General features: G+C 41.4%; 5 protein-coding genes and 1 pseudogene across 14 annotated transcripts in view; 3 read left to right on the forward strand and 3 right to left on the reverse strand.

Moving 5' to 3' along the window:
• Positions 1 to 379: 379 nt before the first annotated feature.
• Positions 380 to 43933, reverse strand: adam10a (ADAM metallopeptidase domain 10a; the record flags this gene model as incomplete). The annotated part of the gene is made up of 8 exons (XM_071531652.1): positions 43571 to 43933; positions 34012 to 34162; positions 17307 to 17425; positions 13555 to 13713; positions 4739 to 4839; positions 3166 to 3324; positions 1961 to 2053; positions 380 to 563 (listed from the first exon to the last, which is right to left on the reverse strand). Coding segments are annotated over exons 1-8 (1018 nt in total), but the record flags the coding sequence as incomplete, so codon positions are not given.
• On the forward strand, positions 6877 to 8667 carry LOC139654552 (nuclear factor 7, brain-like; annotated as a pseudogene).
• Positions 43934 to 46223: 2290 nt separating the features above from the next.
• On the forward strand, positions 46224 to 65776 carry mindy2 (MINDY lysine 48 deubiquitinase 2). Of its 6 annotated transcripts, none has more exons than XM_071531643.1 (9): positions 46224 to 47213; positions 47808 to 47865; positions 50242 to 50306; positions 56433 to 56591; positions 56898 to 57000; positions 59207 to 59349; positions 61948 to 62121; positions 63466 to 63673; positions 64704 to 65776. In XM_071531643.1, the coding sequence occupies exons 1-9, from the start codon at positions 46302 to 46304 to the stop codon at positions 64796 to 64798; spliced, it is 1917 nt and encodes a 638-aa protein (XP_071387744.1). In that variant the 5' UTR covers positions 46224 to 46301; the 3' UTR covers positions 64799 to 65776. The 6 variants fall into 6 exon arrangements, with proteins under 6 accessions (XP_071387744.1, XP_071387739.1, XP_071387740.1 ...); XM_071531638.1 differs by having other exon boundaries at positions 63466 to 63660; positions 64610 to 65776; XM_071531639.1 differs by having other exon boundaries at positions 63466 to 63660; positions 64613 to 65776.
• Positions 65777 to 71749: 5973 nt separating this feature from the next.
• sltm (SAFB-like, transcription modulator) lies at positions 71750 to 88893 on the reverse strand. 2 transcript variants are annotated; one of them, XM_071531657.1, is made up of 21 exons: positions 88759 to 88893; positions 86236 to 86323; positions 86080 to 86135; positions 82364 to 82391; positions 81136 to 81335; positions 80645 to 81081; positions 80000 to 80043; positions 79718 to 79824; positions 78898 to 79047; positions 78571 to 78683; positions 78327 to 78490; positions 78131 to 78231; positions 77957 to 78016; positions 77723 to 77868; positions 77432 to 77612; positions 76899 to 77023; positions 74189 to 74362; positions 73160 to 73474; positions 72901 to 73039; positions 72338 to 72495; positions 71750 to 72240 (listed from the first exon to the last, which is right to left on the reverse strand). In XM_071531657.1, exons 1-21 carry the CDS (start codon positions 88891 to 88893, stop codon positions 72129 to 72131), a joined length of 3033 nt encoding a protein of 1010 aa, XP_071387758.1. In that variant the 3' UTR covers positions 71750 to 72128. The 2 variants fall into 2 exon arrangements, with proteins under 2 accessions (XP_071387758.1, XP_071387757.1); XM_071531656.1 differs by having other exon boundaries at positions 72338 to 72549; positions 77432 to 77639; positions 80645 to 81335.
• Positions 88894 to 93003: 4110 nt separating this feature from the next.
• Positions 93004 to 125746, forward strand: rnf111 (ring finger protein 111). 3 transcript variants are annotated; one of them, XM_071531644.1, is made up of 15 exons: positions 93004 to 93078; positions 96436 to 97398; positions 100662 to 100794; positions 111276 to 111430; positions 114767 to 114961; positions 115514 to 115902; positions 117519 to 117777; positions 118588 to 118960; positions 119071 to 119196; positions 119384 to 119501; positions 120565 to 120645; positions 121754 to 121849; positions 122154 to 122240; positions 122678 to 122781; positions 124198 to 125746. In XM_071531644.1, the coding sequence occupies exons 2-15, from the start codon at positions 96519 to 96521 to the stop codon at positions 124313 to 124315; spliced, it is 3114 nt and encodes a 1037-aa protein (XP_071387745.1). In that variant the 5' UTR covers positions 93004 to 93078; positions 96436 to 96518; the 3' UTR covers positions 124316 to 125746. The 3 variants fall into 3 exon arrangements, with proteins under 3 accessions (XP_071387745.1, XP_071387747.1, XP_071387746.1); XM_071531645.1 differs by lacking the exon at positions 93004 to 93078 and adding an exon at positions 93372 to 93474; XM_071531646.1 differs by lacking the exon at positions 122154 to 122240.
• A 441-nt stretch (positions 125747 to 126187) lies between these two features.
• myo1ea (myosin IEa) overlaps positions 126188 to 144179 on the reverse strand; it is a 55234-nt gene continuing 37242 nt past the window's right edge. The window contains exons 16-29 of one of the 2 annotated variants that reach the window (XM_071531636.1): positions 142325 to 142406; positions 141884 to 141990; positions 140981 to 141079; positions 140318 to 140462; positions 137421 to 137535; positions 137144 to 137313; positions 136889 to 137034; positions 134761 to 134907; positions 133696 to 133853; positions 133426 to 133515; positions 133015 to 133231; positions 132431 to 132466; positions 130730 to 130899; positions 126188 to 130039 (exon numbers count right to left, since the gene is read on the reverse strand). In XM_071531636.1, the coding sequence (XP_071387737.1) occupies positions 129963 to 130039; positions 130730 to 130899; positions 132431 to 132466; positions 133015 to 133231; positions 133426 to 133515; positions 133696 to 133853; positions 134761 to 134907; positions 136889 to 137034; positions 137144 to 137313; positions 137421 to 137535; positions 140318 to 140462; positions 140981 to 141079; positions 141884 to 141990; positions 142325 to 142406 (1759 nt within the window). In that variant the 3' untranslated portion in view covers positions 126188 to 129962. The remainder of the gene's footprint in view (positions 130040 to 130729; positions 130900 to 132430; positions 132467 to 133014; positions 133232 to 133425; positions 133516 to 133695; positions 133854 to 134760; positions 134908 to 136888; positions 137035 to 137143; positions 137314 to 137420; positions 137536 to 140317; positions 140463 to 140980; positions 141080 to 141883; positions 141991 to 142324; positions 142407 to 144179) is intronic. The other variant, XM_071531637.1, reaches the window with a different exon arrangement.

Genomic DNA, 144179 nt, shown 5'->3' on the forward strand with positions numbered 1-144179 from the left:
CATCAGTACCACGATGCGGACGGCTGAGCAAGGCAACCAGCAGTCCAGTCTCAAGTTCCTCTGCTCATAACCACAATTCTGCTACTGATACCTGCTGAGACCTGAGAGCCCAAACTGAACTCATCTGAAATGAACAAGTCAGAAGTACAGATGAAATGATCTGAGCCTGTCAGCAAAAAAACTATTCAGAAAATGCCTAGCACGCAGCACATGGGAACAGCAGGGGGGCTGTTCTGTAGCTGACCCTGCACTCTGACCGCCATGTGGAGGGGGGCAAGTAAAAAGAGAGTTTCCCTACAGGGATCAATAGAAGCATCATTATTATTATATACTCTCACATTCTGGTGTGTGGGTGTGTGTGTGTGTGCATTGTACCAACCTGACGGAGCCCCAACCCAAGCTAAGCCAAGCACCCCATCATCAAAGTCCCTGTCAGTGAAGACGTAGGCCAGGCAGTAGTCATCGTGGTTCTGCTCCGAGTTAAGCTCCAAAAACTTCTCCACTCCAATGTTGGCAAAGCGGAAAGGATTGGACTTGTCCCTCTCGTCGCTGGTTGTGTTTATCTGAACGGAAGAAATTTGGCCCATTACAGAAGAGAAGTGAGAAAGGAGAGATACCCAAACTGATAAAGAGAGAGAGTAGAAGACTGAAATATTGCTTGGAGAAACTAACAGGTCCTTGACACAAAAAAACATAGTATGTCTATCAGTGTTAATTTCGTTAACGAAAACTATGACGAAAAATGTTCGTCAACGAGCTTTTTTCCATGACTAAGACGAGACGTTGACGAGCTAAAAATAGATCTTTGATAATAAAAACTATGACGAAATGTATGTTTTGTTTTCGTTGACGAGACGAGACGGGACTAAAATGTTACTGGTGGGCTATCGGACATCCAAAATGCATGATATTGTCCCCCAATTGTGCGTCTAGTCTGTCTGTCAAAATATAAGCAATGCATCCCTGTCATTGGTTGAATTGGTTGAGGGATGCGTGCAGATTCCCACAATCCCAACGACAGGTGATGATGTCCCAAACCGACAGCGAGTTACAACAACCTGATGGCTTCAGCGCAAAAAGGGTTTGGTCGGAAAAAAAGAATAGATCTATGGACACACTTTCCTTATGATTCGGCAGAAAGGAAAACACAATGCACTGTAGTAACGGGAGACGGAGAGACGCTTGCTACAAATTAGGTGGGAAGAATACGACCAACCTGAAGAGACACTTGAAGGCGCACCACCCTGCTATTTATACCACAGTAAGTTAGCTAACCAAGCATATACATTTGCTAACGTTAAGTCAGTGTTACTGTGCAGTCGGCTATGTCAACTTGTGGCAAATTTGCTAGCAAGCCACATTGGCTTAGCCTGGAATCAGTCTTTCTTGCAAAATGTACACAAGTAAAAGTGTTGAGAGAGTGAAATGTTGCTTTACGAATTTCAACACTTGATACAACCTGTCACCTTGATTCCAATTTCCGATACCTGTATTAATTGAATTAGTTTAAATAGAAAACATTTTGACTAAAAGTAATGACTAAAAGTTGACTAAAATGTAATGACTTTTCGTCGACTAAAACTGGACTAAAACTATGAAGGATAAAAATGACTAAAATGTGACTAAAATTAATAAGCATTTTCATCTAAAGACTAAGACTAAATCTAAAATAGCTGCCAAAATTAACACTGATGTCTATTTACGCCAAGAGAGTATTCACACTGAGGAAACTGTGTCTACACCATAATGTTCATTGCAAAGTTAGCTATGGCAGTTCCTATTTGAGGAGAAAGGTATTTAGAATGTATTCTAATTCAAATATTGCCAGCTTCAGCCCTTTTGGGTAAAGTGTTTTAATAAATTGATTTTGACAGAGCGACTTGGCCCACAGGTCCAGACTCAGATGGCAGCTGGAACTCACCTGAGCTTCAAATCAACCCTTAATTGAGCTTTAACTCACCTTAATCCTTTTGACCATGAAGCTGATGTTTCGGATGCCCATGAAGTCTGTGGTCTGGTAAATGGAGTCAATAGCCTTTACATGGCTGGAGATCTGCAGAGAAAGCAAGCTGTTAGATTAGCAGTAATGCAAATAAAACAGGAACACCCTGACAGCACAGCCTTGTTAACCAAGAATAGTTTTATCACAAACAATTTCTCTAAATACACAGTCCTTATTCATTTGGTATTGAATAGCGGGGGAATGAGCTCAACACTGTGTCTGTCTTGTCAAATTAAAACAGTGTTGCAGTAATGCCTCCATAGCTATGTTCCTCAAACGATTGTCTAAAGAATAGTTTAATCTGTCCAGAGAACAGACAATTTGAGCATTTCATCTTTCTTTAAAATGGCCCCACATATGCTGCTCTCGGGCTTTCTTACACTGAATCATTAGTCCATGACACTCATTCATTCCGCCAGCCAGAAAACTGGTGTAGCCAATCTCAGCTCATCAAACCTACACAAACACTATAGTTTCTGCTATTTTCACTGCAATGTATAGCCTGAGCTTTTTCAATCCAGAGTTTCTCATTGAATAAGTGGAGAGGTGTGAGAGAGAGAGGGAGAGAGGGAGGGAGGGAGAAAGAAAGAAAGAAAGAAAGAAAGAGAGAAAGAGAGAGAGAGAGAGAGAGAGAGAGAGAGAGAGAGAGAGAGAGAGAGAGAGAGAGAGAGAGAGAGGGAGTGAGAGAGAGAGAGAGACCCTGAAATCCCAACAGGTTAAGCTTCATTCTCGCCCGTCCATAGATGCAAATAAAAATGAGATGTGTCTGCTCTGCTCTAAGAACCAAGCCCATATAATGGTCGACTAATGGTGCGTAAATTCCAAAATAATAAGCAATATATTACGAAGAGAAACAGAGGTCGCATAGGGAGAGTGTCGAGCCAGAGGCTTATGATGCAAAAAATAATTTAATACATACAGTAAATTGAGGAAAAGGGTACAATAAAAAAAAAAGTGCAGAACATTTCTAGATGCTGCCATTTCTGTGGAAAAGGCTTGTCTGTCCAAATGCTGATATTATATTGTGACACATCTTTTTAGAAACTGAATTAGAAAATGGTCTGATTGGCAAATGTCCTTCAATATATATATATATATGTGTATTTATAAGATGCGGCAAAAGAGCATCCAGACTGAAGTAACGTTTATGCATGGGTGTATACCTGAGCAATGACAGCCTCCCTTGTGCCGTAGTATTTGAAGAAAAGGTGGTCAGTCTGGATGAAGAGCTGGCAGGTGTTCTTCTCTATGCCCGCCGCCCTCTTCCTCCTCAGGATGACTGGACCGTGGAAGCTCTCCTCCTCCAGCACACTGCTCACCTCCTGCAGCAACAACAGGGTTAGCAGAGGGAAGGCAAGGTAGTCACAAAATGGAGGAGGCTGGGGTGGGAAATTAACACTAACCACCAGCCAAATGCTAGTAACTTCTGAATACGTCTTGTAAGTCTCTGTTCTTTCTATTCTGAGGGAGGTAGGCAACCATCTTGTGGTAGTTCTTTTCTATTTGAAAAAACACATTTGTCTGGTTAAATAGGGGAAAATGACTGGTGAATGTTAGAAATCATCAGCCACTGTGTAGAAGTTGAGTTTCCTGCCCTGAATGTGATAAACACAAAAGGAATGAAAACAAGCTGCTTGGCCATGATTGTCTAGTCATGTTGGAAGAAGGGGGGAATTTTAATACAGATAAGTCTTCCAGAACTTTCCAGAAGGGAAAACTCCAGGTTTCATGCTTGGCATGACTCACACTCAGTTATCTCCTCTTCCTAATGGCTGACAACTTAGCAGGATTAAGAGAATAGAGCAATCGAAAAAGCTCTCTCTCAGAGCGGATACATATTCTAGCCAAATCACTTCCATATTTCCTTTTTAGCATAATGTTGCTGTTATTTTAACCCTGAACAGATCAAGCTCAAGTTCAAGTTTTATTGTCATGTGCATTAAAAAAACAATACAGCAATACAATGAAAGGCTTGTGCCCCGGCTTTCTCCCATAGACAGATAGTAATCTAGTACAGATATATACAATGTGCTTAGTGGCTTATGCTTATGGACAGTAGAAACAACAACATACACATTAAAAACAACAGAATACAGTAAACAGTAAAGCACTCAAAGTCACAGCCAAGTCAAGACACATAGCTACACACATGAAAGCACGGCAGCCGTGTGTGGGTGTATATGCATGCGTGCATGCGTGCGTGTGCGCAACCCACCTATGAGCAAGATATGAGTCAATATCTGTCACAGAATGAAAGGCTTAATGAAAAAAATATAAAAATAACCTACAACACACAATTGTATCAGTGAGAAGGGCATCAGATAATGTAATTCACAGCTTGAAAAAGTCATATAATATCATACTACAGTTCCAGTGAACACAGCCTGACAGACCAGTCCCAATGTGAAATCCACACAGCTCTCAGGCTTTTAAAGCACATCATTCACTCTGACAGGGCTTCACACTAAAGCAATCCCTCAGAAATTTTACATGTACTGTATAGCTTAATGGGTGCGTGACACTAACATTGCCAATGGTAGTTTGATTCACACTATGTCGACCTATGCTAAAAAAGGTATACATGTATATGCACTTATGGGAGTGTAAGGTGCGTTAGATGTGGGATAGGGTCTTATAAATTTTCCAGACCTTGTCCAACTGTGAGTTGAATTGGGGGAGGGGGGTGGGGGAGGGGGGTGGGGGGGTGGGTGGCTCTGGTGTGATGCAGGAACTCACCTTGACTGGCTCCTCTGCTGCTGATGTCTGGTACTTCCTCATCCTCTCAAACACTGAGTGGTCGGCACAGCCGCCCTCTGAGCCATACTTATGCGGATAATCTGGCAGAAAGGAGAGAGATGGGGGGGAATGATTGGAAAGAGCTTACATCCCATTATGGATCTCTTTAGAGTCACGTTTGATGGGCCGGGGTGGGTGGATCCCACAGTCAGAGAGAGGGGGGAGAGCTGTAGTTAATAAAATGCTTGAGTGGTAGGGATTTTCCACTAATCCGAAAGTGTCGTCTCCCCTCTCTCCGGCTCTCCTTTATCTCTTTCTTCTCGGTCCCAGCAGAACAAGGTCTTAACCATTACATGCCTCCACTAATTGAAATTTTTTTTTTGCCTTTGTTCAACCCACCCTTCTTCTATTCTACAACAGCTGAGTAACAAAGCTCTGTCCATGCCAATACACATACCGCATTAAACTAGTCCTTGCACTCTGCTAGATGGGCTGGAAAACAGTCCAGTCTGCATTGCAAACACAACACAATTTTAAAAGGGCAATTTTAAAGTCCTCCAAGAAATTGAGCGTATAAATGGGACTTCCAATACCTTTTTGGAATAACCAATTCAGATCAAGAAATGTCAAACAATGCTCTAGCGTTAAGGTGAGAGTCTATCCAGGGAATTGCCGCAGTGTTTAAAAACACAAACAATCTCCACTCTATCCATATCTAGCCTGTACAGTGTGTACACAATGACTGCACTCTTGCCCTCTTCATAGAAACAATGCTCATCACTCCAGCAACAACATGTGGTCTCATGAGGACGTTGCTCTTTCTGGGATCACAGTAACAAGATGGGGTCAGTCTTAGGGCACATCATCACCTCTGCTGCTGCCCCCACACAACACACTGGCATTTAGCTGGCTCTCTTATACAGAGGGGCTTATAGCAAGTGCAACAGAGGAATAAGCTTAAAATCCTAGATCACCGAATTTATAATAGTAAGTAGTGTAAGGGTGAGTGCTGTTATGTCCTGACAATGTTCATGTGACCATAGAATGATAATTTAAGAGAGGAGTGCTAAAAAGAGAAATAAAGTAAGACCAGGGGAGGAACTGGAGGGTTTTTTTGGGAACAATTTAGTGTGACATATGGAGAGAGGAAAGATCCATTGGGGAGATGGTTTCACAAATCATGTCGTCAAATCTATTTTTATTTGCCTTGTCATTTTTATGGATATTATTGTTGTTCTACTTTTTTCCACCATGTTGTTTGATCTCTTCTTTGTGTGTTTTTTTCCAATGATCATTTCATCCCTTTTTTGCAATAATCATTTTATCACTTTTTTAATCACTTCACTTTAACATTCTATCACTGTGTGACTAAAACTAAATCAAACCTAGACAAATGAAACGTGTGAAACGTAATGAAATGGATTGTTTTGCAGTACTGGATGATATGTGAAGTTTAGTATTCTTGATTGGCAGTGAAAAGGTGCCATCTGTAACTGAGTCTTTGAATTATTGCCATTATTTGGACCACACACACTGTAGTGTGGTCCTATGTATCAACATATTTAAAGTATATGTGGGTTTTATCCATTTCTTGAATGCTCTTTAGGCAACTTCAGGCAAACGAGGGGGATCTAGGCATGAACACACAAACTGATATTGCAGAATATATCCTGTTTATTTACTGGTATTTAATGTGAAAAAGTTACATGTTACAATTTTAATGGAACATTATACAACTGGTTGTTTCAGCCAAGCAGCTGGTGTGACAGGCTGCTGGTCTATTATAGTTAACAGTTGAGCATAGGAGAGTATTATTTTGGAATAAAACTCACTCTTGACCTGATAATGCTCCACCCGTTATCTGACTCAGCTGTGAGAAACCAGGAAACGGAGGTCATCATTCTTCCGCTCCTCACTGAGAAGAGACGCACACACTGAAAGACAGACGATAAGATTCACCTTGGGACCAAACCCACGACTTCCACTGAGGGAGGACAGCTCACCTCTCCACAGCTACAACAGAGAATACTGGGAATACTGGGAATACTGGGATACTGGTATACTGCCACGTCAACCTGCTCCTGACTCCACACAGTGAGTTTTTTTTTACTCAAAGTGAAAGCAACTTTCCGGGAACTTTCCAGAGAAGGGAGTGGTTCGGTGACTAACTGAGTGACTTCCTGTTTGAGTGGTCTGCCCAGTGTGTTTTTAGCTTCACTCAGAGAGAAAATGGCTTCCCGATCAGAGGAGGATCTCTCCTGTCCTGTCTGCCATGACATCTTTAAAGATCCTGTCCTCCTGGCATGTGGCCACAGCTTCTGAAAAGCTTGTCTGCAGAAATGGTGGACAGAGAAACAAACACACGAGTGTCCAGTTTGTAAGAGGAGATCTTCAAAGAGTGAAACACCTCGTAACTTGGCGTTAAAGAACCTGTGTGAAGCCTTCTTACTGGCGAGAAACCAGAGAGCTTCAGCAGGGTCTGAGGTTCTCTGCAGTCTGCACACTGAGAAACTCAAGCTCTTCTGTCTGGACCATCAGCAGCCGGTGTGTGTTGTCTGTCGAGATTCAAAAAAACACACCAACCACAGATTCAGAACGATTGACGAAGCTGCACTGGATCACAAGGAGGAAGTCCAGAAATCACTGAATCTCTTACAGGACAAACTGGAGCTCTTTAATCGCGTAAAAGAAAGCTTTGATCTAACAGCAGAACACATTAAGGTCCAGGCCCGACACACTGACAGGCAGATTAGAGAGGAGTTTAAGAAGCTTCACCAGTTTCTAGAAAAGGAAAAGAAGGCCAGGATCACTGCGCTGAGGGAGGAAGAGGAGCAGAAGAGTCGACTGATGAAGGAAAAGACTGAGGGCCTGAGCAGAACGATAGCAGCCCTTTCTGACACCATCAGAGCCATAGAGGAGGAGCTGACAGCTGAAGATGTCCCATTCCTCCAGAACTACAAGGCTACAATGGATACAGTCCAGCACCCATTGCTGGATGATCCACAGCTGGTCTCAGGAGCTCTGATAGACGTGGCCAAACACCTGGGCAACCTGAGCTTCACAGTCTGGGACCAGATGAAGGACACTGTCTCCTACACTCCTGTGATTCTGGACCCTAACACCGCTCATCCAGAACTGCTCCTGTCTGAAGATCTGACCAGTGCGAGAAGTGGAGGGAGACAGCAGCGTCCTGACAATCCAGAGAGATTTGACTACTACTGCTCTGTCCTGGGCTCAGAGGGCTTTAACTCAGGGACTCACAGCTGGGATGTTGAGGTTGGACACAGTACAGACTAGGGACTGGGTGTGGCAGCAGAGTCTGTCCATAGGAAGGGGGACATATGGTCTGGATTATGGAGAATATGGTACTACTGCGGTGAATACAGAGCATTCTCCCCACTTAATCCAGACACTGATCTCCCAGGCAGGGAGAAGCTCCAAAGAATCAGAGTGCATCTGGACTGGGACAGAGGCAAGCTGTCATTCTCCGATCCTGATACCAACACACACATACACACCTTCACACACACTTTCACTGACAGGCTGTTTCCATACATTGAGACCTCCCTCTGAAGGTATTACCAGTGAAGCTCTCTGTAACAGTGGAACAGCACTGATGATGATGACTGATGACTGATGATTGATGATGATTGATAATGATTGGTGATGATGATGATGATGACTGATGACTGATGATTGATGATGACTGATAATGATTGGTGATGATAATGATGATGATGATGATGATGATGATGGTTAGGTGCTGCACTGTAACTAGCTGATAAGACGGTGGCAGTTTTACAGTAGAACCTGGACTAGTGCAGCTTTAAAGTGCTTTAGTAAAAAGAAGAAAGACAAAAATAGAAAAAAAAGTAAATAAAACAAAGTAAATAATCAAAAAAGAATAAAGTAGACAAGCCTATGTGCTAAACTGAATTTTCTCTACATTCAGAAATATAGTCAAACTGACCTCTCTCTCTATTCACACACATAAAGTCTTAAACTGGATTTTCTCTATATCTAGACTCCGTGTAAAACATGAACCTGATTTATTTGGTTCTTCATCTGAAATGTTAAATTTATCTTCCTTTATCCCAGGTTGTTAAGAGTTTCTCTCCACTGTTACTAGTCTTCTCTTTGTAATTTTTACAGCAACATAGCCAGGCTCAGCTGAAGTGTTCATTTGCAAAACGCTATATATCAATTTAGGGAAATAAAACATTATCTCATAGTTTGTCATTCAACATCTCCAACATAGAAAGGATCCTGTCTGTAGAAGTGTTATCATTGTGTCAACCAAAGACTTCAGTCATCTACTGTCCTTTAAAAAGTACCATTTTAATTCTGCACTATGAATCATTTTGTAAGTAAGTGTAATTTATTTAATAAGTGTCATATATTTAAATGGTGGAGATCTACTGTTGGATTCAGACTTTATGTAATGTTGGTGATTCAGGAATTGAAGCTTTCTCTACTGTTGCACTCATTTGAGACACTCTGATAAGAAAATCAGCTAAATGCCTGAGATGTAAAATGTAAATTATTGATTATGTATGTTAGCAATGTAATCTTATTTATTTTCCACTACTTTTGGATAACTTTGCCTCTAAAACCACTGCATTCCACTGCATATTTTGTTGATTTTATGCACACAAAAAATGCCTGAATGTATGCTACTACTATTGCCAATGCATTGCTGCTGCATGACCTCTAACCCGTGCATCATTTTCAGTGGTGGATGAGAGAGTTATGTATAAAATAATGAAAATACAGTACAAAAACCACATCTGCATCTTTTCATTTAATGTAAAAAGTTATTTTATGTACTAAATATAAATCTATATACATATTTCATTTCGCAATTTAATTTGAAAATAAAATTCTGGTGTATAAGTTGTATATGTTTGGCTCGAACCTCCACTGAACTAATAATAAGATAATAAGATAAGCAAGAGGGAATAAGTACAACTTTCTAAAATTACAATATTACCATACTACACATGTGCGGAATGGGAGCACCTGCTAAACAAAACCTTTTTTTTTACTAATTGTCTGGATTTAACACAGCTATCCGTAGCTTACCAAGACCTTAAACATTACACGTTTTGCCTTAAACAAATAAGCCTCTCACAGATAAAGAGATATTGATCTGAATGTGAGGCAGCCAAACAGGAAGCAGTCAAGTCTGCCTAACGGTGTTTTCAGTGAAGGGGGAAGAGAGACTTGCTGATAACGTAACCATGGAGACTTTATTTTTTGTGTAACGTACTGTAGTTTGATGACGGTTTATTCACTGTTTCGTCAGCATATTTCAGCTGCCTACATTATCTTTGCATCACAGAATTGTGATACTTGTAACCATTTGCCTGTGACACAAAAAAATGACGCTGTAGACATGCAAACAGGAAGGGATGCACTATTCCTTAATGCCTAAATGTTCGAGCAACCAAACTTCATGTAATTTTTTTGCGAAGGGCTTAAAAGGTGTGTCACACCACTTTTGGTTGCACACACACCATAAGGCCAAAATTGGCATTTTTTTCAAATGGCAATATGTGTCAGGCACCATTTTACCTGCTGAGATGTCGGCCAGCACTTTTCCAAAATGATGAATCAAGCTTATACACTCATACTGTCAAATCATTTGCCCCCACTATATATTTTATATATTTTATTTTTCTTTCCTGTATCCTAATTGTTCCTTGCAAATATTTAGCAGGGCTTGCATTTTGACCAAAATGATCTGATCCCAGCAGATATTGCAAGGGATTCAAATTTTGATCAATCACCACAGTTTTATGTCATAAAACCCCTGTCAGCCTTCACTGATATAATTTTTTACAAATTACTGGAATTTCAATCCAATGAATAGCCATTGCATCTTTGGACGCCTCCTACAAATACATACAGAAGACAAGGTCAATTGCCCTGTAATTTTCCAAGAAATGCTGTCTCAACTCACACTCCTCAACAGCAGAGAAGTGCCGGGGGAGCAGTTTCTCTGACAGTTTATTCTATAGTATAGACCTTTTCCATCAAAGTCGTGGGCATAAATGATGCTGGGCCAGCACAGCCTTCCTGAAACAGCAGCCAAGCTGTGGCCTATGTCCAACTAACTTTGCATTCAGCTCTACATATGTAGTATATACGAGTAATTTCATGTGTACAAAACACCTCTAGTTATGAGGCTCAGAGGTAGGGGTCAGTGTCAATGTTTGTGTTGCGTATGTGTTTCGCAGGATTTCGCACACACACATGCACACACATTGATTTTAGGGTGGCTCAATGGTCTGGGGTGTGTGCCATGTGACTGCAATATCCTGGATTCGGGTCAGACCTGGGCCCTCTTTACCCTAATCTTTCCTGTCTCTTTCCACTTTAATTAATTTGCCTAATCAAGGCAAAAGATGCCAAAAAAAATATTTTTAAATGAGAGAAAACTCATTTTTGTCAACAGGAGTTGATGTTCATAGTGAAAGTAAATTAAACATGGGCAACGCAATCCCAATATGAAAAATTCATATTAATTCAATTCATATATGATTCTGGGCCTATAAATTAATGTGGTGTGGTAATAATGCAGGTTTCAAACAAACTGCTTTTAACTAATGCGTCATCTACCTCTGAGTAGCCTATGTTTGCAGAACCCATGATCTCATAACAGCGGTGCAAGAGATTCAGCAGCGGCCCCTATGTAGCACACTGGTCATTCAGCAAAGAGAATAGTCCCGTGCCGGTCACTGAACTGACTGGACACGCACTGAAACAATGCATTCAACCTCCGACAATGTGTTTCCAATTTTGACAGAGAAGGCCCTCATTGTCCCTACAGTGAATGCCCTCTTATTCAAGTGCAAATCGAAAGGCCTTTGCAAATGGGAAAAAAGGAAAAAAGTTGCAAGAAAAGCCAAAAGTCAGAAACGAGGACTTTTCAATTTTGTCCACCATTCCTCCCACTTAGCATCAAAAGCCAGGTGGAAACTTCTGTGATTAAGCCGGAATGTCAAGGTTTGTTCAAGAGACATCACCAATGGAAGACAGATATGAGATCAATCTTAAAATGTGAAATGTGGGGCGTCCTGGTGACCTAGGGGTCTAGGGCGCATGCATCTAGCTGCGATGTCCTGGGTGCATGTTCTTGTGCTGAAACTGTTGATGATGTATATTTATATAACAGCCTGCTGTGTTCCTATATTTTATTTTTCTTTCCTGTACCCTATTTTTTTTTTTTTTTTTTTTTTTTTTTGCTGCTGTAATGGCCTAATTTCCACTCAGGGATCATTAATGTTTCATCTTACCCGATCTATGTTTTTTCTTTTTATGCACTCCCAAGTCAGACTGAGAGTTTCTCACTTTCCCAAATGAACAAAACTAGCGGGGTGAACACTAAACCACTCTCAATATAGAGGTGTTAAAGGGAGTCGAGGGATAAAAGGAAAATTAACTGACTTCATGGGATAAGTGAGAAAAGGGATAGAAGCAGAAATTTCAAGGGTGTTCCAGTGTGGCCGGTCTGACTCCACAGGAAGGTCTACCAGTGAGAAAGATCCCTGCCCCTAATGTTACATGTTAACTGCACACTTCAAACATTACCTTGGCTTTTCACCATCCATTTCTTCAAAGGTTGAAAGTCATAAATTGTATGCTTCCATAACGCAACTTCGGCTATACATGGTTCACTTTGGCTTGATCCCACCTGCCACTCGCCACTCCAACCGGCTTCCTCTCCTGTCACTACTAATAGGATGACATTCGCCCTCTATGGGCGGAAGATTTCATCGTATCTCAATCCACTCTTGGGCCCCTCTCAAACAGACTTTTATTTAAATTAAATTTTCTAAATTTTCCTTCAGCGGCCAAAGATTTTACAGAGCAAGAAAAACCCTGACTTTTAGCCTCCTCGGCATGTGTGAATGTGTGTGTTTACAGAGCAGCAGCCAGCAGCCAGGAGTGCCTGGCAGTGATCAGCCACACCAGAGCAAGGGTGGGGATCCTATCAGACTTACTGCCTGTCTGCCAGCTAAATGCAGTTCTTTGGAATGGAGCTGTGAGTCTACAGTCACAACATCTTAGCCCACAACCACACCTTACCTGTCTGCAATGAGTAATTAGCTCCGAGTTGTCTGGTCTTGAGGAAAAGGTTGGGAAGCTTGCTGTCTCCCGACTGTGCATCTCTCAGTTGGCCACCTTACCTATGGCTGTGGGCCATGCCTATACAGGGTCTCGCTACAATCCTGCCTCCTGTGTAAATATTGACCACCTTGTCCATGGCCCAGGACTCAGAGCCAAAATCCTGCTGGTACCAGTCTGTCAAAGATAACACTCTCTCCAAGCTTGTGAGGCTTCCCTATGTACTGCTTAACCATCTATCCCTTTATTCACAACACATGCCAATCCATTCAATACCATTCCCACTGATTTGTCTGTTCATCCATCTTCATATCCATCCATCACTCTGTCCAACCCTCTGTCCTTGCATCATCATATGCATGACTCCGCATAGCATCCCTCTTCTGTCACTAGAGAGCGTGTATGTACATAATAAGGGTGTGTGGTTGAGTGTGCGGAAGTACACGTGTTTGAGTTTTGGTACTGCTATTTACAGCAGTTAAAACCAAAATGTATTACATCACAATGAATAAAGAAAAAAAAAAACATACAGATCAAAAATGACCACGGACATATTTGGGGAAATAACAAGCTATCGACTGTGAACACAGTTGCAAAAAAAAAAAAAAACAACCCAAAACCAAAAAACTCTTAACTCTTATATTTGGAATGTTTTTGTTGAAGTAAGTTTGGCGGCAGATACTTACTAATGTCATCCTCGTGATAGATGACTGAGTGGAAGGGCACATCGTTGTCTTTGAGGTACCTCTCAGAGGGTTCGACGTAGTATGTTCCTTGGTGGGTTTGGATGAAGCCCTCGAAGCGCCCGTCAACCACAGAGCCATGGGTCAGGGTGCCCCGTTCACCTGAAACACAAAGGAGGAGGAAGAGGAAGAGAGAGGGATGGATTAGAGGAGATTCAACACTCCTATCATAGGCCTCAAAGTAATAGACTCCTGTACTATAATATATATATAATATACTATATATATATATATATATATATATATATATATATAATATACACAATGAAACGGTCCTAGTCTAAATATTCAAGCAAAACCCAAACACCAGAATTTGACTTGACAGACAGGCACTTCAAAGAATGGTAACCATATTTGATCATGTAAGTTACACAACTTCTTCTGAAGAAATTAAGGAAACAATAAAGAGGCATGGCTTTAAGTTACAGAAGGGATTCCCTACCGCATATTCTTAGCTAACCATAAACAGGAAGAAAATGCCTAGCACATTAAAAAGGTATGCTTTATTATCCAGGTGTTTTAACAGAGATAGCAACTGCAGTAATATGTAGTGAAAAAACAACTAACCTGTTGTCACAACAGGCAATTCTGAGAAAATCTAAAGTATGATAATGGACAACTCAAAGAATGGAGATAACTGAATGAAGTGTTGAATAACAAAAAAATATTCTCCTTTCTTTGGAGAAAACAACATAACCGCTGCTATCTCCTATACTCAGAAACAGCTGTGCAAAACTTCATCTTTTGTCTACATACAGTATCTTTTCCTGAGGGGCCACTTGAACTGAGCTCAGCCAGAGAAACACAGCCAGCCTATCTCAAGTTTGGTTGTCTTTCCACAGGCAGAAAGCCCAGTGCATTCTGCTGGGTGATTACTGTTTCCTACACTGGAGATAATGAAAACAGCAGAATGCAGACCTTTGCAAACATTTGTCCCACAGAGCAACATGCTTTCATCATTTTCTGTCTGTGCTGGTTTAGTTAGGAAACACTGAGAGACTGAAGTAGAAGTTTGAAATAGTATCACTGACATCAGTGGTGAAAACAACCAGGAACAACCTCAACAAGAGTTTCTTCCACAAATATATCTTCTAGAAAACATCATGCCAGAAATAAAGGGTTTTGAGAGACATTGCATAAAGGTGAGATGAAACTTTAATGATCCCTGTGGGGAAATTGGGTTGTTGCAGCAAAGCAAAAAAGTAATAAAAAGAAGTGTCAATGCGTAGGTAATAAGTAGTAAGTAATAAGCAAGTAAGTAATAAACAAGTGGCATAGAGGATTGAGACATAACACAACTGGCTTTGAGTCTATGATTAAATATGAAGCTTCCGACTCAGAGGAAAGAAAAAACAACAACTCATGGTGAGACAGCTAGCCTAGCTAAGGAAGCTAATACTGTTCACCTCCAAGGAGGTTTCATGTTCCGGCCCAGGGCACACAAGTCCCCAACCAGTTTGGAGAAGACGAGTAGGGAGGCTCTCTTCTGCATGAGTGCCAAGCTACAGGACCTCCAAAACAGATCCAGAGGGAACAATATTCAAAAATATGGGATCGCGGAGGATGTGGAAGGGATTGAAGCCCACTGCATCCTGACCAAGGCAAGAGAAGTTTGAAGTTGGAAGGGTACATTTTTTCCCAAAGAAAGCAGTGAGTCCTACAGTTGGGAGACCCCCTGATATTCCGTGGAACTAGTGTCGATTTCTTTCTTGATTTGAGCAGCATGTAGATGGTGAAAACAAACAAGCTGACTACAAGTTGGTGAAAACACGGCTGAAGGGCTGCGACTACAGTCTCCTCTTCTGGGCCAAGCTCCTTAACATTAAGAATGGAGTTTGCCGGGGGGCATACCATGTTACCGTGATATCCTGGGGTCGAATCCTGGGACCTTTGTTGCATGTCATCCCTTTCTCTCTCCCTACGCTTTCCTGTCTCTCTTCACTATAAAAAAAACTAATAAAGACAAAAATGCCAAAAGATAAACTTTAAAAAAAGAAAAAGAGAAAAAAAAGAAAAGGAGTTTGGTTCTATGGAGGAGGCTAAGCAATTTACATGGAGGGACTCGGCAACGCAAACTGATGGATGTTGTGGTGATAGGGATTTTCATTTGTTCTTTTTCATCTCACTCCCACTATGGGACTTGTCACAAGCTAGGTTTGCAATATGTCAAAAATCCAGTCCGTTTTCTGACGGATCGGTCCAGCAGTTTTTGGGGTCCGGAGGACTGGAGCTGGAAGCCACTGATCTAGGGCCTTTAGAGATAGAGATAGAGATAGAAAGCGATACACTCCATTGGCACTGGCACACCCCTTTATATGAACCAAGCGCACCTCCTTGTCAAACTCAGGTGCAGCTTCCTTTCCCCAATACCATTGTTGTAAAGGTCAGAGAGATCATGCTCAGTCTTTCTCTGCACTCCAACCCTACAACCAGTACCCAGTGTACTGTATGTCCGTACAGACCAGCCTGACTTGGTTGCATGTTTTTATATTTCTTATTGTTCACAATTTGTTTTGGTGCATAATTGCATCCACAACTGCATCCTAGCTATACATCTGTTTACGTCTCTGTAACAAATATTACAATTATTCACATGGGCTTGAAACCCCGGCATCTCTGTTTGCAGCTATATTTTAAAATGTTTGCATTTGTCAAAGTCAGTCGTGTTAACAAAGCCTGATGGCAAAGTTTGCACACCCAAGAAACGTGCAACTGCACTTACTTGTGCATAAAAATAGCCAGTAATGACAATACAGTGCTACTCAATACAGCTCAGACTGCTATCACTCTGCAGCCACATTTAGCAGGGATTTCCTGGCCACTTGATCTGCCTCTTGGTTCATTGTCACACCAGAGACTGACAAATCACACACATCTGAGAGCTAAAATACAACATAACAGTCCTTTAGTCAAACTGTTTAAGCACTTACACGAGTAAAGGAGCAAAAGGCAGATTTGATGTCAGTAATGATGACAATAAAGATATTAATCTGCACTGATATAACATGTTTCAAAACCTAGCTACAAGGGATTAAATGAAAACAAATTATTTAGTATCTTGTGAGAATATTTGCCTATCCAACCATTTTCATTATACTAAAATATTCAGAATGCTAAAAAGCCTGACCAGTAGCTACTACTAGGACCATTTGGACAGCGTCAGCGTCTTTTCATCAGAGATCACAATGTCCAAGAAAAAGCAGGGGAAGTAGAGCCCACTGGCATCTCAGTTTCACGCCTTCTCATTCACTCACACACACACACACACACACACACACACACACAGATCACATGACAGGACAAACGGCCTTGTTTAATCTCTTGTTCGTTTGAGCTCTGCTGGAGACGGGGAGGAGGAAGAGGTCCAGGAAGGGAAGGGATAAGCAGTGGGAGGAGGAACTGGATAAAAGGTATTCGCATTGTGTACACATCCACAAATGAAAAATACTCACACAATTCTATAATGCACTTGTGCGTACACACTCACACTTTGATCATACAAAAATAGCAATGCTGTTAGATGAAAACCTTGCTCCTTGGTTGCTAGGGTCATGAAACTCACTCGGGTTCATAAGGGATGATGCAGACTTTCAATTCAAATGAAAAATGAAAACTACCAAAATTGGATTTGAGACATTTTCTGGTAAGACTGATCATTGCACCTCTGTGGCTCTGGAAATAAGTGCTGGACTTACCAAAGATTTCTCCAGTGTAAATGTGGGAGGTATCAACGGGTGTCTTCTCTCCTGATACCTCTACGATGAGATCTGGGGAAAACAGGGTCGTATCCCTCTTCATCTGCAAGTTGAAATGCCTAAAGAGAAGAACATAAAAAAATGTCTTAGTAAAGCCTTCAGATTCCATGTAGTACCTCTAACATTCTGCCTGATAGTTGTGTAAATAGCAATGCAGCAGATATGGAAAAAACAGATGAGAAAGCAACAAAGAGAAAAAAGAAAAAAAAGAGACAACAAAGAGAACAAAAGATGAGAGCAAGCAACAAAGCTTTACAACTAATGTCTCCAAACACAAGCAGATGAGATTTTCTTCATTTCAGAGGCCTTCAGCAAGAGGAAGAAAAAAGGCAGGGAAACAACCTTCATTCTTTTCTCACAGGGAGAGGTGTGTGTGGAGGAAGTTTTTAATGAATGGACAGGTTCTGGGTGTAACACTGAGCTCATGGTTCAGTTTGATACACTATACATGGTTCAACATTTACAATATCAGATTAACAGTAGGAGACCCTAATAATGATACATTTTCAATTTGGTATTTTTTCAGTTGCTTCCACAAAAAACATAATTAAATTATTTTATTAAGTGGAGCAATAACAAAATAGAATGTTTCCATTAGGACTGCAAATTAAACTGCTTACTCGCTCTTACTGTTTGCTAGCCAGATAAGCATTGGCCACCAAGTGCAAAGTTGCATTTGGCTTCAAAGACCGGATGAAACAATATTTTCAGGGCAGCACAATACACACTGCTACACAGGTAATATGCAGTCAGGTCAACAGCTTTCAGAATCTCACTAAGATGACCATCCATGGTACATACTGTAGGTCCATTGTACATATAGCACAATGGACCTAAGTGGGCAAAGCAGGACTTTGACTTCAACAGCTAATATTCTCAGATTTCTTGGGTCACATCCAATCATAGCTTCAACATTGCCATAAAATGTTTTGAATCAGTTGCGGTTTGAGAAAGAAATACAAAGCAAAATTAAAGGCAGCATAGATGCAAGAATATCTACCCGGTGGTTCTGTACCTACCAACTTTACATATATGATCAATTCATAAGCTACAGCATCTGCTCACACACATCACACCCACACACACACACCAACAGACAGCAGAGGGAGATCACCCGGCTGGTTGGAAAATTAGGCCGATTTTCAGACTTTCATGTCTAAATGTGGCACAGTATTTTTAGAGCTTTGACGGCAGAAAGACAGCTGTGTGCGAGGCAAGCTTTTACCAGAATCCCTCACTGCCAGGCAATCAGAGACAAAGTGAACATGCACAGAGTACAGTGTGAGAGGAACTGTCCAGGGTTGGATGGGTGAAAATAGATGAGCATATGAGAAAGCAAATGAGATGGACAAGGTGATGAGAAGAGGGAGTAAGAGGTTGTACACAGAGGAAGATAACAGATTGTCTCGATGGTTGTGTCCCTTTTCAGTCACGGATATGGTCTGGTGGCTACAGCACAGAACAAGCCTCTATAGAGTGAACTAGCAAAGGCAGATGCTTATAATTATGGACAGTGCTGCACAGTGGAGGGCAGCGGTAGCTTAAAGGTTAGCAACTCCAGCTTGTGACTGGAAGGCTACTAGTTCAAATCCTGGTACCAGCTGGGGAGAAACTAGGTGGGTGAATTGAATGATTAATGCCTTCTCCTTCCTTTTTAAAATACCATCATTATACCCTTGAGCGATGCACTTAACCACCAACTGCTTCATTGGCATTGCTCCAACATTAGAATATTATGGTTGTGTTGAGCAGCTACCAGTTGTGAATATGTTTGTGTGAGTGGGTAGCGGGGCATTGTAGAAAAGGTATGTGCGTTCAGCCAAAACAGTCTTGAATAAATGAGTTGAAAACAGTGCAACGGACAGGTAGGTTCTATAACCTTGGTGAAGCTTTGGAAACCTAAAACATACTGCTTTCTCAAAAATTATGGTTTCATTTGATGTTGAGACTGATACAGTATAATGAAAACCAATCACTGTAAAAGATTGAATTAGATTGAATAAGATTTGGCTTCCAGCTATTCACATAGTCAACAAAGTGACTAAATCCCCACACCAGTGGCGTGGCACCTTATTCTCATCCTTATTCACATGCTTATTTGATTTTTATTATTATTTGACAGGTGGCCAGTCATTCAGACACATCCATCATCCATCAGCACAAAAACAAGGTTTCATTGGTTTAAATGTCAATAGCATTTTTCTTTATGAGGTTAAAACATGAGTGGTTTCCAAGATTTGTCCAATCACTGGAAAAATAGTTGTAGTTGAAGAACAGAATTACTCTTCTTTCAAGCAGCTGAATGTACACATTCAAACAGATGTGAATGGTTGGTGCAAACTGGCCAATTTCCAATGAATTGATTGGAAAAAGATGAAAAAGGTACAAAAGTGTACAGCACACCAAAAAAACATTTTTCAAATCACCCAAAAAGTAGCAGCAAATGTTCTTTTCCCTGAGACGAACCACCCCTTTGAGTCTGAGTCAGCTTTAATCATGCCTATTGTGGAATCTCATCATGCAGACCTCCACGGGCCTGTCCCATGAAGCAAGATTAGTGGGTCTGCATGCCAACTTTGGGCTTAACCCTCAGCTTTTACGGTGGCTCCCTTATAAGAGGGGTACATCACCGTGATAATTTAGGCTGCACACCTAACCAGTAGCCTGCACCCTTATTTCCATCAGTACACCCCTGGGGAACTTGAGGCGGACTTTGTGAAGAGACAATCTTCTCACAGCCTCAATGTGACAACACAACATTGTATCACTGAAAAGTATACCCACTGTGCCTTAATGACGGGGCAGTGATAAGCCTGTTTACTTGCGCATTTACACTATCTGCAGTTTTCCTCCAGCAATCCTCTCCAGCCTTGGCAGCAGCATTACTTTTAGCTGTTATGATTCTGTATTGCTCATATTTATTCATTATAATAGTCTGCTTAATGTGTTGGAATTGTCGGCAATAGATGTTTACATAACCCACAATTATTTATAGTCTAGTTTATTACTTTTATCATTTTATTTTTCCTAGCTTTTTTTTATTTCTTATTTTTATATTGTAGTTGTGTGTTTATATTCCATTTTCTTTCCCTGCTGAATCCTATTACTTTTGCTGCTGTAACAACATGCTGTCTATGTTGCATGTGATTGGCTATTTGTTATCAACACCATCACCGTCCCTTTTTTATGTGAACATGCTCATAGCTGGATTAGAAAATAGTGAGTTGACAGAGCGAGTTGATAACCACCTTTTATGAGCTAGCTGGGATTGCCATTGGTACGTTTTGTGAAGCCAGCTATCGCAAAGATACCCAATGTACAGAGGGTATAGCTTGTAGGTTTAAAGGGGAATACCACCCATTTGAAGAATTCACATGTTATTCCAGTGCCCAAGAACAGTTCAATCAATACTTGTGAATGTGCACCACTCTTTCCTAAAGCTAGAAACTGGAGAACTAGCCCTTTTGAATTTGTGATGTCACTGGGATGTAAAATCTGGCACTGATCCACAGACAATAAACAAGGCACTGAATTTGTGGAGCAATAAGATTTTTGTTTGAGTTCTTGCACCCAAATGAGGTTTAAGTTCTGGTACATTCCTGTTATCAGTGACAACTCAACCCCATTCATTGTCTATGGAGCAGCCCTTGATTTTACTGTACATCCCAGTGACATCAAAAATTCAAGGGGTTCCCTCTCTGATGTCTAGCTTTAAGAGTGGTACAAGTTCACAAATATTGACTGAACCATCCTGGGGCACAGAAATAAAGTGAATTCTTAAAATGGGTGGCAGATCCCTTTAACAAAAAGAACAAAACAAAAAAAAGTCAGTGTGAATGCAGTCTAATTTTCTGAGCCAATAGCTCATTACTATGTATGAGAAAACCCTACGAACAGCACAGCTATCGTCACAGTCATGCGACTACCTAAAAGGTAGGTATGAGAGGGTTAGGTAATGGTGTGTGTGTGTGTGTGTGTGTGTGTGTGTGTGTGTGTGTGTGTGTGTGTGTATGTGTAGCCCAGGACAAAAATTCAAGTTATGAACAAGGCAGAGAGCCAAAGGAATTTGCAATGATATCCCTGTAATACCAAAGTGGGCCAGTACAGCTTTGCAGATGCTTATCCATCTGTGTGTGTGTGTGTGTGTGTGTGTGTGTGTGTGTGTGTGTGCGTGCGTGCGTGCGTGCGTGTGTGCGTGCGTGCGTGTGTGTGTATGTGTGTGTGTGTGTGAGAGAGAAAAAAAGAGAGACAGAAAATGACTGAGTGAGAGAGGGAGGTATGTGAGAGGGTCTGAGGGGTAGGAACAGATTTGTCTCCAATGACTTGCACATACAACACACTGAAACATGTCGTTCTACAGCCCCAGCAGCACACACACCTTGTGATAGTGTCTGGTAGTGGTACTGTGTGCATGTGTGTGTATCCAGGGCAGAATACTTCAGTGAACTGTTACCAAGGAGGAAACAATCCTGCCGCCTTTCTGACAGTGAGGTCGCTGAGGGGACCAAGCTGAGCCTAATGTTCATTTAAATGCCCTGATTTAATTACTTGTCCATCTTGCTATGTTCATCTGAATAGGTAGCAAGGTGCGTGCCTGGCCTCCTCTAGACATGAATGAATTCATATTTAATTTTCATAATTTTTCCCATTTTATTCAGATTAGTGAATCATTGTGTAAACTGTGCTATTATGACAATTTTACATTGAACTCCATTGAACCATGTTAAAAAAATGGGACAAGTCTTTATGGGTCCACACCCAACCTTACAAAAACAACCATATAACCTCTGAGCTTTTCCTCCTCTCTTAACCAGCTCTTTCCTCCTAGTTTCTGTACCACTCCCAATTCCTAAACTTAGAGGCATGCCTATCTGAAGTCAAACAGCGGATGTCCCTGGACATCCTTCTTCTCAGTGTCGACAAAACAGATGTTGGTTATTAGACTAGCTGGGCACAGCTAACTGTTTGAGAACACTAAATGCTAAAATGCTGATGTCCCTGCACTCGGTGTCATTCCTATAATGACCTTGATGATAATTATGATGGTGATCTAAAGCACCATCCAGCAACATGACTGCATATATTTCTAGCTTGGGTGGCCCAAGTGGGAATCGAACCCTTAACCTTAGCAGAGTTAATGCCATGCTCTAACCAATGAGCTAGACAGGGCCACAAACACTGGAAAGCTGAGACAGCGCACAGAAATTTGACAGAAAAAGCAGCATTTACTATTCACAAATTAAATGTGGCTAAAACCCACTGCTGAAGATTAGGATCAATTGGCAAAACTCATATCCCTTTGGGCCCAGCAGTAATTCAGCTCATCTCAGTAGTAGATGTGGAGGGAGGGGCAACGCACAATATTATCTTTAATCATCCAAGCACACAGCCGGTGCATGCCAGATAACCTGAACAAACACAAACCATACAGCTGCCATGCAAAACATCAACAGCAGACTCAGACCAAAAGCCAGGAACCTAATCCCTCTAAACAACAAGACTAGGTATACCTAGTCCCCATTCTGGTTTGCACACTCAGGGCACGTTGTGATTAAAGGGGCAGTAAACACATCACAACCCGACATGGTCTTGATTGGCTCCTCTCATTTAAGAATTACTGCAATCCCCAGGCAAGGTTGCAGCATTTGTACTGACACACCCACTGGAAAGTGGGTTTACCTCATTTGACTTCAAGAAACTAGTGTTGTTGGCCAATCAGAGTCCAGCATTGTGACTGTTCTGCCTGTGAGGACTTAGTCTTCAAATTCATTCAATTTAACTGATGGAGAACATTATCGTTATCCTGAGCCAAGGTATATTTGGCAACAAGATCATGAAAACTGAATGTGGGACCCTTAAGTAATGATGTTTATATTTCAGAGTCTCTGGATCAGCTTACAGTTGGCTGTAATTAACACAAATAATAAAGTCAGATTTTCACTGTAGAGAGGCATGAGCTAGTTAATTAGAGCAGATATCCAACAGAAACGTCTAGTGAAGAGGTAATATATCAAGATTCAAAATACGGTAATAATGCTTTCAGACAATAAATATGTAGGGAGAGCAGTCACAGTTCTCTTCTTACAATTATATTTTTATCATTATTTTTAAGGCAACAATCCACTGAAAGTCACAGACGTTTCGGGAAATGGCTTCCTCAGCGTGTGTGTAATAATGCTTTGTCATTTACTTATTTGGTTCAAGATACACAGTGTCATGCGATGCCAGTCGCTCGCTCATCGTGCCAGGTGGTGTCACATAAAACTCTGAAATAGGGGAATGAAGTTCTACTGGCCCCGCCCTTAAACAAGAGAGTGTTCCAAATGTGTCTCAGGCTCCCATAAGAGTGTAATGCTCTGCTCACTGAATTAGAGGAAGAATTATGTCATGAGGAAAAGCACATGAAAACAAGTGTGCGCCCATGCTGTGCTTTCTTTGTAATCCTCTGGTTACTGTAAGCACGGTGTCAAAGACAAAAAAGGCATCACATGCGGTGCATATGACCTACTAGCTTCCCAGTAAACCGGGGGAATGGAATGAATAGTTCATTGGTAAGCTCTTTACCAGGCATCTCCAGAGTGATCATCACGTGGCTTGACCTCAGGTTGGAGGAACATTCCGCAGATATGACTCAAATGAGGTTCACTTCACATTACTCACTCAATATGAACCATTTATTGATTGTACCACATCCGCCTGTCCTCTCTTGGCTGTTCAGTCCACAACAGGCCAAAACAAGGTCTCTCATGTTGACTACAAGTATGATTGGACAGATTCAGATTAAATCTTTGAAAGACAGTTGTCTAGAATGATTTCCTTTGAAGTAATCTACATCTGGCTCCCATTTTTAATCAACTGCCTTTAGTGCAGGCTATCAAAACTCTGTCTTTCCTAAAACCGAAAAAAAGCATCCACTGAGTATATTTTTTGGCCATCCACTGTCTCTGAAACAGAAGTAGAACTCCCCTCCACATATACATGGAGATTCCAAACTTCAGCGATGTCTCATCAACACATCACTCAACTGCCTGTTGTTGTGCCTGCTGTTGTTCTGGACAGATTAGCCCGGCCTTGGCCTACCTCCTGCCCCATGCCATGTTTCTTTCTGGTATCTCTACATCTCAACAATGCAGTGACAGGCCTCTCCTTAAGTGTTGGCTAAAACATTTGAATCCCAACCAGCCGCAGGGGTGCTGCTCTGTCGCTGACCCTGCGCTCTGACCAATAATGTATCATATTATTGATGGCTGGATGGATGAGGTATACTGGCTGAATGTGAATGGCTAAACTGTAAAATGTGTTTTATGGTCTGGCCCTCTCCAACATGTGCAGTGACTTGAACGCACTCACTGAAAGCAACTGGTCAAGGCCAGTGCCGTCGCCAGTCCATCAGTTAGCCCCTGCCTGTGCGCTCCTTTAACCTGTTCTGTCACAGCAGCCCATGTGAAATATGGGGGAAGAGCCAGGACGAGAGGGGTAATTCCTCCTGAGCCACTAAGGGACTCAGCACACTATTAATATCTACTTTAGCCACGGATGCTTAGCATGGGCATGTGTGTTTAAGAGGACGAGAAAGGCTGAAGAAGTGAAAACAGACTCAGGCCTAATACACTGGAGGCATACGTACAGAGATGGGATGAGAACATGAACTAGAGAAGAAAGCAAAGAAAAGAGAAATTGAGAGAAAGAGAGAGACAGCACAATTTGAGGAGGATAAGAACAGAAACCTTTGCGAGCGTGAGATAGCAGATGAAGCCAAGAGAAGGAGAACAGTGAAAGTAAAAGGACAATGTGGGCATGAGTGAGCAAAAAGAAAACAAAAGGAGCGGAGGAGAGAAACATTGCACATAATGTGGAACAAAGAGAGCGCAGTGTGACCTATTCTTTGAAGCCAGCATTGCAGTACGGAGATGATCTGAGAATAGATTTAATATAACTTCCTCTGTTTGCTATTCATCCTGGCACACCCATTACAGTTCCTGGCCTCTCCCTGCCTTATTAATGGCCTCTGCAACAATCAATATGACCTCATGACTTCATCTATTCCCCCTCATAACAAGCTAGATCTTGCCATGCATCAACCATGGCACACTGGTCACAGCCACAGCTGAATCCACAAGCAGGCTATTTAGTTAGAAATCTAATCGGCATTATGAGGGAGCTGCACAGCATTCTGATTATTGACTGCCAGCCGTTGCTCTGCTGGAGTAAGAGACAATCTAAGCATTTGAGTAAAATGTTTTTGAGAGAAAAACAACACTGACTGAGAAGCATTTTAGATAATACAAATTTGTTACTTAAACCTACAATATGCAATTTTTCTGTTGTGACAGAAATACTGCCAAGGCACTCCTTGCTATTGGTTGTGTATAATTTTGGAGCTGTAAGGATTCAAGTTTAGTCTACTGGTGCATTAATTGGAGGTCGCTCTGTTTAAGAGGGTCACCTAAATGCTTAAAATATGATGTAATATGAGTTATCATTGGTCAGGCCTAACCATTTTAACCTGGATTTGTAATGATATGTTGTTCATCCTAGGCTTCTTACCCACCAACAGTTAGGGCAAAACGCAACCTAACACAATAGGGATGCACCCATCATAGCTGGCCAATGAACGTTCTAAATAGTTAATTTCACCGATCATATTGTAGGTGTACATTTGTTGTTTATGCTCATGTGCCATTCGACAGTAATTGAATTTGGTCTTTAATTTCTTAATAGAGAACGGGCCCATGCGTTCTTAAGTGGCCTTGCTGTTTTTAATTTCAGAATTGCCTGGAGCAAGAGAGACATGCAAATTTAATTTTGCTCCTTTCTGAACACAGCATTCTGAGAGTGATGTGAGAGTTATTGTATTAATTCACTATTTTCAACTATTAAAAACACTGACAGTTCACATAGGGCTGGGCGATATGGTTGAAATCAATATCATGATAATCGTAAGGATTTTTCTCGATATCAATATATATCACGATATGGTTCATGTATGCAAAATCACGTTAAATAATCAAATTAATGTTCATCTCATTGAACCGAATGGTGATGTTAGGTGTGATGTCAAACAAAACAGAAATATTCAAATAATATTCCTAACATACCTCATTTTATGAGAGTTTTTAAGTAAAATTTGCTTGCCATCATCAATTTAGACAGCAGAAATGTGTGTCACGATATCAAAATATCTTCATATCATCACGATATGATTCCACTTAAAGACGATAAACGATAATATTGAATTATCGCCCAGCCCTAAGTTCACATATTAATTTCTGATGTTGTGCTATGAATTTCATAGTCTATATGATTAGAAACAGTTCAATATATTGGACAGAAGGCATAACTTATGCTGCCCCACTACTTTTCATCCACTAGACCACTACACATGGCAAAATGCAACATGCACAATTGCTGCAGTGAAGCATCCCAACAGTAGATAACCAAGTGGTTTCGTTTGACTCATGGGTTTTCACAGGAAAAAGGGGGTATGTTGGCAAGCAATGGCTTCACTTGTAAAACTGGCCAATGTTTTCTGACTACCCGTATCTTTACCCATATTTTTGTGGCACAATGATTATATTAGATGATGAAACTTGACTTTTATCTTTTTCTCTGGTTTTGTCCAAGAGATCTCCAGGGAGTGTTTTTTTGCTCTTTGAATGGCTTTGTCTATGCATCCAGAGGAGTAACTCCTTTCCTTAAAGCGATCAGCCATCTCAATACTCTTCGATTCAAAATCAGATCTGGATCTGAACAGCTGCATTTCAATTTAAGAAACTAAATAATTGGGATAATCTCTTTTATGTACTTAAACAACTCAAACAAGTGGTATCAGCTGTCAGTTAGCAAGAAAGACAAATTTTAGGTTTTTCTGTCACTTTTCGTGACAAACAGTCAAACTTTTTTTTAAGTTCTTCAAATAGCAAAATATATTCAAATGGCTCAAACAGTAGTGGCTGTATATCAAATAATAATAATGGTTCTCTATAGGACCATTTAGTCATCAAATGGCCACTGAAAACACTAAAATCTTTTTTAGTGTATCCTATGTTCTCTGAGCATCTATCAGACTCTTATCCTGAATGATTTATGCCTGGTTCATGCCTTCTTGGTGGCTTGATGTGTGTGAGCTCCGTATGAATGCAGACATGCTTTCCGCGTACCTTGGCATTCATGCTCATTGCTCTTTCATGACTGCTCACCTGAAAATAATTTGAAAAACTGATTTGGTGACGCTGTAGTAAATTCAGCTATCCAAACCCTCAATCAGGGAAAAAAACAAAAGCACAAAAGGCACATCTACATAACTGTAATGCCACCCACATTTTAGATTTCAGGTGGTGCACAACCTCATGTGTCACTCTCAAAATGCAGCCAACACGCCCAGTTACTTGAGCTGCAATTACATCATTCTGACCATGCGCCTTCCGCTGAGTTTCTGCATGAATCATATTAAAATGAGTAAGCAGGTAAGGTTCCATGCTCTGCTCACAGATACTTTGACAGGGACCCAACCTGTGAGTTTTTGTTCATGAGACAGAGAGTGATTTTTTCAAATGTCTACATTAGGGCTGCACCATTATGGCAAAATGAAAACGTAATCAACCAAATCAGAGCAAGGCGAGAGAATGAATTAAAACTAGGAGAATATTGTGTTAATTGGAAAATGGCTTGATAGTGCCAGTCCCACACAAAAACATGCAGGTAAATAAACAGGGCTAGCAACAGAGAGAGAGAGGAGAGGTTTATGATCAAGGCAGTGCTGCTCAACTCAAGGCAGCAGCTGACTGATAAATTATTCAGACCTATCCTGAATGCTGAACACACTGACTTGAGCATCTGACAGTCATACAGCTTGCTCAGTAAGCAGGCCAGCCTCAAGAAATGGGGAGTGCTCAAGCCCAGAATTAGACCATCAGTAGGTCTCTCTCTCTCTCTGTAGGTCTCCCTTTTCTCCCTCCCCTGTCTTATCACAGATCAACTGGTTAAATTAAAAATACAAGAAGGTAGATTTCTTTTGAAATGGGCTCTAGGACAGTTCATAACCCACAAATCCTCAAAGCAAATAGAAGAAGTATGCTATGGCGCAACACTATGTTGAAGCAAACCATGGCTCACTCTGTCTCCTCCCTAAAATTCATAAGCATAGAAAAGGTCAAGCCACCTCCAAGAGGAGGCAACATTACAAGCAAACTACTATGTAGGGAAGCTCTTTGGATTTTCACTCTCAGCGCAGCTAACACAGATGGAGTGAATGACCAGCCAAGCCTTACTTGTTTCCTTTAATTATCTCTAGGCCTACAGCCCAGGTACTGTGGAATTCAATCATTTGGAGAACCTTTCGACTAAGAAGACGCTTAGTCGAAATGTCAGTCACCCTCTGGAATCTCATCAAGCAGAAAAACACTGCAGTGCTTCAAATTAACACTGGAATTTCAAGTGTTTCATGAGATTGCTGGTATTGCCACATTGCAAGGAACATAAACTGTATGTAGCTGTATTTCCGTCTGCTTTAATAAACTTGGCGGACACTTTCAATGCGCAGACAAACAGAGTGTTGATCACGCCATCACTGCTAGGGGCTTGCTAGGAAGCACCATTATGCTGTGCTATAAAGGGAATGCCGGAGAAGTTATTCATCCATCCATGTTCTAACTGCTTATCTGGGTCAGATGCGGTGGCAACAGGGCAAGCAGAGCAGCCCAGATCTCCTTTTCCTCAGCAACTTCTTCCAGCTCCTCCTGGGGATCCCCAGGTGCTCCCAGGCCAGCTGGGAGATATAATCCTTCCAGCTCGTCCTGGGTCTGCCCAGGGTCTCCTCCCAGTCGGTTGTAACCAGTACACCTTGAAAGGGAGGCACCCAGGGAAGCATCCTCACCAGGTGACCAAACCACCTCAACTGGCTCCTCTTAATATAGAGGAGCAGCAGCTCAACACCAAGGTCATCCCAGATTGCTGGACTATCACAAAGAGTAAGGCCACAAATGAAACCTCATTTTGGCTGCTTGTATCTGCAATCTCATTTTGCAGATACGGCAGAACTGTTTGTCCAGGAGTGTTACAGTTCTGAACAATCAGGAACCAGTAGCTAATTCAACACTGGTTCTCAATACTTAAACATACCAGTGCATTATTGTAATAAACAGTGGCTCATCACAAATTCATCAAACACATGCCTGTCTTCACTGCTCCTAGAAGGACCTGTCCAGAAGAAAACAACAGAGAACTTGTCCTTTATGGAAACCAGCGCTCAGCTCGACTATTCAATCAGCCATCACTGCTGACTCTTTTTTGTCAAGTTTTGTTTTTGTTATTTGTTGTTGTTTTGTCACTCAGCAGTTACACATACTCCTGTTGGTTGACCTCTGGCATGCGGTATCACTTTGGCTTACCAAGTTAATCCTGTCCTGGGATAGATGGATAGGAGAATTGCCAGAAAATACACACTCACCCTCACACATATAAAGAACCATGAACATGGATGAATAGTGGCCTAGGATAACATAGTAAATTGACTCCAGGAAAGGGCCTTCTGCCACTGTAACTGCTGTAAGCTAGCACTGAGAGCTAGCTGGAGAATGCTATTAGCTCTAAAATGAATATTGTTGTGCTATTAGGTCTAAACTGAACACTGCTGTGCTCTTATCATTGCCAAGTAATCCATCATTTCTTTGTTAGTTTGACTGTCTGACAAATGAGTCTGATTCCTGCAAAGCTAGACACTAAACTGAAACTTCCATTGTGTCACTCACACTATCATTGTATTGGCCATTGCTTGACTAGTTTTTGGCATCTCTCTCTGTAAAGAAGCCCTCCATAGAGAGAACTGTCTGCCCTGCCTCGTCCGGTCGTCACCTGATCCAGCCACAAACACTCATGTGAGTGGGAATACACAAGAAAGCTTTTCTCTTGTTACAACAAACCTCTATAGTGCCACACAGCCCTGCCTTGGGTTTCACAGATGGGAGACTGTGTGTGTGTGTGTGTGTGTGTGTGTGTGTGTGTGTGAGAGAGAGGGAGAGTGTGTGTGCGTGCGTGTGAGTATGTGCGCGGCTGTGCATATGCGCATGTGGAGAGGAAGTCACAAGCAAACCCACTGAAGTCAGTAAGGATTTGAGGAGTAAGATAAAAGCTTTATGACCACTGGCTGGTTTCCATCCATCTCAAAGCCCGGCTGACTTGAGCCTCTCTCTGTGTCTACAGACCGCCAGCAACACAGAGCAACTTGGCTGCTGGGTAATCTCACTCCCACAGTAACTCTGAAGTGGCCATGTGCACTTACAAACCTTTAACACTATAAATTAGCAATTTACCAATAGATGAACATTTATACAATATTTACATTTCTGTTCTTACATTGTGTTTTGTGTTTATGTGTTATTACAGAATAGCCACATTATGTAATTGTGAGGCATACTAAAAAATTTGACCAAGTTTATATCTTCATCTCCATGGCATAATCAGTTAACCTGGTTACTTAAGTTGCTGGCAAGTCTGTACTCACAGCCACAGTGTCATTCAGCCTCTAGCACCACATGAGCCACATGGCTTTAAAGTTGGTGTGCTGGTTCGTTGGCTAAAGTGGGGAACTGAAAACACCTACCAACAATCCGATAACAATTATATTACTATTATGGAAAACACAAATTGACAGCAGATGTCTGACATTGTGCAAAAATGAATGAACAAAACAATTCATGTGTCTTGCTACAAGATCCTCGATCTACATCCTCCTCATCCTGATTTAGATCCAAGGACACTTTGGCTACCTCTTCAAAAAACAGTTTTATGTGTTTATATCCTATAAATCACCTTTCTGGTCTCTCAAATCTGGTGAATGGGTAAAAAGATATTCAACTTTCACCTCAGGAGAAGATAAAGGCCATTAAAACCCACTTTCCCAGGGCCTTAAGATAAATAATATATGTGGCCCTGGAAACCCCTTAATGTCAAGACCACATGTCCATGTATTATTACCACAGGAAGGCATTCTTTGTAAAGGTCACACTGGGGACTTATAAGGACTGTTTACAAATGCAACAAAGACCCAACGGCTTATAAAATAAGATGCTGAAAATAACCACATAAAGTTGTTTGCAATTACCTCACAAAAACAGTGAGCACCTGCTGCTTCTACAAGGGTGACGGTGACAAGAAAGGGCACAAAAGGAAAAGCATCAGTTTGACAGGGATTTGATACCCAATAATAGATGGTGAAGGGGAAAGGAGAGGGAGCTTGCTGAAAATGACAGGGCTGCTGGGTTAACTATTTTCAGGGCAAATAAAGACAAAGGGAGAAAGGCAAATGCAGGTAGATATGAAAGCAAGAGAGACGGAGATAGAGGGAAAGACCTTCCCTGCTAGTAGGGATAGTGCCTGCAGCCCCAGAGCTGTGCTGGGATCACAAGACAGTGTGTACATGGTGAAGCACATGTACACATCAGAGGCAGCAGCAATCTAAGGATGTATTGGAGGTGAGTCAAGACAAGCCAGCTATAGAGAAGCTACATTTTCTACGCCATGTCCTGGGGCACTGTGTAATTATAAGCTCTGGTCTAGCGTAGGAGGAGCAGGCACACTACAGTGAGGGATGACTGAGGGCTACAGTCACTGACATAAAGACCAACCTGCCTATCCAGCACAGACAGCAGATGTGGAGGCCTCATTTAAAATTGGCACAACCAAGAGAAGGAGACTGATATCCACCAAGGCTCCACAAGAAGAAAAAAGGCTTGTATAAAAGTTCAGGTGCCTGAATATGTGGTGGACTTATCCTACATTTTTACACTCTATTTTTGTATTGACATCTCTGTTTGTGTACATTCACTTTATTCAGAGACCACTAGACTATTTATTTTAGGGGCAGTAACCTCCTTTGCAGTTCATGCAAAACAAAAATCACCAAATATCAATTGTTTCTTTACATCTTACCTCACTCATGGAAACTCAACCATCTAGTCTGACTCAGTAGGATCGATTAGGCAATAGCATTGTTTGCAGCCTGACACAAATTAGCCCACATTTCACAACTGCTTGTCCTTTGTCATGATGAAATCTAAACGGGGCTGTTGTTAGAACATCCTAGGTTTTGTTTGGCAATACCATCATTCTCTGATGACCAAGTTAATAGAGTCATTTCTAAAAGTATGCAATGCCTGACAATGTCCTCGCAAGCATTGTTAAGCAGCATGTGTAAAAGGTAATGGGTTCCAGGAGCACAGGATGGCAGAAATTCATGGAAGAGAGAGATTAAACAGGGCAGCAGTTTATTCACCAAGTTATTTTGTCACAAAATCAGATTTTGTTTTGCCTTGGACCTTGTTATCTATATTTTCACTTCCTAAATGTTCTGCAAAGGAACACAAACCACTGGTAGCTAACGCAAAATTAACTTTTATTTTCTTAATTCACCACTGCAAGACATTTTACTTGCACACTTTCTGCTACAGGCTGCTATCACATTATACCATGCAACAAGAATTCCACAGACGCAAATCCGAGGATGTTTAAAAAGTGTTACTGCCTGAAGTAATCTAATGTTTCCAAAACAGGGATGGCGCCACTATATTCAAACTAACTTGGCCTTGACAAGAACTCATCTCCAATTGCATGTTTGTAAAAACTGAATCGGAAAAGGCTGGAAAAGACGCAAGGGTGCTCCACTGTCAGAAGTAGGATTAAAGGCAAAGGGAAAGTTCTGGTTAAAGCTTGCAGTAATGTGGTTAGTCTGGTCTGGCTTGAGCTTCAGATAACCACAGTGCTGCCTCTGGGGCTCCCAGAGGAGCCTGTGCTGTCAGGGCCGGTGTCTGTTACACAAGGTAACAGAAGCCACTCAACAAGGTCATCCATGTTCCCTCCAACTTCTCACCACGACCAAAATCTCACACATCTCCTGCACGCTGTCCTGCGCCAAGACAACAGTGTGCACTTTCTCCACATGAAGGTCTTTCTGGAACACTTGCGACATACAGGCTCTACTTTTGAGTATTTATGCAACCGCTCAATGTTCTAGCACTGTTTATCAGTATCTTGGGCTAAGCTACAGTTCTTTCCATAACCTGATGCTTCCAGCAAGGAAATAATCTAATCTAGTCATATAAATATAAATGATATGTCACATCTAACCAAAATATGATTTATGCTATTATTGGGAGAATAGTGGGAGAACTTCCTTTCCTTAATAAGATTCACATGCTTTGCTTGACCTGCTAATTGTTTATGCAAATGCAGATAAATTATCACAAACTGTGATGGCAGGGTAATCACAAAAGGCACTGCTCAGCATGCAATACGGTCTAAATTCTTAGCTAATGGGTTTAATTAACACAACTCTACCCAGAGCAATGGAATCAAGCATAAATGGGAAGTAAAAACTGTGCAGGTAAACTGTACTGAAATAAAAAGTACTCTGCATTATTCCTGAGAATATACTTGAGTACAAGTACAATATTTATCCTTAGATCCACTCAATAAAATTATTGCTGCTTTTTTACAGAAAATATTTTGTAAGTTTGTTTTTACCCAAGTGAACACAAATTCATTAAAAAAATCAAGATGCATGGTGTGAGGTTAAGTTAGAAAGCAGGATGGGAGTGTGAATGAGTGTGGAGGAAGGTGTGTGTGTGTTTGTGTTTGCACTTTAACTGACCTTCCATGAGCATGGAAGTCCAGCTGCAGGGTACTGTCCTGGGGAGAGACCGCCCTCTTGGCTCTCTGGTGGCTGCTGTGCAGGGCTTCTGTGTCGTACGACAGGCCCTCATAATGCCGGATGTATTTGTTCAAAGGTTTCCCACTCTGACCTGAAACAGAGTTCAGTGGTTGATCAAAACAAATGAGAAATCAAACATTTGCTGCAAGGCAGTGAAGGAAAGGGACATCTATCCATCTTATATAGAAATATGATAGATATGATAAAAGGAGTGACTTTAGGTCTATGATTAGAGCTCATGAGAAACTTCAGTCATTCTGTACTGTGTAGCCTTGTGCCATCAATGTCAAACGTGTGTATGCACAGCATGTAAACAAACTGTGACAACTAAATATAGGTATTGTTTTAATCCAGTTCCCTTGAAAATTATGAGTGGGCACTGAGAGAAAAAAAATACGATCAGGGTTCACAATGTCCTAGTTTATAGAGTGTATGTATTAGAAATGTGGTTTTCAAATCCCTGGGGCAGATGATGTTGGTGACAATGTTCATACACTCATACTGACACTGTCCTGAAGAAACTTCTATCTCACAAAGTACACTGGTACACTGGATAAATTGCTATGGTATACGCAAGAGCATACGCAAGTAATTAAGCAATTCATTAAAGGAACAAAACTATGAGCTGCTTATTTGCCATCAGCGACATGGAGAACATTGAATGGAGAAAAATAACACGCATTCCCAAATGCAACTGGTCAAAATAATTGGACCCATAAGCAGAGACCAGTATTAACATATTAAGGAGACTACCAATATTATATTTCTAGGTTTTATGAGTGCATATTTCCCACCATGTTTGTAAAATCCCTTTATATCTGACAGTAATACTGCTGGGGCAGCATTGTTGTGGAATAGCCTACACTGTGGTGAGAACAAGCCTTTCTTTATGCAATGATTTGAGGCCATACAATTCTTTTCTATGTTCCCTGCCATTTTTCCCCTCATTTGTGTGATTACCAAGTCATAACTAATCATTCATGCCTACCCACAACTTGATTTGTCATACATAGGTGGCAATGCTTGCGTCACAAGAGCCTCATGTTGAACCCTTTGCAGAGGCCCTCGCAACTACGTGCCATCAGTAAGAGACCAGAACGTAAATATACATTTTCTTTGAATAAATAGAATTTCTTTGAATAATAATGGGGTTTAAATGACTGAGAGAGAGAGAGAGAGAGAGAGAGAGAGAGAGACACACACACACACCCTGGTTTCACCTGAAATCAACAGTGGTACTGCTTGTTCATAAAGGGATACACAGATGACGCTATTCCCAGAGTCCTGTTGCTATCTTTACTGTTCCAACCCTGTTCACTGTGAACCAAAGGACTGATGGCTCAATGAAAATGCCTTTAGAAAAGAGAGAAAGACTGGGAGGTCCCCTTACGCTTTTTGTATTTTGTTCTTTACTCAGACAATAGGAAAGTATTGACAGGAGAGGGGAGAGAAACATCTGACGGGATTTGGTCCTGGACCAGTGAGGGCGCATGTTTGGTAGGAAACGGGAATCCATAAAGCCACAACAGGCACTGAAGAAGACTATGAACGTGTTTTTGAACGGGTCTTGTCTGCCGCACATTTAGTTTCACTGTTCTTTCATTTCTAACTGCTTTTCGCCATTGTTGCTATGATTGCCATGTTGCAAAACATCACAGACATCATTGAAAAGCCAATTTCAGGCAAACGGGCATGTGCACAAAGGGTCAGACACACAGAGACTGATAAGGTATAATATTGTCAAATAATGTCATCTCAAAAACGTTGCATATCGTAGCTTTGACTACTTGACTTTCTGGGCACAAATGCTACACTTCTAAGAGTTTTCAGATGCAGTGGCTCCCATTTGTCTAGTAAACAACATGAAAAAAAGCCTCAGGTGGGCGGAATCAGGTGGGCGGAATATTGGATACTCTTGGGAATTGCTGACTCACTGTTCCTATGGTGACTTAGCTGCATTACAAATATTAAAGCAGTCCTGCTCTGCAAAGGCAATAGGAGAAACCCTTGGCCTATACCTGGCTAAAAAATTATATCAAAAAATATTTGTTGTGAACTGGATGCTCACTTGTACAAGACAAGTGAAAAAGAACTTCTAAAGAGTAATGAAATGATCTCATCTTCTCCAATCTGTATGAGGCCTTATGAAGACAACATTACCGCAAAGCGTGGTGTGAGCCCCAGTATGTAAGCTTTGATCCTGAGAGGAGGGCGGTCCGCTGGTAGAGATTTAGACATATATGCTCTCGGTTTGATTAAAGCAGTGTGACAGTGATGGGAACCTTTTCAGATTCTCAACACCGGGCTGCGCTCTGTCTACTCCGGCAACCCGCCCACCTGCCTGCACACATCTCTGACCAGTGGAGCCAGGATGGGGAAGCGGAGATGAATCTCTGCAACAGTGGCCAACTATATTACAATCTGTCACTCGCTAGCCATGCTTAACAGGCTTACACAGATTATGAACGCGACCCCACACAGTTAATCCAGCACGCTTTCATAAGGGATAGTTTTGTTGTTTGAACAAAGACAAGAAAGTGGTCAGTGAAGAGCATGTGGGCCACACCAGGTCACTGAGGTTCTGTTTCAGTAGTGTGTCATCATGCTAGCTTAGTATTCACTTAAGACTTAAATGGCTGCAGGCTGTTTCAAAGCTAGTCTACATACCAAGGCAATACTGAATGCTATTATATACCCTTACATCTGTCGGAAGTGTTGGGTTGTAACTGGAGAAGCTTTGCTATGAGCTAAAATAAAACTTTGGAATGTAAGTTCATTAGCAAACGCTCTGTTTGATACGGTGGGAGAGACACTGCGCTTCAGAGCTTTAGGGATAATGACCCTAGAATCGGCACAAAATACATTAGTAAGGGGCTCCCACAGGCCAACTGGGATAATGTTCCACACAGTGACTGATAACACACACACACACACACACACACACACGGCACTTTGCCTGTATGTGCTACACGGTTTTGTTCCTCCTGTGAGGAGTGTGGTGGGAGTCACACCTCTCCAAACAGGGAGAGGCTGTACCAGGCCAGCAGAAACATGTTCATGAATGCAGGAAGAAAATATTCCAACAATCAGCTTCTCTAGCCCCATTTCCACAGTGACGGGCGACAACTAGACTGAACTGTAACAACCAGTCTGAAAAACAACAGGGTGGGCTCTGATGTGAGAGGGCTTAATTAATCGGGGAATATGGTGCTTTTGTACAAACACAAACACTGCCAGCTCAGATTGCCCAGATCAGCCTCCTCAGAAGGACATGACAGTTCCATTAATATGCAATAACGTGGCAGCACAAAGCTGTGCCACTGATTTGCTTAACAGATGGTTAGTTGCATAATAACTTAGCAGTGAGGTCTGTAATTTCTGACATGCGATAACACGCACAAACCTCACATTAACTGCCATTCATTCCAAAAAAACAAAAATAAACAACAAAAAAAGTTACAAAAGGATGTGGCAGCTATATAATCTTGTTGGCTGGACCACAACAGCAGGGCCAGCCCTACAAACGCGAATGTCTGTCACTGACTGACTGACTGACTGACTGAGTGACTGAGTGATCAAGTTACACCATTGGTCAGCCGTGGCACGTGGCACATCATAGGATCACAGAGCCAGAAATTTCAGTTTCGTTTTCTCCGCCGTCTAGTTTCTCCGCTGAGATCAGGAGCCCATTTCTCCCACACAGTAAGCAGGCTGACCAATATCATGCATGTAAGCTGAAGCTAAAGTAGAATCTATACAATTATATCATATTCGGCCGGGGTCCCGACGACGATGCGCCCCCGGTGTCCGGCGAACAGCGTTTTCGGCACCGACGGGTAACAGAGCGCCTGGCGCTTGGATCGGCAGGATCAATGCGGGCCGTGGGTGGAGACGACAGCGGTGGAGAGAGAGACGGGACGCGCTGGAACGATCAGTATGGATGTATGGACTATTATTCTGTATTAGCAGTCTACAGTGGAGTTAGTTACACCATTGGTCGGCCATGGCACGTGGCACACTCATACACGGTCCAGCCATATACTAGGTTTTGACCTAGTCTTGTTTTGATTTGGTTCCACCCCACATTTTCATAGGTCTACTCCCATTGGAAATCTTTTTGTTATGAAAATCCAAGCAAAATTTCAAGACCTTTTTACATTTCCAGTGCAGCTCTCATAGAGGCAGGCAGTCACTCGATAGCACAGCAGTCTCAAGCGCATGTGTGAACAGCAATCCATTTTTTAACAGGTGCACAGCCTCACACCTCAAAAGCATTTCCCCCCCCGCAACTTATTGCTCACAGTTACAGCATAAGTCGCTCATAGCACATTTTTGCCACTCCGTTTTCCACAGCAGGGGTCTTGCATGCGCTGGTGGTATGCATTACACACAAACACAAAGAACACAACACAGTGGTGACACAGTTGGATTGTAAAGTGATCACTGGGAAGTGCAGTGTAAATTGACTGCTTACCATCTCCAAAAAAAACAACATAAAAACAAAAAAAACCCTCACAGATTACCACTTTAACAAACAGATTGGTCACAAGAGTTGGGCAATTGGATGAATACTTCAGGGAGGGAATGGGGAAGGGTGTAATTTCCGTCGGCGATTTAAATTACCTTGATGTTTGGTCATTTAAAATGCAGCCCAGTCCAAGACACTCAGTGGTTCCCACAGCACTTTATAATGACTGTAAAACCTGACAAGAATCCAAACCGTATTATTTATGCGTGTACTGTCTTTGAGCCTAAAGTCATGTTGAACATAGTTTCCAAATGCAATATCTGCTGGCCAAAAGCGACATTGTTACCAAAAAGGACCATATTATTTTGGGAGTATATCATTGTGTAAGTAAAATGTATCATCACAATTTAAGCCTATGTTGAAGACATGTACATAAGATCAGCATACTCTGTCTAAAATGTTGGTATTTGTTAGCAAGTAAGTACATTAGAAACTTTAAATTATTTCCCTCATGCCGTTGCAAACCACCAAATCCTCCCTGCATTTACAGGTTCCTAAATCTGTTAGCCTACAAGTAATGATACGAATTTGACTTTTCAACGCAGTGCAAACTAATGTAAGCAACTTTATTTACCCAGAAAGATGGCAGATAGAAAACATTAAGTGTGCATGTTATTTATTTAGGTTAGTCAGCTACTACCACTTTGACTAACACATTTCCTGTAGGAAATGCTGACACTGAAATGTGGAAGCAGACGCAGGGACAAAAAAATATCCTCAGGTTAAATTAGAATGGATTTAGAGCCACAGCCGACATTTCCCAAATCCTTCCTCGGGGAGGCTGGTTTTGTCCCATTTGAGCATCTTGTGCCACTGCTTCCTATTGGGAATACACAGGGGCCTGGTACTTGCTCATCAGTTTTCTTCTTCATTACGAGGACTTACACTACAATGGTTTCAATGCAAGTCATCACACTGTGTGCATGTCCGTCTAATATGGACAAATAACAAACATATGTGGTGCCGTCAGTTGTAAAAATCATGTTGGGATGGGGGGGTGAAATTTCATCATTTGTCCATTGATAAAGAGAGAAACAAGTAGCAACAATTTATAAAAATAACGTTATCTTACTGCCCGGTAATCAGGAGCAAATTTTCCTTTTTAAGATGAAGTACTTTTGGATAGTTCACCCACCCTGAAGTGAAATACTGAAATACATCGGTACTTGTGGATGCCTTAAGGGTTTCACTGGAATATGGAGACAGCTTGTGAATACGATGTAGCAAGTTGTGTGTATATCATGAAACGACAGATTGGGGAGTTTATCTGCAGACTTTAGTGGTGTCAGTGTTGTTGGTGACAGAGAGGAATGGTCGTTCATAAAAGACAAAGAATGTTGATTCTCAAAAAACGATTTTTGCACATCTCTACTATGCATACATGGATACTGTTTGCCTGCCATTTAAACTGATAATGCCACAAACTGTGACAAGGCACATGAAAACACTGGTAGAGTTTAGTAACATCTCAATTTACAAGAGGAAATGTACATACAACTCTATTTGGACCTGAACGGACTAGCTCATGAAGTGCTAGTAGCTCAAATTTCTTGGGCTTACAGTGACAAGCTGAGAAAACACTGGCAGTCAGCTTCATTGTAGAGGCTACGTCAACATGATTTCAGTGAGGTGCTTTTCAGCCTCACTTGCCCCAGTGAAGTGCAATGCTTGACGGAAGAAGTCACTGACAGGAACAGAGGAAGTGGTAACAGCGCGGGTCACAACTCATCCCACCTTCACATTACTAATATAACTGCCTGACATCATGACACATCAAGACATCTCACAGCTCAGGGCAAATGTCGCTCCTCCACATTGTACATCAAAATAACACTAGTGGGGCTGCTGTAACCTGCATGCATCAAGTCTGACAAAGGTCGTCCATAACAAACTCCAGGTTAATTTACTCAAGGAAAACAACGCCGTGGATTCTATGCAATTTACCATCATAATAGGCTAGGCCTAGTGATAACGGGCATAGGAGAAGCGACACCATTTATCTGAATCCCTGACTTCCTCAGAAAATATATAGCAACGCAAAAAACATATCCTATTGATTGTGTACCATTGCTGGAATTCCTTCTTGATGCATGTGGCTAAAACCATTTACAGTCCAATTTTAACCCCACGGAGCATTGTATGCGTGCCTGTCAAGTTTTTCATTAATTTAGGGGGCACTCTGTTCAGTGGAATGAGGTGTACAGCAGGTATTTGCAACAATTTGGCTTCAGATTGGACATCATCCTCCTTTCCCACCTTTCCTACCCGTTGGTGGTATAAAAATACACACACCACCAAATGACAGGTGATTATATGCAGTATATATGCACACTCTCCTTTAGCATCCAAGTCATTCAAATTCATAAATATTTGCATTTATTATTACGGGAGTAAAAGTAAAAAGAGCTCTGTCTAAACACCTCTACCATTCCAAAATGTACAGGAAGGTTTGGAAGTGATGCGTTCACGTCAATCGACTGTAAAAATAAATAAATAAATAAATAAATAGAGTTGTGGTTTTTGACACATTCGACAGGCAGGTTGGGATTCAAATTTGTTTTCTAACTGTAGCGGCTAAGTCAACTACCCTATATGAATAAAATATTTTGTTCAGTGATTCTCTTAGTTACAGCAACACTGCACGATCATGGGACTTTGGTGTTAACAGGTGGAGTTTTTAAAGTCAATGCAGTTTCACTCACTCCAATCATGCATATCCTATAAAGCGCTAGTGCACTTGTGTACTGTAATAAATTATTTTAGAATTCATGTTTTACAGGTGCCACAGATTCTAAGATGGTCCTTTATAGGGGAAAAGGTCAATTTTGAGTCAATGCAGAATCTTGTGCAATTTCCTACAGCTCTGGCAGCAAGTCTACAACATGCCAATGACAACTGACGTCACCTCGAAAGGAAATACTGTTCATCTCTCTTTGTTTTTCTGCACGTACCCACAGCTACCATTTCCTGCAACTGTGGCACAGATATGTTGCTCTGTCTGCTCAGTGGATGTTATGATGGAACTTAGAAGAAGAGAGGAAGGAGTGGCTCTTTCACGCACAGTTCACACTGCAACCCAAGCAGCTGCAGATAAGAACTTCCTATGACTGTCAGTCATGCAGCACAGTAAGAATGCAACGCTGCTGTGCTGTGGGTTAATCATGGCTTATCCAGTGAAGGTATAAACACAAGATCAGTTAGTTTGTGTATGAGCATAAGGAAGCACCATGAATCCCATCTGAAACCAGCTATAATTTAAGATTTTTGGTACATATAGTTCAACACAATTCCATTCCATTATAAGTGCACCACTCTGTTACATATTTAACAAAGCACAGACAACAAAAATCGTGACCGATAACAACTGGGGGCTTGAGCTCAAATGGTCCCATGATGAGGTACTGTAGAAAAGACCTAGTTCTCTTGCTATAGAGCCCTTTGAATAAAAGGTGTTTGATATGAACAAAGAATAAGATTTGGCATGCACCTTGGTTGTCAGGGCACAAATCAATACATATGGCCTACTGCATAAGCAGTAAAAATAAGAAACAAAATCACAGCACACACTGCACAGAAAGAAATTTACTTCTTCCTGGGGGACAAAGTTAAAATGCAACTCTGAATTCTGGCATCCCAGAACCTGCTGTGTAAAGTGATCAGGCTTATGCTCACCTACACGACCCTGACATTGTACTGATGCTTAGCCCACAACATCTAATCAAGTGATTTCCAACTTCACCATCAGTCTTACTAATGCAAAAGAGACAGTTGATCCTGGCTTGACATGGCCCACTCAGCACTTCAGCAACTGCTTTGCACCAGTGTTAAAACATGCATTAACAACAGATATTCTGCTTGCTGTTCATGCCCTGCTTTTGCACACCTCCTCAGCTCACCCTGCACTTTGAAGTGACAAGTGATGCTGGGTTCTCAATCTGAAAATCTCAAAAACACTGAGACTCTAGAGGGTTTCAAGCAGCAACAATATTGTTGTCAGAGAATATCTTAAGTTGTACTCAATTTCACTGTGAGGCAGTAATTACTAGTCACTAGTAAGGTAACATAGGCAATGACAATTTCTTTTCTTTATTTCCAGTAAAGCCAAAGTAATAAACGCAGCTTGTCATACACCCTCGGCAAGAACCCTTAAAGAAAACTGGTCTGTCCCACAGATCAAGACCCCCTAAACCAGTAGCACTGGTCTTGGGGGTCATGGTGCTGTTGTAAACAACGCCCCTAGCACACAAAACTTTGTTTTAAGTTAGACTCATTACAGGACAGGTGGGAGATGGAGTTAAATTTAGCTTGGAAATATGCTTTGGTGCAAAAGCTGATAGCTGTCCATCACTGCAGCAGCACAGCGTCCCATACCTAGTTAGCAAGCTAGCTTGGAATACATAACGTTACAACGTTGTTGTTACTAAACTCAGATGGGTTAAGCTGTATAGCTAGCTAGCAGTTAACGTTAGTTCCCATGACAATCAAAACAGTATTCCGCTTGTTAACCACTTCAGTGAGCAGTCCGTGGTCATTTCGGTGTTGGTGTCCAACTGAATACGTTAGCCAGTGTAGCTAAGCTTAATTGTTTTGACGTTATCAAAGACCATTTCTGTTACTTCCGAGTCTAGTACTTCTTCACCATTCAAATGTCTCGCTAGTTAACTCGGCTTGCAAGCTGTCAAAACACAGGGTGAAATTACAACAAGCTGTTTTTATATCAACCAAATCCACCAGACTCAACCAGTATCAACTAAACTATCCAATCAACATTGGCAAACCTCGGCCCAGGTAACCCGTGTAACGTTAACTTACACAGGTTAGCAGCTACTAACACTACGGTTACTGTTAGCTAGCTAAGTTAGATAGCCACAGAGTACAACTGCTTGGAATATTTCCTAGATCCGATTAGCGTTAGCTCCATTAGCGATCACTGAACACTTTCCTTGCCCTGTGAATCAATGATAAACTTACCTTTAATATCTCGTAGGCAGCAAAACATGAGAAGGAGTTTAACCAATATCATATCGATTAAATTCCCTGAAAGCTAAATAAACTAGCTAAGCGGTACACTGATAGCGCAATTTGCTTTCTTGTTTCGTTTTTCACTTAAAGGTACAGTCGCCCCTCCGTACTTAGTGAGCTACCATCACAACACCGGCTCTGTCTCCAACAGCCTGACGTCAGACGGTCAGACAGACAGGCCCTCCCTTCCGGTGTCTGCCAGAGATTATTTTCGCCAAGAGGGACTGGTCACGCCCATCCCTATCCCACTCTGTTCATGTAAATCATTCAGCCTTGTACGATGACAAGTCATTTAGTGTAACTGACTACTATCAGTGTTTGGCACCAAACTCCCTTTTTGGACCAATGTTTTCCCCGACCAGCCCTTGAATTGTTTACTTCCGCAAATCATGACTCATGTCATGGTGCGTTCGGCCGCTCATTAGAAACTGGTAAATGCGTAAACTTCCGTGTTTACCAACCTAGGAGTAGTCTACGGTACTTGTATATTGTTTGAGTAACACTACGTTTTAGGTACTTCTAAAAGTATGTCCTTTTACCTGAACTTCAGTATTTTAAGTATTTACACTACTTTTAGCTGAGAAGTAATCAGTTCATTTTGGGGCATATCTTTTTGGGAGATGTACAAAATCACTGATTTCCATCCAAAGGTGACTGTAGTGCCTGCCTGAGTATTAGTTTAGTTTATTTCAGTATTTTTCTTGACAATTACTCTGACTTGAGTAGGCTAAATAAAGTTTAATTGAAGTGACAGTACTTCCGCTGAGAGTAAGATATGCAGTCTGCTCTTCACTCCTTACTACTCTTTGGTCTTTTCTTGGGGCCATGGCATGAGTAATAAAATCAGATTTACAATGTAGTTTTTTGTTTTTAACCCTGTTTAAAAAATAATTATTTTGAATTTGCTTTTTATTGTTTTTTCTGTTCTGCTAAAATGTTCTACAGACTACAGACTCATGGGGCATCCACTTTATTGTTAGGTACAGCTAACAAGAAAGCAATGTTGACCATTCTGTTAATGTCTGTTAGCATTACAAAGTTGGTACTCAGAGATAGACAAACATGTAGCCATGATGATGCTTTCAAGGTGAGCATTGGCATGGTCTCAAGTATTGGCATGATTTGAGGAAAATAAAATGTAGTTGATAAACTGAATGTCAAAACAACTCAAATGAAACTGTGTTCAGAAAAACACAAAGCAAGTCTATGAAACACATTGCCCACCATGTGTATTATAATTCCTGCTAGAGTAAATGAAGACAGCAATAACCACTCCAGCTAATGTCTTTCTAGCACACCTGAACATTACACCATTCAACCAAATGCAAAAGGAACAGGCAATGAAAGTAGAATATATAAAAAGCTTAGTGTTGAAGGGAAAAGACACACATCTCAAACGATCTGCAAAGTTTAAAGATTTTATATCAAAATATCAAGTTATCTGATAATATTTATATTTCAAATGCTCTCACATCTAGGCTTTTTGTGCCTCTCAGTTATAGTCAAATATTCTGTTGACTAGACTTGTCAGCACTATAAATCAAACATCATTCCAAATTATAATTTGAAAATAATTCGAAAACAAATCAAATGTTAAATTCACAATAAACAAAGGAAATATTTATAGTTGTATATTCTGTTTTGAAAGCCGTCTATTGCAAATATGCCTGTGGCAGGCTGGCATTCCCAATCTTTTTTTTTTTTTTTTTTTTTTTTAATCAGGTGACCCGTGACCATTATATATGATGTCAATAGTAAAAAAAAAAAAAAAAAAAAGGCAAAGACCTGAAAATTGCTGGATGAACATAAATTGTTGAAATAAGACCCCTGGCATTGTACAAAGTTACACTGTTTTATGTGTTCCCTGTTCATATTGCTCGTGGCTGTGGTACTATTCTTCTTTGCATGTGTATAATTGTACAATAAAGGGAAAAATCATGTCTTTCTCAGTGACTTCCATGCGAACATCTGTTTGTGAACCTTTTCCATTTCAAAATAATAGCAAAATTACAGTTTGATTGGGATTTCCAGGGATCCCATTTTCAGACAGGAAAGCTCTCTGAATTAGCTGTTCTGTGCTCGGCCGAGTAGCTTCTGCCACCGAGTGGCTGTTCCAGGTCAGTGCATGTAGATTGTTCTGACCAGTCACAACAACTCGACTCTCCTCACACATGCGCGTGCACAAATACGCATGCATGCATACGCACGCAAACACGGCAGGTTCTGCTGCATTCAATGGTCCTCGTAAACGGGCCAACACCTGCACTTGTTTCTGCTCCGCATGTCAAGCTGCACCCATGTTGATCCAGGCCAGATGTTGTAAATATAAGTGCGAAACTTGGGCTAGCTCGATGATTCGTGACTTTTGTGCTGGGCTGGGAAATCGCAAACAAGGCTTTATGTTTGTATGAAACATCACAAAACATCAGCTTTAATTTAACTGCTGAGACTTCTAAAATGTAATCAACCAACAGGCATCATACAACGTTTGGAAGTAGAGTTTACGGGTTACGAGGACACGTAAATACATCACCGCTTGCCGTTGGTTTTCTACCGCCCCCTTGCTCGGTCTGAAAGCAATTCACTCTGATGACGTCACTCACAGAGTTGTCATGGCGTCTTCGGGACTGAAGCTAGAGCTGCAATTTAGCTAAAATCTGTCGACAGTTTGTAAATCGAAATGGAGAAAAATGCAAACCTGCATCGAGATATGGAGGGGAGTTCTTTGTGTGCCACCATTGCAGCAGAGATGGACGATGTTACGGCTGTTGGTGGGATGAAAGGAGCAACCGATAAATGCAAGAATAGTGAGCCTCCTCTCAGTACTTTGGTTAACGTTAGTTGTAATAACAGCACCGCTGCTGTTCCCAGCGCCGTTACTGTCATTTCCAGCGCTGAGAAATCTGACATGCCGGAGATGATCGAAATCCTCCCGGTGCAGGGAAAGGACACCGAGGCGGGCGGATCGTGGTCGGAGTCGGGGGATCAGATCAGTAACGGGATGGGACATGACTCGGTGGTACTGGCTACAGGAAATAGCGAGGGTGGTACCTCAAAGTTAGTAAACAACAAAAAGGATGGCCTGCCCTCATCTCTTCCCAGGGCATCGGGTGCGAGGGACACAGACGCGGATGCTGAGGTTTCGGGTTGTGCAGAAATCGAACAGACGAAACTTGCCAAACCGACACATCTATGCCCGGACAATACAATAACGGGAAACGTCAAATCGGGGCTACCCAGTGATCACACAATATCCGAGGGATTGCCGAGTGGGAGTGACCCTGATCCGAGCCTGGCTGGGGAATCTCGAAGCATAGATTCACTGGAGTCCTTCTCAAACCTCAACTCCTGCCCCAGCTCGGACCTGAACAGCGAGGGGCTGGAGGACAGAGGGCTGGCCTTGGCTCTACAGAGCGAGTACGGGGTGGATGGGAGTAAGGTTTCGTGCGCCAAGGACCGGGCCGCCGGGCAGTCCATATACCACATCAAGTGGATCAAGTGGAAGGATGAGAACACGCCGATCATCACCCAGAACGAGAACGGCCCGTGTCCATTACTAGCAATTATGAATGTCCTTCTGCTCGCATGGAAGGTAAAGGCTCTGAGATGAGCGTCAATCAATAGGAATCTGATAGGGGGACTGATTTACCACAAATAGGCATCTTAGATAAGTTAGATAAGTGATAAGTGCTCCCTGAACTCTATCAGGGCAGTTAGATCATGAAATAAAAATGAATTTGTTTTTATCAAAGTGCTCTATCTCTCCAAAGTGTGTTTTTTTTTCAGTTAGGTTAGAGGTTACCTGTCAGATTATGAGTATAATCTTAGGAAATAAAGCTTGTGGATATAGCCCAGTCCCTCTCTTGTAAGTGTCTGCACCCCCTAATTGAATCTTGGATGTGAGCCTGTTGTTGTATGACTTGCATCATTGATAAAACATTTAGAACTACTAATGGTAGATAAGAGATGGTGGTATGGATGCACATCTGAAACTAAAACTTGGTGCCTCTGCATCCCTAAGCACCTTCTGTGAAAATGAATCTCTGTCTGTTAAACTGCTCCTTCCTGTATACTGCAGGACATTGGATCCAACAGTAATAAGAGACGTCTGTTTGGCCCTATTTTTGGTTAACATTTATTGTAGCACTTTGTTTGATGAATGGGTGCTCATGTGTTTCTGTTGCAGGTTAAGATGCCACCTATGATGGAAATTATAACTGCTGAGCAACTAATGGAATATCTCGGTGAGTGTTTGTAGCTATGAAACCTGTTACAGGAGAGCATGTTCCAACAACCATCATTGATGAAGGGGGAAACTAATCATTATAATAACGATAACAAACCGTGTTGCCTCCCTGGATCTGGCCCTTTTTCTGCTTGGCTTTTTTTAACCTCGCTTCACACCTTCCCTCCTGATCTGTTTTCCACCTTGCAGAAAATAACAGGTTTAGTAGATTGAGCGCTACCCAGGAGTCCTCACTTGTAAACATGACTTGTGTTTCATGTCCCCTCAAACTTACTTAAGGTCAGATATATATTCCAGAGTCAACAGAGGAAGGGGAATCCCCGGTGCGCCAGTCCTCTGCTTTTGTCAAGGAAACAGGAGCCACCTCCTCTCCCTGTGCGGCATGCTGCGCCTCCTGCCGCCCCTCATAACTCGAATGTCTCTACGATATCAAAGTGGAGTGTCTGATTACGGCAGGCACTCTCACCGAGATAGAGCCAGTCCCTACTACTGTCTCCTCTCAGCAGTTTTCTGTTTGGCTGCAGTATCTGAGCTGTCAGTGTCCTTTGGCATGGGGAGACTAAACTCTTCCAGATCACAAGATAACATGTGAACTCTGTTTTTCGGGTCAATTTTTCCTTTTTATGTGATTGTTGAACTTGTCTGTGTGTGTTGACCACCCCGGCTCAAAGAGTACTCTCATTTCACACAAGTCACAGGTGACTCTAAATATTGAAGGACTTTTGCGGTATTGTCTCTCCGTGCATTGTTTTTTCCAAATGTGGCGTCTGTGTTGTATTTCAGAGTCAAAGCGACGTCTCGTGCTTTCTTTCGATTCCTGATCGAGCGATTCATCTTATGTAATGTTCAGGAGCTGCTAGATAACTCCTGAACTCGACCCTGCTCTTCACAACACATTAATACAAACGCCAAGGGTGATGCAGGGTGATGAAGCGTAGAGGGTGAGATAGATGCGGTATTAAAGAGGATGGTGGTGGTTCTTCAGCAGTTCACCATGGAGCAATGCTGGTGATCCAGCAGCAGAGAGAGAGAGCGAGACCCAGTCAGGGAGGAGGACCACAGTTCACTGGAGGACAGAGCGAAGGGGTTTTCCCTGGTGTGGACTGAGAAAAGCCATTCAGCTGGTCGGCCCCCTGCTGGGAGCATTCTTCACTTGCACTGAAGTCTGCATGGAGGGTGGAGATCAAATCAAAGGAGTTTGTTTTTTGCACACAACAACCATTTAATGAGCAAAATCACATTTGTTTACTTGCTCATGGTAACATTAGCTTTATTTTGTGCATTGACAGGCTAGTCCAGAGGTTGGCAGTTATTTTTCACAGCATGGCAGATAAAGAAATTGCCCTGCCTGTCTGGGCCAGCCAATTATAATCATATTGCTTCAGTCTCAATGTTATTTGTAAAGTGCTACTTAGGGGAAACAACATCCAAAATAGGCATTTTTTTGTGGATATACTGCATTCATTCTATTTGCTTCAATGAAATCAGTTTGCAAGTCAAGCTAAGATGCAGCATGGCAGTCTATATCTTTCTCCCTCTGTAGCTGTTTAACTTCATGTGTCTGATGTTGACAACAGGTCGATGGTGTCCCTTTAAGTAATTCTCAATGAAAGCATCTGCTGATAGTTGCGTGAGAGATTTATACATAAATTCACATTCACCAGTTCATAATACATTAAGACTCCTTTCTCCTTTCATGAATACAGGAGTAGACTACAATAGAACATTAACAACAATATAAAAAGAATATATTTGTAGAGGACTTTCATGACATTTCTTCTTACTAGGTGAATTACTTTAAATGGTTCCTGCAGTATAAGGAATAAACAATCGTATCAGTAATATGGTGTTCAAAATATGGTGTTCCTTGAAAAATCACTGCCTACCCTAGATTTTGGTTTGCCGTATTCATGATATGACAGTAAGCACAGTGAACCTTCGTCTGTAGTGCCGATCAGGCTAAGGGAGATGAGGAGCCAGGCAGGTGCCGGCTTACGGTCTCTGCCCCTCGGTTCTGTCTTCACCGAGTCGACACAACTCTCAGGTGACACCCCGCTGGACAGGGACTCGGCTGATCCCACATGTTGGGACCAGCCCTTCCTGCAAAAACAGCTGTCCGGTGCTTAACCCTCCACCGGGGATTATAAACTTCTCACAGCATCTGCCGTCGGTAGTGTCATGTTCTGTACAAACGCTTGAGTTGTGAAGCCATTTTGTTAATCACTGCATATCCCTGCTGATCAAGGTGGGGATTGTTTCCATCCATCATCTTCCCTGCCCATGTCTCTGCTTTCCTTTAATTAGCCAGTTTCCTTATTTTGTATCTCGTGCAACATATCTCTCTCTCTCTCTCTCTCTCTCTCTCCCTCTGCAGGCGACTACATCCTTGACACCAAGCCTAAAGAGATTTCTGAGGCCCAGCGGCTAAACTATGAGCAGGTAAGGCCCGCCTAATCACTGCAGACCATTATTATTAAATGTGTGTGTGATCTCTTTCTCTCTCTCTCTCTCTCTCTCTCTCTCTCTCTCTCTCTCTCTCTCTCTCTCTCTCTCTCTCCTCTCTCTCTCTCTCTCTCTCTCTCTCTCTCTCTCTCTCTCTCTCTCTCTCTCTCTCTCTCCCTCCCTCTCTCTCTCTCTGATCGTTAATTGAATGGAAGCAGCAGAGTTAAACTTGAGGTCCCACTTTTTTTTCCCCTTGCACACGCAAAATATCTCCGCTTTGCCATTTTGTGACTGCTGTTCTCACCGCCATTATTATTACAGTATACAAAGTGAGGTGCTGCTCATATGCAGTATAGCTGTGTCCATACACTCCAGTGGGTTTGCACAACATTTGCATTGAGGTTGCAAAGGTCAGCGCATGTTCGGTAATATGGAAATCAGCACTGGGTTGATTGCAAGCCATATAAAACTGCAGCTTAGCATTTTTTCCCCCCACTCCTATATAGGTTACATAAGACGTGTCTTGCAAGGCCCAGGGAACAACAGGGGTCAACAATGTCAGATCATGTTGTTTCACATGGCTGTGAACGCTTAGAGATGCATGGCTGGGTTCCGCTCCAGGCCAGCACTGAGGCTGTGTGTGTGTGTGTGTGTGTGTGTGTGTGTGTGTGTGTGTGTGTGTGTGTGTGGCTCACATGGAGAGGCACTCAGAGAAGGAGCTCCAAGCCCAGCTCCAGCTCCAGCTCCCCTGCTTCTTCCCATCTCTGCTGTCTGCCTACAGTGTGGGAGGGGCCCTGCCTCTCCTCCTCCTCTACACTCTTGTGTGGCAGGGAACCAGCAGCACATCTGTGAATGGTTTCAATCCACACTTGTCCCTCATTTAGAGAGGAGAAAAAATAATGTGCGGCCTCCTCGTAGCTTGCTCTCTGGCATGGTCTTTCTAAATTTAAGTCGAGCTGAAATACATCCTCTTAAATGAAACGGCGGCGTCCTCGGCTCGCAGTTAAACTGAGGGAGTGGTTAGCATTTGTGTTGCATAGTAATTATGGTGGTCTGATCCTGGATGCTGGCCCAGAGCACCGAGCTCTTTCTCCTATGGGTGTCCTGATGTCTGTATGTGTCTGTACGTCCCTGTGTGTGTCTGTGCTGGTGGCTCTAGGTGCTGTGGTTGGTATGTGGAGTTTGAAGGAGACTACAGTGGGGAGGGATCTGGGATGCTAGGAGAGAGCGAGTCTCTAGTATGCTAACGTGCATGTCAAACAAAAAGTCTACTCTTCTTCACATCGTGAGAGGTGTATTTTCATTGCATTTTGCCTTTGTTTTGGATAGTGACAAATTTTATCTGAAGCTGATCTGATTTTGAAGAGAGCTGTACGAGTTCATAATAGATAGGCCTAATTCTATTTATAAATTCAGCTTCAAAACATCATCTGTCACAGGAGGATATGAGGATTAAAATAGCAATTGCTTGGATGTTCTTTGGCTATTGTTAAATATTTACTCAGAGGAGCTGTGGAAGTGAGAGCGTAGTTTTGTTCTGCGTTAGTCTCAATGGACACAGCTCTAAAGCGCTCTTACGCTTTGCAGGACCATTCATCCATGATGACAGTGTTCAAGCATTGGAAGAAATACACTATTATGCTTAAGATGCCTCTTCTATTTAATTTGCTGTGAAAATATGGACTGAAGCCAACAATGGGCATCATTCACAAAAGTTTTCTTAAGTTATTATTACTGTTGTTCTTGAGAAAAGTGCCTAGAAAAACCAACGTGGGATTCATAAAACATGCACAACCCCTTATGTGCGTGCACTCAGGCGTATCTGATGATGAATGCCAATTGCTCATGAATTGGATGTGCATGTCTGTTGATGTTGATTAGCATATAGGTAGATGCCCCTGACAACCCCATAAAATGTGCGCTGACTTAAGGGTCATGTGCAATATAGAAAGCACTAACAGGAAGGTGGAGCATCCGTGACAAAGAGACTCAAGAAGAAAAACTCAAGAAGAAATAGAAATGTTGTCGTGAGTGAGTGAAAAAAGTGTAAGCAGTGGAGTGACCACAACCAAGAAAATACTGATACTAAATAGATGAAGGTGTAATACCGAAACGCGTTAGCAGTCATGGCCAAAAAATAAATTGGTGAAAATTAGGTGACGTCTTCTTTGTTATATTCTTTTTTTATTATTGGTGTGCTGCTTTCTTTCAACTCTAAAAATACTGATACTGTCAGTGCTGTGACATCAGAGACACGCACTTTGGATGAAATTAAAAAGAAATCAGCTAAACAGGTTTCCAGTTCAATAGAATTGCCTATTATGGCTATGAATTTGTTCAGTTAATATGGTAGCCTAATTAGGCTTACAAATGTATTGACACACATTTTGTTGTGTGACTTAGTGACTTTGCATAAAGAATAAACCTTTTGAATTAGAAACCTCTTCAGCCTATCTGCCCCCTCACATGTTCCAAACACACACAGATTATGATCATACCAAAGAACAAATTCAGGTAGAAAAAAAATTATGAATGCCGAAATGTTTGTGGAAATGTTGCCCTGGATTTCCAGTCTAATATAAAGGACATCCAGAGTGCTAGTGGAATAAAAACAGACATGTATTTCTGACAGTTGGCTTATGTGTGTTTCTCCATCAGGTCATTTGTTTGTGTGCTTTCCCAAGTGTAACCTGTTGATTAAAACAGACAGATCGCTGCTTTATGCAGCTTGCTTGCAGGCATGTGAGAATGAAGTATTGATCTGAGATAATGTAACAGGAGGAAGGACTGTCTAGATCCATTCAGAGGCTCCTCTCTTTCCCTCATAAAACCTAGAGTAGTTGGCATTATGGTGGACCTTTTTATTTGATGCTAGAGCCTTGAAAAGGACCAAATCCTCAGGTTTATCTTTTCACATGGAAGTAAACATGTGGAGTTACAGATTGTAATTCAGAAAATCTTTCAAACTACCTTGATGGTCCATCTGACAAATTTGTAGAGCAGTGACAGCTGTTGATGTATACCTGCTTTCATGATAGTAGGACCCTCACTGTGGGACTTATAGCCTTGTAAACTGATCATTAACTACAGGGAAAATTACGTAATGTAATGGTTTACTTCTGTCCCCGAGTCTTACTGATTGATTTGGGGGTTTTTTTGGTTCATGGTTCTGTTGTTAATAATTTTGAGGATATATTGGTGGACAGACACAAAATACACACACACACACACACACACGGCAAACATCTGAGAGGATGCAGACTACAGTGTTCATTGCTGACAGAGCCTCATGTCAGCCTGTACAATCTCATCCCTCCAATGTGATTTTCTTTGAACAACAGACATAAAAATAATGTGATTATCAAGATATCAACAAAAAAAGAGCATAATGTAACTTGTGTCCAGCACAGCGGTGGTGAAAGAGTGTATTGCTCAAGTGCCTTGCTTGGCAGAACACTGGTAGTTTTTAGATTTAAAATCAGAATGCTAGATTGTGAAAGCATTTAATTCCCCAATGCTAGAGAACATGGCCTATTTAGTTATTATTTCCAACAGTTTGAGGCTCGATGATAGTTCGATTTATAGGCCACATTATGTTTTAATGTGGGAACTCCCACATGTCAGCAGGCACTGTTGGGTGCATCTTGTCATTAACAGTGTTAAGAAATGAAAGCAGATTCTTTTTTTTTTTTTACCTGGGTGAGTTATGAATGAATTAGATTGATTGATTTGAGTGATTTTGCCCCAAGTTCCTTATGCTACCATGGGTTCATACATTTTCTTATATGGGTGGCCCATGTAAGAATCAAATCCCTAATTTTGGCACTGTAATGCCATGCTGTACCAACTACATCGGAGCACAGTTCATTTGTTCTACTTATGATTTTGTTTTAACTCAATTTTGCGAAAAGTTAACAGAGTGTGAGAGAGGCAGAGCGGCCTAGCTCGGACATGTTTACTCTGAAGAATGAAAGTGCAAATACAGTCCAGAGCAGTCTGTACTGTGCTAATGTTACACTGTGGCAGTGACTCCAACACAAACACAGACAGATCTGAGTGATGGCGTGCTAATCAGCAGATCTCAAAGCGCTCATCTGCTGTTATTCGACTGAAGCCTTCTGCCCTGAAGTAAAGAGATGTGGTCCATTACATGGGTCCTGCTAATCCTGCCATCACTGCTCATAAGCGTTCTAATCCGCACACTCAGACGGGCCAGCTAAAGGCTTTTCACCTCACCACTCCTCGCTAAGCGTCAGAGCTGGAGGAGCTCACTGCTCGTGGAACACATCTCCACTGTAAAATTAAAAATAGAGTCCGCACACTGCTCTACTCCCATTTACAAAGTTATTTGCCAGTTACTGGCTGTGTGACGTTTAGAGCCATTATGCTCTTCATCAGACATGAAAGACAATGAACACTGCCTCCATTAAAAGCCTTTTAGACAGGTCACATGATAGGTCACCTGGTCAAAAATACATCACCATTCATAGTGTATAAATAAACATATTCAAAAACAGCATGTTGAATAATACATAGTTAAATTTCATAATACAGTGTTTACAAAATATTACAAAATATCTTAGAATAGATATGAACAGTCATCCAAAAAAATCTGATATGAGCATGAAGACCTGTATTGTGCACATAGCGTGAGATTTATTTTGATGAAACCTGTATAGACCCTGAAATTAACCATATGATGTCATCCAGCCCTCATGACAGGGCAACTCCATAAGATCCCTTTTAAACCTGGGAAAACCCTGAACTAGAATATTTCCTTACATGGTAAAACATATTAGAGAAATGGCAATTGTTGCAACTAGTCATCCCAAATTTTCATCTGAGCATAAGTTTTAGGACAAGTTAACAGAGTAAATTAAAGTAATTTATTTGATATTTGGTAACTCACCAAAATAACTGCATGAAGTTTATGACCCATCACTTCACCAGATACCTTCCTTTGAGAAGGTTGAGTAAGCCAAAAAAAGCAGCTTCTTGTATAATTATTATTCACTGTACATCTCAGTGGGATTTCAGCTGTAGGATGGACTCTGCCCTGTCGTACTCTGTTACAATGTGGAATAAATAGCTGATTCTCAGACTCAATGTTTAAGCCCTGAAATAGTATATCAACCATAAACATTGCTCACCCATTTCCATGCCTCAGGTTACACAGTTACAACCAGAAACATGGTAATATATTTCATCCTGCAACTGAAATCCGATTGAAATGCAAGAGGCAGCATTTAGGGCTTGCTAGATTATATCAAAGGAAAGTATCACTCATCTAGTGATGTTGATGAGACTTAAAGTTTAAACAGAAGTTGTGTGTCAAGTGATGTAGCTAAATAATGAACTTAGATTAATTTCCTTGTAGTTAAAGGAGAAGGCGGGTGTCATTTAGAGTTACAGCCTCTCTACTGTCTACGTCTAGTTTACGTTTTGCCCCAGTCATTTCGCAAGGCTTGATGTTCAGTTTTTTAACATTTACTAGTTTTTCATCATTTTAAAATACAAACATTACGGTGTCAAACCTACGACGGCCCAAATAAAAAGACATGGATGTGACAAAGTGTGTTAGGCGACATGTTTTTGAGGGATTATTTACTGGCGGAAACTTGCATTTCTTTCTGTGGGTGTCAGGTGGTTGACAGTAAGCAGAGTTTAACATAATGTGCACACTGATATGAACACGCGCACAGCTCAAGCACAGTGGAATAATCATAAAACAGAAACTTTGGCAAAACCAAATTAAGGCTTCATGTTTACTGTGATGGATTATCTAACTCGGACAATTTTCATGTGTGTAGAAATTGTGTTTCATACTGTAGAAAAATGAATGGCAGCAAATGGTTTCTTCTGAAGGTAGGAAAAGAGCTCTGATACCTCCAAGTGTTCTGACTTTGTGTAGACATGAGGAATAAAGTAGAAGAGAGGGGCAACCTAGACAATTGGTGCAAACAAAACAAAAAATACTGGTATTATCCTGTAATGTTTCCCAATACTATTGCTGAGCTGATGGAGTGGAGCCTGGGTGGAGCTTATGTTTCCATAATATGTGTAAATATGGAAGCAAACATCATCATGCCCTGAATTCAAGACCTTGTTCTCCTTGTTCCCCAGAACATGAGTGATGCCATGGCGGTGCTGCACAAGCTGCAGACGGGTCTGGATGTGAACGTGAAGTTCACAGGGGTGCGCGTCTTTGAGTACACCCCAGAATGCATTGTGTTTGATCTGCTGGACATCCCCCTCTACCACGGCTGGCTGGTTGACCCCCAGGTGAGACTGACCTTCCTCACTGCTGCGCTGCCTTCCCCTTTCTTCAGCCCAACTTATTTTCTTGGCCTCTCTTCTCTCCCTGCACATCTCTCTCTCATCTTCCACCGTTGTGATAATCTGTTTGCCTGAAATCAAGTCTGCACAGTGGTGATAGCGGAAATATGAACACCCTGTTACTAGCTGTATTTTTTCTCCGTTGTGAATATTATAGAATGATATTGTAGCTTGTTCTTCTATTTATAGTACAATAGGACAAAAGCTTGGTGAATGCTCTTTTCCCTAATTATTTTTTATCGTTGTTTTCAGATGCGTGACATTGTCAAGGCAGTGGGAAACTGCAGCTACAACCAGCTGGTAGAGAAGATAATATCCTGCAAACAGTCAGACAGCAGTGAGCTGGCAGGGGAAGGTGAGTGTTTTAGTCATTTCATTGCTTTCCCTCTGTCCTTCTCCCACATCTATGTTGCTTATTAAGGCCCACATTTCACTACTCTGTTTCTCAGTTTGCTCCCTGTGTAGTTAAAGGTGATATAAAAGAGCAAAAGAATAAAGTGACAAAAATAATAAACCTCATTTCATGGCCTAAACACAAGAGACTGACATTTTGATGATGTCCTCTTTCTCTTAAGTTTGCACATTGCAGTCAAGTATCAAGTTCTTCATTAAACGGTACAAGTACAGCTTTGCAGAGTAATGAGATTTTACAGCATAACATTCATTCAGCTGCACATCCATTACATGGGGTGTGTATATTGGACTGCCCAGTGCAAACACATTCTGCACAAAACCACTGACCCAGTCCAAATAAAGCCAAGTACATGTGGCTACTCAACAAATGAGCTGCTTCCACAGCTCACAGTAGCTCTACCAGCTGTGTGTAACTTCTCCTCTGTAAATACTCTCTCATTCAACATCATGCTTCCTAATTAGTTGTCAGCTGGGGAGCTGCCAGTTTTACCCATCAAGATCTCCGCCTTAGCCCATGATGATACCTTGCATTCACCCCTTTCTGTTGGATAGTGTAAACCTGTTAGATGTTTTTTTCTCTCCTGGCTTGAGAGGCTTTTTGGTAACACTTTATAATAACCATCATTAATAAATGGTAAATTGATAGTTAATTAAACTTTAGTTAATAGTTATTTTACTGTTAACAAACAATGAAATGATCATTAATAATGTTTACTAATTATTAGTAATGCTATAATTTATGTTATTTTATCATTAGTTTGTGTAATATAAAATCATTTGTTTATAAATGATATATTGTATCATAGCTGATAAGAGACGGTAAAAAGGGTAAAAAGCTATGATACAATATATAATTTATAAACAAATGATTTTATATTACACAAACGAATGATAAAATAACATACATTATAGCATTACTAATAATTAGTAAACATTATTAATGATCATTTCATTGTTTGTTAACAGTAAAATAACTATTAACTAAAGTTTAATTAACTATCAATTTACCATTTATTAATGATGGTTATTATAAAGTGTTACCGGCTTTTTTACAGCATGCACGGTATAGCCTAGAAATTGATGTGAGAACTGGATTTAAGCGGTTTGATGCTGCTGGCCGGCCATCAGTTGCCCATCACTGCTTTAAGAGATAAAATAGCACTTTACACCATGTTTAAATGGAGCAGCCTTTAAATGGACTGACATCATTTCAGCTGTCTCATTCCGCTTATAAAACTCTCATAAACCTTCTTTGTATTTGTCATTGTAACTTTTTAATGGGCTTAATTATTAAATATTTTCCCTGTGTAGGACAAACACCAATCAAAGAGCTAAAATTGTTATGTTCGCCTCCTAAGTGCCGATTCCAGCGTTTCTAGGGCAGCCTTTGTCTATTCTTCCATCTGTTTGTCTTTCACACTGATTTTGTCTGTGTTTCTCACACTCACTCCAAATTGACTGTCACTCTTTCTCACTAATGTCACTCACCATCTGCCTGTCAGTTTATGTTGAGTCCACTATTGTAACTGTGGCTTCCAAATGCAAGGAATCAAAATTCTCAAACAGCCACTATAGACGCCACAGCAGGGTTTCCAACATGCTTTCCAAGCCGTGACCGGTATGCATAAATAAGTACAGACTTAGTTACCTCGTGTGATGGTTGATTGTAGTTTAGGTGATGCATCCAGTAGCCCATGGCAACTAGATGATGACAGGGTGATGAAAGTGTTGATGATCCAAATAAAAAGGTAATTTACAAGTGACAAACAAATCTTAGAAAATGAAAGCACAAGGAAAAACTATGCACTGGCGTCTTCGTGGGCTAATAAATTAGCTACCTTTGACGCCATATTAACTATGTACAGGTCAATAGGTAAGTGATAGGTAAGACTTTTCAAAATAAGAGCACATCATAACGTGAACAAATCCATAATATGAATCCAGTTCATTTTCTGTAAATGAATTACATGAACTAAGGACAAAACCAACAACACATGCAAAAATTAACCTTGTCAATATTAACAAAACGGCTCCTACAGTATCACTTAACAGGTTATGGGTCCACGTTGCTGCATTTGCTATGGACTCACAAGGTCAACCTCTCCCTCTTTTTCCCTGCATGTTTCTTCCTTTTCTGCCACCGGTAGGCATCGTGGCAGAGCAGTTTCTGAGCAGCACAGCCACTCAGCTGACGTACCACGGCTTGTGTGAGCTCACATCCACTGTACAGGAGGGAGAGCTCTGCGTCTTCTTCAGGAATAACCACTTCAGCACCATGATCAAATACAAGGTAAAAACACACTGTACTGACTACACCAGTACCAGGACTGTCTGGTTCTCTGCTAATGTCCATGCAAATATCAGCAAAACTAGGTTCACCCTCGAAAACAAGTTGCGTTCTCTTTCGTCTGTGAACTAACCACTACAAACTCTGCATTAATCAAACTCCTCTCTCTGGGCTACTCAGTAAGAAATTGTGCTTTTGATGGATTGTTGATTTTCACACAAAAGACAAAGCATTTAATTGATATTTGATTAAAATAACACAATATTTTAAGATGTCTAATCATTAAGTCCAGTGGATAAAGACAGGGACCTTGCTACTATCCAGTGTTATAATCTTTCTGTTAACAGCTGAATTACTTGGCGGCCTCCTCTTTCTGCTTCTCTTCCCTCCCAACTGTCAGACTTCCTCACACTTCAGTCCCTTAAGAGTGTTCACTGCACAGCGTTCCTACATCATGTTCTTAAAACTGATGAAAACTCCCTATTTAATTATAACGGCTATGCAGTGTACCAAGACAAGTCATGGTGATCTTTTAAGGAGGTCCTGTTGAGCACCTACAGGTCTGCATCCTATCTCCAACAGCTCCCGCCCAGCGCTGCCGTGCCATGTCACTGCAGCCGGGACAGACCTTTCCTGTTATCTACAGGTGGGGAAGTGGAGCCTGCGTACATTCATTTTGAATAGTACAGTATGGTTGCCAATGTAAGCAAAGCTGTGTGTAACACCTACAGTTGAGGCCATATATTTAAATACACCTAGGCTAAAGACATTCAAACTCAATTTTTCACAACTCCACATATTTCATGTTACCATACATTTCTTGTGTTAAGTCAATAGGGTGTCTACTTTATTTCCATAAGAGATCATTTCAAAATAATAGCCAAGAAAGATATTTATTTCAGCTTTTATATACTAGAACAGATTTTCAGTGGGTCAAAAGTTTAAATACACCAAGTTGACTGTCTCTTTAAACTGTATGGAAGATTCCAGAAATTGATGGAATTACTTTTGGAAGCTTCTGATATGCCAATTGTCATAATTAGGAGCTAATTGGGAATGCACCTGTGTTTTAATGGGGAGTGCACCTTTATTTAAGGGCCTACCCTCAGAGTCAGTGCCTCTTTGCACTTGATACCATGGGAAAATCCAAGCAACTTAGCCAAGACCTCAGAAAAAGAATTGTGGCGCTCCACAAGTCTGGTTCCTCCTTAGGGGCGATTTCCAAGCGACTGAAGGTCCCACGAGCGTCTGTGCAAAACATTGTACGCAGGTATAAAAATCTTGGAACCACACAGACACTGAATCGTTCAGGAAGAAGGAGAAAATTATCCCCTAGGGCTGAACGAACCTTGGCCCGAAAGGTTCAACTGAACCCCAAGACAACAACAAAGGAGCTGGTGAAGGAGTTGGAGGCACAGGGTACCAATGTGTCTAAATCCACTATTAAGAGAGCCCTACATCGCCAAGGCCTGAAAGGCTGTCGTGCACGGAGGAAGCCCCTACTCCAAGACCGGCATAAAAAAGCGAGAATGAAGTTTGCAGATGATCACCAGGACAAAGACATAGCCTTTTGGAAGAGGGTTCTCTGGTCAGATGAGACAAAAATTGAACTGTTTGGCCACAATGATCAGCGCTATGTGTGGAGGAAAAAGGGTGAAGCTTTCCATCCAAATAATACCATCCCAACTGTGAAGCACGGGGGTGGCAACATTATGTTGTGGGGTTGTTTTGCTAGAAATGGGACTGGTGCACTCCAGAAAATAGATGGCATCATGAGGAAGGAGGATTATCTGCAAATACTGAAGCAACATCTCAAGACATCAGCTAAAAATTTGAAGCTTGGTCGTAATTGGGTCTTCCAGCAAGACAACGATCCTAAGCATACTGCCAAAGTTGTGACAAAATGGATCACAGACAACAAAGTAAAAGTATTGGAGTGGCCATCACAAAGCCCTGACCTGAATCCAATCGAGAATTTGTGGACTGAACTGAAAAGGCGTGTCCGAGTAAGGAGGCCCACAAACCTGACCGAGTTACACCAATTCTGTCAGGAGGAATGGGCCAAAATTCCGGCAAAGTATTGTGAGAAGCTTGTGGAAGGCTACCCTAAGCGTCTGATTCAAGTGAAACAATTAAAAGGCAACATCACCAAATACTAACAGAGTGTATTTAAACTTTTGACCCACTGAAAATCTGTTCTAGTATATAAAAGCTGAAATAAATATCTTTCTTGGCTATTATTTTGAAATGATTTCTTATGGAAATAAAGTAGACACCCTACTGACTTAACACAAGAAATGTATGGTAACATGAAATATGTGGAGTTGTGAAAAATTGAGTTTGAATGTCTTTAGCCTAGGTGTATTTAAATATATGGCCTCAACTGTATAACCCTTAGATAAAGGCCTGTGAGTACCCAAGACATCCACGTGGACACACACATACAATCCTGTTAGCACTGTCATGATAAACCACCAGTTACCTAAAAGACCCGGTTGTGTACTAATGGTAAAATCTGTAAAGTTGCGATGAAGTTTACATGCGGTTTGACACTGATAAGGTGTGTATGTGTAATGCGTTAAGTATGTGTGTGTTTCCTAGGGCCAGCTGTACCTCCTGGTCACAGACCAAGGCTTCCTGACGGAGGAGAAGGTGGTGTGGGAGAGCCTCCACAATGTGGACGGAGACGGCAACTTCTGCGATTCGGAGTTCCGGTTGCGGCCTCCTTCTGATCCAGAGACGGTGTACCGCGGACAGCAGGACCAGATAGACCAGGTCTGAACACTGATGAAGGCAAGGCTGGCAAACCCAGCATTTATCCACCCTGAAACACTTTAGCATGTTGTGCCTGGTAATTTTACACAGATCTTCAGTGCCCCGGCTGTACTCTCCTCAGGCTTGCTGCTCAGTGTGTTTTTAGTTGTAGTCATTTTGCAGAAATCATATAAACACTGGGGGAAAAGGGGAGAGAAGGCCTATGTGTGTACGTGGGTGAGACAAAAGAACAACACAAGAAACATCAAAACCCGAGAAGGAGGAGAATGGCACAAAGTCATCAAAATGCATAAATAATGAGGAAGGGAAATCAAGTGAATTTGAGAGTGGCCGTCTGTACTTCTCTGCTTCAGCTGCACACCATCCCAGGCTGACAAAATTGTAAGGGAAAGTTCCTCAATAATAGATGTGTAAAAGCTCCCCATACATGCATTTTAAGCAGACACAGAGACAAACACACACGGACACACACACATAACACCCCACTGGTTAGACACTTGAAAGCCTGTAAAGAAGATAGCAGGGATACATGGCGCCCCCCTCCGTTCTGTCCCATGCATAGCTGTAGCACACTCTCCTCAACGGCCTCTTTAATAATGCATGGGGTTTTGGTCTCCTAGGCATTTTACTGGTTTCACAGCTGTCTGCTCATTGGTTGGCCAGTTTGGTCCGAACACAGGCTGGCCGACACATTGTCTGCCTTGCTCGCACACACACACACAAGAATATGGAGGACATCACTTCTTAATCTCCTCGTTTGCACAAGCCCAGTCTCTCTTATCAGTGAGAGAGCTTTATCTTGGAAATCAGCTGAGACAATTTTCAACACTCATGATCAATTCGATTAGGTTAGATGAAACTTCTAATGATCCCCATGGGGAATTTGGGTCATTGCACTGCAGTGGTAAAGAATATAATGTAGAAAAGAATAGAACAAATAGAACATATTGAAGATAATAGAACACATAATTACTACAAAAAGAAAATATTGAAGATAAAGACACAGATGGCTGGGTTACTAAGAGCTGGTCCAGCTGTGGTTGTGTGTGGGTTAAAATGTGTGTGTGTGTGTGTGTGTGTGTGTGTGTGTGTGTGTGTGTGTGCTTGGATGTGTGTGCAGTATTTGTTAAGGACTGAAAAAGATTTGATCTATTGCATATCAGAATACAGCATGTAAGTGGGCATCACACTGACAGGTGTGCTCGTAAAACACCAAAAAAGCAACTCTCTCTCTCTCTCTCTGTCTCTCTCTGTCTCACACTCACTCACTCACTCACTCTCTCTCCCTCGCCCTCTCCCTCTCTCTCTCTCCCTCTGTGCATATGTGTGTGTGTGTGTATCTAGGACTATCTGATGGCACTGTCGCTGCAGCAGGAGCAGCAGTGCCAGGACCTACAGTGGGAGCAGCTCCCCGAGGGCATCAGTGACCTAGAGCTGGCTAAAAAGCTTCAGGAGGAGGAGGACCGACGCGCCTCCCAGTACTACCAGGAGCAGGAGCAGGAGCAGGCGGCCGCCGCAGCAGCAGCAGCACAGGCACAGGTGGGGCGGGGGTGTGTGAGGGGAGATAGGGGGGGTTAGGTGGGGAAAGGGAGGAGAAGTAAGACTGAAAACCAATGTGGGGCATTTCATGTAATGCAAGGTGGAAAATGTTGTCCTTCAGGATCAGATGGAAGATTTAACAAGATTTCGGAATTGAGCAATCAAGGAGGAATTGAGGATTAAATGGGGAAAGGGTTTGTGATACTGGTAGGGATTTACTGAAGGACAGTTCACTTACTACGCCTCCAGCTGCAGATAGAAGTCTGATACACAGTACCAGGGTGCAGCCATTCATGAATTGAACTGAGAATGCATGGTAAATTCCAATTCAATTCCTGGAATTGGACCCAGCTCTAAGGAAACGGAATTGGAATTGAATTGGAATGACAGGAAACAGAATCACTTCTAAGAGAGGTTGTGTTGACTTGCTAAACATTATAAATCAAACACAATGAATCAAATAAAAGACAGTTAAACAAATCGAATACATTCAATAATAATGTATGTATTACGATTACATGTTATGTTTTAAAAAACACCTGAAAGGTACTTCTAACATTTTATGATATTCAGTGTTGATAATATATAACACTGTGTAATCTCAGATATGTGGTAAGAAAAAACAAAAAATGTCATAGAATTTTATTGAATTAAATTAAACTTCCTGAAATTCCAATTCAATTCCAATTCTGTTTCCTGTGGGTTTTTTCAAATTCCATTTCCAATTCCTCAGTTGAAATGAATTGATTGATGAATTGATGAGTTCATTCATGAATTGACCCCAACCCTGCACACTACATTGATGACATGATTCCCATAGATGACCCGATCAGAAGGAGTTGAGAGTATTTTACATCTCAGACGCAGTGTCACGTTGCGGTTTGTAACGAGCCCCCAGGTCTCGGCAGCTTCTCTGATTGTCCCGTTCTCCTCTGTCCCGTCTGTGCAGCAGGGTCAGCAGGAGCCTGCGGGGGGAGACGAGGCAGACAGAGGCGGGGTGGGAGCAGCCGGAGCAGCAGCTGGGGCCGGGACGGGAACAGCAGCCGGAGCCACGCCCAGCCCGGGGAAACAGCCCTCTTCTGGGGAGCGCAAACCCAAGAAAGAACCGAAGGATAAAGACAAATGTGTTATTTTGTAACATACAGTTTGTGTGTGCGTGTGTGTGTGAGAGAGAGAGCGTGTGTGTGTGTGTGCGTGTGTTTTGTGCATTTGCTTATCTGTGAGAAAGGGGACAGCATTTGTTTCTCCATGGATTTGACACACAACGCACAGCCCCCACTTGACGACAAAGAGAGGCAAGAAGGGAAGGAGACAGCTGGAGGAGAGACGCGACAAGACTAACAGAGGATTTGCCGTTCCCAAACCACTGGTGCCTGCTATCCTCTATCCTCAGTGGAACCCGGACATCAGAGGAAGGGACACAACTACTCCTTATCTTTCGTAGAGTTGGCCAAACTTTGTTACAAGTCGCACAGTGCACTATATTTGTGATGTGGGGTCAAGTTTATTCGGGGTGGTATATTTTATAGCAAAAGACAAAATCTACAGAAACAAAATGTCACCCTCTCGCCGTATTTTTTCCAAGAAAACCATTGTCATTCATTTTTCATTATTGCAGTTTATAAGCTATTTTTTGTATTCGTATTTACAGAACATATATAGATAAAAACCGGCTTTTGTTTTATTTGAGTTTTTGAAGATATTTTGAGCGAGAGATGCATAAATCATCTTAGGATTTGTTCAGTTAACTATTGGTTGGTGGAGCCTGTTTAGGCCTTTTTGGTTTGAAATAATCAAGAGTTTGGCCATGCTATTTTCTTTTTTTGGAGATGAGGTAACAAGAACATCATTGTGTGAAATATTTACACCTCTCTAAATGATGCCAAGATACTCATTTTATTTATGTATCTGTGTGAAAGATAGCTTTTGGGAGAGGTTTTATTTTTGTGTAAATTGAAAGGGATTTTCTCATAATATTGCCTGTTGGAAATTAATGTAACAACATTTGTGTCCCCCTTCTAAACACTATGTACCCAAATCATATGGATTTCTAAAGGGTTACTAATGCCAGATAGCTGCCAGATACTGTAGCTACATACTAATCCTCATCACTACTTGCCCTGTTCAGATTTGCCTTACCAGAGTATGGCAGTGTTGTATTCTGCTCTGTTTGAATGTGAATGTGTGTTTGTTTGCATGTGTATGGTATATACACATATGCTATGTATATGGTATAATCATGTGTATGGTATACATGTCTCATTTGCTGAGCATTGCTGACAATTTAAATTTGGAAATAGCCAAATATTTTAAATTGTATTAGTTAAGCTACACTTATGGGACATTTAATGTTTTTATGTCACAATCCTAATGTCATTTATATTCTTCACTACAACTGCTTAGTTTCCGGACCGTCACACTGACAGTCCAGCAGGACGGTGTGGCTGATCTAAACTAAAGAGTCTGACCTTGTGTTTGAGTGAGAAAGAACTGGATGCAGTGGTGGAGTGGGTTGCAGAATGCAGTTCACTATGTTTTCAAAAAGCATCTTAACACTTAGAATGGCACTAAGATGATCTTGGCACTAAGATGATCTTAGCACTAAGCTGCTCGTGGGAAACAGTTTAGATTGCTACCAGTTTAAAGGCTATGGCAGTATCCCATACAAACACTCTAAGAGGCCCAGCGCCTTGTCCCATTCTCACTGTCAGTCTCTTCTGGCCACTCGCTAAAGAGATATAATGTGTGTGCAGATGCCGCCATGACCTCCCCTGTTGCATTCTGGGTGTAGAATTTCCTATTGTGACTAGGTGTTGAAGAGGAATACCACGCAATTCAGGAGTTCACCATTCCTCTGGTCTAGGAAAGTTCAATTAATATTTGTGAATTCCCTCTTAAAGCCTGAATCAACACCTCTAATCTGTGACATCAAGATTTACAACTTGAATCCGTTCCAGTTGCAGTGATGTGAAACTGACTTGCTTGAGCTGTAGACCCAAACGAGCTTCGTTTTTTAGGAGTTTTCCCCTGGGTAACCTCACTGTCACCTTTTCTAGCCTGTTCTTAGTGGAACTGCACATCCGTGCGACATCTCAAATTCAGGGAGGGACAAACTCGTCAGTCATTTGTGGAATACAGGGGATAATAGTGGAAGTTCATTCATAAATTGAGCTGTCCTAGGGAAAAGGAAAAACATTTTTGAATACTGAAATTCCGTAGTATGACCTTTCAACTTGTGCGCTCCTCACCGCAACAGACAAATACACTATGTACAGATTTATGCACACATACAGTGGAGTTGGCTGGTAGTTTGTGCCATTATCCTACCATGGGACTGCCTCCTGAGAAACTTTTGTATCTATACATTCCAGTTGGATGCCTTGACTCAAGCCTTTTATTTGTCAGATCAAGAAAGACAGTTGTAGTAGGAGTTCCTTGCAGTGCTTGTTAAGTGGTCTCCATGTTTGTCTGTTACCGTTTTGTTCAACAAGAACAAGCCTACTGTTGTAAGGACTGCTTCCTACCTGGCAAGATGATGTGATGGGGGCAGCAGGCTACCTATGGGACGCCTCTTTGATGAGCTTGATTTGGAGGCTGGAGTTTGATCTCCCTGTTTGTCTGGCCCTCACAAGGCTATACTTTGTATATAAAACGCCTTACAACATTTCAAAGTATTTTATAGGACAAAAGGAAACAGGCGTATTACCAGAATGAGACAATCCATACATTTTAACACACATCAGAAATACTCTCAGGCCTTTTCTGAAGGGACATATCCTCGAGTATCTTTTTCAAATGGTATGCTTTGTATTGGCAGTACCTTGGCCTGTAGTCACTTTGTCAGTCACAATCACAAGTGTGTATGTATACACAGTAGTATACACACACAACAGATTATAGGCCAACTTTATAGTTTGAAGAAACTTGTGTATAGCTTTGGAAGTCAATGGAATATTTTGACACGTAAGAGGACTTAACACTATAATATTTAAGACCCTCATTGTTGAAGTCCACACTAAAGGACAATAGATGAAGCTGCTCCGCTTGTGTTCACTCGGACTACCCCCCCAAAAAAAGGAACACTATGTTAAGTATGTACAGATTGTATGGTGTGCTTTGTCATTTATACTAGTGATGACTACCGTAGTAGTTAAGTCAAAGAGGGGAAATGGTCTACAATACATTATTTTAGTCTCTGGTCTTTCCTAGACTCCTTGCCAATTCTCTCCATGCAGCTTTTTTTTTTTAAATACACACTTAAGAGAAGATAGTAAGAGAGGAACCATAAATCTGATCCTCAAAAATAGCTTGAAGCAGTAAGGAGAGTTCCTGGCAGCGTCCTCAGCGACAGTCTGCAGCAATGTGCTATTTTTTGTTGATCCTTTTGATGACTAAATTCAGATTGGGATATCATTGGGACCCGAATTCCCAAGTTTTACCTCCTTCATGTCTCGGCCCATAAAGTGATCATGCTGATTAAACATTCCAAAGGAAGTTTAAAAATGTAACCTCAGTTAGGACAGTTTCATCGATCTGAAAGATTGTTTGTCAGTGTTTGTATGACCGTGAGGTAGAGGCATGCCACACAACTTTTTCTCTTTTTTTTTTCAGATTTACTACTGTGCATTATCTTGCTATTCATATTCATTTCACTTATTACCAGAATTTGATCTTTTTTGTTGTAATGTGCGTTTCAGTTTCACCCTTGTTCCCAAGATTAATTGATCAGAAGGATATTGTGTGTTCAATGTCTCAAGTGATTACTTGTATGCCTTGTAAAAGTGATCGTGGGGTAAATGCTGTAAAATTAGTATTTTGACAAGGTGGTCTTTGAACATGTAGTCATTGTAATTGGTTTTGCACTGTTACATTGATATGCACTAAGAGAAAAGAAACATACCTCATTTTATACAGAACAGAAATTGTGCAAGAGTGCTATTGTTCTTTGGGTACCTTTTAAAAGTAATGGCCAAAAGAATTATCTCGACTTCGTAGCCGTTGCTCTCAAGCCAGTTGAATAAAATATTAATTTGTAAAAGTATGAAAGGGCTGTTAAACTGTTTTGGCTTAAAATTAAGGAGTGTATTTGTTGACAAAGTATATAACCATTTCAATAGAACTTGCTGCAATTTGATATATTCAGGTTAGTGGTGCACCTATACCAGGCAGAAGGCTATCACTAAAAATGCCTGAGTACCAGCACACAGTTAATTTGATGATGCTGAGAGGTTTTTTATCAATTACTTTACAAAAAAAAGATAGGTGGGTGATTACATAAGTCTATGCTATGTAAAGTTTTTCTGCACAATTTGACAGAAAATGTGTAGATTGGACAAAACTGCAATAAAGAAAATGGCTCAAATGGTACTCGACTTGATCAGCAAAAAAAATGATATAGGTGCATCCCTAATTCAGGTAGCTATTTTCCAGTCCAGTCAAAGTCTGTTTAATTGCATAGCTTCTCACAAATGTAATGTGATATGCTCATACTTTGACATAAAAGAGGAAAAGGCTGTTTTCTAAGGCTTGAGTGTTGTCATCTGTGTAGTAGGGAGAGGATGTTTATTCTTGTTGTATGAGACATGTGCATCCAGACTGCTAAACAATCTGAAGTGAGAAGTTTTCTTGAATGCAATATCAACTCTCAGATGTTATTTTGTGGTGCATGTATAGTGCTGAATGAAACATAAGGCAGAGTAAAATCTCATTAGCTACCCCAAGAATATCAGTTTCGTTGTATGGCCCATTATGTTTATATTTCACTTATATAAAAATACAAGCAAAAGGAACCTGTTTAATTGTGAATATGGGAGGATAAATCTTTTGTGTTGGTTTAAATGTTCATCTATTTACATAAATGACCAAATAATGTATGTAGCCTTTCACAGTACAGTCGCAAAATGTATATGGTGATATATATAACAAAATGCCTTATAGACGAGGGACATTCAACCTGATTAGAAGTACCAGGATAATAAAAGACTAAAATAAATAGTTGCTTTGTTGTCATTGTTTGTGGTAAGGCATATATCACAGAATCACACTCAAGACAAATTTGACCAAAAACCTGATTCGTGCATTTATATCAATGGTTAATGTTGTGTGTGACTTATTTGAAATTTATATTGGAGCATACATTTTTAGAAGTATATCATCTATAGCACTAATTGTTTTTTTCCTACAATGTGAAGCCCATTGAATCCAATTCTGTGACAGCATGCCAGGAGTTTGCAAAAAGTCATGTGAAAAATTGAAAGCATGAGGCAAAAGATTCTGTGGTCTGATAAAACATAATTGAAGTCTTCAGCTGTGATGAAAAAGCGTAATGTCTGGCAGAAGCCGGGCCCAGCTCATCACCCATCTGACACCGTCCCTGCTGCGAGGCACAGTGGTAGCAGCACGGCCTGGATAGAGGGAGCAATGACTGGAGCTGAACACAGGCAAGTTATTGGAGACCCTGCCTCAGAGTGCCGAAGACCTGAGTCTGGGGCACTGAATTAAGTTCCAACGGGACAATGATCAAAGTCAGTGTCCTTGAGTGGCCCGGCCAAAAGCCCAGACTTGAATCCCTTTGAAAATCTGTGGAATGGCTTGAAGATAGCTGTTCAGACACTCTCGGCCCAACTTGATCTTGCTTGACCAAATTTGCAAGCAAGAATGGAAAAAATCCCCAAATCCAGATGTGCCAAGCTGATAGAGCCGTATCAAAGAAAACATGAAGCTGTAATCGCTCCAAAGGTGCTTCTACAAAGTGTTGACTTAGGGGGGTGAATACTTATTTGAGATTTCTGAACTTCATTTTAAGTAAATTTACACATTTTTCTAAACACGTTTTCACTTTATGAGGTATTTTCTGTAGATTGTGGACAAAAAACTATTTAATGCATTTTGAATGTGGGCTGCAACACCACAAAACATGAGAAATCAGTGCCCCCCCCCCATATTTAACCAGAAATTCACTAAAAGAAGCCAATTATTCAAGCTGTGCTAAAAGTCTTTCAACCAGACTACCGGGTTAAGTGTCCTTAAGTGTCCCAACTGTTTTATATTTAAATTCCTGGAGGATGGATTAATCTGGCAATCTAAACAAGACTTAACTCAATCCCTTATTTAGTCAGATGGTAGCTCCAAGCTTGCTCCATGAAAAAACAGACATTAGTTAAATTCAGATGAGCTAAAATGAGAATTCTCAAAATGTATGTGAAAAATGATTTGGTCCAACTGAAGGTGACCTTAGACTGCGATAAAAAAGACAAAAAAACCTGAAATGACCAAGCAAGCAATGACAGTGCAAAGGTGCTTGGAGCAATCTAGTCACAGCTAATGCATTACATTACAGTGCATGCTCTGCTGCCTCAAACTTCCTTTGCTTAATAAAGAAGATGCAGATTTCATGTTCAGTTGGCATATTTTCATGCAGACTCAGAGATTCTAGATAATGCCATCAATGTACTTCATGCATGGATGCATGTATCTAATAGCATGTCTCTTATGAAATCCAATTGTGGAAAGTCTAACATTGCCACTTAAAGCTGTGGAATGATGGGAAAAAAATGACTGACAGAATTTGATTCAAGCATTATCAGATATAGTCATAAATACCAGAATCTTTGTCATTGACCATCTGATATGGTGCACACATGAATGACAATGAGCAAATATGAAAACTATTTGGTCTGGTCTTTTCAGGGGTTCTGAAAACCAAACAGCCTGGGGTCACTTCAAATGGGGCATTAAGTCTAGGACTAGACCTAATCCTTGTCTGAAGAGATACCACTGAATGCCCTGCAATTATGGGAGATTTGAACTTCAAAAGCTATTTTAGGAGAGATAGGCCTGTTAACAAGCTCCTGGGCCATGAGAAAGTATTTTGCTACTATGCAGGCTGTTACAGTTTGACATCAATTTTAGCAAAACAAAAACAGACTGATATATATTTTTGCAGGACCTCCACCCCAACTGTGTACTTTCAAAAATGTCCCGTCCCATCCTTTTTACTGAGGAAACATTCAAATTTGAGTGCATTAACCCTCTCATCACCTTATAAGCTCTAAAATACACTGGAAAAAAAGACAAGTGAAACAGGAAATCGGAGCGTGACATTATTTACCTTCAGAAGAATTAAGTCTACACTAATCTATTGAAAATTTACATACAACACTTTCAAATACAGGAGGAGCTGATAAGTAACGTCACATGAAAACTTGTTACAAAGAACTAGAGCTGTACAATATCCTCCTAAATTTAAGTAAAACATATGTGCACAGGGTTGTTTAACGTCACAGCAGAACTGTCAGGAAAACCCTACACTGAGGTAAACACTCATCTATACAAAATAAAAACATTTCATATCATCAACCTCGTGGCCAGAAATTCGCCAACTAAAACAGTTGATATTCCAAAAATAAAAAGTTCGGAAAAGTCTGCAAATTTGTCAGGTGGTTTAGACTGGTCGAATCTGGGTGCAGTTAGAACCGCCGCGGCGCTCCTTTGAAGGGCTTGAATCCTCCAACGTTGCCACCGCTGGAAATTGAGTTGTTGGTGATCTGTACAATTCGGTTCATACCAGACGAGGAATGGCTGAAGAGAGAGAAAGAAAAGCCCAAATCTTAGATTGCTGAGCAATTGGGACACACTAAAGTGTTTTCTCATCAATTATATGCAATTGTGGTATTACCTCGAGTGTGGAGCCATCATGCTGCCCCGGCTGTCTCCCATCCTGCGGTTATCAGGGAAGCCCCCGCCCTGGGAACCCGCTCCACCGTGCCACTCCTTCCTTGGACCCTGGTCCCTGCCGTGCCGCTCCACCACCACCTGGCGGCCAGAGCCAAATGGCTGCGGAGACATTAGAGACTTAGAGCCAGGGGCCATTCTTCTATGAGCTGTTAGCTGCAAGTTAAACACAAGACTTTCCGGTTAGAATGACAGAACACAAATTTTGCAGGTGAAAAAACAAAAGATAAAATTTTAAATTGTAGACCTGGCAGATTATATATCTGTGAGACTGGGCCGATGTCTTACCTAAAACAGCAAACCAAGAAATGAATCTTTTTGAGACCTCAAACTGAGTGCAAGACTTAAATGCTATATTTAACTGTACAAGACTTTTTAAGGCCTCGAGTTCAGATAATTTAAGAGATTTTAAGACTTTTTCCAGGACGTGCAAACACCCCTGTGAGACGCTATAGCGAGGACCTAAGACGTATGCATAGACAGCTGTAATTCAGGAGGTATGCTGACCTGGTCTCCCATCACCATGGGTCTTCCTCCCTCTCGGTCGCCAAAGCTGCTCCTCCCCCGGCTGGCTGAGGACCCTCCTCTGAGGGCGGGGCCTGGCCCGTCTCTGCCTGATCGCTCTGGACGCATACGCACAGCTCCGCTGCTCAACCCAGCATGACAGCAGGTAAGAGATTAAAAATAACATGTTAGCTTTCACTTATTGGGAAACAACAGCCAATTGACAATGTTACTCGCTCAAGCATTCCATGAATATTTTTACCGTATATCTCCCTTGTTGGCATTGATGCCGCCATCATTCTTCCATCCCCCATGGCCTCCGTCTCTGGGCGAGCGGTTGTGTGACATGCCAGGCATTGCTGCTCTGGCTCCTACAGGACGCTCCGGCATGGGCACAGGCCGTCTCTCGTCTCTGTCCCTGCGGTCGGTGTCTCGGAGGTCGGCCCGTGGAGGAGGGGGGGGCTCTGCTCTGCGGACTGTGTCAAAGGTCTTGGGGTAGCGCTCAAACCCTGAACTCTCCCTGTGAGGAGCAGGGCGATTCTTCTTTACTTCTGGCTCATTGTCAAAGCGGTTACGTCTAGAGACAGAACAAAAAAATAAATCCCCACAAGGACAAAAAAGGTGAGGTCACCCACATCAAGAAAACTGAACTATGCAGCAACAATCAAATACATTTTAGTTTAGATTTAAGAGTAAGGTTGACCCTTGCTAGCTACAAAGTTTTACTTGATCCAAATTTTTTTTTTTTTTCCCCCAATGATTGATCTTTCGCCATGGCAGGTTTGAATCATTTTCTCTCAAATTCATAAAACACCTTTTATCTGGTCCAGTTAATCTTGATCAATTCTTTAAGTTTTCATTTGAGTTATTTTTTAAGATCCAAAAACCTTTTACTGTACACATGTAACAGGAGGAGACACTTTCATAATGGAGACGCTGGAAACAGGGTGGAGCCGCCTTATAAGAGCAGATTACTCAACAATACAATTCTAAGCCAAAGAAAGGCAAGAGGCAACTGCAATAAGCCAATTTTACCTCACACCTTCCAAAAAGTTCCCATGTGCACTGCACTTAGTTCTTGAGCACAGGCATTACTCATTGCTTACCCTCAAAGTTCTGCCTCAAAATTGACAATCTAGAAATCCTATAAAAAACTATTATAATGCTTTAGACTGGGAACTGTTGACAGTGCCTTATGGCAGAAATATCGTGTTCCAAAAATGTCCTTTCTGCAGTGGGCGACAGCGCCACAGTGGGCTACCTTGAATTCCTACAGTGTAAACACTGTTACCTGTCATAGGTGTTGGGCTGCTCAGCTGCAGCCTCTGGGAAGCGACCCCTCTCTCGTGGGCTGAAGTTTGAAAAGCGGTTCTGCTGCCGGTTGTAGTCGGAGCCTTGGCTCAGACGGACATCAGACTCAGTCTGCATCTTCTTGTTGCCATTCCAGTAGGGATCATCCCTCCGACTGAAACATTAAATACAGACATAATTCATGTGATGAGTTTACCAGTGAATCTCTCTTTGGATGTTTACATCTAGGGTTGCCATGTATTCCAACATTATCGTATACCAGGGTATTTGAAAATGTTGAAGATATATTCAGTACCACCATATCATTAACGTTCCGTTTTCTACTAAAATACAACATTATGCTTGCTGTTTATTACCCTACAAGAACGTAATTGTTTTCATCTTAACTGAGAGAGGCTGGGGACAGGTGTGACATAGCCAGAAAGCAGGAAGCACTGCGGGGAGATTTGCAGCACGGTCTTCTATCATTTATGGCTATTCATGATTTGTACTGATGTCAGTGTTCTGTTGACACTGCCATACTGCGTTCCATTATAACCACAGATTATAGATATATTGAAGTCCTCATTGTGACCCTTACTCTCTACCACCAACATCGCTGACACTACTAATGTCTGCAGACAAATTTCATGAAGTTCATGTTGTTTCATTATATATACAACCCTAACTCCCCATGCCTTTATAGAAGTCCAACTCACTAGACTGATAGGTGTGTAGGTCAAGTGACATCAAATAGGCAATATAGAGACCTCCACACTAGCAAAAAAAAAAAAAACCCTGGAGCATCTGGACCAGTTGGTTATTGCAAGATCATGTTCTCATTTAATGCAGTGCAGAAATGTGCTAGATGCAGAGTGCAAATGTTTCGGTTTAATCGACCATTTACATTGATCTTCAGTATGACTGAGGTCAGTGCCAGTGGTCTGTAGTCAGAGGCAGGTAACCTTGTTTTAGGGGACAGGAACACTAGTTGATTTGAGGAAGGTACCGGACAGGGAACGGTCTAATATACTGCTGAACACTAGAGCCAGCTGTTCAACACAGTGTCAGAGTGTAGTTTCTCGTCTGACGATGACTTCAAAATGGGCTACATCATCTGAAAACTGTAGGCAGGGCTTAAAGCAAAAAAACATTCTGAGCCTGAAATGTTCACACTACACTACACCTGATGGGGGGGGTAGTCAGCACACTACACTTATTTCTCTATAAAAGGATAACTGTGGAGCCCCCCAGGGGTCACTGGTACAAAAAAAAAAAAATGATGCGGAAATCAGTGGTCATCACATGTGAACCTGTGCACATGTAAACCATGTGCACAGATTTGTAATATCTACGTTGATAACATCAAAGAGGGACTTTTAGGCCTATATACAGTGAGCCATAGCCATTACACACCGCTTGGCATACATATAGTGAGCTGTAATAGCCATTAGGCACCTAGACCATATGTGAACCATAACCATTGATTAATCACATCGGTAGGTCTAATTTATGATCCAGTGTGTGTTTTGGTGACAATATGAAACCCATTTACAAAATAAATCATGCTTGTAGAAAAAGCATGTTAATTAAATTTTATATGCAACTCTGTGGGCCGCTGTGGTGTCCCTGTTTGACGTTATCAATATACATATTACAAATCCGTGTGCACGGTCTACTAATCCGCAGGCATGGTTTAGGACTGTGCACATGGAGCCGTGCGCGGTTTACCAATCGGTGCCCGTATGGATTTCCACAGCAATTATTTTTTTCTTACCAGGTGACCCCTGGGGAGCTCTGTAGAGAACAGCCAAAGCAATGCCACAGTTTTATGCTGAATGCCGATTGTAAATTGTGAAAGACAGATCACGTTCAGGTCTGTCATTGCTGCTGGAGCGGCAGCTGTAACTGTCGCTCCCGGTGTGGTCAGATGGGTGGAGACGGGAAACCGCTTGACACTTGGTGCAACATTTTTTTTTATTCAATCCATACTTATCGCTGTTTGTTTTTTACTCCTCTCTCAGTGACGCGTGTATCTTCACCAGCTTTCATAAACTTTGTTTGCATATTTGCTACATTGTGATAGAAAGTAGCTTGCTGTTCATTGGATAAAAAAAAAACTTGCTCGCATTCTATTGGTAAATGTAAAATATTGCTTTCCTGAATATGACTGGATAAAACGCATCAAAAACAAAAACCCACGTGGAGTCAGTTTTTTTTTTGTAGAAAGTAGTTGAATCTAAAATGTCCATATGCCGGAAATCTGGCACCTGGCCGGAGGTCTTTAAGCCCTGTCTTGGTGGTAGGGCGATGTCTAACAGATGTGTTTCTTCAAGCTGTTGAGTGGGAGAAATGATTGTCATAATGTCCAAGTCACTGTTGGCAATCTGGCTCTCCAACACAGTTCTGCTTTGTGGTTTGGCAGCTCTGATGGCCTTAATGAGCTGGCTATTGGCCAGGCAGCACCCTCCATTTCCCTGCCTGTGGGCCTGTTACTTGACTTTACTTTGGATCCCGAGTCCCATGCTAAACCATGGCTTAGCATTGTTGTTAATCACAATGGTTTTCTTCAGCTGGATTCCTCACAGAAAGAAAATATTGCAATTTTCCAGACAAGCCGCCACAAATGCAAGCATTTTTGGTCATACTAATCATACAAACACCATAAAATTGTGGCAGGACATGCTTGCAGACACAAAGTGTGTGTATACCTGTGTTCCACATCACGGCCTCTTTTAAGGTTGTTTCTCTTCTCCTGCTCGTAACGCAGCTGCTCCTGCTGCCTCCGCAACTCCTCACGTTCACGTGCCAGTCGCTCTGCCTCTTTACGCCGTTCCTGAAAGAGGCGACATTAACATGCACTGAGTAAACTCAATTATTCAAAGATCTGCATATAATTATACAATGAAAGTTTGCTAATCTGATCTTCTACGGTTGCTTTAAAGCCCCCCTCAAAAGAAACAATTTGGAAAAATTTCAAAACAAGACTTGGAAGCAATTTACAAGGCAACGTACGACAAACAACTGATTCCTGCCAACTGAAACAGACACAACTGTGTATCCCTCTTTGATTTCCCTGCTGCAGACCTGAAATTCAACACAAATTTTGTCTGGGATCACGACTGTTGGAGATAATCAGACATCTCTGAGATGGACTGTTTTCAGAGATGCCTAGAGATTTGAATGGGGTGATGTGTTTACTGGAGGCCTTTAATATGGTGATTCAAAATCATGCCCATGGTACCTGCTCTATACGGATCCTCTCTCTTTCAAGCCTCTCCCTCTCCAGGCGCTCCCTTTCCAGTTTTTGTCTTTCCATCTCCAGCCTCTGGCGTTCCCGGAGCAGGTTCTCCCGTTCTTCACGCTCCCGTAACAGACGGATACGCTCACGCTCCCGACGTTCTCGTTCCGCGATCTCCCGCCGCCTAAGACAGGAATCACTGGTCTCAGGACTACGGAAATTACACATAAATGCACCTCACCATTTTGACTCTACTCATATATGTTTGATTATTGTTCTGTTCTAGAGAACTACCTGCGCAACTCCATGGCTCTGCGGACACGCTCCAGACGAGCAAGACGCTCACGCATTCTCTGCTCCTTCATCTTCTCAAAAGGCAGGATGTCTTTGCTGCCTCCCTTGTTGGGGAAAGGTCGCCCCTTGTCTTTCATCATCTCCAGCTGGTGGAAAAAAATAAAAGCTTTTAGGTGAATTGTTTTAAACAAAATGCTCCTATGTGATATGTCCAAAATATGAAGAGTTTCAGACCTCTTCAGGAGGAATCAACCATCTGGGCCGGCGCTGCATATTCATGTTGAAGAAACCAGGCTGAAAAAGGATCATACAGAATCACAATCAACACCCTGTGACAAAAGATATTTGAATACATACTTAAATCAAATACAAAAACACACAGCTGTCAAAGGCCTGGTTCCACATTACCTTTTCAAAATGCCTTCCCCTCCTGAAAGGTCTCATTTTGCCGAAGTTAGGATCTCCTTTGGCATGATCTATCACCACCATCTTCCCCGGGCTCTTTGCCCCTACAGGACAAAACACACAAAAGTCATATGCTTAGCATCTCTTAACTCCATTAACTTCAGAAAATTTGCTGAATCCGAAGAAGAATAAAACCTACTGCCATGCTTTTTGTCATCTTTCTTGGAACAATCTTGGCCTGAGCTAGATGAAGCTGCCTCAGATTTTCCACTTTTAGACTCCAGTTTCTTGGATGAATCTTTATTGTCTTTCTCTGATGGTTTGTCCGACTTCTTGTCCTCTTTTTTGGAGGATGGCGGGGCTCTACACAAGGAGGAAAAAAAAGTTAAACCTGCTTTCATTTAACAATTATGGGTGAAATTATCAACTTCTTCCTCACCCACTTGTTAGTCATCTTTATTCCTGTGGTACTGCGTTTGTCACTTGATTTGCTGGAACTCATTTTGTCCTCCACTTCCTTCTTTGAGGGTTCTTTTTTGAATGGATCACTTTTCGCCTGTAAAGAAATACAGCAAGCCTCTGTCACATTTTTGGGACATAATAAAATTTAACAAAAGCCCACAAAACATTTTCCCTAAAAGAAGGTAGCATGAGACTACTCAAGGTCTCTGAAAATAATTCTGGTTACTGATTCTCTCCAGAAAAACTGGAAACATATTCTCATATTCATATTCTATTTGAGAATTCTTAACTTTTGCTTCCCAGCTTACCCTTTCAACATATATCTGCTGTCCATGGAGCTCGGTGCGGTCAAGGTGGGAGATGCACCGCGTCACTTCTGCACTGGAGGACATTGTCACCAAGCCGTAACACTTTGAACCAGGACTGCGAGCATTTGTAACCACTTTGGCACTGAAAACCTGTTGGCAAGAGAACAGAAGTGTGACGCAGCCCGTTCTTGTCCATTCATCATTATGGGGCAAATGTGAGGGGAAACCGAAATTTCCTCCAAAGTTGTGAAGCTCCTCTAGTTAAAATGCCATAGAACATTCAGATTTCATCCTTGACTACTATCAGCACTACACCACATTTTTTTGCCACAGAGCTGCATGTGAAAAGTTCTTTTTTTAATCAAAAAGATTAATGTTTTATGATTTGGAGTGCAAACCATTGCCTTTGCTGCTGGTTAAACGGTTTGCCATCTGATATATGCTCAGCTGGGTTACGAGTGGTCAGCAGATACTGTTGGAGTAAATCTGCTCAAATATCATTAAAATACAGTGCGTTTTTTTTTTTCCATCAGCTATAAATTTGTTTGGTCACTGTGGTTTGCTACTTTAACCATTATCGAGGAAAAAGGTTCTGCTGAACATACTCTTTTTCAGCATCGTCTTTAAGATTGATAAACATACACACATCGCCCAGCATTGCCTACACAGCAAATTTAAGTATGATAGGGGTGGGTGAAGATGAAAATGTCAACCATCGGTACTTTGCTGCACTTTCCTTTTACATTGAGGCAAAAGAACATTTTCCACACATTTTAAAAAGGTAACAACTCATTCCAACAAAACCTCAAAAGATATTTACCTTCCCATATTTGCCAAACAGGTTCTTTAGATCAGCTGCTTTGGTGTTAGAAGACAGGCCGCTCACCCATATGTTACGAGAAGAGCTGCTGATGCTGCTACTGCCTCCTGAGAATGAGGTTTCCAAAACATACAAATTTAGCAGTCATTGGGTGTCAAAAAAACAGGTACTGCAAAAATGTGAGAAAACTACTAAAACCATGAATCAAGTTGCATAAACTGAGCCAAAGTGCCTTCTTGAGTTTCACATTTGTGAAAACACATGGGACCTAAAAATTCTTACCCTTTTCATCTTTTGCAGCTTTTCCATCTCTGTCTCTTGAAGAGCTACAAAGCAAATGTTGCAACAATAAACAGACAGATGAAATGAGTGCCAGTATACGAAAACCCTGGTGTAAAGTGATAAAGACACACATCTTACGGAATAAAACACCATATTTAATACTTTTCCGAAAAAAAATCCCCGTAGGCAAGGCGTGGATCTGAACAAATCTCTCAAAGGCTTCTTTCATTCATTGCTTTTCCACTGGTGAGATGGGTGAGGTTGTCAGCCAATTTAATCCCTGGACCAATGAAATCTTCAGAAGTGTGATCAACTTCACAGCGAATCATTTCTGACCAAAAAAAAAACTGCCATCACGGGGACTAATGCTCTTTTACAATGCCTTGCGTAGGAACTGGAAAAGGCATTACAACTGCTGGAAAGGTGAAAGTAACAGGTGTGTTTCGGCTCCTGGTTAATGCCACAATTTAACCAACTTCAGAAAAATAAATTAAAGTAGTAAATGGCAGGATTAGGTACATCAGTGAACATTCCCCTTAAGGAAAAAAAACAAAAATAAAAAATCTTGACGCTACCCACAATGCTGCGTTCTTAGTGAGCTGGAACTTGGTAGTAGTATCAAAGAACTGACATAGAAAGACAAACCTCTTTGCTTGACCTGACGCCCCAGTAGCGGAGGGGCCTTTCTTCCCAGAATCCTTTTCTTTGTCTCCCGTTTCGGCTTTCTTCAAGGCCTCTCTGCTGTCTTTCTTCATGGGGTCAACCTTGGGTCCGTCATCTTTCTTACCATCTTTATGGCCCTCTGTCTCTTCCGCCTTCATGTCATCCTCTGGGCCCATCTCAGCAGAGGCCTCTGGCTCGTCAATGCCCTTCTCGGCCTCTGGATCTGGAAGTTTCACATGTTTACCTGTTTCCAGGAGATCGTCGCCATCGACATCTAGTGTGATGGCATCTTCGTTGGGGATTGAGACGGATAGGTGATCGTCCTCGGCTTCTTTAGAGGAATTCATGGCTTCAGTGACCATCTCGGGCACTTCGGCATCCACCTCTGGCTCAGCCTCCTCCTCAGCCTCCTCCTCAGCCTCCTCCTCAGCCTCCTCCTCAGCCTCCTCCTCAGCCTCTGGTTCAGCATCCACCTCAGCCTCTGGCTCAGCATCCACCTCGGACTCAGGCTCGGGCTCGGGCTCGGGCTCAGGCTCTGAATCAGCCTCAGCCACCATCACAGCGTCTGACTCCAGCTCAGCCTCAGCCAGGGCCTCTGCCTCAGGCTCCGCCCTGTCCTCACAGGGCGGAGGCTTTGAATTTTCGTGAGTACCATCATCTGTATCAGTTACATCTGAGGGATTTAATAAGGATAAACATGGCAAAAAACACAACTTTTAACATTGACATGTCGCATGTTACTTGACCTAGAAAGTAGAATAGAAAGCAAATTAAACATTAGTCGTCATCGAGGGCGTAGACACCACAGGAAGACACAAAACACACAATCCTCATTGAAACTGGTGGATGATTCAGTATTCTTCATGTCTTGTTACCACCAACACTTGAGTCACAATCCATATTGAATGTGCAATTCCAGATGACTTCTCAAAGGCCTGGAATTTCTTCAGGGGGAACCGAAGGCTCAAGTTCAAACAAGGAAAAATGTCATCAGTTCATCCATCAGTCAATTTCTTCCATTATGGAAAAGCATCCCCAGTTGGTCAGTCTAATCATCTGGAAAGTCCTCTCAGAGTTCATGAAAATCTTCCATATCTTCACTTCATCGGTAATCAATGTCATCAATGTCATCAATGTCTGCCTTATCAGCAGATTTCAGCATTTGGAGGGGGAAAAACCTCTTCCATCATCAAATCCACACTGCTGCATCCTGCCCAATCATCTGTATAAAAACGGCCATCGCTTGCCAAGTCTCTGGACCGTGCTCATCAAGCCGGAGCTGCAGTCAGGTGGCAGCAAGATGTGGAGCGTCAATGGGTGCCTTCTGCAGTGAATCCATCCCTTTTCTTGAGCTTGAAATGGCCACCCGACTCAAGGACTCTGCATCTTTAGGAAAATGTTCCGAGGGGTCAAGCAGTCCTTGAGCTACCCACTTCACCTCAATGATTCATGTAGCATGTCGATTACAAAAAGTGAGTCTTCAGAAACCAGTGTTGTGCTTAATGATCTTAAACATGTCATTTGTGCTCCCTTTAATGTTTTGCAACCCAGATGGTGAAGTAGCCAGCAGAAGCATGAAATACCACCGGATGCATGATATGCATTCTACTCAGGAAGAGTTTCTTGCCATCATATTAAAATTGCTACCTGTAAAAAAAACCTTAAAGTTAGCAATTTACATCGGTGTGACTACAAACATACCTTTTTCTGATTCATCCTCTTCAATGTCCTGAAAAAAAGAAAACACTGAGATGAAGCCAACAACAATTTCAAAGCAAAAGACAGCATGGAAAGCTAGTTCTGACTAAGTTTATACAACCAATCAACTTTTAGTATATCAGCGGCTTTACCAATAACTGTATGCATATTCTTAAAAATAGCTTGATGCAGAATTTGACAGTTTTAATTCAAACTCCGTTTTGAATTCCATCCAAAGATGCTCTACTGACAATGAATAGGTGACAGAATGACAGAGCCCAGGATGATTTTAGACAGATGTGGGCATATTGTCTGGTTAACACCTGTCAGCAATAAGCAGATTAAGCTTCATCAATGTGATGATTAAACAAATTGCCATTGTAAACAATTTCCTTCTAAATTAGAAGCCATTTATGTAATGCAATCTACATGCCCCATAATCAGGAAGCCTATTATGTTGACATTAGCTGCAAGTTCTTGTAAAATGTCTCTACTTTATTGACATGATTGATTAGTAAGGTGAATTGGGCTACACTACAGTTTTGATGGATGTGGGACCTTCTTTGTGTGGCTACAAACAGGACTGTGTCGATCATGAAATTTTGTAATGACGACTGTCTCACATTGCGATTAACAATTTTAACAGTCTTTTTTCTGCCAAGGAGAGTGAGTAATAAACTGAGCACATCAAATAAATAGGTCAGAATAGTAAAAATAAGCAACGTGTTGATAGGTGAAGTCATATGTGGCTTTGCAACAAGATCCATGTTGGTCACTGTGCAACATAACAATCAAAGGGAAAACAGCATTGGTAAACTTCAAACTGTTTTCGCACACATGATAAAAACACTGGATTTGAATCACCAGCAAAGACGCCAACAGACCACACAGCATTACAGCTGATATCTGCATCTGCAGCAATCTGATAACCTAATGTACACAAGAAATAAAATGTCATTCTGTAAAACTTAACTCTTTGGAATAAAACAACACATACAAACCATCCATTTTCATTTCTAAAACATGACAACATATACAGGTAAAAAGAGTAGGCATAGCCATTACTTGATTATATAATATGTTGGAGGCACATCGCCAAAAGTGCTAGAGTGAGTAAAACACACAGAACCAAGTAGTTAAATGATAAACAGCAACAAAATATAAGGTATTTAAAAAAAACTGCCTGGTACTGTATCTAGAAAACCTGCACAGGCATGGGATTTACATACACACTTGTTTCACATATCCTGTTATACCTTGCAGTATTATGAGATTTGCTTAATGTCAAATATGGATCCATATATAATCAGCTCAGCCCATTTAATCCTTCATGGAAAGCGGTTTTACACACACGCACACACACTCCTCTCCTCTCCTCTTACTCCTCTGACACACATCCTTGCAGGATTTCTCTGGTGGTTCCTTGGCATGGTTTGTCTGAAACAGGTCTGTTCAAACTTTTCTGACCAGTAGCTGTCGATATCCATGTTTTTACCACATATATTACACGGAAATACGGAAGCACAATGAATGCTTTCAGTTCATCCACTGACATAGCCCACGTTTTGTGTCCAGGAACTCTGTGTGCCTCAACACACTACTGTTCTGAAGTGGGCGACGGGATATAAATTTTGACCAATTTTCAAACATATTTGCTTTAAAAAAAAACATAATAATATGGAAGAGGAAAACAATACAATGATCGTGGTTATGCAAAATAATTGCGGTTGCCTCCCATAATCACAATGGCTCTATTATTCAATTACTGCAGCAGCCTTAGCTACAAACGCTGCTTTGTAAAAGGTCTGTTTATTTTCCATCAAAATAAAAAATAGTCAGGTAGGCAAGCACATTACAGGTTTAATAACTTAATTTTGAGCTCATTATTTGAGTGGTATTTTGACAGTGGTAATTCTTTAAATTGTGTTTTTGGAGAAAAAAAAAATCAACAGCACTAATTGTGTAACAGTATCAAAGGTCCCGGTTCATATAAAAGGTGTACTGCTGTGTAGGGATGGGTATCCTTAGGATTTTATTGATACCGGTATCGATACTGATACTGCTTATCGATACCGATACTTATCGATACTCTTATTGATACTACTCTCCATAATTTGGTGCAAAAAATAAAGACATGACATGAAAAGATGTGAAAAGATTCAACAGTTATTTCATTATTATAAATTTTATGATTATAAATTATCTGGAAGGGGGGTGGTAACTGGGGTTAAGGGCTGTGGTCATCTCCCTACAGGAAAATATTAACAACCATAAGCAATACAAAATTAGTTATCTCTGGTTGTCAGGACAGCTCACACTAAGTTCAAACTTAGGCTACCTAGCAGTTAGCGATTTATGCTATGCTAGCTATTGGCTACCAAGCATACCTAAACCAACTGGACTCACTGTAGTGAAGGGCTGTAAATCTTTAACAATAAACTTGGCGACAGCCCTGTGACATTCTGCTGCTTTTCCTGTGTCATTTTCCCTCGTCTAGCAATGGAGAATGGGTTGGACTTGGGTGTCTGACTTCTGCTATCCACTGACGAAGCTGTGGCTGCTGCTTGACTGACGTTGTCTATTGGATTATTTAGGAACATAAATTAGAAGTGCTTAAAACCAATGCTAACTGTGTCCTGAGTTAATAACTACAGACTTGTAACTTATAATGATAACGAGTGTAACTTTGACTTGACGAGGTCAAGACAGTCGCATTTTTAGTTTGGCAAATCCCATCAGCATCGGAGCCGGGAGGCTGCACTGAGGACGTAACATTAGGTGCAGCAGCCGCTTTGCTAAAGCAGTCAAACACGCTGCACTGCTTCAGATTTATAGAATGTTGGATTTGTAAGTGTTTCATGGGGTTGCTGGTGTTACCCCCTTTACACGCAACTACCTTTTTACATATATTGCATTTAGCTGCATTTTCATTCAATTTAGTAAGTGAGCCCACACTTTTGAACGTTTTGCCCTGTCGGCCATGACTGGAAAGCACAGAACGTAAACACGCAGTTACGCAACGTCAAACGTAATCGCCTGACGCCGGCAGCTGCGTCATCATTAGGGGACGGTTAGAATGAATTAACGTTACCTAAATACCGATAGCAGCACCGTTTGTCCAGGAACTTATCAATATTTTGGTACTGACCAGTCAAGAACCAGTACCAATTTAGTACCGGTTCTCGATACCCATCCCTACTGCTGTGTGTGCACCTGTGCAGCCCTATCAGGAGGAGCAACTGATCATCCTCTCGCACAATTCACTAAAAAGATTAGTGCAAAAACAATTCACTAGGGGCGCCCTGGTGGCTCACCGAGTAGGGCGCGTACCATTTGGCTCAGGCCTTCCCGCAGCGACCCGGGTTCGAATCCGACCCGTGGTCCTTTGCTGCATGTCCTCCCCTCGCTCTCTCTCCCATACCTTCCTGTCTCTCTCTCACTATATCTCTCAAATAAAGCATAAAATGCCAAAAATAAATCTTTAAAAAAAAACAACAATTCACTAATTTCACATCACTGACAAATAAACAGCAATTAGATTCCTGAGGTGATAAACACTGTCTGTACCCAGGGACTCTCTGGACGTGAAGATTTCATAAGAAACTAATTAATGATCCCTGTAATGAAATTGGATAGAGGTGTCTAAACATTTCAGCTAAGGCAAAGACCAAAAAACAGGGACAGTGCTGTGACAAACAAAAAACACATGCCACAATCACCTTGGAAAATGTGTCTTCTTCTGCCGTGTTATCAGCGTCTGAATCCATCTTTTTCCCTAAAAAGTAAAAAAGGTACAAAAAGCAACAGTTAGAAAAACAAATAGACTTACTGAGCCAACCTTCCTCGTGACCACTCCAACATAATCAAAAGATTACCTTTAGCTTTTGCATTTTTCCGAGGGGGCGTGTCGGCAGAAAGTTGGATTTGAATGTTTTCTGGGTCACCGCCTTCATCCTCAACAGCCTTAAAAAAAAAAGGTAACAGAATTGAGAGAAGTGAATGCATGGCAAGAATAGTAACTTCAGCTAACATTACATGACCAGTCTTCACACAATGTCCCAAATGGCTTGTTTCATTTGCCTCTGACTGCCCAGCAAACGTCCGCAAGCTTATCTACCTATTAAGCTAGATGGATTAAGTTGTGTTGTTGAGTGGACATTTGTTACTGAGCCAGAGAGGATGGAGCCAACATTAAAGGATAATTCTGGTTATTTTCAAACTAGGCCTTATGTTCCTAGTTTCTGTTTCCATCATGATGACGATTGATTGTGTTCAAAACTCTGTCACTTACTTCACTGTAGAGCTTTGCCTACATCTAGCTCGAGATTGCCTACAACCAATTTCCGATTATTCACCTGAAATTTGAATATATTGCAGTATTAGGCATGTTATTTTAACTACCAAGAACAAGTAGACCATTCAGGTACTCTCAATTCATGTCATATCGGATTTTCCATAAATACAAACTGCCAACTGGGAAAAATAGAATCACATCAACTTCTCAGTGGTAATTAGAGGTAAGATATGTGGGAAACTTTTACGGCGCCATCTGGCATCACAAATTGTAATAGTGTCTCAACACAAGGGTAAACATAGTAAGGGAATCCACCAATGTCGGCAGTCCAAGATATTAAACATATACACAACATAAACAATGACACTGATACAATGAAACACCTTTGGCTTATAAGGATATCTTGGCTGGATTGTTATGATCTGTACCCATCCAAAGATTGTAAAACAGGCCATTACTCGCAGCTCCAAACCATCAGACTTCACTGACTTTGGAGAAGTAAATTTCTTGGTAGGCTAAGCTTGGCAGCTTTTGATCGTTGAGCTGAGACAGACATAATCATTTCGGTTGATGAATTTGTTTGCTCAGGGGCATGAATGGTGAGCTTTCATTTTTTGGCCAGAAAAAGGTAAACTAACCCTTCAACCACAGCAGTTTAGGTCAATCAAGTGTGTTCAGCACAGCAGTTAGGTTCAATTAAATAAATGTAGGATTTCCTTCAAACTTCAATATTGAAAACCTTTTGCCACAAGAATTACATATCGAACCTGTTCAGAAATAATGTGAATGGATTTTCATTCATTAAGGAAAAAATGTCATTCCCTGTGCAAATTTTTAATTCATTTTTGTAAACTCATTTGAAATCTGCATTTTGTTATTTTTTGTTCATAATAATCACTCAGATGAAATGTAATGACAGTAGTAAATGGGCTATAACTCCAAATCAGTAGTTTTAAACCTTTTTTGCTTGTGACCCCTTTAAACAAAGCAATGATACTCATGACCCAAATTTGTGTAGTAGAAATTTGTTTTCCTATCACATGAACCATCTCGCGACCGATCCCAGGATGAGAACCACTGCTCTATATCACACCAGTACTCCCATTTAAACGCGCTTGATGATATCTTAACAGTGAATTCAGATTTGAGAAACGTCGTGGTAGTTTTTTGTGGTGGCGGTTTTTAAGTTGACAGCTCCTGTTAATATGTTCCACGCTGTGCATTCACTCATAGTCCTACAAAATCCCTTGCCTAGACCTAACCAGCCTGTCACCTACAGCTGGATGGGAGCGCTATGTCGCTAGTGTACAAAACCTCCAACCCCTTAGTAAAGAAGGGCACGTATCGGGGCTCGAGTATATCCCGGTTTGGGCGCATTTTTCACGAATGGCCTACATGTTTGTTCCCCGTTCTATGACCAAACTAGACAAACTCGAAAGCCCTACTGAATCCAGCTACGCATAAGTAAATAACGAGAGCTTGTGACCACGATAATACCAGAAGCCATTTGGCGGACGCGTTTCTGCATAGCGCCTTGCTCGTGAATGCATACACCCTCAGCATGGCCGCTGGGAATCTAACGTTAACCCCGGATTTTTCCGGTGCTGCTGCCATGCTCTGCCCGTTCGCGGGCACAGGGAACACAGAGACGGCCCGTGCACACAAATCTTTTGAATGTCGCTAGATTTGCCAAGACCCGTTTGGACGCCCCACCTCCCATCTTGCAAAATTTGCACCTAGCAACAATTTACAAACTTCACTGCAATCACATTCACGATGCAAGCCCGTCTAGCTATTCGATAAATATCAGTACAAATGCGTGTAAAAAAATCATTGCACCTGGTCCAGCTTGAAAACATCACGCAGAAAATAACATTGGCCTAACGTCAACAACGTCCCCGATGTGTTTGACAGGTAGTTACCTTTCCAAATAAATGAATCGAAACCTTTCGACGATATAGCTGTCAACCTAGCCCCAAAGCTGACTAACAGGAAATAGTCTGAGCCCATAACAATGTTAGCTAACGTTAGCTTCCATTGCATCGCATTCCCCAGATCCTTCCCCAAAGTCTTGCACAAATAGAAAGCTTAGTTAGTTAGTTACCTGTTTCAGTCTGGCAATAAGAACACTCTTTACACCGGACGCATCCAAATTTCTTCGTTTGAGCTCAGATTTAAGATCAATAACTCGCAATTCTGCTATTTTCTTACACTCCGTGGAAATGGCACCCGACGCCATTTTACCTCACAATCGTTGGAACGTGCGCGCGCAGTTTTGCTTCTTTTTCTTCGGTTTCTTCTTCTTCTTCGTGAAGTTTAAAGGGTTTCGGCATCCCATTACCGCCACCCTATGAATCGTGGTACAACCAAGGAGGTTCTACGACCAGATATTACAGCCTACAAACCTATGCACGAAACCAGTTTCCCTTAAAAATGAAAATAAAATTCTGCATCCTAAAGTGCTCTCTGTAAAATACAGTATCAATTTTAATGTAATGTCGTGCATGCCAGCCTGTCTTAAATCTGTAACCATCCGTGCCCTTTACCTACGACATCTAACAACAGCATGTTCTGCTGACTCTTGACAATATTCGCATTGGCCTGTTTCCCCATGATATAGGCCTACAACGTTTTATTTAATGTAGCCCTACTATGTCCTATCCATAACCTTGAAATACAATCTCTTCATTTCTGTTTCCTAGTCCTTCTTCCAACTATATTTTGTATGTTAGGCTATGCAAATTACTTCCTTTAGTCTCCCCCATCCCAATGTTCACTTCTGATTTGCTGTCCTGTGTCCTCCAGATATGCTGACTTGCTTCCACTTTACTATGTTTTATGTTAACATCAATCACACATCTCTTTAAAGTGTGTTTGCGGAAGCATCTACCATCTCATTTCCATTTATTCCAATATGGACTGGTATCCAAATAGCTAAAAGTAGACTAGCCTTTGTCCCAAGCTGACTTACTCTTATAGGCTATGCTACAATTACTATAAAGAGTAAATCTGAAGTGGAAGGAATATTGGGATGGAGAGACTAAGGGAAGACATTTGCATATAGGCCTACAGTTTGTACAAAAAGGAGCAGGGGAAGAAACAGAAGAGGGGGTAAAGAGGTGTCTTTTATTTTTGTTGACTTGAGCCCCTAGCTTCTAAATGTCTGTGTACGGCCCTGGTGTTCTCACACACCACCATGAACTAACAGTCTGACTGAACATTGCTCATCTCAACATAGCAACAAATATAAGCCTTTCAGGCTATTTATCAATCGAGTTGTATTCTCCACAACTGTAATTTATGCATCTTTTGATAAATATCAACCCAGTTGCACTTTGTACATCTATGACTATACCCTAGCTACTACAAAATCTACCAAATCTGCAGGGTGTTGCAACCTGACACATTTTCACCCTCAACCATCTCATCAGATACCACCCACCAACCATTTCCGCGGGCTACCTCTGATACACAGACCACAGCTGTAACCTGTTGTGACTGGCTGATGGTAGGAAACAGACAAGGTGACTGATAACACAACTGTGACGAGACTCACTGACCAAATATACCCTCGAAAACAACTTGGATCCCATTAACAGGCCCTCGGTCACTCTACACACATTGTGCACTATGCATACATGAGAGCTACATGCACGTCTTGTCCTGTCTTAGGGTGTGAAGGGAAATAAACCTCACGTGAACACCAAACTGACAACTGTGGCTATCACTTCAAGTAGACAACATATTCTGTGGTTATTAAGTCTAAGCGAAACATCTTAGACCTACTGAGAAGCTTGCTTCATACAGGAAACCTGACATTTAGCCTTACATTGAAAAGCTTACAAAAACAGTTAAAAAAAGACTGTGTGGTTAACAGTGTGCGACATTATCTTTAGCAATATATTGAAAAATGTACAGATCAAACTGGGCTGTGCAGTTTCCTCCTTTCTTCAGCCCATCGTCAACCCGTCTGTGTCAGATGCAACAAAACATTGCTGATCTTCCTTCACAGACAGCCATATTCCTTTCTGAGCCTTATCACCTGACAATGGATCAGAAGGCTAGACGCTCTCCACCTGGACAAGGAACAGTAGACTCCAGTCAAGAATGAGGCAGAGAGGCAGACAGCAGTTGGTAGTTGGTAGAGTTCAATCACACAAGCTCACATGTGTGGGTCCTCAAAGCAAAAGGCCATCTGCAGTGATTCTGCTTGGAATAATGATTCTGACTAATGTTGACAATGTAAGGTCATAAACAACAGTGGAAAACAGTTTGTACGGCTGCTATTCACTAAATCAGGATGCAGATATGCAGGGGAGCAGGTGATTGACTCAGCTATAGCTACATGTTTGTATCTACTTACACAAGAGAAGAGTAAAGTGTTGATGTTCACTGGATGAGATAATTTATGATGTAACAGATGCTCTGCCCTACTTGTCCTTTAACGTATCAGGACAGCTTGTGTGCACAGTACTGAGAATATTAAGAATAGCTCAGGACACTGAGTGAGCGAGCCGTGGTTGAGGCCTGTCAAAGACACAAAAGAGTGCGAAATGTGCTCAATTTTGAGACCCTTCACACCCCAACATGAGCTGTGAAGGGAAATAAATCTCACACCAAATTGAATCAGTCTTGAGCACATTTGAACAATGTTGTACAATAAATCTCAACAACTCATCAATACTGAATATATAACTGATCATATTAAAGCATAACTACAAAGATCAGATCCATCTGTATATATAGGCTAATAATATATGTAGTCAGGTTATTCTGTCAACATTATTACAGAAAGGATGTGCTAAATACATTTCATGTCTCTCCATTTTAGTTCCAACATATAAAAGTCAACACCTGCATAAGCAAACAACCATGGTGCAAACATCTAAGGATCAGTAGTGCAGGACAGCAGACCTGTCTCTACAGCCAGGTCATTTCCCATCCATCCACACTTCCATTCTGAGTGTTCAGGTTCAGCATCCTTGTAGAAGCTAAAGCTCTTTTCATGGGAAGAGTATCACTGTGCCTCGGTATTAACCCAATAAGTTGTGGGAAACTGTTCTCTTGTAATCTGCAATAACATCTCCCTTACTTCCACCTGCAGTTGATGCAACTACAAAGTCACAACAACCAACTTTCACAGGCTTTCCAGCCTTGCTGTTGAAGTTTGGCTGGCTAGCTCAGAGTATCGAAACTTCTTCACCTCATCTGTCTGAGTGTATATCATAGTGGTTAAAAAAAAAAAAAAAAAAAACTGTGCAAAAGATGCTCCTTGTCTTAGTTGGCCAATTTAACCTCCCATATTTCCTCATGGTGTGGTTAATGTATTCTGGGTTGTAGCACAGATCAGTGAACAGGTGAAGTGTTTGATGTTCAGCTATCTGGGTTGGTGCATTAGCCATAATAATAATAATAATAATAATAATAACCTTTATTTGTATGGCACCCTTCATACACAACATGTAACTCAAAGAGTTTTACATCAATAGAAGGCAAACAAATAATAAAAAATAAAATAAAAAAAGATATAAAAGAACAAGCAAAATGCATTGCATTAAAATAATAAAATCAAGTAAAAATAGAAAGGTAAGAACATGCAATTAAAACAAAATTAATTGCATTACAGGAACACAATCAAATAGTAAAGCAGAGGTCGTTGCTCTAATCTGGGTTGCTGTTTTGGGCAGTAGATGGCGATTCCCTGCAGTCTGGACATTCTGGATTGGGATACTGTGTGTAATGTCAATGACACTGAATTAAACATGACAGTGATGCAATTTACAGAGAAAACAACCTTTTAATGATTGCAATTTCTTGCAGGATACTAAAGATTAAATTGAGTTTTACAATGCTATGACCTTTATCGTGGGTTATAGTTTACAACCTTATCTATTCGAAAACGACTGCTCTGCTAACGTTTGTACAATTAAGTATTCATGAGAAATTGTTTGTATTTGTCAGAGGGAAAAGGAATGACTTTATCAGGAATGAACACAACCAACAGGGGCTCTAGTTTCCACACGGCCCCGCTGAATCCGCTAGTGGGCGCGCTCGTATTTGGAATGATGATTTATGGAAATGATACATGCAAAATTATGATGTAGCCTACCACCTTACATTATCACCTCGTCAGAGCAGATGTATAAGACTGCACGGATGATCTTGTCTCACGATGAACCAGGAATAAGAGAGGGAGATATCTACACCAAGGAGGTTCTCTCCACTTAGAAAATGTTAAAATAAATTAACATGGAATCATACTGTCGCAAAGTGTCGTGAAGCAGTGGCAGCGGTCTGGCGCCGCTGTGTGGATCTGAGCAGAATTTTTGTGTTGTAGCAGTAGCCAGCGAATAGACGACCTGCTGGGTAAACAACAGTGGATGCCTCGAAAGACCAGGAATGGGAACTTCGTCGAGGGCTAATAGTGAGACATTTTTATCTTGTCATATCGAAAACATACTAGAGAGATCATACTGTTTGTTAAGATTTTATAGGATTCATTAGAACATCAAAAATGATTGAGTGCAATCGGGTCTTTGATCAGTGAAGTGTAGCTAACGTTAGCTTAGCTCGTCGCCAACCAGGGCCCGTTGCCTTCGATTTTGCTTCTCGGCTCAGCTCGGGACTGTGTTGTCAGTTTCACAATCCCAGCTACTAACGTCCTCGGATCGCGATTTGTACGCAGGCCAGGCTAGTTGAATAGTTGGGGTTAACATGTGGATAACCGTCTGTTTTAAACGTTTATCATAATTTCCCGCTGGGATTAACCTTACATGTTACAAAAAGGCCGGTGACAAATTTTGAAAAGGAGTAGACCCAGGTATGTTTTGTCTTTGTTGTCTTCTCTCAAGAGTATGTGTTAGGCTAGGTGGCTAACTGTCCAGTTTGCCATTTCCTTCTTTTTTCATCTGCTGGCTATAATAGTAATGATAAGCTATGTAGCATTAGCTATGCGTATTTTAGTGCTTCTACACTAACACTAGTTTTTACGGTCCATGACCTTAGTCACTTGGTCACTACACAATTTTAGCGTTTGAGGGGAACAGGCAGGCAGTACCCGAGCTAACTGTAAGCGTTGTTGAAGGAAAATAGTAAACTATGCTTACTGCCTTCGGTTTCTGGCTCAATACTCTTAAGCAGAATAATTCTATCTAGCTCTCTTTTTGCTTGCCTAGTCAGGACGGCTGGTACCGTTGCATAGACAGAAAGCACAGCGGGTGTCGTTACCAGCAGCTCAGCAGTCCTGAGTCGTACATCTTGGATTGGTTTATTGCTTCCATTTCCATAGCACCATGTCTTATCTCGAGTAACTACCTAGAAATCGTTCAGCTGTAACTAGCTCTATTATCAGCAACTCATCATCGTCATTTTCTCCTCTTCCTTAGAAATCTGCATCCATCCTTGGTGCACAGGGAGCTTGCCTTCAGGGCTATCCTTTGAGGCCCCTGTATTCATGCATGTCATTGCGCAGCTTGCTCTGTGGCATCTGAAGGTCTAAACACTCATCAGTGGGTTGAAGATAAAGTCTCAGTGGAGAATAGGTTGGGGCTTGAGTTCATATCTTCACGTATTGCTTGAGAAAAGCATCCTCAGACTCTGCCAACTGCAGACGTGTTTCAAAAAAGTTGTCCTTCTGACACCTAGCTTATTTCAGCTCAAGTGACAGAACTGGTATGTTATTTTGAAATGATATTATGTGAATCAGTAAATGAGTGCTTACTTATAGGTGGTAGTCCCTAGTTTATCTCTTGTAGCAAATGTAATGCAGTGCAACATATTGCTTGTTGACAAAGTGATGATGCAAACAGCTTGCGTTTTCCACTTCATAAAACTGAATTTGTGTGTCACAGTAGGCAGTCACCTGTAAACCAATCACAGACCTATTTGGATTAAAGAACTACTGATAGTCATTTGTTACTGATCACTTGGTGCATCTCTATTGATTGATAGTTGAACTATTTGTTTTTAATCCCTATATGCAAATATGACAGGGAGTACACTATTATTAGAGGGTATCCACACGCCCTTAAAAAGACATGAATTAGCTAAATTTAAGCGCTTAAAAGTATTAAAATGTCTTAAATGCAGTAATTTGGTGTCTGTTTTTTTTAACGATGTCATGCAGGTTTTATCTTTTTAATTAAGATTCATTTTGTTGCAGTTATGAAATTAAATAGTGGTGTTCACAGATTCTTTACATTCAGTGATATTGAAGCAGAGTTGGAAAGTAAGGCAAACAAAATAAGGCAAATGCCAGCAATAACGTTGGTTTTATTTTCTTATGTTATATCACTTGCACCTCCAGTCGGTCACATGCAGGACAGGGTTAGTACAATATGTCCCTAAAGCATAATAGTTGATGAAGCTACCCATTCCCTTGGGAATCGAGTAGCACCAGGATTTTGTTTCTTGATTACATCATGTGAAGAAGTGTGACTCTCTTACTTTATCTTTGGGAGGTAGGGTAGGCTGTTGGTGTTCAAAACTAGACTGAACTGTCCCAAAATCATAACAACATGTGAATTTAGTTTTATGGTGGATTTTTCCTTTGAGATCCAGATTATCATTCAGTCTGATTCATGCAATGCCTGGAATCGACAATAAAGCAAACGCGTCACAATTGACTCAGCCCTCACATTTGACTCAGGCTGCGGTTATTTATTTTCTATCTCAAAACAACCCTGGATCGCTCTGTCTTAATTTGTGCTCACGCAGATAATAGCTAGCAGTGAATAAATATGTTGCCAACTTTAAACATCATGAAATAATGACGTGTGTACATTCATGTTTTTTTAGAGGCCTGTGTACAAGTTGGTAGATTTTAAAAAGTCTTAAAAATGTATATAATCAGAATTAAAATTTTAGCAATAAAGTAAATCTGATATGCACTGCAGGAAGTTGTTTTCAAAAGTTAAACATATATGTTTCATATATATATGTTAAACATATACAAGTGCAGACAGCTTGAAGAGAAGAACTACAGTGACCACATTATCTGCATCTTAGCAAGAAACCTGGAGCTTGATCAAAGGAAAGGCAATGTGAATGAGAGACCACACATTTTTATAGACTTGCTTTTTTGTAATGCCCTTATGTTAATTGTTTTTGGCTTCTCTTTTGTGATTCTTCTGTTTTTTCTGATATTTCTTACCTTGCTTTTATTGCTATTGCTGTCGATTTTATCAGTTTTCTTTAGTCTTTGTAAAGTGCTTTGTAACTGTTTTGAAAAGTGCTGATCATTTTTATAATATGACAGAAATAATATTGAATGTGGATGTAAACATTCATAACTTATACTTAATATTTGTTTCACAAAGTGAGTGATTTTATTACCATCAAAGTTGTGAAATGATGGAAGAGTAATCCGTTTCAGAAGAGAACAATTTCAGAAGAGATTACACTAAGTTTGAAAACATATTCTAGTTTCATAGTTTCAGTAGCCTACATGAACATAGACCAGGCAAATAAAAACTGTACAAAGTTGGTGATTGCAGTTAGCAGGTCAACAATTGTCATCAAACTGTCGACCACAGTCATTGAATAAAATCCAAAACAACTTAGTAAAATGATGTACTGACATTTTATTAGTGGAACCAATTGCAAACAAAAATCTACTGTGTTAACAACTAAAATATCTTGAAAATTTGACTAGCTGAACCCTGCCAGTGACAAAATAATCTGTCACTCATTTCCTTTCATGCATGATGTTGTGGTTTGTGCACCTGAGGTGTAACTCTTTTCCTTTCTTTTTTTTCTTCTACCCCACTCCACCCTACTTTAGGTTTAGTGAGATGCCACTGATAGATGCCTAGGAACTGATGCGAGTGTACTTGGTGTTTGTTCTGTGAGGACGGAACTGCCACCATGAAGAGTGAGGTGCCATCTGAGGCCCCAGGCAGACAGGACCATCTGAAGGAGCCACTGGTCAACCCAGAGCCCATGGAGGCAGCCAAGAGCTTCCCTGATAACATGGAGGTGATTGGCAAGGCAGGTAGTGAATTTGCAACGCTGTGTGCCGAGTCCAGGCATCGGTCCCTGAGGGACACAGGGACACACAGAGACTCAGAAAGGAGCCTCCCTGGGCGCAAAAAACGCAAGAGCCAACAGGCAGGGCCTTCGGACTGCTCCCTGAAGGAGGGCCACATCAGTGAGAGTTCACTGGCCCCTCAGCGACCCAGGGTAGAACTCTTAGAGCACCCCAGTGAGGATGAACACAATCACGAGTCCTCTTTCAGTGACTGCGCTTCCTCCCCTTCCTCCAGCCTGCGATTCGGGGACTCGGACACTCTCAGCTCAGAGGACGAGGGGGAAGCTGGAGCAACAGGGGGCCATCACAAGGCCCCTGCCCTGGCAACGGAAGGGGGGACTGGCGTCGGGCTGCGCCCCGTTCTGGGTCGAACTCGGGGCAGTCGCTCGCATAAGTGGGTGCGGTCAGAGGCTGAGCCAGTGCTGCTGAAGCGGCCATGTCTGAGCAGTCGGCGGCCTCTGCATAGGAAACGCTTTGTGAAAACGGCACCTGGAGGGGCACCGCGGACTCAGAAGCAAAAGGAGCGACTGCTTCTCCAGAGGAAGAAACGTGAAGTGATTGCACGTAGGAAGTACGCGCTGCTCCACAGCACCAGTAGCTCCAGTGAGGAGCTGAGCAGCGAGTCGTCCTCCCCCTCCTCTACAGAAGCAGAAGATGAGCTATATGTAGATGTCAGCAGCACCAGCAGCCAGCCCAACAGTGCTGCTGTAGCCACAGGTAAATTACAAGCCTTTATTCTATATTTTACGTGTTAGGCATTTAGCTGACGATATTATCCAGAGTGACGTGCCTGCCAAGGGGAAAATGGTGCCTCACATATAGAGCACTCTTAAATCTCTATTCTATCGAAGAGATTTTCTTTCACAGCATGAGATATGATTTATGTAGGCTATATTGTATGGTTGAGGGCATTGTAAAACAACAGGGAATGCTCATGCCAAAATGCTATCTTTTAGAAGACACCTTTTTACCACAGCGTGGTCACCAACAGCCAAATAAAGGTCACTCAGTCTGGTTGACACACTTCACTCCTCTATACTTGAGTGCTATCAAACTTTGTCTTGGTGTAGTCAAAACCTTTTTCTACAAATCAAATCTTATCCTTATTTAGCAATATTCAATTAATAAAAGGAAGTATACAGTAAGTTGTATTATTGTGAAAGGTTAACTGTAACTTCATCTGAGCAGTGATTTTTCTCACAACTCCAATGTTATATGCAAATGAATTTCCATCATGTCACATGAGGGCAAAACTTATTTCTGGGTTTTTAGTCAGTACTTTGCTGTACTGTACTTTATGCTGCAAGCTATGTTTGTTAACAGTTCAGGTGCTATCATTAACTCCCCCATACCCTAGAAAACATTGAGACCACCTCCACCGTAAAAGCCTCCGATTTTTTAATCCATTGATCAAATCAAATACAAATTATTTCATGTAAATTTGTTGTTGGTCCTGTCAGTCCCAACCAAGCTTTGGATCGGGACTGGTGAACTCATTGTTGGGATGGGCAAATCTGGTGTAAATCAACCCGATCATCCTTTTGTGCAAGGATAGGCAACCATGTGCCATGGAGGCCCACGAGTCTGCAGTTTTTATCCCAACCAAACACTACACCAGGTGACAACATGAAAAACAGGAATATTTTCTGTATATGTTACGTTGTTGGGGTTTGGAATGGGTTGGGCAGGTGTGGGTCCATGAGGATCATTAGTGTGAAGGCACTGCTGATGGGCTTGCTGGTAGATAAATGTCTACAGCTCCCCTCCACTTTTCAGGGACCCACACCTAGCAGGCTGTAGTGGAAACCACAGCCCTCTACCTGGTCAAACAGCAGGTTTCCTCAAATCTGCACCCTAGCTTGCTTCTCCCATCCTCAGGGAAGTGGCACAAGCCCAGTGTGCATATGTTAACCACCTTCTGTTTCCTGAAAGCTGAAATGGTGCAGCATTCACAAGAGGACTGAATGTTTACTTCTATGCTTGGATAAGGCTCACCTCTGCCACAGTTCTGTCTTCTTCATGCAGCCATGTTGCCATACCAGTATTTCTGCTAGTGTGGCCCTAAGGAGGGATAGAGGGGTTCAGGGGAAAGGCTGTTGTTGTGCCTGTGTCATGGGAGGCAGGTGGGTTGAGAAAACTCAGACACTCTTGAGCTCTATGCTGCAGCCTTCGCATGGAAACAACGGGTCTCGGAGGGAAAACAAGACTTTTGTTTACAACAGAGAGGGAAGAGGCAACAGCCTTCTAATTGGCCAGAGTTGGAGCATGAACTGTTTACATTTGTTAAGACTCATTTTGCACCACTGACTTGAGATCAACAGGAGATTGAACTCAATGTTTTAACATTTATTAGGCTAATTTTTTTTTTAAGATGGGCATTTATTAAGATGGGCACATCTCATATTCAAATTCACGTTGAGCCTTGAATGCAGAATGAGTTTTCTTATGCTCACATCACCTGGGTTGTCATCAATAGCAGATATAAAAAAGATTATATACACGTGTTCAGTCTCAAACAAATCACATAGCCACTTAGTACCTGATCAAGTTGCCACCTAGATTGAACTTTAAAAAGTGGTCACTCAGGACCTTTGACATTTTGGTTAAATACTTGTTCTATAATTCTGTTTATAATATGTAATTTAGTATCTGTTGGTCACCTTATGCAACACTGCACATGTTTTTTCAAGTTCTCTACCAGTTCTTAAGGTGTTTTTGTTTGTGTAACAGCATGAAGGCTCACCAGAGTGTCAGGTAGGCTTGGAGAGGGTGCTAAGCAGCAGCTCTCAGGAGACCATTAGAATAGAAATCACTCTGGGGAATTATGGAGTTCAGGAGCATGGCAAGTCACTTGTAACTGCACACAAACACACAACCTGTTACACCATTATAGCGTAATAGTTGCACAGCTAAACTTGTTTGTTATTCAGTCGCATGACTAATGTAGCAATTATTTTATCAAAAGCATTTTTGAGCAGCTCTTGCCAGCTGTAAAGCATGAGATTTCCACCTTCATTTCAGCCAAAGTGAAAACTGTGCATATGTTGTTCTAAATTGATAAACAAGTGTGGGGTACATTGACTACTCATTTACCCAATCGTTAACGCTGAATTAATGTATCCGAACTGTGTCTGTTCTTGGTTAAGATGACAATTATTTAGATTATTTAGATGACATCTGCTATCTGCCATGAACATTTGGCATGAGATTTACATGGGAGGCTTAAGAATGTGAAATAGAGGTTGAAACCTTGACTCGTACAGCAGATGCATGAGTCAGCAAATCTGTCATTTACACTGAGAAATGAGATCCATGATTAGAAGAAATTTCTTTTTTATGGTTGTTGGTGAGAAAATAACTAGCCTCCTCTTTCCCTTCTGATTGCAACATTTGAAAACGTTCAGGCTTATTGAACACACCCGAGGGCCCTCTCTTGACATCAAGGCCAGGCGGGGCTAGAGTGAGAGCTGTACCATAGGGGACCAATCACAGGGCAGATTTGGTAATGGTGCTGAAAAAAAGCCAATCCCACTGCAAACAGTGTGGAGCAGGATTTGCTGACCTACATTTCTCCTAGGCCCAGTGCTTAGACTGTTAGCCTGCATGATGATATTGGAGAAACACTATCTACTTCCACAACTTGCTTGGTTTAAGACGAAACCATTGAGGGGAGAGGCTTTTTGAGTCAGATTGGAAAATGAAAGCAGGACAAGAGGGGAGTACATCTTACTTGTACTATGTGTGTGTGTGTGTGTGTGTGAATAAATATGTATGACAACATGCACACACTTTTATATCTATTATGTTTGTCATTTATCATGTGTGTTGGTGCTTATGGAACACAAAAAAGATCGTAAAGGATGCAAGTTAAGGGTTTTCATTCCAAGTATGTATTCTCTGTTGATTAAAAACTGTTTTAGAATGTTTTCTGCTTGTATGTGATGTATAAGTATAACATTGAATTCTTCTGGCATCTTCAGGTGCTCTGGATGAGGATGTGGTGGTGATTGAGGCGACTCCAGCTCCAGCTCCCCCTGTCCCCGCCAGTGAGGAGATCAACGTCACCTCCACAGACAGTGAGGTGGAGATCGTCACTGTAGGAGATGGCTTCAGGTAGGCACCTTGACTTGTCAGCAAGCATTGAAAGACTGTTTGATGTTGTCACTGACTCTCAGGATGTATGGATCGGGGCTATGTTGAAAACAAAAGGATTTTGTTGATCTAAGCTAAGGTAATGCTAATGGAATGAAACTGAATACAATTTACATCTGCGTGTTTGGATGGACGGATGGACAGATAGCAGACAGACAGACAGGCAGGCAGGCAGCAGTGGTTGTCATTGTATAGAGGGACAGAGTAGCACATAATACACAAACAAAAAGAAAGAAACATTATAGGAAGGTATGCAATCACAGTTGACAGTCTATATGATAACCTCATAGTCACTGTGTCATTTCCTGTGTGAAGTAGGCTAATAAAATTGTAGAGCCAAAACATTAGACAATATGTGGCTGCCCAAATACCTAATTAAGTGTATATCCTTTGGTGATAGAAACTGAAACTTACATTATCGCTTTGCTGAAGATAGCACTGTGCTAATTCTAGTTGAGAGCTCTACAGTGTTTAAAAGATTAAAGGTCTATTCCAGTGTGATTGGATTTTTTGCAAATTTTTTATGTTTTCCATCCATTTGATGTTAATTCTGACCATTTTACATGAATGCACCACGATTAAGGATATTTTAAAATCTGTTTTGTCATATCTCTCGAGCTCATTCCCTCCCATCCAATTCCAAACGGCGTAGAAAACTCCTGAGGCTTCTAATTTAGTTGGTAAAGGTAATTCATCGCTGTGATTGAGAAGCCAACAATTGCGTTTTGAAAGTTGCATCAGAACGCTATAAACCTTTACATTCTGAAAGAAGTTCTGAAAGAAGAACACTGTGCTAATGTAACAGATTTTTACTTACTGTGAAGATGCTCTGCTCTTTTCTTTTCAAACGCTAAAGTAGAATCGTCAAGCCAGCTAGAGATAGCCAAAATAACGCCGCAAGTAAGGTCATTTTGCCATCCAAATAATAGCGTAAAATTTGTCACTTTTAGTTCCAGAGCTCTGATTCTAAAGATTCTCTGATTCATCAGAATGGGTTTTATATGAAAAATTCTGACCAGAAGTCCTATTTTTTTATACTAACTTGCTTCATACACCTGGAGTAAACTTGTTGTGCTGCTGTAGGTCAATGGTGCACAATGTGCATGTTACTATGTTACATTCTCACACTTGCTATACTTTAAGTCTTTGTGTTGATGGCTTGTCATCCTCAGAACTGCTGTGTGCTTCAGCCTTTTTCAAAATGTAAATGAAAAGTGAGAGCGGAAGTAGGCTTGATTATCTTAGACAAAGAATCAACATCAGGGAATACTAATTGATGATTCAATAATGTCAAATAACCATTGCGACCAATCAGTGATGTTTACTGTCGGACTATTGGTACTCCTTCATGTTCTCAACACTCTTCCTTTGTCTCCTGTCTCCTGTCAGCTCCTCCACCCCAATTATTATTGGAGGTGGCTTGGTGCAATCATTTCCACCAGCTTGATTTGATTATCCCACTCTCAGCTACCAAATATAGCAAGGACTATGAATTTCTCTCCTGCTAGCAAAGTCACTTTGTCAACCCAAATTAATTTCTCTGTGTTTGTGATGTCTTGTCGCTGTTCTGGTAGGATTTCAGCCTGCTTTGGTCCCGTCATGAAAAGGGTCGCTGTCTTGTCTGTTTTGCAACCATTGCCCTCACCTCAGGATCTGACAGAGCAACTGCAGAAATACCTTAATTTGATGCACTGTATCTGCTATTGGGAGTATTATAATCCAACAAATACGTTGGCACTATTCAGTATATCACAGCAGTTGAGACAAACATGTTCAAGTGCATTTGTTACAGAGTAGTCCGGTGGGAACACACTAGAAAAACTGAAGGGGAAATTTGGCCTCCACTCTACCCAGTATTGTATTGTCCAGAGCCATTTCCCCCAGTGAGTAAACAGGTCTGCTGGAGCCTGGGGCTGAGGTGAAGCTTCTTGCAGTCTCTCAGTATCTCTTGCATGACCGGTCATGTGGCATGAGAGCCCCTTCTTCTCCCAGTACTGCTAAATCATATTGGTTTTGCTTTGTTTTGTGTGTTGTTTGCTAGGCTAGTCATTTATTTATCTTTTTGTTCTCTAAAACAGTAAGTCGAAGCTGTACTACTGATGGCTGCTTTTCCCAGGCTGGAATGCTCTATGTGAAATTTGATGTTAGTCAATGGTACTCGCTCTCTCTAGCTGTGACTATTAGTGTCACTCATCCTTAAATTGTGAGTGTGAGCGTACGTGTGTGGAATCCAGGGCTTGGGGGTGTAGAGGTGTTTATTTTCTTGATAGTGGGAGAGGACTAATAGCACTAAGTTTTCAAGAAAATGAACAGTCTGTTTCCATGGTCATAAAGATGAGAGGAGACGAGATGCAGATGAGAAGGGATGTTCACATGCATGGAGAATGATGTTCTTAACCTTAAGGGTTTTTTGACGCATTTAAATGGCATAACTCGGTTAGAATAACACGTTTAGGCTCATTCTTAGATTATGAGCACCCCAGTTGAGATGCTTGGCTTACTCCGATATTAAAAAGGTTACTGTGGCTTGTAATTATCGTACTCCTTTCACTTTAAAACACAGACTTGCACAGGGTTATAGGTACATTTTGATATCAACAAAAAAACATGGTGGCAAGCAGTACACATTATTACTATTGGGATTATCATTGCTTTCCCCTGTATTGGAAGTAACCCACTGTTAAAGAGGGGAGCTGGTGGCCACAGCTTGTCATGCTTTTTGCTGGCACACCATTTTATCTGTGGGTGAGACACTACAGGTGAACAGAAATATTCCGTCTGTACTTGTGCATATAATTGTAGCCAATATGAAGGGGAGTAGTAAAAGGAGTAAGAGGAGGTTGCTGATTGCTAATGTTCACGATGTGACCCTGTGTTTGATGATGGGAGAGCAGGTGGGGGGGCTGAGTGTAGCGCTCCAGTGGATTTGCTTTGCTCATGGGTTCCATAGCTCTACTTACATCGCCCAGAGAATGCAGGCATAGTGGAGCTGCATGCCTGGTTGTTTATAGCAGTGAAGCCACGTCTCACCAAAACAGGCCTTCTCTGAGTCCTTTCACTGCCCCTGTCCCTTAACTCTCTCTAGAAACGCCACACACAAAGCCAGCTGCTCGCCTGACTCTAAATTAATTCATCTGAGTTTGTCTCATGGATGGGCAGCTTGGGTGGTCGGGGCAAACTAGTTAATTCACAGAGGTTGGAAGCTTGTTTTGTCATGTGCCACTCGCATATTAAACCCACATATTTCAAGTGTTAGTGTAGTAAGTCAGTAATGCACAAAATAACTGCTGCTGGTTTCTGTTCAGGTTGGTGAAGAAATTTTCTTCCCTGGCTGTTGTCTCTTTAGTTGCGTTCAGATTCCAGGACTTGGTTGAACAGGATAAGTTGAACAGGCTTGTCTGTTCTGGCCTTTCAAAGCATAAAGGGGGATAGATGAGTGAATGACCTAAGAAATGGAACAAGACGCTCTCTTTCTCAGGAGAAGTGCTAAATATTTAGTGTGATAGAAATACATTTACGTAAGAATCGTTCTCACCGTCATTCTCTGCAGCCCACTCCATTTTCCTCAGCCCATCTGAGAATCTTATTTCCATTCTCTTAATAAGACTTCCTCTCAATATCCTTCTTTTTCTTCATGTAGGCTATTATGCAGCTCAATCCCTAGACCTCTGTCTCTGTCTCTCTGTTTACCTTTATCTCTCCCGTTTTGTATCTCTCCCACCACAGTATCTCTCCCTCCTCCTCTTTCCCTCATTTATATTAGCCGTAATATTTGAAAATATTTCCAGGAAGTGATAGAGCACTACGCCAAGCTTGGAATGGTGCTTGTCTTATCTGCTTGCTTTTCTGACTTTCAAAGATGTCCTGGCTCGCTGGAGAATGTAGAGATGTGCCTCTCCTAGAGGGGGGATGGGTAGCTGGGGAGTGGGAGGGTGGGAGGGTGGGGAGTCAAAGGTCAGCAGGATGAGCAATGAAAGCTTTGTTTACAGCGCCGTGGGTCTAATTTGTGCGTGCTTGTGTGTCTTATGTCAGTATAGGCACAGCATACACACACACACATACACCATGGCCCAGCCTTTTTGGGGTAACTAAACTTTTTAACAGCCATTAGCACAGAAATTAAAGTTTTCTGTAACTACAACTCAGATTTATGTTGTTTGGGTTTCAGCTTAGATCCCCACCCATGCATAGTATACTGACATTGTGTCTGTGTTTGAGAAGGCTGAAAACATACTGGCTGGTGAAGGCGCCTGCATTGCTTGACATTTCCCATCCAAAATACCAGGCCTCTCCCATTTGATTGGCAGATAAAACGGGTGTCTACCTTCCCGCATTTACTTTGAACAAGTCTAATGACAGTCTACATATCTAGCCTTCTACAGAATATATTGCTAGTAGGGATGTAAACAATTATTTGTGTACTTGGTTACCCATTTGAAATTTAAAACCTGGATAATGCAAATGAATAGCAAATAGATAATTTTCATAAATGTATTATTCTTATGTGTTAAAACTGTACAAAATAAGTGACGCTACACCTCTTGAATGCACAAGGGCTTTATTAAACAACTAAACTCACCCAGCAAAGCTTGGCCAGAGTCTTTCTGCACCTCTGGCTGTCATGTCTATCATTGCCGTCTACGTTAGCTAGTCTAGCATTAGTTTGTCTACTAACCATGCACACGATGCAAAGAAACCCACGCAGTCAATCATGGAGTCATTTCACACAGTCCAATGACACTGTGAAGTGCAAATTATGTGTTATAGTTTTAAAATGCAGGTGGAACAAGTTTTATGTGTAACCTCCTAAAAGTAAATCATCCTACTGTTGCTAGCACGGAGTCGTCCTCTCAGCCATTGGTGCTCTCATTCACTCACTAAAACCCCACGCACCAGAGTAATCAAATAGTATTCGGTTAGAGAAATTGCTTACTAAATTAGGCTACTTGTTATCTGCATCCCTAATTACTAGATTCATGTATTCTCAAACATTTTCTTTTGGGCTATATTTTATGTTTATGTACTATTAGCTTGCTGATCACCGCATTGATGTTAGGAGCCTTGTAGTCACACATCAGACAGACATCAGCACACTTTAGCCTTGTTTTAGCTTTGTGCCTTTCTCCTGTGTAGGAGAAAGGTAACCTCCAAGCCAGATGAGTCTTGTGAGTCAAACAACTCCAGACACTTCTAATTCAGTCGGTAAAGGTAAACCATTACTATGAATGAGAAGCTGACAATTGCTTTTTGCAAAGTGATATAAAACAGTAAGGGGTAACTCCTGTCACACTGGAATTGTCCTTTACGAAACTTATCAAATGCAGAATGATATTGCATTCTAATTGCAATGATACTTATAGTTGAATGATTATGCCACATATTCAGTATATTCATTACTGTGCAATACTGTTTAATACAGTCTAATAATAAAAAAATGGTTTTACCAAATTCATATTAGCGCTACACAAATAATAAAATAACAAAAAATAAATTGATAAATAAATGACTAACATGCAACATCTGAACCACAGAAGTCTAATTTCTTAAGTGGCAGTTCCTTTTACGTGCAATAAATTAAACAACCCTGTTAGACATGTACATTTCTGTTGGGGTGTCGTGGTTCACAGGGTCTATGCACTTTTACCAGGGGCATCAGATGTTTAGTTGTTGACCAATCTGAAGCCAATTATCAGAGGCATTGTTGAACCAGAGCAGAGGAGATTGTGGCCTGTAGTGCTTCAAGAGAAGAAGGAAGCCAATTGCAAAATGAGACAGCTGTAGTGTTCAGTGGATGTTTTGAGGCCTCCAGTTTGTTACCACAAATACGCTTAAAATTAAAAAATAAATTTCAACTCATGATCTGTCGTACTTGATTGCCAAATGTGTGCTTTTGGCCTTGTTGCAAGGAAGTATGACATGTTGACTCTGATGTTATCATGTTGAAATTTAAATTGCAAATTCCATTTGCATTAATAATCCAAATAATAGCAATGGGATTTTTTGTCTATATTGTGAAGACTTAATTCATACTTAAGTGTAAAGCCAGATGCCTAAACCTGTTTACCACTTTTACGCAGTGCAGTTCCTGCATTGTATTAACTCCTCCCCTCCAACTCCCCAACTCCCAGCCTTTGCTGTCCATAGCTTTGGTCCCAGCAGTTCACCCCACATTACCACAGTGCTCAGCCCTCAGCCTCCCCTGAGCCCTCAGGTATTTGGCTCACATCACATGGGGGTGGCAGAACCTCAGCTTTGCCAAGCCACCCATTCCCATAGTGTTCATGTTTACTATGTACTGTTTTCCTCTCAGCTAACCCCCTCAGGGGGCCATGGTGGTAAACAGATATTTACAAAATAATCCCAGGTCTACTTGTGGGTAATTAGGAACCCCTCCCTAGTGGGCAGTCCTGCTCCCTGGGATCAGCCCAGCGCTGAGGAGCCTGGGCCAATTAGACCCCAACACAACCCCCATGTCCCTCCTCTTCATACCACCCTCATAGCTGTGTGTTTGTGTGTTCTCACAAGTGTGGGTGTATATGCATGCATGTGGGCATGAGTGTGCATTTGCTAACCCGTGAAGTAGGGAAGTTAATAGGCTTCCTCCTCCTCTATTCCATTTACTTTGTTGTGCAGCGTGTCCGACAGGAAATTGGATGGACCGCAGTATGAGCTAATGGGAATCCCCCTTATCACAAGCAGCAGTGAGAATGGCATTTCCTGAGTTGAAGCACATGTCAGGAATGTGATCAAAGGCAAACTCTTGCAAGCCTAATTAAGCATTCTGCTTAATGCAGAATAGATCTATAATTTAACCAGACTATACTATTTACAACTCATTACTATTCATATGAGTGCATTTGCCCTTATATCCATATAATCTTGCAGTCATTCAACCCATGTGTCCTCCCACTCTGGCTTCATTGATTATTGGCAAGATCCTGAACATTTTTATGTGGATATAAAGGGAGTATTTAAATTCGCATTTCAAAAAGGCATTGAATTTAACTTCTTGTTATTCTGTTTACTAATGTCTTTTACTATTAATTTTCCATCTGACAATTCATCTACTGCTTTACCATTTACACTTTGTCACACTTTCTCATTTTCTTCACACTTTATTATTAAATGACTCTAAGACGACATGCAGCCAGTGTGCCATGCTAAAAATAATACAAAGACCAACCCATACTACAGTAAAAGGAGCCCTCCTTGGCCAGCTGTTGGCCTGTGGATTCTCACTCACTCTCTGCGCAGTCTATAGCATGTTGCTAATGCTAACAAGCCACCGCAATGTCCGGGTTGGGGATCCCTCAACTCTCTCCTGGGTCTGGCAGGCCAGATGGAGGCCAACCTGACTGTGCTTCCTCACAATTCTCCTCCAACCCGACCAACAGTGGTGGAGTAAATCCAGTGTACAGTAGAGCTAGCATTAGCCATTAGCCGAGGGTCAGCTTACCACCAGCGATTAGCTTATGAGTTATCAAGCTTAAACAAATCCTAGTTTCTTAAAACGTCTTTAGGCCATTGTAAATGAATAAGGTGAGATGATGGTTGATTATTGATGATTATTGATTGTGGTCCTTTTTAGAAACTGGGCTTTGTTCATGCTAGCATATGAAAGCTAACATTACCTAATAGACAGCGGTGGCTTCTTGCAGATAGTTTCTTATTTGAGTTGACTGAAGGAATGGCATCAGATGTCAACCTAACAAACTTGCCGAACACCATGGATTGTTAAATTCATAATGTAGTCAGTGAATGCAGTTACACTCCCACACAGTGAGCACGAGGGTGGTGTGTTTGCTGGGACCAGGAAAGGCAGGACTAAAAATGCAACCAATGACATTTACCATAATTGTTGACGTAAAATACGTCAAGAATTTCACTCTAAGCATTCTAAGCTGATTTTGAAACCAGGAGGAGCAAGTCGAAGTTTTGGTCATGCAGTTTGTATTTAAAATATCACAAACCCTGATTTTCAATATTTATTCATGCCAATGTATAGCCCAAATGCTTCAGAGAGGTGGAACAATTCATTTTTCAATGGAATGGGCCTTTAATCACTGAACTAGTCTATAATAAGCTCCATGGTTATGATCAAGCTGTGGTTAACTCCTGTCTCTCTTTTTAAAAGCTCTCTGGGAACACTGGTGCTATCCCCTAGCCACATTGCTCCATGGCATCCTGCTTTACGGCACCCAAACAGTCTCTTGTCTCCGTTCCCCCGGGTTCATCCCTCATCCCTCCTCCCTCCACTCATCTTGCTTTACGGCACCGTGAGGGGAAATGCAGCTATTCCCTGGCCTCTCACTCTGGTCTCAGAGAGCGACAGGAGCCTTTGAGAGAGAAAATTAAAAGGAGGAAAGGAGGGAGGGTTGAAGGCAGGGTGAGAGAAGTACAGAATATCCGAGAGAGATGTAGGAGGAAGGGGAAGGAAAGAATGGAAAGATCTAAATGGAGGGGGGTGGGGTGGTATTGGATGCAGAGCTCAATGATAGCAGCTCTGAGAGAACAAGCTAACCATAGTTTCTGTAAAAGCAGATTGTTCATAGATGTAACATATGTTTAAATCATAGCTTTAATGCAATTGTGAGTTATGTACATGAAAGGATGTCCACACTACTATTTGGTCATTTTTTTACAGCTCTGACAGGGGATTATTAATTTGATTTGATCAACAAGAAGCTTAACTCAATTACAGAAACCATTCTTAGTTGTTTTGCTGTATTTTCCTCTTTGCAACAACAGTATATCTGGTATTTTTGTGATTTTGTGTGTGAATGTGTTTGTGTGTATGTGTCTTTGAGTTAGCTGCTGTGCCATCATGTCAGCTGGATCTTATTTACATTCCAGCCATGTTTCCCAGCAGCTCCCAAAGTGAGGCTGATTTGGTGCTCACTTTACAGAAAAAGCAGTGAAGACCACTGCAGAACATCAGCGCTTTTTTGCCACTTATTAATTATATGATCAATTGCGGCACAAAAATAAAATGTAAAGCATTTTCACATACATTTACACCTAATTAAGAATCCCAAGTTTACTGTTGCTTTATTGTTCTTTAGGTTTAATTTTTTTCATTATTTGCCGATAAGATAAACAGAGCATCAAGCCATGCTGTGGCACAGCACTAAAACCAAGTATGGAGATAGAATTGGTACCTGTAAAACAAAAAATCTAAACAAAATTAATTTAACATAAAATAATCCAGTTATCAGCTATGCTATGCTTTTGGCAGTCAGCGCTTGAGGAAAATATTGTTTCTTATGAAAGAAAGCCTCAGAGGGTTTGATCTAAACCACTTAAAAGAAGAGTTCTGGGGTAAACAAAGACAAGCCAACATTTGATTGGCTACAACAGAACAGAAAATAGGAGAGGGGTCATCCTGCCGCCATGGGGTCACACTAAGACAATTAAATGTAGGTGTGCCAGTGGGGCCAAATGTAATTTCCAGGTTGCACAATTTCAAGTTTGGTCACATTTGGTCATAAAATGGTCGCACTTTAGAACCCTGCACTAATACATGAAACTGTGATAAATAATGGTATTTACAGTACTATTAGTATTTACAAGTTAGCCTAATCCTTAATTAATCAAAGCTATGAAAATCTTAGGTTACTGGTAGGTCACAGGTGTAATTCTGCAACAGCCAGCTGAGTCATGGTCAAACAATGGGTTTTACCAGCATAAAAACGCATGCTGCATTGAGCAGGTTCTATCGTAGGATGTACCATGCATCTGCATGGCTGCCCCTTGGAAGATCATGCTGTTGTTGCAGGATCCTTTCAGCTTCAACATGAAAGACTTAGTGATTTTGAAATCAATTTAAGATCTGCAGTTGTTCAGCTGTGAATGATATTTTACACATTTCCCACTGGCACAGTGAAAATTAGACTTAATTTGTCTTAAGAAGAAACTAGAAAACACAATTGCTTTGTAGGTATTCGTTAATGACAGTCGTTAATGAATTGTCAGATTCATTGGTGTTTGCATTTAGTCCCACACAGAATGTTGTATCCCACACACTGAACACTCTTGTCATCCAGTCACACTGGTTTTAAGATATGTTGGAGGAACCTGCTGATATTGCATAATGTGGAAATAAACGCCTAAAATAGTTAATTGCAGGATTTTCATCATTGGGCTGAGAGTAAGTATTGCTTTGCATTTGAATATTTTTTCCACCACAAAAGGTTAAGGTCAGTCACAGACCTCATCGTCACACACTCAGTCCAAGTTTCAACTGTCTTGGTTTTTAGAGACTTCACAAGTGTGTTACTGTGCTCGCTGTGTTGTAAGACCAGGTCTAAATACTCACAACACAATTGCCCTTCCTTGCCTTTTCTCCTAGTTTCTCCACCAGCAGCCTCTAGTCACAGACCAATGAGGAAATAGATCCCCTACTGCAAAAGACAATAATGGTTTGTATGTCTGTATGTCCACAGGTCTCGCTCAGTGGGGGGTCTTGGCAGGATCTGGGCCACTAGTTGCTCCCAGAACCGGCTCCAGGAGCCTCGCGGACGCCACCGGCTGTCCACTGTCATCCAGCCACTGCGCCAGAATGCGGGGGAGGTGGTGGACCTCACTGTCGATGAGGATGGTAAGATTAAACCTAGGAGAAGTCCTTTATCTAAGTTATGTTTAACTGTCTCCCTGTTTAAGGTCATGCCAATCCTTCTTCCAGCTATAATCTTTTATTTTTGTTATCTTTTTTATTTAACTACATGTGCTGAGGATTTTCTTCAGGTCCTTGTTGAACTGTTCGTCTCTGAATTGCCTGTGGTAGTAACTTTATAGGCCAGCTACAGAGCCCGGTAGTGGCTGGCCTATAGGTAAAAAATGTATTTCAATGGGATTTTATTTACAAAATGTTTAAGAAAAAGATTCAAAACATGACCAAGACAAATAAGGTTTAAATTGTGCAAAAAAAGGCACACAAAAGTGCAATGGATATCATGTCTGGGTATTTTCATGCTGGAAGATGAAATGTATGTGCGACACCATACAGGAACTCAACCATAGACTTAGTTTAGTTAAATGTTCAGCAATAAGCATTGGGCAGTTTTGGCGGGACATTATGTCGTCTGTGTGTCTGTCTGTGTGTAGACACATTACTGTGAACACGATAACCAAAGAAAAATACATGATAGAAACATCATACTTACACTACAGATTCCCCCTATAGAGCAGATGATCTGATTAGATTTTGGAGCTCCTTGCTGCATAAATTTCCATATTAATGAGGAAAAGCTAATTTTCTTGAAGCTTCTTCAACTCCTTAATGCTTTAAGAAACAGAGTTCATATTAATACTGCCCATGTGTTATGTGAAGGCAAGTACGTTGACATAGAAATATTTACTAATTAAATAATTAATTAGCTTAATTAATGGCCTAATTAGCATAACTAGTTATGTTTAATATGTGCCTCTTGTTAAATTTCATTTTAAATTGTAATTAATTTCAAAAACCTTATCAACGACAATCAGTTCCCCACTGGCTAAGATATGGCAAACTCCCTGCATCTAATACAATTTGCCTCCAGAGCTTCCCACAATTATATTTCAGTGGACAAGTGGAGCAATGACTGATGACTGAGTGACAAGATAATTATTTGGTCAATATGATTAATTAAATGTCAAAATATCATCTTAGATGGAGCAATGGTCCTCCCCAAATGTTATAGTCTAACCTCAATTTCGATTTTCCAAGTTAAATTTATTATTTGTTCACAAAGTTATAACCAAATTGTAATAACTACAGTCAGGTCCTAGCTAGGACTGTTAAAATGCTTGGAATGTCTTTTTGCGTACAGACTTGTTGTTTCCCCTGTTATTCTTTCAACTTAGACTGTTCACAGGCCAATTCCTGCACACAAATCAGCTGTTGCAGATTAAGCAGCTGTCCATACACTTTGACTCTGACTGCCAGACATGTGAAATTAGCGTGAGAATATTATGTGAAGGCAGTAGGCTTTTTGCACATCATCTCCATGTCCAGTCCAAACAATTATCCTGTTTTACTGAAATAATTACACCCACAATTATTAATCTCTGCGAACCCGCAGAAAGTAAGATGCAATCAACACATCCCAATAAAATATGCATGAAGGAATGAAATACAATAACATCAAACTGATTGATTGGAAGATGAGTGTGACCTTCATCTATAGTTGTACTGGAAACATTGAACTGATTATTATTATTATACAGAAGCTATAGGGGACATTTTCTTATGCAAAATATTTGACTGATGGTTACACCATTGTGCTTGATGCCCGCATGGAATAAAACATATTCAGTGCAAACATTGTTATTAAGTTGCCTATTAATGATATGTATATAATGTTGGTTTTCATAATTTTAACGTTTTATTCTACACAGCTCGTCTTTCCTAAGAATACTAACAATTATTTTTTTTCTAAAAACATTTAAATATGATTTGTAAGCATTTCAGCATTAAACAGTAAAGGGATACATTTTTATGGGGACAGAAACTCCATCTATCAAAAATGTCTACATTATATGGAGAAATAGATGGTCTGGTCTCAAAGCGCAGTGCTTAGGATAAATATCTACAAGAGTCCAGCTCCACCAAAGCTGGCCCACGGAAAGAGTCTCTGTTAACTTGAAACCTTGCTTCGCATTTTTTGGCCAGCTAGGGCGGACTCGTGAAGATCATATTGACTTCTGTGACAGGACCAGCTATCCTGGATCACTATCCCTGTTCTCAGAAGATTCATAAATATCAGCCTTGAGGATGGAACTTCAAAAGCTGATACCAAGTTGTCTGTAACATTAGTCCTCATATTCATAGTCAAACTCAAGACACAAGCGCCACAGAAATAAATGCTTACAACTTAATAAACATTAATCTCATGCTTCAGTAAGGTCGACATGGGGCTCTCTCTTTTTAGTCACTGTTCAAGCTAAATGGGACTTGAGGGGTGGTGAGCCATAATTCAAAATGACATTAAATTGTTAACTACAAGAAGCAATGCGGCACATGCAATTATTAATGAAACATTTGCCAGAAATGGTGTAATCATGAAATTTAGTCTTACAAAGTGAGCTAATGATAGCCTCCAGCAAAGGGTACTTCATGTCCAGCTGGCAAAATAAAAATGTGTTTGTTATTGGGCTTTAAGCATCGGGCTTTAAGCATCAGGTTCTAAGCATCAAATGATCACTCATTAATGATAAGAATAAAGAGATCTTTTGTGTATGTTAGCCTTTGTCAAGCAGTGCCGTGTTTATATGCATTTCTTTTCACAGTACACCAGTACTTTATTTTTTCTTACAAGCGTGTTCTTTAACCTGAGGCATTTGTGCGACTTAAGTCCAATGTGGTTCTCTTTATCAGCTGACGCCCATGACTGATAGCAAAATAGTAGAGCACTCAGATATTAGAGTATTTGCATTTCTTTGGAGAAGGAGGAGAAATTAATTTGTGAATATGAAAAGCAGATGGAGCGCACACTGGAATGCTAATAAGGTCTGCTCTTCTCCTTGGCTGCTAAGCCACTGTAGACAAGCACACACATGCCACAGTCCGCACTAGGATTATTCTTTTCCAGACACAGTGTCCAGTTGGAGTTTAGTTGGTCACACAAATTATGTGATTTCATGGCATTTCATTTCACACATACCAGTGCATACATTCATATGTTAAACAGTAGGCTTACATGTAGACATGTATTAATGCAATATTGAATTAATGAGGTTTTGTTACCCACTGTTGAATGATATTTGAAAACTAAAGTAGCATAAAGATGAAATGGAGTTTCCATTGTAACAGATTGAATTGGACAAATGGAAAGACACCCACAGAAGCTTAGAGGAGTGAGATCCACAGCTCTTTTCTTGGGTGTGAGTGTCACCATTCCTCCCTCTCAAATTAGCACTTGTTTAAACTTTTTTCTCTTTCCCCCCCCCCCAGATCTCTCAGTTGTGCCAACCACCTCTGGCAGCATTCACCCTCAGACAGTCAGGTCGTCCTCGTCATCATCTTCCCATCATGCCTCTACCTCAGAGCTCAATGATGCCCCAGGCCCTTCCACTAGCTGCCCAGGCCCGCTCCCTGACAGTATGCACGCACAGAGGTCAAGTGGCTCGACTCGCACGGCCACAGAGGGTAAGGCAGGACACGGCATAGTGATACCAGCTGCTATGTTGTCTGGTGTCTGTTCACTGTCTCATCTCACCATAGGCTGTTGCTTGGTGTTTGTTTTCTTATATTTTTGCCAGTTAAAGCAATATTCAACTTAGTTTTAACATGGGGGTTATTCGGCACGAATGTGCCACCATGAAAACTATAATATAAACTACTCACTCACAGGAACCATCTCTCCTAAATTGTATCCCTCCGCTATGTTCTCTTCTATCAATAACAATGCGATTCGGTGAAATTATGTTCTAAAACACTGGATCCACAGTCCATTGAAAATCACAACAGTGGGATCTGTTGTTGAATCTGTTCACCAACGTGTTAAATGTATTTTCTCATTCAAATTAATGGGAAGTAAAAATCTGAATGCTACAAACTGGTCCCATCTGCATCTGCTATTGTTGAATAGTTTATAGTCTGGTTTTGATGGCGGTCAAGTGCCGAATAATTCCCATGTTAAAACTAAGTGGAATATTGCTTTAAAATACGGACCTGGTATGTTTATCTTGCTCTCATCAGATGACAGCAGGCCAAGTTTGTCAAGTACAGCGGGGGAGAATGCCGGCACGGCCATGCCCAGACTCCCGTCCTGCTGTCAGCAGCACTCCCCGTGCGGAGGCCCCTCCCCTGGTCACCTGTCCCTGAGCCACTCCCATTCGAGCTGCTTGCAGGCCTCGTCCTCCCAGCAAACCGGCAGCTCCCAGCACAGCCACAGTCACAGCCACAGCAACGCTCACCACTTCCTCCACCGCCTCCACCACCCGACCCCGCAGCCCCCACCCTCCCTGCCCTTCCAGGAGGCGAGCTGCCCCGTGGAACGACCCACTGCTCTGCCCGCGCCCTGCGCTGGAGTCAGCAGCAGCAGCAACAGCAGTAGTAGCAGCGCCACAACCCACTACCATGACCAGGTATGCCTATGCTGCATTCAGCACCAGAGAAGTTATGATGTACACAGTGGTCACAGTGCTCATTTGCTTTTATGTTTTTCAGAACCCTTTGTGTGTCAGGTGAGTCAAGGAAACAGTAATTATGTGAGGAATAATGGGCGAAGTCCTAGAGGGGAAATTGTGAGAATGTATTTCTGCTTTTTTTTCGTCTCCCAAACTGGCACACCTGCCAGTTAAGAGTAATCTATGTTTCGCAATGAGTTATTACATTACATATTTTATGGTTACCTGTTCTCACTAGTTTGTTTTCAATGCTTTGTGGATCATTAAAGTTTAGCTTCCTCTTTTTCCACTTTAAAGAGGAAGACAGTACATTTCCATTAATCACTTTGTTTTATAATTGAATTATATTGGACTCACTACCTATGTAGTATTAATATTGCAAGCCATGTTCCTTCTTGAAGATGGTGAGAGATCATTTCTGGGTACTGCATATTGTTGTTATCACGGATACAGCAGCTCTAGCCATACACTGTCATACTATATATTTTATATAAAGGCTGACAACCAACCTGCCATAGGCCATAAACCTGCAAATAGCTGAGATCTTAGCATGAAGATTATGAAGGATCTTGTTATAAGCCTGCCTTCAAGCAAAATCTGGCACTGAATAATTTGCATTCTTAGAGCTACATAGTTTGTTATTTACCATCAAAGTGGGGCAGTGTGTTGGTTAAAACGTAGCGATCCTGTTTAGTTGGGGTAATGGGATGTCTATCTGCAGGTCAGGTTAGGGGCGTTCTCAGCAGCCTTCACTCCCCTTCTTTGTCTCAGTACACTGGATCCTCAATAATTTATGGGGGTTTGGGGGCAAGTATTCAAAAATGGGTCATCAAGAATTGGTTTACATGTTGCAGGCACAGGGCAAAATCCCTCGCCCTTTGATGAGGGGTGACTGTATGTAGAAAATGCCCTCAGGTAAGGCATACTGCCTGAATGATCATGTTTTATGTATCAAAGTGTTAAAACTATTGCCCCCATGATTTCTCCCAACTTCCTCCTCTAATGCGTCAAAACTACAATATGCAGGGTTTTCCTTTGAGGCAGGAAGTGTATTGCTAGTCCTACCCCTCTCCCACCCTTCTCCCCCTCAGTTGGTCAAGTTCACACCCCAACACATGTCACTCATCTTGATGAGCGGTCTACCTTGAAATGGCCTTTAGCCTGAGGCTGTGGTAGCCGGCAACCATAAGGCTAACACAGGTGTTAAAGAAACAATGGCCAACGCAGGCTTATGCTGCATTCACGTCATATTGGAAGAAGCGAAAGAACAGGGTGACAGTGTGGTGACAACTTGGCAGCATTCACACAGTTAACTTGTTGTAACGCCCTCATCCAAAATAATTGTATTGTATTGCATAGGACTAGATTGTATATGACTTTTGTAACTACATTTTCAAAATGAAAGCAAGTTAGCACATCACATTAGATACCCAGATATCTGTGGTTGACTGTTGATTAACTCATAACTCGTATGTTCTAAAAGCTCATGCTCTCAAAATGACGTATTGGTTTAACGCACCATTGGAGCAGTGTGCCCCTCTTCCCTCTCTAACACCGCTGTCCTCTTCCCATAGCAAACTCTGCCAGTGGACCTGAGTAACAGCAGCGTGCGGAGCAGTGGAAACAGCGGGGCTGGTTTCCATGGTAGCAACTCGGCCTTTGACCCTTGCTGCCCGGGCTCCACCTCGCGGCCTCCTGCTTATGTTTCCCAGGCCACTCCTGGGCCCAGCCAGCCAAATGCGGTGGACTCGTTCAACTCCTCGCTGGTGGCTCAGCCCCAGCCCCAGCCGCAGCCCCAGCTGTCCTCCTGCAGACATTACATGCACCCCTCCTGTGAGTACACCTCATCTTCATTTTTAACATTGAAAGATCTACTGCTGTATTTTGAAAATGCATTGATTAGAGCCATGCTTGCAAAATTATGCAGACAGCTGCACTCCTGAAACCTAGTGCTAATAGTAATTAACAGAGCCTGATGGTTAATGTGCCAAGTGCTGTGGGAACTACACCAGGCAGGAGCGGTTAATTGCTCATTCTACCCAGAATAGCTCAGTATGGAGAGTGAAGCGGTGTGGCAAGGCTCCCTGGTGGGGATGTAGTCAGAGAGTTAGTTGCAGCTGGTTGGAAGAACTGCCTGTGCTCACCTCATCTCACCTCACTCATTCCTACCTGTCCTCCTCCCTTCTTCCCGGCTGGTGGTTGGAGAAGGTAACAGGGAAGTCTGCACAGAGAAGTATCATTAAATAAATGAGGTTACTATTTAGGAATGGGATATCTCGACATTTGAATTTTAATATTTTTCTTTGCCAGAAACCTGTCACATCATTGAGGAAACATTTCTGTGTCAACACTTATTTAGTCAAAAAGTGTCTTTGAAACATTCTCAGCATGACGAGCTAACAAACAAGCTTGGTGCTAGCAGCAACATTTGGTTTGCATGAGGAATAAATACCAAGATGTTTGTCTGGTAACTTAAGGACAAATGTAGAAACTTTTTCCCTCACATTTTGACAAGTGCCAGATGAAGAGAAATAACAGACTAAATTTCAAAATGTCAAGTCATCCCTTTAATCCTGGGGTAGTGCAAGAAAGGAGGTTACTAAATGTTTCCTCTCCTCCTCTTCTCTCTTTCTTCCAACCCAGATGGCTCTCTAGCACACTCGCTGCATCATCAGCCTCCCGCCGCCTGTCCCCATTCCCATGGAAACCCCCCACCTCCACCTCCACCCCAGCCCCATCCACAGGGCGATTACGTCATCCCCCACCCTGTCCACGCCTTCCACCCGCCCCTGCCATCACACCCCTCGGGCCACGCTGTGCCCCCTGCCCCTCCCCCTCCTCTGCCTGCCCACCACCTCTCCAGCACTAGTGCCCCACTGGCCCAGCACCTGCCTACGGATCACCAGACCCTGCCGCACCATATGCCGGCGCTGGGGGGGCCCGTGCAGAGGCTCCATCAACATGACATACTGCAGAGGATGGAGGTCCAGAGGCGCAGGATGATGCAGCACCCCACGTGAGTACTGCCATCGCCCCGTTTGTTTCCTTGCCCCACCCTGAGTAACTGTTCTAAACAATGACAACATACCTTCTCTTCGATGAGTCGCTGTTCTCTTTTCCTTTCAGACGAGCACATGAGCGTCCTCCTCCACACCCCCACAGAATGCACCCAAACTACGGCCATGGACACCACATCCACGTGCCACAGACTATGTCATCCCACCCTCGCCAGCCTGAGCAGAGGACAGCTTGGTCAGTATCAAAAACAGAGAGGCCTGGTGGATGACTCATTTTTAATCCTAACCTAATCCTGGTTGAATATCAGCAAATCAAACATCAGTTTCAGTGTGGTGCTGCATTTTCTTGGTGTTGTTTTCACCTGTAGTAGAAATAAATTTGATATTTTAATGATGACTGCTATTTATGTTTTTGTCGATAGGGAGCTGGGCATAGAGGCTGGAGTGACTGTGGCACCGTACCCTTCAGGGCACCTGCACTCCCACCTGCCCCACTACCACCCTCCCCCCAGACTGCACCACTTCCCCATCCCCTTCATGGTGAGAGAAACACTGACCACACATGCATATATTAGCATAAATGAGAAAGAATCACTTTTATTTGAAGTCTGGCTTAGATTAATGATGTTAGGCCCTTATTTATAACATCAGTTATTTCAAGGATGGTTTGGTGAACCATATGAATAATGCATTAGCAATTAATAGTGGCTCATCAGGCATTTCAAGTGCACACTCAACAAATCCAGAAGCCTTGAGACAAACCATGCACATATAGTTGGCAGTTTCCTGACGTTATTGCTTTTTTCCATGGCCGCCCCCCAAAGCATCCAAACGTTAGTTGTGTTCTAAAAACAGTTCTCCGCCACCAGCGCATCTACACATACTGCACATAAAGTCAGGGTGCTGTTGCATTTTTCCAAGTGTCTTCTGAGCTCCTGAGAGTGTCTGTAGTTCACCATCCAGAGCTCACCATTTGTTAGCATAAATATATGACCTTCGTCGTATTTGCCATGTAAACCCATTCAAACTGAATATAACATTGGTTTTATGAACACCGCCACCAATGCTTAACCGGAAACGCTGTGTGCAACGTAATGTGTGATGCAGACATGTTCAATTTGGATTGGACTCCTAAAACACACAGTGTCTAAAACACGAGCTGCATAGTTTAGAGGAGACACACGTCTTCTGCCACCAAATCGTTGAAAATAACTGAAAAAAAGCGCAGGCACAGTCAAAAAAACATCATTTGTGATCATGGCCTTAAAACTGTTGTAGACCCACTGTCATTGCATGTATTATGACATTTGTGATTAAGAATATTCTTCAAATATAGTGATAATTCATATTTGACAGTCATATTGCTCAGCCACTAATAGTATACATTATATTGACCACTGACCAGAATCTTCAAATTCAGTCAAAAAAGATATGCAAAAAGTATGGAATTATGAAATGGAAGATGTATAGGAGCCTTTGGTTCAGGAGAAAGAGTGAAGTAATTTATGAATGGACATGAAGTCAGTGAGTCAATGGTGGCCTGTGAGAAAATGTCTTCCTGAGGCTAAACATAAAGTCTGATGTTGTGCATCCTCCCTCACAGCACACTGGCATATCTGAAGTGACCTACCCGCACATTCGGTACATCTCATCTAGAATGACTGGCTTTGGAAGAACTTATGAGGTAAGGTTTTTTCAAAAGGCATCTGGCATGTTTGCCAATGTGTTTGTATTTGTCCCAGGACAAATAAACCAAATACAAACAGTATTTGTGTCTTCATTACCACATAACTGATCATTGTCTTGATCTTGTTTTGATCAGGTGAGAGGCACAGTAATCTCCTATGGTTGTATCCAAAGTTAAAGTTGATTTGCCACTTGCAGGTATTAAAGATGCATACATTGGATTTGGATGAATGCAGCGCTCATAAGGAGGGAGAGGGGGGGACAGGAGAAGGGAGAAAACTGCAGCATCAGTAACAAGACTGAACAGGCCTATTTTGTACAATAAGAACATAACATAGAGTAGTGGTAAAAAAAAACCATTCAGCTTCAGCTGTTTACAGTCATAATGCAGTTGCCAGAAGCTGTCAGAAGCACAATATAATATAGTGCAAGTGTATACAATGAAAATGCCATGTTAAACACTGCCGTGCGCTGGAAAAAACTCTTGTTTGACCCCCTTTGCTTGTGGTTGCTTCATTTCCTCGACCATAGAGCAGCCAACAGCTTGTTGGCTCAGTGGGTGGAATCACCACAAGCCCCAGGGTGCACAAGTGCATCCTGGAGAGGGAGTAATCTAAATTTTTACAAATTTTGCAAGTACATTAAATTTGTCACATCAGGCAGTGCAGTGCAGCATACATACAAAGGCTGAATACACAACCTTTGGCAGAGCCTGCACTCAGAACAGGCATGGCTGACTTGTGATCATTAATTTTCTCCTTTTGTGGTTATTTGTTAAAGTCTAAAATCCATTTGCATATTGAGTCACAGAGTTTCACCACTAAATTAGAGGGGATTGCTGAATTAAAGCTAAGCTGTAGTCTCTAAAAAGCATCCATGCAGAAGTGTGCCGTCTGTCCAGGTGTGCAGCAACTTCGTGCAGGGCAAGGGTAATTGCATCCTCAAGAGAACAAAAGCTGTGTGTGTGTGTGTGTGTGTGTGTGTGTGTGTGTGTGTGTGTGTGTGTGTGTGTGTGTGTGTGTGTGTGTGTGTGTGTGTGTGTGTGTGTGTGTGAGTGTGAGTTGTCAGTCTCATAGTGGGTCTGTTATTTTACTCTTTCCATTCAGGATCTGCTGCATTTAGAGGAACGATTGGGGACTGTGAACCGAGGGGCCTCTCAGGGAACCATAGAGAGGTGCACTTACCCACACAAGTACAAAAAGGTGAGAATATTGGTGTGTGCAAGTGTGTAGCTATGATTGCATAAGTGGGTGTACATGACCATGTTATTTTATGGAGTTTGTAGATATATATTTTTGCATGTCTGTAACAGTTTATTCTGGGACAGAGTGCACAGTGGTCTTTTGTGCTCGTTTCAAAAGCCTGATGTATTGCCAGCTTTTAGTCAAGTACTGTAGTGTCCTTTAACAGAGATTTCAGCTATAAAGACATTGTTGGGGAAAGATTTCCGTAGAGATTTCCAAATGTATCTAAATAAGCAATCTAACACCCTGCCACCCAATACAGAAGGTGTTGGAGAGAGACATTGACGAACAGTTAACCCCTGAAGCATGGGCATCTATTGGGAAAAATATGCACGCAACCCCAGAATCGGTGAGAAATAAATGAACAAATCAATTTGGAAACATGTCTCTGCTCACATGTACAGTAGATGTTAGCGTTAGTCTTGGGGGCCAGGGAATTCGGCTCTAGAATAATAACATTTGCTTCTATAGTATAGAGACAACAGATAGAAAATTGTTCTGTTGCCAGGACAAAATGACCATTCTCTCTGTCCATAAAGGAATATAATGTTTGTTTGTGTTGAAATGCTTGTTCTTTACATAGTAACCCCCCTGTAGGCCATATTGTGTATTTGTAATGTTAACACAGTGTTTTAGTTTAGCAATTTTATTAGTATTTTACAGAAAATGATCATAAATGCTCTAGGGCTCTAGGTGTAACCCCCATATGTGATGAATCTGCTGAGGCAACTTTGCTGATTGATGCCGCATATCTGAAGTGATGTATTCTATGTTTTTCACAAACAGAGAAAGCTGCATGGTAAGCAAGACGAAGATGAGGGGGCAGATGAAGACACAGAGGAAAAATGTACCATCTGTCTGTCAATATTGGAGGAAGGGGAGGATGTCAGGTAAATGGCCCATCTCCTGGGTGTTTGCACTTATTGCTGCTTACAGTTGTGTGTTCAATTATGCTTTCATGGGCACGTGAGTGTGAGCATGTGAACGCAGACATGTGGGATGTCACGTACGGTTGTTCTACTTTACCATCGTCTCCTGATGGGCTCTAGAGATTATTTTTCAAAACCCAAAACTATAGTAATCAGCAGAAAAACCATCTACCAAGTGCCTCAAAATTACTGGACTCATGGAAAAACATTTGGCACTCACTCACTCATATTTCTTAAAGAGGATTTTCTGCCCTCTGTTGGTACAAAATTAATTATGAATGGCACGTTTGATTTTTGTCCTTGATTTTGTGTAGTAAACCAAACTGAGGCAGGGTTTTCATAAATTTACATATCAGTATGTATCCAGTTCACTGAGTTTATATGACCTTGGATTTTCAATCTATAACAAACTATTTGACTGTATTTCTTGACAAAGAAATGGCTTATACCTTGAAGTAATATGAGTGAAGGCCATTATAGGAAAACACTAAGACAACTTTTCTTTATTAGATTGTCTTGTTGGTAAATTGTGTTTTACTGTCTCAACTAGAGAGGCTAGATTTATTTTTGTTCAGTCTGATTGTTTTTCTTTCTTATCAAAATAGAGGTTTGATCATATTTTAAGTCCCCACAGTCAGAATTTGATATCAAAATGAAGCACAGTATCTTGGGGTTTCACAATCATTTAACATAAAATTTACACCTTTCTCTTGTTTTTAAGATATTCACATTGGATAAAAGTATATGAATTGAGAACTGTTCTGTGGTAAAGACTGTGGTAATACAGGATATGAAGGATACAAAATAATAGGAATACAATTTGACTTTGGCCCATGCTTACCCACAGTCTGTTGCCCTCAGATCTGTTTGTAGGGTATTCTGAAGACAAAGGCCATGAGGACTGAAAAGTGCCTCTTAAAGTTTACAGCTAAAAGATTCGAGGGCCCTGCTAGGAGCGTTAAAAATACATCACATGCATAACCTGGGGGTAAATCATTACGGCAATAAATAACTAATAAATTAATCTGTAAATCAGTTGTAAAACTAACAGGCGGCAGCTTTGGGGGAATGGGAGCAACTCAACCATAGGGGTAACTCGCTCTCTATCTGGTCTTCCTCTGGATTCAAGCAGAAGTGATTTATTGCACTTTTTGGTTGACCAGGGAAAAGGCCTGGCAGCATTCTTAGCCTCCTGGTTATAAAAGCATGAAGTATTTGTTTTATATTTATTACGGGATGGAAATAGGGAAGAAATATGTGAAATGCTAAAAAAAAGCAGATTTTGTTTAAATGTGACTCAAAGGTAAGACTGACACGGTTTATAAGCACACCGACATCCCTTCTCTATTTTTCATACTTCTCTGTTTCCCACTCCAGACGCCTACCATGTATGCACCTCTTCCATCAGCTGTGTGTGGACCAGTGGCTCCTTACCAATAAGAAGTGCCCCATCTGCAGAGTGGACATTGAGGCGCAGTTGTCTGCTGAGAGTTGATGCTGTTTTTTCTAACAACCCTTTTGTTGAAATTTTCTTTTTTGTTGTTGATCATTTTAATTTTCTCTTCAGTACTGCAGTCAACCAAAGATGGCATGAATTACCTGCGCAGCTCTACTATGAGAAAAACAAAAAATTAAAAAACATCTGACAAAAAAGCATTGAGCCTAGAGTGCCAGCTATCACCTATTATTACAACAGCTAGAATTCTCCATTAAGGGTTTAAAATTTTATTGTATTTATAAAGCTTTTATGTAGCTTTTGATTGTTTCCTCAAATGTCATTTTTTTGTTTTGTTTTCTGCATGTTTCCTTGCAATGCATTTCTTTGCACATATAACGTGGGCTTAACACGGCCTAACAACTTGCAGGTGAGGATAGCTGCTCTAGTAAAGAAGCATTTCTGTAAACCTAATGCCTTGCTTTACTGGAATAGAATGTCAACCTCCATTTTAAAAACATTGCAGGATTCATTTTACCAGTCATTGTATTGATTAGTTTATGTTTAGAAGATGTGGATTGTTAGTGAAAGATGTTTTTTAAGTAAATCAAGACATTCCTAACTAGGAAAATATGTTAACAGATCAGCTGCTGTATTAGTGCACACCCAGTATTTCTAGAGTGGAAATAAACTCCAATGTTCACCTCACTCCCAGAATATGCACATGCTTGGCTACCATTACACCTCCCTCCTGCACCTTCATTTTGACTAAACACCATTAACAAGTCATCTAATGTATTTTAGAGGAAAAAAGAAAATGAATGTCACATCCCTCTCTTGACTGTTCTTTCTAAAGTTGAATGATTGTTGGGGTCTGCTGTGAATCTTGTCTGCGTTTTGTTGGGATTTATCCCTGCAGATGGGCCCAAGATGGTGAGCTGGGTTCTTACAAAGGGATCTCAGGCCCAAACGTGTAACAATTTTCACATGAGCCTGCAACCTTAGATCATTTGTCGATTTGATACTGACAGTGGCATTGGCTTTATTCATTCTTGGTTTTTTTTATTTGATCCCTGTTTCTTTGCTCAGAGGGAAATACACAGCTCAATTCGGGGTAATAATTTGCTGTTTATTCTCACAATCCAAATCATGATTTTATCCACCCTCTCTTTTGTCTCTCTGTAATTATGCAGCAGTCTCCGTTTGTGCTGCTGGGGAAAGGATAACACTAATACTCTTTGACTAACTCACTTGCATAGACTTGCACAAGAGAGAAAAAGATAGGAGTGTAGTTGTGAATACGACAGTGCGCTGAGGCCATGTATTTCCACTCTGAATATTTAAAAAAGAAAAGAAGAAAAAAAACTAACATTTTGAATGGAGTGTTGGAATGCAGTACTTAAAGCAGGTATCCATGCATTCATCGACTTAATGGCACCAGGATCATATTCTGTGGGATTTATATTAGTTTTAAAAAATAATATTAATAAACTTGGATAACTCTTTCTTGAGTCCTTTCCTTTGGTGTTCTGTTTGAAAATGAGTGAATGTTGGGTTCTTGAATTGAAGAAATTGTCATGCTGTTGTTGCTGTTCAAGCGTAGTGTGGTGCCTTTAGAGCTTTGAAATCCTTGCTGAGTATTGAATATACTCCTGTGTGAAAATGTATATTAGAGTCCCAACCTTGTAACATCTTGTGCTTGCTCAAGTATGCATTGTAAATGACTGAGCATTCAGTTCAGGCCATATGAAATGCAATATTTTGAAAAACGTAAAGGCCCAATAGAGTTCACTGTCTGGTTACACAAACAAATAACTATTCCTGGATTTAGGATGCATTCTGTATTTCAGTAATACTACTGGCCTCTTCTGGATTATATTTGTAAGAAAGTGCACAATTTCAGATCCTGTTTCCTCCTAGTTTAAGTTCAGTTTTAATTTTTATTTGTCCCAACGGGCAATTTGTTTTGCAGCAAGTATTAAAACATACAGTAAATAAGACAGGCACAAGAAACAACAGACATACAATAGGTGCCTTACAGGAAGGTGAGGAGCTGTAGTTTCTTCTGGTGCAATCCGTGATTGCCACTGTTGATCCTTTGATTTGAGCAAAACTGATTTATTAATAGGAGTTAGTAATGAGAATTTTGAGTTAGTAATTCAACAAAATTATGAACGCCATAGGTCACTATATATTTTATGGCTCTCAGAGTAAAATGGTATTTATGCTACACATCAGTTGTCGATGTTGAGCAATTTGCACATTTGAGAGAGGTGTAAAAACTGACCTTGTAATAGAATGACTACAATGCAATAATAGCTACAGGCACTACACACTCTGCCTGTTTCCCAGCCTTGAATATCTAGCTCACATCACTGAAGTAGGCTATACCTCCATGCTTCTTAACTTGTATGGTCCATTTACCTGCCGTATTCAATTTCTTATTCCAGAACTCTGGATCAAAATAATTGAAGTCCAGTAGTTGTTATTTTGCTTCAAATCCAGTTTCTTATTGTCCAGCGAGTATGGAAAGCCATTCCTACCCCAAATCTAGTCCAAAAATGTATTTTCTGTCCCCCCCATTTAAATTAGTGAGAACGTCTGCCAGGATGAAAGTTGTGGTGTTTCCAGGCTGATGTAACCAATGATGGCTGAGGAGAAACCCATAATGAAGGTAGAGAGGTTAGGAGCATGAGCAGGGATATATGTTCAGGGTTTTTGTGAGTTAGCCTGATGGAGGAATAAGTAAAAAGTAAGACTGAAGTTTAGGGTAACAAAGTCAAAAGACAAATTACTAAGAGGCGTAGCACCTACTGCAGTCACAGGGTGGAAATGGAGCCCTAAAGAAACAGCTGAGCAAGTACAACTGGCATCTAGACAAAGTGATGTTGTAGGTCTAGTCCAACAGAGTCATGGAGCGTTTGGCACAAGCAGGCTAGTACAGTAGGGAAGCAGCCAGTACATGAACTGGCAAAGTGTAGAGAGGAACAGGTTTTACTGAAAGTGTGGAACATGGAGAGATCTGCATTACATCCATAGTGAGCAGCCTGTGATGTGCTGCCATCATCCTAAAATCTCAACCTGATCAGGTGAAGAAGCTTTGTCTTCTGTGTTCAGACAACAGCAACACATAAACATCCTGTCAGGGTGCAAAATTAGCCTTTTCCACGGTCGATACACTTGCATAACCAAGTGTTCAGATTTCTGGCAGCAGAAATTGATCGTAAACACGCAGTAATCAATTCTGTGCTGGCGAGGAGGAAAAAAAATCTATGCTTTACAGAGTGTCTGTGTGTGAAGGTGAACTAAACTGGAAAGACTTGAGTAGAGTCTGGGCAGATAGGGGAGAGCATGAGCAAACACACAGTAGGCCGACACATTACAGAGACAGTCTGCACCTGAACTAGTATTGTGGTTCAATACACAGCAGGGTGTTTACTCTGTACAGCTCACTGTGCCATGGGAAGGCGTAATAGATGAGGCATGAGAAAAGAAGAAGCTGAGTTGGATTGAACTCACAGCAGAAGCTGAACAGAGGAACACCATGGAGTGCTCAGTGGAATTTGGATTCTGTGGATTTTGAACTACATACTGTGATATGCCAGTTTACTTAGGGGGATTAATGATTACATTTTACAACAAACCATTAAGGTAAGAAAAGAGAGAAAGGGAACCAGATGTGGCCCAAAATATGGAAGTCCAACTCCATCAAACATAAGCGCCTTGACATTTACAGAGGATCTAACGTTACTATCCTATTGTTATGCTATTTGGATGAGGATCTATATAGAAACCTAGCTTGTATGCAGAGCCTGGCTCGTTTCAAGCCAGCAGACTCAGCCGTCCCATTAACCTCATTTTCCTCTATCCGCCTAGCCAGCTTTCTCCATAGGTGCTCATTCAAGATGAATAATTCAAGGAATTGTTACATCAGAGCCTGTATATTGGTCATAAAATATCAATATCAACTCACTAAAATAATTTATTTGAAGCTAGATAAATAAATATATTCAATCACTATTTTTGCCCCAGTTATTGAGTTGTTGGATTACAGCTGCAGAAAATACATCTTTCAGTGGCGAGGGCCAATGTGATAATAAACACGTAAAGATGGATTGATCAAGTAATTTAATGGGTCCTCTTATAAAAAAAACAAAACACAAGCAATATACAATATTACATGCTTTATTAAAAGACTCTTATCCGCTATTTTTTTTTATATTGCACAAGGATGTCTTCACTCATCCAGGATCAAACTATCTTTGATGATGCTGAAGATCTATGACAGAAGTCCCAGCAGTTTTAATGACTAGAGCATAATGTGGTTATTTGATTAAAAAACAAAATACTAAGGAATGTGTAAGTAATGCAAAAGCAGTGCAATAGATGTATAGAAAAGGTAGAGCAAAAGCAAAAGGAAATCCTTTGTAGTGCCATGGAAAAAATGTCAACAAAGATATTTTTTTCTTTCACCTGAAAGTTTGCGCTTGATAAAACAAAAATCCTCTCACCCCAGTCTGTGATAACTAGTATTATTCATCTGTGACTGAGCTAAAAACAAAAAAACAGCCCTACGAGTATCAAAAGCAAAGGAAAAGTAGAATACTAAGATCCTTCAGAGAAAATACACTAAAAAAAAATTAATTTAAATTTTAACCAACAATAGACGTACTCCTACATATCAACAGATATACATAATCAGATCTAAAATGCCTGTATTATAATTTCATGTAAACACATTATTCTCCTCAGTAACTAGGCTTATTGCTAGTTTGGCAATCTGTCCTTCATAAACTTGATTTACTGGCTGCGGCGTGAACAAGTGACGATGTCTGTGTGTCCAAGGTAGTACCTATACTGATAAAGTGCTAATAAACCACAGACAACATGCTCAGGATACAGTATACATGGCCTTTACTCTGGCCTAAGATATACTGGTCTGACATAAAAACATGGAAAATATGAAGGGGGCATTCTCATGATTCACCGGTTTACTGTCTTCCTGTCTTCTGCGATTGCATTTGTAGAACAGAACCAATTTATTTCTTGTTTTGGTGATTAAAACCTTTCCATTACGCTATATTTTTTCAAATTGAAAGCGTTACTAGATTATAAAATCACAGTGTAATGAATGACTGAATGTTCATTCCCTGTAATTAGTTTTTGTTTGGTGTCACAATAAATATTCGCATCAATTCAATTTCCAGCAATGAGACAGCGAGTTCTGGACAAACCGCCTTTGATTCAGCAATCAAACTTTCATCTAAAATGACACGATGAAAATAAAATCACAGCCTGGTCCCACAGATTACGCATACTTCATTTCAATGCTTCAAAATAGTTTAGCTCAAAACCTCAGCAAGGTGAAAATGACGGTAAGGAGAACGTAGAAAGCTATAAATACAATAAATAGTTTTTGTTCAGTACTCGGAGAGACTGTGGAGGAGAACAGCCCCTGGAGTCAAACAGTCTTCTTGTCTTCAAAGCACAGCCTCATTTTCAAGCCTGACGTTCTTCTGGTCTGCTGTAACCCAAAGTTACATTCAGTCACTACGATGCAGTAGTGGAGAAAATGGTGAGTTTCTCTCCGTAAGAAATCTCACACTGGTTGTCTCTCTCTCTCTCTCTTTCGCTGACTGTCAGCTCCATCCCCTCCTTTGAGAGAGTCAGTAGAGATGCATGTGCTGCACAAATCAACTGGCAGCTCCTAGATCTTGCTGACGTAGTTGTTGGGGAAAAGTCCCTGCTTTCCACGAAGTCTTCCTGTCCACCATCCGGACGCATCTGGTCAACAGAGAGGACTGATTAGGGTCCACAGTTCATACTGAGAAGATCTCATATAATATCTTGACACAGGACAAGTGTGCTCACACATTTTAATCAATTAGAATATGCTGTCATCATGCAGGGGCGGAGCCAAAGGGGTGGCTGGGGTGATGGGCCACCCTTGGTACCATTCCAAATTTTCTTGTACATCATTGGCTGTTTAACTCTGATTGACACATTGAAATTGCCTGAAATGTAAGATTGCATTGTTTGAAGTGACCAAGGCGCCTTTTTTGACAGAGAGAAATGCTGAAGAGTGTGACAGGTGTCGATATTATGTTTCTTTATATATTTTTACTATATATTTACTCCAGTCCAGAGTCTGCTTTCACCTAAATAATCACTGGACAATACAAGTCAAATGAGTCCTTGTAGTAATAGAAAATTTGTCCTGCAGGTAATAATTTGTTTAATAATTTGTTTCTGAGCATATTCAAACTTATTTGCTGAATCTTGAGTACACACAACTGATTAAAAACAATCAAACTATATTGCATATACTGTATATATGGTCCTTGCTTATTCTTATGGCCAACCACTGCCCCAAAAATTCCTAGAATCACCACTGTTATCATGATAAGCATGATAAATAAATCCCAACTTTGATTTGGGTTATGTAGTACTATTTGTTTCTGGTCACATGCTCACCCTCCTTAATGATGTCAATAACGTCGTCAGCATTGAAGCTGAGCTCATCTGTGTCCTGGGCGTCGTAGGCATACAGGGCTTTGCACTGGGGCACCTGGGGTTTGGGTTTGGGTGCGGGTTTGGGTCGCCCTCCTCCTGGCGGAGGCCTGCTGGCTGACGGCCTGTGGGCTCTGAGACGGGACAAGGCACAGAGGGAAACCACAGGACTGTCAGGGTCTGTACAAGGAACTTTCTGTAGTGTGGTGCTAAAGGAAAGATTCAGTTCACTGTGTAGCGACAGCCGTGAAGTTAGAGCAGAAGCTGTATCCTGGTGAGTTTGTGTAATATTATGGTTTCATGGAGTACATACAGAATATGTATGTGCGCAGAGTAGGCTACTATCATGCTGTGAAAACCTCATAACTCCAATTTTGGTGATTTTCATGTTTTCACTTCAATTGAAGGATTACACGATCCACTCTGGGTTGAGAAAATTTTCCAACCTCTTGGCCTTATGAAAGCCTTACAAAACTCATTGGATAATGTCAAGAATGCATTGTCATCAAGTTAAAGAGATGGCAGTTTTTCTTAGTTTCTGAAAAGTTGACATGTTTGGAGATAAAAGGTTTTCACCTGACTGTGACCATAAGTCACACTGGATAAACATGTGGCAGACAGATATATGAGCACATAATGAATACATGTTTATGGTAGTGTTGAGTGCATGATGCTTCCCAGTTCAGTACAGCTGTTCATAATTCAGCCACAAGATGGTGATCTACTGCATGCTATACAGTATCTCTGCCTGCACAAATTAACTGAGACAAAACAGTCCAAGTCTGCACACTTCATAAAGCCTCTGAGAGCAGAGAGTCCAGAATCAGTGCTGCCTTTCAGATCACAGTGAAATCAATCAGGGCCTCGTAGTGCTCCAGACTTGTTCTTGAAAAACCCTGTTGTACAGTTCGAATGCAATGTAGACAAAACATTGCAAGATTTTGTTTTTTCAAATGTATTCAAATAAAATGTCAAATTTCACACAGAGTGAACCGATACACAACACCTGAGGATAAACTAATTCAAACAGCTCAAGGTTATCTGTATTTTTGCCACAACTGACATCACCCCAGTTTGGGACCCAGGAGTTAGCAGACAGTGGAATAGTTAGTGATTTTGAACTTTTAAAAGAGGCTAAGATTCATGATCCAAAAGACAATTTTCCCATGACTGCTAACATCTTACTGGGCTTTGATGTTTTCCTTATCATAGGAAGGAATAAGGAATATTGTGTCCTCCAATCAGAAGATAGGCTTAGCCAGGGGGCAATTTGGGCACATGGTGTATTAACCTTTTAAATTTGTTCCTGTGTGTGTGCTTGAATGTGTGCTTTCATTTTAATTTTTCATTTCATTAGTAAAGAGGATCACTGACAAAACATTAGCCGGAGGAAGAAGTGGACGTCAAGGATTCTCTTTACTCATTCCAAAAAAATGAAAGACATCCCCTTTGGTAACAGTAAAATGAAAGAAAACATCCCCTTTATCACCCCCTTTGTTGAATTTGAACCAATTGCCCAATGGGCTAAGCCTTCTTCTGATTTCACCTTTAGCGGTTAGAAAACTAAAAGTACAAGCCAAGAGGAGAAGCATCTACACATCCTGCTACTGAGAGCTTTCCTAAACCTGAACCACCACCCAAAACACTGCAAACACCCAAACTCACATTCCTCCATTTGAAGCTGTCCGTCTGTCTCCATTACTACAAAAGAATAAATTATCCAAATTATGCCAAATTATAGACACGTGCGTATGTTTGTGTGTGTGTGTGTGTGTGTTTGCAAAGAAATGTTTGTGGTACTGCATGTGAAGTGAGACACTCTACCATACTGACAAACAGATCCTCATATATTCCCCAGCAGCCATATTATATAACCGCACACTGTTTGTTGAAAAATACACAATATTTGTAAATTACAAACTAAAATATATCTCCTGGCAGATGCATATATGAGCTACTATATATATATATTCCATTCATCTGTGGGTAATAAGTCAGGATAGGAAGGATGTTCGTACTTTACTTTTCTTGATTCATGTTATATCACTTTTTGCTTTCATACCACTCTGAACTATCTAGCTACTTACCCTACTGATGCTTGAGGAATGTTCACTTATTTTACTGTTGCACTTTATTGTAAGTCACTCTGCATAAGAGCGTCTGCTAAATGCCTAAATTGTAAACTTTAATTGTAAAAAGTCACCAGTTTCTTTGTGAGAGCCTGCAGTGTGTATGTGCCTGTTCCTCACCCTGCAGCTCCCTGCTCTGGGACCCGCAGACAGTCCAGGTTGGGCTGCGGCCTGTTGCTGCCTCGCTCCTTCAGCTGGTTGATGTTGCTGGGCAGGAAGGGGCGGGTCGAGTTGCCGGACGATGGAGGCCTCGGGTTGGGATGGCCTCCGTGCTGCGAGGCGTTCCTCTGATTGGCTATGTGGTTGATGTTTTTCAGTCCACCGTTCTGGTGAGCAACTGGGGAAAAAAAGAAGATATGGATGGGTTATGTTGTGTTTAAAGATCAAATCAACACTAAATCACATAAGGCAGAAAATTGCTATTGCTGAATTCCAATCTGATGTCAAAGCAGGTGTTTTCCATCAGCTGTCAAAGGCAAAAGATGACATTCAGATCCTGTGAGATGGAGGCAAAAAACACTGCACAGGCACCTGGGGGACCCGGCGCTGCCCGGGACGGGATGTTCTGGTGGGTTCTGGACACGTTGGAGCGGCTCTGACTGAAGCTCTTCCTGGTGGGGCCTGAGAATCAGATTCCCAACATGTAAACACAAAATACAAACAGCAAAAACATTCAGATTCACATACCAAACGAGACGAAAACAGGAGAAAATACAGTGATCATACCCAAGAGCTGTTATTTTTAGCAGATGTGTGTGAATATGAAGGTAGTTCATGTTCTCTGGGTCTGTTGGTACTCACGTGTGTTCTTTGGAAGTCCAGGGCCGATGCTGACCTGCAGGGTTTTGCTGGAGGGCTTCAGCACAGCCATGTCTCCCTGACCCTGGGCGAACATCACCTGCCTGGAGCCGCCCGCACTCAGGAAGCCCCAGTTCTCCTTCTTCAGCTTCAGCTCCAGTCTGAGGGACAGCACAGAGCTCCGACTTACATAACTGGTGTATTTGACCCCAGACACCGTATCACTGTAGTATACTGTTCATGCCTAATGTACTTAATCCTCATTGAAGTGGTGATCATAGTGACTTGATTGCCTTATTTTGTTTAGCTAGGGTTTTTGAAATGCTGATTAATTCACAACAAAAGTCACACTTTAACACTTTAGATTAGGGAACACATATTGACTATTAACATGCATATTAGTAGTGTATTGGTTCATTATTAGTCATTACAAACCACTTATTAGCACATTATTCTGCACTATTGTATTCTACAAGTATAGCCCATTAACTATGAGTTTCCCTAAATAGCTTCCTCATTTGTGTTTATAGCAGTCAGTAAGGAAGTTGTTGAACATAATTGGGCTCTTAGTATGCTTTACTCAGTATGGGGCTCATGAGGTGCTAGTATCACATATTATTGAAGGAAAATTATCAAACTATTGAAGGAAGACCCATAGTTAATAGTTAATATGTGTTCCCTAATCTAAAGTGTTACCAAGTCATTTTATGGGTCAATATTAAATATGCATCAGTCTGACTTTAAGTCTGGCAATTGTTTCTTTTGGAATCCAGCAACAGTTTTGCAGCAAGCATTTAAATAATAATTAGGGGTCCAAGCACATAGTGCTGGGAACCCTGTTGTTTTCAGAAGTAACTACTTAGTGTCAAATAAATTTTAAGCTGTGAATGAAGAAAACATTAAAATAAAGAAGTCATCCCCAGTATAATAACATATGAAATTGAAATGATTCCTAAGGGGAAATTTGGTTATTGAGGGGAAATATAGTGTTTCTGACTGCTATTGATGGATACAATGGTTGCGTTCATGTAATTTGATTCAGGAAATATTTTGTGTGCATTTACTTACGTGTTACTAAACTTGAGTGGTAGCTTCCTCTGGGTCTTCTCCTCAAACCTGCGGGCCAGTAAGCTGATGAACTCGGTCTTAAAGGCACACTCCAGCAGGCTGTCATACTCCTGCTCATGCAGGATCATGAGATCGTCCTGCATCGTGCTGCAAGGGGGACACAACAGTCAGGGAGAAGCTCATCTAGAATACAAAACCTAAAATTCATCCTGGCATCAGATGGGAAACAAATCTGACTGGGGATATATTCACAGAAGTTACATCCGTGAGAGCATCGTATTAAGGTAAGTATAGGCGGATGCAATTACCATCTGTTTGTTTTGTTGATTTCACAAAGACACCCGGAACCTTAACTGTTCTGCTTTGATGGCAGTTCAGATGGAGAGTCTGCATCGGCTTTTGCATACAAAGAGAGAGAGCGACGCAAAGCAGTGTGCATCTAAAGAGGGAAGACAGCTTGTGCCTGTAACCCACACAGGGATACTTTGTTCCTCCCAATGAAGTGCAGTTTTCTCTGATGAGCTTTTTACAACCACCGCTTTCCCTCGCTGCACCACCTGGTTCATATTACCCACCACCCCCCTCTCACACTGACTCAAACGCCACATGCCTGTACCAATAGCTCTGTGATTTGTACCTCTAAAAAACAGTTCAACAGTGTTCCCATCAACAACAAAGCCCCCACAAGTCACGCAGTTTGTTAAATACTCCTTTTATTACTTTCATTCTTTATAGAACTATTCACCATTCCTTCATGGGAATGTTTTGACTGTATGTTACTTCAGTGCAACATTTTAGAGATGTAGACCAAATTACTCTCAATAAGACCTGCACACACAAAGGGACAGACATATACAAGAGGTACAAGAGGTGATTTTAATATACTCCATATGTTGGTGATATCCCTTGTGTGACATTTACAGGAACATGGGAACTCATGTGAGTGGAAATCCAGATTGTGGCTTTGAAGTAGCTGCTCGCCTTTCTGCAAAAGTCTACAGTTTTACATGGTGGGCCCCTGCCTAACAATCTGCCTCTGTTGCATATATGGTGGCCTTTGTAATGGTATATTGTTTTGCTCTGAAACAACTCATCACCCACTGGTTATAATACCTCATGATGGACCAGCAGGAATGTGCCCATCCATATGCGTAAACATAGATTTTATCTTTATATGTGCAAAATTCTGGTGTCCTGTGGATGCAATGAAAAGGCAAGAGAGGGGTTTTAAATTCAATCCTGGGCAAGATGTGGTGTAATGTGCTGATTTTTCTGTATAGTCATCCGGACCCTGGAATGATGCTTCTGGAAAACTCTGGATCCCAATGAAGAGTGTGTGACTGCACACCAGCCTTGAGATAAAGGCATGGGCAGGTTTCACTGTATCCAATGGGGTTAGAGTGAATTTTGCAGCGGTGACGAGTATAGAGGTGCAGTATGTCCGTGGTTAGTTGCAGATCTGATTAGGTGTTTGGGATTAACAAGGCAAATGACCTTTAGGTGGTGCTGCAGGCTTTCATTTAATTATATTACACTGTTACTGACATTTTTACAATCACAATATTTCAATACATATCTTTATCATGATTTTTCATTTGCCTATTGTCACCAATTGTAAGATGGACTTTATATTGATTTTAACGAGATGTAGTTAAAACAATTACTTTCTTCTTTTTTTCATGTTCAGATATGTTCTTGCTTTAATTTGAAAGACAAAGCTACATTTGAAAAGGGAGTTATTCAAATAAGCAATAACTGAACAAAAATCAGTGTACATACAGTATACCGCGTATGTATTTAGGAGCAGTATGGAATAACAATATTCTTTTAACCTATTTGGAGCAGAATAAATAGCATTGTTTTTTTTAAATGCTTCATTATTTTTTTTAATATGTCTGACAGTGTTGTCACAAACCAAGTAATGCTCTCAAAAACAGTGTGGAAATGTTACACAAAGTGAGGACCAAAATATAGATTAGTAGCTATGAACAGATGTGTGTAAATTTTATAAATTATGTATTTTTTTTTGTTTGGAGGATTACAACCCCTTTTGTCCCACCTCTCAAGAATACTGGACTATACTGACTGTGCTTAGCCCCTATTAGCCCCTATTATGACTAGTCTTTACCTGAGAGACACGGCCAAGATCTTCTCCACCTCGATCCGCCTCTTCAGCACCTCGGTCACCTGTCCTTTCTCTGGTCCTTGTTTCACCTTTTCTCTCCCAATCAGGTACATGCACTTTGGTGTCAGGATCAAGTCCCTCTTGATTCCCTAAATACAGCAGAAAACAACATTGTGTGCAGTAAATCTCTGTTTCATAGTGCAGAACATCTAAATAAATGTTTTGTCAGTTGATGAGCCAAAGAAGCGGGCTGCTAACCTTGAAGCGGCGGTCATATTTTGTGACCTTGTTTGCAAAGTCTATCTTTTCTCTCTTGCCCAGAAACTGCCTGAGCTCGGGCCTGTCGTCCATTCCCAGGTAGTCGCCCACAAAGTTTCTGTTGAGGCTGTGTCGCCGTCTCTCCTTACGGTTCAACAGCAGGTCAGAAGCTGGGGAAAGAAGAGAGACACAGAAAGTGAGAGATGGGGAAAGACAAGAGAGGGAGAGACAGACAAGACAAACAGAAAGAAAGGCTGTGAAATGTTGTCACACTCACCTTCCTCCCTCATTTGGACATACTTCTTGCGGGCCACATATTTCCTCCAGGCTTTCTGGATGGCCCTGGCGTAGCCGTCAAACTTGCGTTCCCTTGTCTCTTCCAGTAGAAAGAGCTGTGGAGACAGACACAGGCTGAGCAACAAAACACGGCGCGGCACAATAGGCAGACATACCTCAGCGTACAAACCCAAACACAGACACACCTTAATAGAATGACAGGGATGACTGCACATACATACTGAACATGCCTCAATACAGCTGAATGCACAAACCCAATTCTTTGCTGTCAATTTCACTGATGATCTTCTGACATTTTTGGCAGTTCAGCATGAGAGTGTTCACATATAAACGAGGTCAAAGATTGTTCCCTCTCTATCTCCAAATATATATGACTGTTTTTAAATAATGTGAAATAAATAAATTACATTGACACAATAACAAAGTCCCCATTTTCTTTTTGGTAGAAGTTCTGCAGTATTAGTAACAAAGAAACAAACTTCCTATTGTTTCAGTGTTTACACCCGTCCTGAGCAGCTCCAGTCTGTTTATCCCAGGCAGGTTCAGTACGGGCACAGCAGTGCTGAAACCCCCTTTTTGTCTTTTGATACTAAAAAGTTGGTTCAGTCATATTTTTATCAACTTAAGTGTTCTGTAAAAAATAGATGATCCCTGTCTTTAAATTACAAGCTTTTATATCATCTTACTTTGATTATTAATTACATGGTTTGTGCTTTAGCCAACTTAGCAGCGTTATTGCTTTTTTATCTTCTGTACTTTATACTGTCTTGTTAAATTTTACTGTTTTATCGATTTTGTTCCCTCCTCGAAAAAACCCCCTAAAATTTAAAATTCCAATTCCATTTCTAGTTTCAATTCATAGAACAAAAATAAGGATGAGAAGAAGAGTAGGAATATCTGTAATAAACAAAATGACAGAACTTTGTATTAGGTTTACTGGAGTAGTGTAAAAATGTTCATTTTTTTGTTCAGTACTGTACTTATCAACACATTCCTCCGTATTGTTCTGTATCATCGACACAATGCTTGACAACGTAAAAAAAAAAAAAGTTTTTGATTCAGGGTGTCTTTAGTCAAAACTATGGGTCAGGACATTTCAACAGTCCTACACCCAGACCTGAGTCTATGCCAGCAGACCACCCACTTTTCACCGGTCTCTGTCATTTCCTGATGGGCCTCTAGACACGCAAGCCCTCTCTCTGCCCTCCCCCTCCCAGACTAAACATCCTGCCCACTCTGCAGTGCTCAGGCAGCCTGGCATCGACAGGCGACACGGCACTGCCACAGGACTCACTGTGACAGGACAGGGCAGAGCCTATCAAAACTTTATCCACACAATACATTCTCACTCACTTGTTCCCCAAAAAACATTTCATTTTATGATTTTATCATGAATATAGCACTTCAATTAAGAGGTGATTCCAATGCTCCTGGCTGTTACAAACAGTAGCACCAACAATGTACGCTGTGCTCGTGTTTGGTCGCAGCATTTTGGAAGTTTCTTTTGCATATCAAAAGCTGTGGGGAAAAATGATATGCAGAAATACTACACCAGTTCACATGGGCCTCTATCAAGCTAGGCAGATAGGCATCTATCTGGTAAGTTACACCACAGTAATCACTAATATTTCCTATTAGACAGGTGAATAAGCTTCCCAGGCAACAAATACCAGTCCAATGAGCAGGTGGTGTTTTGACTAATATTGCTCAGTGACAAATTTAGCTCAAGGGAGAAAAAGCAAAGACACTGTGGGCTCAAAAAAGTTCCGGACCTCTCAGTGTTTTAACTTCAAGGCTTTGACAGGTGCAACATAGAGCACAGCTCCGAGGGTCATTATCATAATTTTTTACGATGTGTTTACAGAATTTATATTCAATCTGTGTTTGGATTAATGATGAGTACATGAGAAGTCGACTAGAGGGTGTTAATGGATGATGAGTCTCCTCAGTCTTCACTCTGCCTCTACGCAGCTCTATCTCTCACAGTGAGACAGTAAGCCACCAGTCCCTCCATCACCACTTTGGGAGAGAGGCTCTCGCTAACATCTGGCTTGGCGTCACACTAGCTTATCTAATTGGATGCAGAGAAAAATGCCTCAGTCATGAACTAATTAGTTGGTGTCAGTGTCTTATCAGACAGAGGGGCTTGTTTTGAGAAGCCTGGCAGCGGTCCGCCCTATGTGATATTTGCGTTTCATAAGCGCACCTCAATGACTTGGACTTAGTGTGGCAGTGTGGGGGATGGGGCTCTTGGCAGTGCATCGCCGCAATGAATAAGTGAAGGCATTCAGGACGAGCCGCAGGCCTGAATCAAGACTAAGATGTCTGTGTTTTAGCCTCTAAACATACATCTGTGTGTGTGTGTGTGTGTGCGTGAGTGTGTGTGTGTATGCCCTGGATGTGCACGATGTGTACAAATGTTAATAAGTGAGCTCACAGGCCTCTCACAAGTGCAGCTTTCATAGGAGCCATGAAAAACTGTAGTTCTGGTGGAAAAAGACAACCCCTTACGATGTCCCCCAACTCTGCGACCACAACTTGTACTTGTGTTTTAGTTCCAGTGTTGACTCAGTGCTGACGTGGTACAAGGGTCGGGTGTAATCTCCTCCCCTAGAATAGGGATATGAGCATGATTTGGGACACTAGGGCCTTTTATGGTGCTTAGTGTGAAAATCATGAGTTAAGCTTTTCCCCTGACAAATAGGCTTTTGCAGGCCGGCAGCCATTTTGACATGTGATTTGAATTCTAGGCCTGTACAAGCATATTATATGAAAAAATTGGACTGTAAGTGAGATGGCAAACTTTTAATACATTTTCCTGGAAACCTTTCATATAGTGACATATTATTAAAAAGGCAGGGCAGTGAAGGGACTTACCGACTCGGGGGCTTTAATGAAGATCTTGGTGCGTCCAAGCTGATACTGATCATGGTCCATGTTGACAGAGCGTAAGAGGTGAAGGACACCTTGTTTCTCGTCTCCTCGCCATGTCGGCCAGGACTCTTTGGTCAGGATAGCATACCTGCAGAAAGATTAGCAGAGATATTATTGTGGTGAAATGAATGAACTTTTGGACAAATATGTTAGGACCTTTTGGGAGGATAACTGGAAATAAGGAAAGGACAAATGGAGATTAAATAACACGCAAGATAGAGATTGAGACCTGAGGTAGATTAGGACAGAACACAATATCAACACAATATCAAAACTTGCTTCTGTAAATGTTTCTCACACACTTTGGTATTGCATACTACTGTAAAACCAACAACAGTAGCAGCTCAGCCCAGCCTGCTGTGTGCTTTAGCAGTGTCTCTCCTCAGCAGGCCCAACACACAGCCTCTCCCATTGGTTCTGCCAACACTAACATTGGCTAAGTGAACGCTACCTGGCTGCCTGAGAGAGACGGGACACAGACACACGCTGCATCCGGCCCTCCTGGCTCAGACCGTGGAACAACAAGTGCTGCCGCTGTCACTTTGAAGCAAATCACAGTTCAAACTCAGTATGCCCTCATTGTGCTTCAGATCTAAGGCATGTTACCTGTTGAGGAACTTCTTGAAGATCCTGCGGTAGGCGTAGCCAGCACGCCGTACCCTGATGTTTTCCTTCAGACCCAGGTACTCCACTTGGTGCTTTACTCTAAGGACAGGAGGAGAAACAGAGAGACAATGTCTTTGTCTTTAGGGGGGGGGGACGTGTGAAGAAAACTGCTTAAAGTGTCTGAATGTATGCAGCATAAACATTCATATTTTAATTTAATTTATGAACGAGTTTGTATTGTATTGTAGAAATGAAAAACTCTTTCAAATGTCTTTTACAGCGCAAACTGCACATGAAGCTCCCACTCCACCGGAAGAAGGGGGCTGTTCCAGGTCATTGTATGCAAAAGACCCGTGTTTCTCTAACTTTTCCTCAAACAAAAGACCTCAGGCATTACTTAATGCACCCAGGCTTCCTGTGAAAACAGGGGTTCCGGTGCTAATTAAACGAGCCAACCTGAGCCCGACTCACAACAGGAAGGTCATTAGGCTCTGAACAATACAACGGCACCCTGCATCAGTACATGTAGTGCCCAAGCCCTGTGACCAGGGAAGAAAAGAGAGGGAAAGGGAAACAGAGGGAGAGAGAGTGAGAATGTCTCAAACATATCCTCCATAACTTGGTCTTAACACCAAGAGAGACATACAAAAGAGACTAAAAAGACAAAACAAGTGGAGGAATATCAGTTGAAAACTTACAGTAATAGGTTTCATAGCGTAATGAAAGCTATGTCCCAGTACTAACCAAGACCTTTCACAATATTAATCTCATGCTTACCTTTTTGTGAGAATATATAGTTAGATAGATAGATAGATAGATAGATAGATAGATAGATAGATAGATAGATAGATAGATAGATAGATAGATAGATAGATAGATAGATAGGGGAACAGAGTCACTTACCGACTCTCTTCCCAGTCTTTGGGCTTCTTGGTTTCGTTGGGTTTGATGCAGCGAATGTAGTGTGGCGTACATTTCATCAGTGTGCTCACCAAGTCGTTGGCTTGTTTCTGAAAGGTGGAAGAAGAGCAAAGAGAGAAAGAGGATGGTGATGATGATGTTGTTACTACTACTCTAATCAGACCGAATAATGAACACACACACATTATCTTTGTGCTGGAGATACTGTACTGTTTTGTGTCAGAGAGAGAGGTCAGGCAGCTCATCCCTCATTCGCAGTGTCATTACTACGATAACACAGACTAACATATAAAACAAGACACGCCTCAATGACCTTTTCATACACAGTCTCCCACAGTGCACCTGACAGGGAGAGGACAGTGGACAGGCGAGTTGGCATGTAGATGATAGATGTACATACACACACGTGGTCGTCGGACGCACCTTTATTTTGCTGCCTGCAGTTGTAGGTCGACCCTTCTTTTCAGCGTTGAGGTTTTCTGGAAACAGTGCTCTGATGAAAGCGCTGTTAGAGGAGAAAGGTGAGGAGAGTTTGGAGTTAGGACTGAAATAGAGAGACTATATGCAAAACACCACTGCAGTTAAGGGCCAGTGAAGGGGGCCAGGGTTGGAGACCAGAAACTGTTTTTCACTTAGTTTCCCTGGCAGCCACAAACAAAAAAAGCAGCAACCACCTAATGATTAAAGAACCAAGGACATTGCACAAAGGTCGCTGGTTTAAATTCCTGGACCAGCTGGGAAAATCTGGGTGGGGGGAGTGAATGAGAGGTGTGTGTGTGTGTGTGTGTGTGTGTGTGTGTGTGTGTGTGTGTGTGTGTGTGTGCACGCGCTGTATTTGTAAAAACCCTCCTTCTCCCTGCAAACTCATCTCCCCAAGGCCATTGCTGCAAATAAAAATGTACTATATTATTTGACAGTACGCCTGGTTGACATTCTTTTGCAATATAAAGTAATACTTGGGAATGCGGTTTCCTCAATCCTATTATTTCTAATCTACAGGTAGGTGTTTCATCCATCACAACATCATCCCTCCACCATGACTTCTTGGTGCTGCACAGAATGTAGCAGGTACTTGTGAGCTTTCCATAACCTTTCAACAGGTTTCTCTCAACAGAAGACAGACACTCAGCTTATCACAACAACAGTTTAAAGGAAAGTACGGCTGATTCTCACTTCAGTTCATTTCTGTTATTGTAACTAACCATAAATGTCTGTATCTGAGTAACCTTTTTTAAATGTTTTTGTGGTACTTCTGTGTTATTAGATAGTATAGAGTGGTGAGGGACAGGAGACATGGGATATGATATGATATGATATGTGACAAAGGTCAATGCTCAACGTGAAGCCATGATGTTGATTTTTGTATTCATCTAATAATATGGACATGCGTATGCTTCTTTGAGACCTATAACTTAAGTCTCACATACTTTTTAAGTAGCATGGTCTTGTGCTACAGAAAAGTCTTTTCAGAGCAATGAACTACAGGATCTATTGATTTTTGCTAAATATAAAATGGACACTGCTATATTTTATTGATATTTGATTGAGTGAGTAGGTTCCTATGAGCAGCAGAGGGTAATGGGACCATTACTGAATGACAGACAAACTTAAGATACTGTAGTATCTTATATTGGGATATAAATATTGATAACAGTTGCAGTAAAGTAAGCAGCTTATTGATTCTCTGAGAAGACTGTGGTCCTTCGGGACAAGTAATGAGATTCTGCTGTTCTCCTGTGTGTAGTGGGATACTGGACCGTTCTTCAAGGAGGAAAGCCTCCAGTTCTTTGAGATACAAGCAGTTTATGAATGGCAGTGCTAAATGATAAAATAGCAGCTTTGTGAAGCTCACAAAGTAAAGCTTTTGTTGAGTGTTGATTCAGCTCTGAGGCCGTAGTTTTGTGGTGTTAGTAACTATCCTGTTAAGTGTCCGTCTGTCCCTGTTGGTGAGCTTCGACTTGCAACCACTGTTCCTCTTTGCCGATGACTGTTCCCCTTGCCACAATTATGTTTCAGCTTTTGTGACCGATGCATCTGTAATTCAGGCGCTGACTATTTGGACTCTTTGAACTGTCAGTTTGTCTCATGTTGCTTTGAAAACTCACATGTAAAAGTGATGATTGTCAGGCCTCTTTTAAATCTGACACATACTGCTAATTGGCGTTCATCTAAATGTTCATCTTAATATGGCTCGCCTGTGTAGATGCCTTTGTAATTATGATTTAGCTATTTAAAAGTTTTCAAAGCATTTCAAAGCCCTTTTTCATGTGGTGTTTGT

This window comes from Centroberyx affinis, unplaced genomic scaffold (genome assembly GCF_046629955.1).
Source record: "Centroberyx affinis isolate AG114_WGS23_722 - 3 ecotype Tasmania unplaced genomic scaffold, CSIRO-AGI_Caff_v1 ptg002105l_1, whole genome shotgun sequence".
Lineage (NCBI taxonomy): Eukaryota > Metazoa > Chordata > Actinopteri > Beryciformes > Berycidae > Centroberyx > Centroberyx affinis.

What these genes read in the sequence shown, in the direction of transcription:
- mindy2 (XM_071531638.1), top strand. Translation starts at nt 46,302, where the DNA reads ATGGAGAAAAATGCAAACCTGCATCGAGATATGGAGGGGAGTTCTTTG. An exon ending in CAGTGAGCTGGCAGGGGAAG is followed by an intron (nt 57,001 to 59,206) that starts GTGAGTGTTTTA and finishes TGCCACCGGTAG; the next exon opens with GCATCGTGGCAGAGCAGTTT. An exon ending in CAGCAGCAGCACAGGCACAG is followed by an intron (nt 63,661 to 64,609) that starts GTGGGGCGGGGG and finishes CCGTCTGTGCAG; the next exon opens with CAGGGTCAGCAGGAGCCTGC.
- sltm (XM_071531656.1), bottom strand. Translation starts at nt 88,893, where the DNA reads ATGGCGTCGGGTGCCATTTCCACGGAGTGTAAGAAAATAGCAGAATTG. An exon ending in AGAGGATGAATCAGAAAAAG is followed by an intron (nt 81,336 to 82,363) that starts GTATGTTTGTAG and finishes TAAATCCCTCAG; the next exon opens with ATGTAACTGATACAGATGAT. An exon ending in ATGATGGCTCCACACTCGAG is followed by an intron (nt 72,241 to 72,337) that starts GTAATACCACAA and finishes CTCTCTCTTCAG; the next exon opens with CCATTCCTCGTCTGGTATGA.
- rnf111 (XM_071531644.1), top strand. Translation starts at nt 96,519, where the DNA reads ATGAAGAGTGAGGTGCCATCTGAGGCCCCAGGCAGACAGGACCATCTG. An exon ending in CCTCACTGTCGATGAGGATG is followed by an intron (nt 111,431 to 114,766) that starts GTAAGATTAAAC and finishes CCCCCCCCCCAG; the next exon opens with ATCTCTCAGTTGTGCCAACC. An exon ending in AGGATGATGCAGCACCCCAC is followed by an intron (nt 118,961 to 119,070) that starts GTGAGTACTGCC and finishes TTTTCCTTTCAG; the next exon opens with ACGAGCACATGAGCGTCCTC.